A 144,179-nucleotide genomic window follows, 5' to 3' on the forward strand; every position below is an offset into this window, starting at 1 on the left:
CCATGAGGTCAGGTCAACAAGTGGTCATGAATTACCCAAAAATTGGTTGAAAGGGGTGTTTTCTGGTGCAGAACGATGTTCGGAAGATGATAAGCTCTATCTTGATGAAGTGTAAAGCAGGGTTCACCGGTACTTACGAAACTAGCGGGAGCCAATGTGATGTGCGTCCGTTCTCATCGCGCACTCGTAACGTTCCTCTTTGCTAAAGAAGAAATCGTTTGCGTGTTAGTATCTGTCATCTGCTATGGCGCCCGGTTTCCGCCCACAGGATTTCCTTTTGTGAGAAACGTGAAAAAAGAAGTGCCTTTCATTTTTTTACTTGGCGCCTTAGGCGTTCAAATGATAGATGCAGGGCTAAAGGGTTTGAAGAGGCCGGAAAAAGACTTACCCCATGTTTTCATAGGGCGGAAGGAGCGAAAATACCTTTGATAGCAGTTCACTTAACCTTCATTCTGAAGGTAAGTTTTGCACCAATGTTTTGGTCAGCCAAGTATGGGATAAAATATACCAATACAACTTGGGGTTGTCTCCATATTTGAACTCGTCTACCACCATGATCAGTTTTTTTGTTTCTGTTTCTAATAGCACAACCTTGCACAATTTGTGTTTGTTTACTGTCAAAATATCACGAAAACTTGTCAGAGGGTAATGTTTTCTCCTATAGAGAAGCCGTAATTTCTTATTCGAACGGGCACCAGATCAATAAGAGTTTTTACCAAAAAAATGATTTGCTGTATATAAAATTGACACTAAAAATTGATCCTTTGGGCTCATAGGCATTGCCTAGTTGCATTTACGTGTTATCAGACTTCTTCTTAATATCTTTGTGGAAGATGTGAAGTGATGAATAACAGCCTTACCACAAGGCATGAGTGCCATTTCGGTTGATTAGTGGCAGTGAGCAATTGCGAAATATGCACCGTACTTCCAATTGTTGGTTCTGCCATATCTCACTCATACTGTATGACAAGGTGTGACGATTAATCGATTATTCTCCAGCGCTAACCGATGGGCATTGCGTAAAAGTTTGCTCTAAATGGAGAAGACTTCACATCTCTGACAATTATTGAAGTCATGGCGAACGACCATACTCTTGGGATGCAATTAGCGGCTATGACTTTGAATAGCTCATGTGTTTATTTACAGAGAAACTGAGCAGCAGCTACGAAAGGTTTTATTTCAGTCGTTTTCTTCAAGGTGCGCGCACAGATAAAAGCTGGCGTTGTGTATCATTTTATGCTTATTGTTCTCCAGTACAAAACTCATCAATCCACGATTTCTCATAGAAGAGCTTTTGACGCATGGATACTTAACAGCCTTGGCAAAAAAAGTTCGAAAAGTTCAAACGGGGTTGTTTAACTTTCGAGGACAAATCTAATCCCCATATTCTAGAACGTCCCTTCACTCAACGCTTCACGTTCACTTGAGAAAGCCCATGGGAGTGCCGTCTCTACGCACGCAAGTCACTACATATCAGCGATAATCTGCGGTGATTCTTTAGTAGCGCGGCGTCATTTTCAGCCGAGCGGTGGCGCAGTGCTCAACTCTGTCAAGTGAAGGGTGGAAGTCGAGTCGAGGAGCGTTTGTGAATACGGGGGTAAGATTCTGATAGAACGGCTGAATAAAGTCGCAGATTTCTTCAGTAGTTGAACAAGAACAGACAAAAACTGAGAAACGTATTTATTGCTCTGGATATTGCATTTATGTGCACGAAAAAAGTCATAAATTTGAATTGTTTTGCAAAAAAAGCAATGAAGACATGACCAGTAACTGTTGCGTGATACGGGAATTATGTATAAAAGGAATTAAATAGCGAAAAATAAATAAAAACGAAACGTACAAAAAACATTGAGAAAGCGATATTTATACCTAAAATTCTTGCACACATGTAGTGCATTCGACACTTCAATATTGACCAACAATAAAGCTTGGTAATGAGGGAAATCATTGCTCTCATTCATGAATTACACCATTGTCACAAAACGAGCGCTCAAAAAAAGGGCGCGCCGCCAAATTCTCGCGACTAAACGCCGGAGTGACGCCGCGAGGTCAACGATAAAAAAAGAGAAAACAAGCATCCAAAGAATCCCCGGGCACGCGTCCTTCTCCCCTCGGAAGCGTAGGTTCGCCGATGAACCTCCTCACCCCACATCAGCGGCCCAGCAAGCACTCGAAATTTCTGGATGGAAAGAGGCGTGGTGATGCCGGGTTGACTCATGCGTCGCGGACGGCCATCGTACCGTCTCGCGCTTTCCCCCAGCCTTCGCTGCGCATCGCGCCGCCGAAATGATGAGAATTTTCTGGAATCACGCGCGGAAGGTATTTAACCGAGCAGGGGAGATGGGAGATCAGGAGAAGACGGAAGTTAGCGCCAGAGCACGTAGGCATTCCGCCGTGTAGTCGGCGAAGGTTTTGTCCGTAGAGACAAAGCAGGAGAAGATGATTTCCACCTGAGGGTTGACGACTTGAGCTACAGGCAAGAGTGTGTGTTTACCGCTATCGAGCGAAGACGCGTGGCAACAGCTGCGTGTGTGAAGCCGACGTGTTTCCGGCGAAGAAGTTTGAAGCTTGGAGAGTGGCCACTTGAAGACGCGAAGTTTCCTGGAAGAGAAACTTTGGGAGCACTTGAAGACGCGAGGTTTCCTGGAAAAGAAACTTCGGGAGCAGCAGAACGACAGAGGTTTCCTGGAAGAGAAACTCACTTGAAGACACGAGGTTTCCTGGAAGAGAAACTTCGGGACCACTTGAAGACGCGAGGTTTCCTGGAAGAGAAACTTTGGGAGCAGCGGAACGACAACAACGCTGGACTTTGAGTGAGTGATTCTCGGAAGAGTATCATCCAGACTTTTGTTCCAAGAGCTTTGGGCTGAATAGGTTTTCTATCTCTTTAGTCTTTAAGTGTCTTGGTTGTTCAATGCATGCGACTGCATTGTAGTTCGTATTGTTGTCTGTGTCCGTTGTTTCGAGTGTGGCTGATTGTACTGTGTAGTACGTGCTTTGATTGGTGACATATTGTATGCAACTATTGTGGAGTGTGTATAGTTGTGTATTGTTTTTGATCTGCCATTATTGAGAATATAATTTTGTTTTGTTTATCGACTCTCGGCTCTGACTTGTTCTTTGGGCCACAGCCGGCGTACGCTGGTGCGCCAAATAGGACCACTTCTAATTGTCCACGCTTTCGTGGTGCGGTTCGGGGGGCCGATACTTCGGCCCTTCGAATTAGCCCGGCGATCGCCTCCCGAGTTAACGGGACCCATGACAACCATCACTATGACAGTAGTACAACAAAAAGAAAAATATTGATCGTTCTTTCAAGCCAGCGCTATAGCACTGCTGAAGAAAACAAATTCGCCGCTGATGATTTCTGTATAAAGTGTATAGATCTAATGTGCCGCACTTTTCCTTAAATGAGTATAAAAACATTGAATAAAAAATATTCGGCACTGTGAGTTATACCTCAGAGGCAGGTATCAGTAACTGATGAGCCAAATATGCACTACAGATGTAATGGTTGCTTACATAACAACTTGCTGGCGTATCAGGTAGCTTGCTCCTTTTGCTGGGCCTTGGGTTTCATCGTTGCGCCCGTGCGTACACTAGCGCTCATAGCTCCCACTATAGGCGCAGCTGTGCTCTTCGGTGCGTGCTCTCGGCGCGTGCTCTAGTTAGGTAGGGGACCACTAGGTGGCCACGCCAATATATAGCACTCGCTCTCGGCGCGCTTCCTTTGCGTTTCGCCGGACATCACTCAATGCGCGTCGATACCGCTACCCACTATGAATACCGCAGAAGTCAGGATGGTGGTGCGGAGGGCTCGCAATACGGCTGCAGCCCGGGCTCGCAGTCAGGACTCTTCTCAAACTTTCCGCTACATCCTATAGTTTAAAATCCTCTGGCTTTCAACATTACGCATCACAAAGCCATTACACAAAAACGAAGATGTTCCTGCGAGCTTATGTTAAGCTCTTGAACAAAATGTATACCCTCCATCAGTATGGAAATATTTGTATATAGTACATTGATATGTAAATAATAACATTGTGTATATAACGTGTATATACAATCACGCCACAAGAACTCTCGTTTGACGTCTTTATATGAGGATAATTGAGCAAATATACAGAAGCTTCATTTTCCAATATGCGGCAATTTTTGTTTATAGCGAAAGCTGTTATGAGATCACCACTCGGGTCACGCTCAGTCGTACACCACCGCCGCCGCCGGTGTCCGTAAACACATCGCGCGAAATTAGAAAAGAAAACGTAGAATTAATGACACAGTGGGGCTCCAAGCCGGGTGTCAGCCCAGTATTCTACCACTGAGCAACGCCGGTGCTTGTAACTTGTTTTCAAACTTGCCTTAGGCAGGCTTGAACTAGCACCAATTACACTGTAGGGCTCGAACCAGGGTCCGCTGGGTACCAACTCAGTATTCTATCACTGAGTTACACCGGTGCTTGTGACTTGTCATACTTGCCTTAGGCAGGCTTCTATGTCAGTAAAGCTATCGCGTTAATTCGACTTATAAAGCGCTTTAAAACAGCGAAAGAACAACTAGCTGTCGCAAAATGCGAATAGCGTAACGAGTGGGCCGTCCAATGCTCCAACCCATCACAAAAGCTCGTTCTTGTTCCTCTATTAACTGTGGCACATACCCACTTCAGCCATGATTCCTCTTCGTCGTCAGCCACTGCATGAACAATTAGCACAAATTACTTGCAAGATTTTATCGGATACCATGCTTCTCAGAAGAATGACGAAAAACAGCTTAGTGAATGCCGGCCTACTACCCAAAAAATTTCTTATTAATTCCCTAGCGGGTATCAAGCAAGTGTGCTGGCAATAGTTACCCAATGAGTGTTTTGAAAATGCTCTGAGAGGCCGCTCTTCTCGCTTTCGCTGTAACTGTGCTGCGCCTTCCGCGCAGCTAGGCCTGGCGTATTTTCGCCACGCGGAGACATTTATTTGAATTTCTAAAACCTTTTGGCGATGCACACGCTCGTCAAAATGCACTCGCTGACGATACACTCGCGCAATATAAGTGTGTAGCAGATGCTTTTAATGGCGTTTTGTTGTCCGCTTACCTTGCGCGAGTATATCAAGCACAGTAAACATTGCCTCAATTTTCGTTGTTGCAGGACAGCGGCTCAGTAACGTTTTGTTATTGAGCAACATGAAATTCATTGAATCCTCCGGGCATTCACCCGGGGGACAGAAATGTTTTTTTTTGTCGCGGGAATTTTGTTGTGCGTGGATTTTGTTATGGCTGGATTCGACTGTATCATCGGCGTAAATCGAATTGTATACTCGTCGTGGTAAATTTCTTATGGGCATCAGGGTAACGTTGAAAAGGAGCTGAATAAGCCCAGCACCCTGAGGTATGACATTCTTCATGCAAGCTGGATAAAACCGTATACCACCTTGAAGAGTACTCATACAATTTGCGCGCTTTCAACATCCCGTCATGTGTAGCTTTATTCCGAAGCCTCAGGGAGCGGCATATGATGTTTGCAGAGCCAAATAAAACATTAGCAACTTGCTGCGCCATTGTCTTCGCTTTGCCTCAGAGAGACAAACCGCGCCACTGTGGACTAGTGGCTATGGTACTCGGCTGCTGACCCACAGGTCGCAGGATCGAATCCCGGCTGCAGCGGATGCATTTTCGATGGAGGCGAAAATGCTGTGGGCCCGTGTGCTGAAATTTGGGTGCACGTTGAAAAAACCCAGGTTTTTTTTCCTTCCTTCCTTCCTTCCTTCCTTCCTCCCTCCCTCCCTCCCTCCCTCCCTCCCTCCCTTCCTTCCTTCCTTCCTTCCTTCCTTCCTCCCTCCCTCCCTCCCTCCCTCCCTCCCTCCCTTCCTTCCTTCCTTCCTTCCTTCCTTCCTTCCTTCCTTCCTTCCTTCCTTCCTTCCTTCCTTCCTTCCTTCCTTCCTTCCTTCCTTCCTTCCTTCCTTCCTTCCTTCCTTCCTTCCTTCCTTCCTTCCTTCCTTCCTTCCTTCCTTCCTTCCTTCCTTCCTTCCTTCCTTCCTTCCTTCCTTCCTTCCTTCCTTCCTTCCTTCCTTCCTTCCTTCCTTCCTTCCTTCCTTCCTTCCTTCCTTCCTTCCTTCCTTCCTTCCTTCCTTCCTTCCTTCCTTCCTTCCTTCCTTCCTTCCTTCCTTCCTTCCTTCCTTCCTTCCTTCCTTCCTTCCTTCCTTCCTTGATTGATTGATTGATTGATTGATTGATTGATTGATTGACCACAGCTGTGAGACTGGCATAGTGAACGACTGAGTCAAAATTCGCTCTCATGAAAACAGCTATCTGGATGCGCCCAGCATGCTTTTCGGGGGACGAGATGAAGGGGATGCCATTATCGATAGCTGACCTGCCTTGGCCGAACCTGTTCCTTTCCTGTCAAACTGAATTGCAGCTCTCTAGGAGCCATGTAATATGTCTGTGGACGAGCTTGCCAACGTAACTTACCTCCGTATTCTAGAACGTCCCTTTACTCAATGCTTCACCTTCACCTGAGAAAGCCGATGGGAGTGCCGTCTGTAGGCACGGCAAGTGACTGCATAATAGCGACAATCTTCTGCGATTCTTCAACAGCGCAGCGTCATTTTCAGCCGAGCGGTGGCGCAGTGCTCAACTCTGTCAAGTGAAGGGTGAAAGTCTAGTCGAGGAGCGTTTGTGAATACGGGGGTTAGTAGTGCGACGGGCCGGAAAGCGGTGTAACTTGGTGGATCTTTACGGAATTTTAGAATGGTTACAATTTTCGTCAGCTCCCACTCCGCAGGGACTTCACGAGACATCCACTAGGAGTTGTAATATTCTAGGAGTCGTAGGTGGGAGCATTGGCGTAGTTTTGCAACGGCTTTTTACGGGATTTCGTCGTGAGCGGCTGACGTGTGCCAGTTCGATTCAGCGATAGCGCTCTTCAGTTCTTCAACTGTGAAAGGGAAGTGAAATGCTGGCCCTGACTTCTGTGAAGCGCAAGAGTGATTATCTGCGGAATAGGTCCAAGGCATTCATTGAAGTTGCTGATAGTATAGTGTCCGGCATCGCTGTGAGAGCTCTTTGAGGGAGTTTCATACGCACACTGAATAACTTCATTTAGATTCGTGCTAATACTTGCACTGCACTGCACGTCAGTTACCAGATGAAGCAACAGCTCTGTGACATGAATGTGTTAGCGCATATCTCTTTCATATCGGTGCAGCTAATTGTCAAGTTTTATAAGAACATTTATATAGCGATTATAGGTGATAGGCATGAAAGTAAAGTGTGCAGTGATTGTGCTACGGGGGCGGGCGATATTGAAGATAGGGACTGTGAGCAACGTACTTTTGCAAAAAGGTTCGATTCTTAAACTATAATCCTGATCAGAGATACATGGGGTGCTAGGCACTTTAGTTACAACGCTCATCTAAAATATTCCATATGGGTTCATGTTGATACCTTGTAGCCGCTTGCCAGGCTCCTAGGATTCAGATGAGAGAAGGTCACATGATGATATCACTGAAGAGTGTACCCCCAGAGTGAAGCTGTACTTGCTTTTACAATGTGAAATGTTTTGAAATGAATAGTTCAAGCTGTAGGTTGTCGTCGTACAACTTCGAAAAGAGGGCTTGCCTTCTATACAATGTATGATCTATAGTTCAATGACAGAAAGAAAAACAACTCTAATAAGGTGGGGCTCCCTGGTTCGTATGAATTGAGTCCGTCATCCAGGGCCCCACTGGCAAGTGCGGTTCGCCGGGCCAGGCCGAGAGTCCCAAATCCCTTTGGGACATTCACGCCTCGCACGACTAATTAAAAGATTGTATTTATTTAGCCACGAGACGCAACCCAACCAGTTTTTTGGGAAATGGTTTGTGAAGTCTATATAAGTGTGGGTTGGTGCTTGTCATCACCATATGATCATCATCAGCCTGAATACGTCCACTGAAGGACAAAGGCCTCTCCCATGTTCCGCCAGTCAACTCTGCTTGTATTCGGCGCCAATCTCTCACCTGTTGAAAATGGGTGCAACTGGGACCTTGGTTCGCCTTCCCAGTCTGTGTGACTTGAGCATGTATCTTAGTTCTCCGCTAGGTGTCGGAGAAGTGTCCGTTCAAGCAGTGTATATATAGCGGCTCAGCCGGTCATGACTCGAGCCAGGTGATTTGGCCAATTGTTTTTTCAACTCCAGTGTGTCGGACACCAGAATATAGCGTGGTTCGTTTCTAGGCTTGCTCCCAGCATGCGGCTGACTTCGACGGGTAGAACGACAGGAAGGAAAAGTAGACAGTTGATGATGTAATTATATAGGCGGAGAGGCTCATGTAACGAGTGTTACGGATTGCCAGCGGTCACGAAATCATGTGCGGAAGCGGAAGCCTCTGCCCTAGTTGAATGAACTGTTAACTCCGTATATTCGAAAACTGTGAAATCTGCCTCGCGTACATGACGATATCTTTTATTTGCACCATTCATTTTCGCATTAACTCTTTTATGTTATTGCGATATAAACTTACCCTTGTTCGTTGTGCGTTGAGGAGATGACTACGTGGTTGTTAGGTGGATTCTGTTTTGTTTGTTTTGTATTTTTCTCTTTTTTTTGTCAGATACTGCCCAAGTATATATTGTGCGGTTCTAGCAAATAAATCTTGTTGTAAGTCAGTGCCGCTGTCTGTCTCCTTCTTTCTCTTGTCCCTCGTTATTGGCGCTGTGTTTTTAAGTGAATCATGTCGTACCAACTCGCCCAAGAAACCACGTTAGTTACCCTTAACACATAAATATTTTTTTGTACACGTTCCTTAGACGCAGTACTCATGACCGGTATGGTGCACGAAGTGAATAAGCGGTGCCTTGTGGATTCTATTATGTATTCAGCGGTCACAGCTGTTCGTATCTACGCAGAGAAAGCCGGCAACGGACGATGATAGTTATAGCGCGAGAACAAAACGACGACACAGAGACAAGAAGGACACGAAAGACACGATCTGCGGAAAAGCTCTCTTGTCGTCGTTTTGTTCTCGCGCTATAACTATCGTTATGCCATACCAACTAGCCCAAGCTGCCACACATCCGGCAACGGAACACGATTGGAGACAACATTACCGCTATGAACGCTCACATTGTAGCAGCTTGATTATGTGTCGCCATATTTCCTTGATGTCTCACAGGAGCCTCACTGCAAATTGAGATATTGGTGTGATGCGAATCGGTGAAGGCCGAATTTACGTCTTATGGATGCGAGTTTCTGTCACACGTGGCGCTTTTATTTAGCAAAGTCGGCGCCGCACGCATTGACAGTAATCATTGGCGCCACGTGGAAACGATCAGGTGATCACGAGGTGACGACAACAGTGAGTATAATAACTTCCAGCTGTGACGCCACCTTTCTCAAGCAAGATACGGCCTTCTATCCAGCGGCCGCACTTGCTACGTCAATAGCAAACCCCCTATAGTAGCGGCCTCTTGCGGCTGCTTCGGCGGTGTTGGTTTTGTGGTAGAAGGAGGCGGGGCGCTTGCCTCGGGATAGGGCAACTGTACGCTGCGCTCAATGAAAGCGTTGAAGGTTGCAGAGGGAAGCAGCAAGAGTGTAGCAAATGCTCGCGGCCCTGGTCTTTTTTCCGCCCCCCCCCCCCTCCCGTGACGTTCGTTCTTTTCAGCGGCGCCTTTTTCGCGCGATGCAATCTTGCGTCCCTTTTCTTCCAACGCGTGACAGCGGTGCACATAAATATTTCGTGGGTTGTACCGTGTGGCTTTCCCAGTCTCGGGCAACCGGGCCAGTCCGACGGCTAGCTCGTGATGTCAGGCGCCGGGAGCCAATCCGGCGGGGCATTCGAAATTACCAGAACATGTGGGAGGGACATTTGGGTTTATAAGAACATAGACGTTAAAGCGCTGCCACGTGCTCCTGCCGTGAAGAAGCTGCCCTGCACAGCCGACTCCGCCAAGTAAGAAGCAGTGCCGGTTTGTCATATATATCTGTATAGTTCATTTTTAATTTACCAACATTGTCGTATATATAGCCGCGTATATGACCTTTCTTTTTGTTTCGATGACAATGGGTAGTGGTGGTGAAAACTTGTTTATTTATTTACAGTATATCTTCTGCGGAGAAGCTCTGAGTAGTCGGAGGTTTTTGGCTTGCGATGGGTGGTGGGGGCTTAGTCGAGGGTATATCTAGCGCTTCGCTTACAGCAGCCGCTATGCGGGCCCGGTCGATCCGACTCAGCTGATCTTCCATGTTCTCGCTGGCCAGCAGATCCTCCCATCGCTCCACTGTGGGATTTTGTATTGGTGTTAAGGCTGAAATGGCCAGACATTCCCACGTGACGTGCTACAGAATGGTTTTCGCTGAGCACCCTGAGAAAGTGCAGGAATTTTTGCAAATAACTCTACCGATGCACCGCAGTCTATAGCAGATAGGCATCTTTCATTCAAACTTGCACCTACTAAAGCACCAAGCAAGTAGTTACCCTGAATTTATAAGATTGCGTGAAACTTTACAGCCTCAGTGTGCATCTCTCTAGATCGATCAAAAGAACGAAAAAATCGCGTTAATTGTCACAGCAACAAAACTTCAGTGCCGCGTAATACTAGTTAATACCGTGTAAAAACGCGAGATTTGTACCAAACAATAGACAACAAAATACATTTTCGGTCATTGTGGAATAAATTTTATGTTTCAAATAATAAATATCACGAAGCAATACTTAACTTAATGTGGTGGCGAAATCACATGGCCGTCCCTGATGTTTCATGCACACGCTCGGATTTCACGACTGCGCATGTCGTTCGTTCAAGTGGCGTGTATAGCGTCCCAGGAGGAAATGGATGATATTCCAGAGCTCTAATTTTGAAGCATCACTGGTATTTTTGCTGCGAGTATAGGCGAAATTCAGTAACACAGGCACCGTGTCCTCGTTTGACGCTCCTCACAAAGACGAAACAAAGCTTGCGGGATAGGTTTTATTTTTACATATTGCTTTGCCTAAACTAAGCCAGGGTGACGGTGATTACTACTAGCCATAAGCAGTGAATCGAAGCTGAAAGTCTGACATAATAATAATTTTTTATATTCTTTCCTTAACCACTGCGCCAACAATATTACTCAATGTTTTACTACTTACATCGTTGCTAAATAGCGATAAAACATATTGCCTCTCCATGTACACGCCTGCATATTTGGCCAAATTGTATGTGTGATAATTTACAAGTGCACCAGCATGAACCAGAACCCATTCAAACAGGCACTACCACGACAGCGGGTTACCGCAATTACCTTTTTTTTTTTTACAGTCAGCTTACTGCGTGCACTTCCGGCCTCAACGTCGCCGAAGGCTTCAAGCGCAGGGTGCAAACTCGTGCAAAGTAACGACTCATCTGAATGCTAATGAACTGCATTACAACATGTCGCTTACTTAATAGCATAAAATGTTCGGCTGATGTTGCTGTGGTAGCACGGCAGAGCTTCAGCATGATGGTATAGAGAAATCATTCTATGAGCAAACTTCACTGCACGTGCCATTGATGTATATAATTAGAATCAGAGAAAACCTGAGAAGCCAGGAGAGGCGCTGCCCAGATGACTGAAGAGTGGTTGATAGTTTCCTTTGCGACTAAGGAAACAGTCCCTCTCATATCTGTACACTCGCCAATGATCCGAGGCAGGAGCCAGCAACCTTGAAGCCGATGACGTCAGAGCGCGTGTTTATTGGTGCAGCCTTGTACGCTTTCACCCTTCATGCGCAAGTGTCACTGCTTTCCAAAGTTGTACACGACTATACGCGCTGGCATGCTTGTGGTGAATTTAAAACAGCACTATACTTGTACCGCAACTATTGCCGAACACTGATGATTGCCTTTATTGCTTCGATGTTCTCGAAAACCCCTATCTTTTGGTGTATCCTCGACAGCAGTTATTTATCATTGTGTCATAAAGAAAAACAGTTGACATGTTTGGCTGTCCAGCTACAGGCTTTCCTCAGTGGCCTCGCTTCCGATGACGCTAGAGAGATTTTCTGGGTCGAACGCCTGTGCAACGCCGGCGTGTGTACGTTGAATTGTTCTTCAGGTGCTTCCAGTGGCCGCAGTTTTAATCAAGATCACTTCGTCAGGGTTTAGCGAATCTTCGCTGATCAGCCCCATATTCTCAAAAATGTCTTACGCTAAATATTTCGTAACAGAGGATTTTTAGACGATCCTAGTACTAAGCAGGTATATTGAACAAAAACGGCCAGCCAATGGCGGATTCAAACACTTGAGAAATAGAACTTCACAAACTAGGTCCCCGAACTTTGCTGATTGCAAGAGCACTTTTCTTTTGGAAATTCATCTGATTATATTTGGTGTACTAATGATCCCCTTCTTTCATTTCTTATTCTGGAGCAGCAATGGCCCGGACGCCATGCTTTGGACTGCTGCTTTTGACGCTGCCCGTTGCACTGTGTCACAAACGGCAACCTCACATCATCTTCATTCTAGCAGATGATTTGGTAAGTTAGCTGTCTTAAGTAGTATCGCTCTGAAATTTGATATGTGGAAATGTTCCCGGTGGGGAATCAGTGGTCTTTCTTTGCCCGTCGGGTACAGGAGGTGTTCCACGAGGGCACATCACGGGAAAAGTGGTATGCGCGCCCTGGGATTAAATTGGCAAAGGGTTTTCCTTGAACACTGTTTGTTAGTTCATGGAAAGAGATATGGAAACATACGACAAAACATCTCCTTTACGGTCCAGGTGCTCTGAAGAAAGAACTCACCTTCCATAAAAAAAAACAGAAAAAGTTGAAATCTGTGCTTCTTTGTCATAGCTAGATAGTAAAAAACTACGCTAGGTCATCAAAATCAATGACGCAGTTTAAATAACGTCCTCAAATAATTCGCAGGTTGTGGGTTTGGATCACATCTAAGGAAGGGGTGACCTTTCGTCTATGATTCATTCGAACTTACGACAATACTGCACTACAGTTAGAGACAGCAAGTACAATCATCTATATTTTCTTTGAGTTAATTGTATTGTTACGGGAAGGAGACTGACTCAGAGGGGTAGTCACCGATGTATTTACAGCCGGTTAGGCGAGCAGCGCCAGCCACACAGATTAGCTCATGCCAGTCTATCTGCTTTGTCTTCTTCAGCTCCATGCACTGGCATGTAAAAGTATGTTGAATTGAGTAGGTTGTGTCTTACGAAAAAACGAGGGCCTTGAGAACATTTTTCTTCTTTTGTTCCTTTTGTAAGGGTGGTAGTTATTGGCAAAATCTTACACGGGGTACGTAGCTCCCTAGAAAAAATGCCGCATACTACAGCATAAAATTCTTTTAATTTGTAGCATTGGGCTAAATTCGATTCTCATTTCATAGAGATAGAGTTACCGATACATCTAACCTAAAATCGTTAATCTCGCTATAGGATTTTTTCCGCAATGACTACTGGCCTTTCGTAATGCCAGTGTTTAAAAAAAAGAAAACGTAGACAATGTTTGACTTGACCTGGAATATTTGCGCCGAATAACTCTCGTTAAAGGATGGCTTAGGTATGGCGGGAATGCTACAAGTGAAGCAAGGTTCTGTTGAACTCACACCTTCTTTGACCAGCGCCGAGCGCCAGCAAGAAGCACTATCGCATGCGCACAATAACGAAGACGATTACCTGCATGCGTTGCCAAAGAAGGTTGTTGCACGATACAGGAAAATGGTTATTGAACGCAATATTTGCTTGCTTGCTTTTTCTTTCTTTTGTGGCTCTCACCCACTAAGGGGGATTGGCCAAGAAGCCGGTGGTTAATGCAAGTCAATACCTATAGATTTTCTAGATTAGGCGAATATGATTACTGTGTTTTGACTGTGAAATTAATTTGGCGCAATGTCAGAAAAAAAAGAAAAAAGGGGGGGGGGGGAGAAATAATAGAATTTGTTGAATATCTGAGGTGGAAACGCAATGTTCCTTCTATGTACGAACGTCAAACTCGTGGCTATGAGGCTTTACTTCTCTAGATCTTCCTGTAGTAGTATCAATAGAATTTGGTAGACAAAAAATTCAAAGCAATACACCAATTGTGTAGCTGGTCGTTCTTTTCATGGCGGGTTGGGGGAGGACATGTATATTCATCTGTGTTTATACGTGAGCATCTACATGCATTTATGCAAGACGAAAATTCGGGGGGGGGGGGACCTGAGTTTTTTAGTCAGAAATATTTCGTGAACGCAAGTTTCATGCTTTTCAGAACGCAATCAAATCGCAATTCACTTCTTCTTCTTATCTTTTTTTCTGTGTGTTTTTTTTTCTTGAAACGACTGTCGATCGCGAGAAATGCGACAGAAAGCTAGTTTCAGCGTCGGGTTGTGTGATACTTTCTTCGTTAGTTCAATTTTATCTCGCTTTTTGAATTCGTTACAAATAGAACAACAACAAAAACGTGCAGTGTAAACTGGCCCTGCTATCCATGCTCTCGCAAGTGACATCGGTGCCTGATTACAGGGATGGAACGACGTGAGCTTTCACGGATCCTCTCAGATCCCCACGCCAAACCTGGATGCCTTGGCTGCAGACGGCATCATACTCAACAGCTACTACGCGCAGCCATCCTGCACACCTTCGAGGTCGGCTTTCCTGACCGGACTTTACCCCATACGAACAGGTGAGACACCTACCGGAAAAAAAAAACTAACTCTAAACAGAGAACTATATGTATACGAGCTTGTGCGTCCCAGTGTCCTTGTATGTCAGGGAATTTGTGCTTGAGGGAAGGGACAAGTCATCTCGCAATTTCACCAGACCGGTTATGGTGAAATGGCTTTATATAACGGTTTCTCGACTAGCCTGTTCTCGACGACTTGAGCATCCAGGTTTTACATTTGCGTGGCAATTGGCGTTGCCAGCGCTTAACGCATAACAGGTGAGCTCGGAAAGCACAGATGCTATTTCTTGCATGCGAAACTCGAGGGAACATACGGACACACCTGCGGGCTTTCTGGGTACCAGGCGCAGCAACAAAGGTTTGTTTCACCGAAAGCCCGTAGCATTGAATGCGACAGCAACAAATTAGAATGCTGTAGGATGTAAGGCTACCACTTAACATTTTCCTAGCATCCGACGTTGCGTTATTCTGTAAAACGCCAGCGTCGAATGCTAGAAAGTGTACACAGTGCTCGTCCTGTATTCGCGCCTTTCTGTGTTCAGCTATAAGACGTCTACGAACTTTAAGAGTTTCAGCCAGACTGGTATCTGCAGTTCATGAAATGCCGTGCCTAAATACCTTTTTGGAACACAGCATTGTGTGAAATTTGTTTTGTAAGGCCTACTGTACATTTGTGGAGGTGGCCTTAAGTATTTTATACGCTATGTACACACATAAACCTCATTTGTAATAAATATCATGTAAGACAAAAACAATATGACGAGGTTTTGTGGTAACCCCCCTTGCAAAGCTGATAGCCTAGGTTCTATTCTCACTACGAGCCGAAAACTTTCATTATTTGCATTATTTGCATCTTTCTCAATTTTTCGGTCACGGAGGAGATAGTTACTTTTTGCTCAAAACCAACGGTGCCAATGTTGGCGCCGTTGGCGGAGTACTTTAGCGCTATCGCGTTAACACAACTGAAAATTTTGGTGACAGTGCCCTTTTAACTTGATAGACTGCGGCTAAACGTAGAGTATGTTTGTGAAAATCAACATGAATGTACCCAATATTTTAATAGCCTCACTTCTTTATTTGAACATATTTCTAACATTTTGTGTGGGTACCAATAAGGTTAAAGATTTTTTTTCGGACAACCTTCAATAAGCTTCAGACGAATTGGCCATCGTATTGTGCTACCCGTTAAAACTGTTTAACAGTGCGGAGCGCATGGTAAGCAAATAAAAATCAACAAGCATGCATAACACGAAGGCTGTGTGTACCTTTGATTTGTGTCTAGCGCAAGTTCAACTGTTTCAATACTGTACCAACTAGCTCTGGCATCTGCGCATCTGAAATAACCTTCTACTCGTGCAACGCAGGGTTGCAAGGGCTGGCGGTTGACGTAGCTGACCCATGGGGTTTACCTGTCGACGTTCGTCTCATGCCCCAGTATCTGAGAGACATTGGATACGAAACGCACCTTGTTGGAAAGGTGCGTCTCTCTATCATCTGCATCATCGCTTTGTCTCCTCTCTCGTCGTTGCATGAGCGGATGACCCTGCATTGTGTTGCGCACAAAATCGCGATTCCCTGCCAGCCTTTGGCGCTTATGCAGGCATTTCCTTTGAATATGCTTGCCACATTGGGTGCGTCTCTCTTTCTGACACACACGTACTTTATCGACGCAGTGGGACGTCGGCTACTACAAGACAAATCTCACGCCAACATGTCGGGGCTTCGACAGTTTTTACGGCTACTACAACGGAGAGGAGGACTACTACACGCACAGCATAACACATGTAAGAGCTCACGCACGTGCCAATAATGGTATGTTGTCTGTTCTATTAAAAAATATCATCACGGCCGCATAAAGTGACTCAGTGCTTGTACTGATAGGCAATGTAAAAGTAAAACTAAACCACAATAAAACTTACAAATGATATTCGAAATAGCAGGTATCCAAACATCCAGAACGCTGCGTAGACTGCTAAGGACTCTGCATGCCCAAATATTGTCACGAAAACAGCTTTATGAAAAGCCCGTGATTTGTCTAAAGTGCTCTTTTCCTACTTGTCGACTATATATATGCTCGTCATTTTTACATCAACTGTAAGGCAGAGATAGTCTGCGGAAGTGCATTTTATAGTTGTGAAGCTACTTGACCCGGGCAATGCTGTAAATTTTTCAACAACGTTGTTCAACAGAACGTTAACTACTGCACTGTTGTAAAATTTTCATAGGACCGGTCAGCATGATTAGTGGTAGTTTAGGCGACCATGCAGCGTCACCCCCACAGATTAAAAATAAGTGCATGTGTTAATAGCAGCAGTTTTTATCTCCGTAAGCCAGTCTATACTGACACATTTTAAATATTTCTTTTACTAGGTCCTTTAAGCATTCTGTGATACTACAGTATATATAGCTCGTTCTGCAGTGTGTGTCAGCTGCAGATGTGTGTGCGTTTGTTGCAGGAAAACCACACGGGACTAGACTTCTGGCTCAACCGGGAACCGTTATCCTCCGAAAATGGTTCATATTCCACAACTCTTTTCACAAAACGAGCGCAGTACCTGATTCGAAACAGGAACAAGTCAAAGGTGAGAACAAGAAACTTTATGGTATTCGAGCGAAACACAACAAATGCAAACTGACATTAGGGAGGCTTGATGTCGGTAAAGGAATCGCTTTAATACGAGTAATAAAGCGTCTTAGGGCAGCAAAAGAATAGCCAGGCGTAACACGATGCGAATGACGTAAACAGTGGGTCTCCAATTCTCCAACCTACTACAATGGCTTCAGGCATATTACTTCATGGTCATCAGCCCCAAAATAAAAAATACACAAAATGTTTTGCAAATGTCTAGAAGGTACCACGCTTATCCGAAGAATGACGAAGGATGGCATAGTGACTGTCTTCTTACTACACAAAAATTATGGTGATTTATGATATAGTGGGTACCCTGAAAGTGTGCTTGCAGCAGATACCCAAAGAGTGTTTAAAAAAAGCTCGGAAAGGCCGCTCTTTCAACTTTCACTTTGAATGTGCTGTGCATTCTGCGCAGGCCTGGCGTTTTATCATTTTTTGAATAATTGAAGGTGCTATGAAGAAGCTTCAATATGTTAGCGTCATTAAGAAGGTACCCTAAGATACTGTTACGGGGAATAATTTTACATGTGTGTAATTTTTACATGTGTGTTTCCCTCTTGTATTGGTATTGAAATTTCATTGACAGCTGAATGTATGTTATTTCATTGTTCGCTTTTTGATTGCAGCGTAATAAGTAAAATTAAGCAGAACAATGAAGCTTCGCCTAATGCTTCATTTATCAAAAGTGCTATTGCTCTTCTGCCCCCCCCCCTCCACCCCTTGCGCGCTAGTTTAAAGTAACGTGACACAGACTTTATAGTCCCATGGGAAAACCTGTTGCAGCATCTAGTCAGTCAATACAGCCCGAAGTGACACATCACCCCTGATAGCTCGCAACGCATTCTAAACAGTTCCTGTAGCCAGTGTTATCGAATGCTCATTGGAAAGCATCCCGTTGTTTCTGGTACTCTTTTCCACAGCCGTTCTTTCTGTTCCTGAGTCACCAGTCACCACATGGTGCCGGAGAGCCCGAAACCTTTGAAGCACCGAAGGAAAATGTGGACAAGTTCCCATACATTCGAGAGAAGAACAGAACAATTTATGCAGGTGAGAGTCCCTGGCAGTGCACGTCAGCAGCACACACAAATACTGGTTGGATTTATCATCTACGTGCGCCGTCAGACGAGACCTTGATAAAATATAAGTGCACTACGAGGCATAAAACACGGATGGCAAAAAGACTAGGACAAGCGCAGGTTCCTGTCTGTGTTTTCTACCGCGTAGTGTACTTACATCATGTATCACCAACTGGCCCAATCGTCCACTTTGATTAGCTTGATTAGATATTCGTACAGGTTCAACCACCTCGGTTTGCACTATTCTGTATAACATACGCAGTATATTGCAATTCATTGTACAGCTATACACTGTCGTGCCTATTATGGTTATTATAAGTGCATTTCGTGCAAGTTGAATTGTAAGAGTCATTTGTGGTTAGCTTTAGAGATAGAGAAAGAATATAAGAAATATAAAGAGGTTGGATGGACTACGTACAGCTTGCTACCATAACTGTGGGGAGAGGGGAATAAGAGAGCAAGATAGAGAAAGAGAGGAAAAGATGCACATTGCTCACCGCACCCTTTAGTCGCTTGGGTTGGAAGGTGTTTTCGACGTCATGTTGCTGGGATTTCTTGCTATGATTCAGTTGCATATACCTTTGGAGTTCAGTCTATGTTGATGTCTCAGAGTTCCACGCGATGGCCAATCTGTCGTTTGCACTGTCTTCGGTTAGGTCTCAATTCCCAAGCTGCCTTGACAGCCAATTCTAGACGATACGCGTGTATAATATCATTGACTCCAGCGTGGATGATTCTTCATTATACAATTCATATGTGTGCAGGAATGGTGGACGCACTAGACCAGTCTGTCGGCGAAGTTTTCAAGACTCTCCGCGATGCTCACATGCTCGACAACAGCGTCGTCATCTTCAGCAGCGACAACGGTGGCCAACCATGGGGCCGGCACGCGACCCGCAGCATCAACTGGCCGCTGCGCGGATCTAAGGGCACGGTCTGGGAAGGAGGCACCAGAGTTCCAGCTTTCGTCTGGAGCCCTCTTCTGGCCAACACTCGGAGGGTGTCCAAACAACTGATGCACATCACCGACTGGCTGCCCACGTTATACTCAATCGGAGGTTTGTCCATTGTGTTAGCCTCAGTCCATAAAAACAAGCACAGTGTCCTATATGCATTCGCCTAACATGACTTGAAGGCAAAAGCCGTTTTCCTCTTCTTCTCTACTGCCAGTTTCATGGATCGTCCTTCAGTCCACGAACACATTCTTCGCCTTACGTGGTTTGTTGAGATTAATCAGGGAGGTTAGTTATTACACTGCAGATAATACAATAATTAACAAACAGCCTGAATGCTGGTGTAATGCAGCACAGAAAGTAATTAATGTGAAGTTGAAAGAATAAGCGTCCAAGGACAGTGACTTGTGGTAGACCTGATGTGACGGGACAATCGCGTGAGTTATAGCCATCAGATGTTACGCATTAGGTCCTGTTGGATAGGAAGCATCTAATTATCTACAATAATACGTATATTTAGCATGCCTAATTTTAAAAAGAGTAAATGGCGAGAAATCGTAGCGAAAACATTCTTGAAATCTAGAAAAATACAGACTATACTGGAGCCAGTCTGAGATGCCGAAAATACGTGGTTACCAAGAGAAGTGTTTCACATGAGTAGTGTTTCCAGAAACCGTTCTGGCTGTTGTGACAGATGTTTATTTTTCAAGGAATATATCATCAAATTGGGATAGATGATATTGATACAAGTCATCATTAACATCAACGAATGCACCTAAAGGCGACGAAGATGACGATTGAACAAAAGCTCGTGTTGTTGTTGCCACTCCACCATCTTGGTTCAAGGACACTGTGTACTCCGCGTACAATCTGTAAATATATTTCTAGCCTCTGCCTACTCTCACCCCGTGACAATATACTCGAGAAGCTTACACGGGATAATAGATAAAGGGATTGCGCTGCAGTTGAATGAATTATTGATTGATGTGTGGGGTTCAACGTCTCAAATCCACCATATGAAAATAGGAGACGTCGTGGTGGAGGGCACCGGAACTTTCGACCATCTGGGGTTCTTTAACGTGTACCCAAATTTGAGCAGACGGGCCTACAAAATTTCCGCCTCCATCGGAAATGCAGTCGCCGCAGCCGAAATTTGATCCCGTGACCTGCGGGTCAGCAGCGGAGTACGTTCGCCACTAGACCACCACGGCGGGGCAGTTGAATGGATTAGATGAGTAACCTGATTTAGGTGCAGCAATTACTTTTCCCGCCATCCAATCGCTGGACACGTTCCAATGAACATGAAAACACTGCGGAAAAAATTACTGCAATAATTGGCAGCCTGCTTGGTGAACTGGAGAGCGAATCCATCTATGGCATGTGCTAAAGTTTTCAGATTAATTTCAAGAAAAAAAAACCCTCATAGATCAGTGATGATTGCTTCTATGAGAGGATGTCCAAGATAAGCTTGAACTGGACAAATTTGAAAGTTGTCAGTTGAAAATGCGTTCATAAATACGTATTCCAAAGCTTCGCAGCACCCATCATTCGCAATCGCTGAATCAACTTCATTACAAAGAACAATGCTCCTATTTTTCGGACCATTAACAATGCTCCAGAATAAACGAAGATTATATTGTCAAATATAAGGAAAAGAAACGGGAATAATAATAAGAAAGGAAAAAAAAACTACTGGATTGCTTGGTGCTCACTACTTGAGCGGGCACGGATTATATGCTCCATATGCCTCCATATGCAGATGTTGCCGGACGTAACGCCACGGCTCGAATCGCGCCGGAATTAGGAAGTGCTGGTACTATCGCACAAAGCAGATTCCGTTCCATGCAGTGGGCTGGAAACAGCCAGATAGTCCGTTTCCTTGGAGGCGTCGGCCATCGATCAGAGTGCGCAGTATACATGCGGCGCTACTTTTCACGGTCATGCACTTGGCAGGGCGCTAACAAGCCGCTCTGTTCACGGAAAAGAAAAAAAAATGTGACTGTCCGCAAGTGTGGCTATTTATTTATTTATTCATTTATTTATTTATTTACTGTCGCATCTGCAGCACCCTTTTCATGCCGTAGAAGTCTTCGCAAAGCTCATAAAGTTACATTTTATGACTTCGTAGCTCCTTTGGTGTAAGCAACTAATCCCGTTTCAATTAAACATAAAGCGAGAAGTGGCGTATTATTACAGAAAAGAAATTCAGCAGAGGTTAAACGTAAGGCTCAGCTGGATTCCCTATATTATTACATGCTAACATCGCATTCATGCTTTTGCAGGTGGTGACGTGCAAGCTCTAGGCAAGCTAGACGGATTCGACATGTGGCGGTACCTGTCTCAAGGGGTGGGATCGCCTCGTGTCGAGATGTTGTACAACATTGACTACCGGTTCATGAACGCCTCAGCTCTTCGACTGGGCCGCTACAAGTTGGTGCTCGATGCCACCGGGTTTATGAACGAGCGCTACGTTCAACCGGGTGGCAACCGTCCGTACAAGGACCTCGACAAACTGCTAGCCCGGTCGACCGTAGCCAAAGTTCTCAGAGGCTTCTACAAAAAGGACGCGCTAAAGTTTCCCAAGGACTGGAGAAAAAGAGCGACGTTGAAGTGTGGCGTGCCGGACAAGGGAGATTTTTACCCGAACGACGGGGTCCACCTGTTCGACATCTTGGAAGATCCATGCGAGCTGAACAATTTGGCCAGCTCACATCCAGAGGTCAGTACTGACGGCGTGTCTGTTTGAGTTGGTAGCAAAACATATAGACAATTTCGAGGATGAGTTCCAGTGTCACCAAGTTGGGCTCTTAAACTACGTGTTTTGTACATTTAACAACTCAACAAACAGTGTTATTGTAGACGCATACGCATGAATACGTTTGGGTGGCTGCATACGATGTTTCATGACCTTGTTAATTCTCGTCGCGATATCAAAGAGAGAGAGAGAGAAAGAGAGAGAGAGAGATAAAACATCGTCCTAACTACCCAAGTTGGCGGCGCCTAGGTGTCTTACAGAAAATAGTCTAAAGAGGGTTTAATCTGGTGTGAGTTGGTGGATTGCTTAGGTATAAGTGACCGTACCTTAGCCACTAGACCACCGCGGCGGGGCGGCCCCTAATAACTGGGAGTGCAAACATTCATCTATATATATCTGCTTGCATCTTGTTCACATATGCTAATTTCACTTACTGCTTCAACAGGTTGTGACGTTCTTGAAGACGCGAATCAACGCCTACCAAGCTGAAGCGATGCCCGTGCAGTACAAGCCCAAAGATCCTGCCGGATTTCCAGAGAAACACAACGGAACTTGGGCACCTTGGGTGCAGACATCGTGCAGCTAGCACAGCGGACTTTCGAGCACAGTTCAAAATGTGTCCTGTACCTAATTAAGGCGATCTCACTGCAAAGCACATGTTCCGTGACTACTTATTGAATGAAGATCGAAAGCACGCCTTCCTGATTGCTTCTAGGGAACCTAGACGACACAGAACAGATGACGGAACAGAACCCCCTTGGAACATGGCGTGATCCGACACATCAACAGAGCAATGCAGAGAAATTGCTGCCACGCTCCCTGAGGTCAACCAACTTGCATGGCCGACTGCGACAGACTGAATAACAAACGTCTGGATATGCATCTGCGTACAAGACGCAGAATCCCCTCCTTGTAATAATTAAGTGTCCTTTGTAGCTTCCAGAGTGCAGAGTTGCCGACGAAGTTTCGCATCATCAAGACTATGAAGGGGCGTCGTGTTTACCCGTGCCTACGCGTACCGCATAGGGATGGCCGACACCATCGCCTGCGCACACAGCCGAGATGAGAAGACGATTCGACACGTCCTGTGCGACTGCCCTGAATATAAAATACAAAGACCATACCTTTATAGTACATTGATAAAGTTAGATTGCTAGGCGCTGTCAGAGGAAAGTATATTACGCCATCAACTAGACTCATCACCACAGAACAAGGCCGTGCAAACGCTACTGAACTTTTTGTGAACTATACTGGCTGGTGTGAACAACTCTGAGTGGATTGATTTTGTATGTGCGTGTGTGTCTGTGTATTTGTTCCTATTTATTTTTTCTCCCTCCCTCTCAACCCTCCCCCTATTCTGAAACCCCATTGCAGAGTAGAATACCGAGTAGCTCCCTGCCTTTTTTTTCCTCGTTTCTCTCTCTCTCTCTTTGCATCATCCACGAGGCTAAGTGGCATCGGTAGCAGGAGCCTCTTTGTGCATGCGTGCACTCTCTATATATCTCAAGTTTAGCTGTGTTCAATTGTTTTTGTAGTTTGTGCAAGCAAAGTTGATCATCTTGAATCAAATAGATCATTGGAAGCTTTTTATCATCATGGTATTTATGTTTGCCCATTACTATTCTTCCTACCTGTGTGCTCATAAAAATACACGCCAAATAATTGTAATCCCCCCCCCCCCACACACACAAACTTACATATGTTTCTTTAGGAGATCATGAAGTAAGGGTCTGTTTTTTAAAGTGTGTTTGAAGAATGCTGTGATAAAACCAGCGCTGATCGATGCGTTTAACATGCCTGAAATATACGCACAGAAACGGCGCGAAAACTCCTTTTCTAATTTATTGTGGATGTCTAACATACATGATGCATTTGACGTCTTTCTTTCAACAGTGATGTTGGTCGTGATACATAGACCTGTCGAAGTATAGTGCCCATTACTGGAATGTTATGAAGCTTTTGTTTTTTGTACATAGTGTAAATAAACGTTTTCTAGACAGTATGTTAAATGTTCTAGAATACGTCTATATGTGCACTAAAAACGGGCACGCGTATTGCCCACAAAACTATAAATTTCAGTATTGTGCGGAATATTGGACCTGTATGTCATGAGTCATCTTACAGGAGCGGTAATTACCGCCATTCGTGTAGTAACAACGAACAATGAACGCAGAAAATATTAAAGCGATGCACTGTGGTGTTTCTTCCCTGCTAAAGAGTGCCAGCCAATGTCAAAGACTGTTCAGCCTACCAAAGAAAATGCATTATTGTATGAAAATTGCGTTGAGAGAAGACAATAAAACATTAAAGCACCTATTGAATGAAAGGTTCACCTAGCATAGCCAATCGTGTAGCATCATGAGTGATACGACAGGAACACGAAATTTTTTCACGTGTTTAGCGTTCCTGTATAGGTACAGGTATTTATGAAAGTGTTTAATATTTCAATGTAATTTTACACTACAGGTTATCTTTATGTTCAGCATTGACGAGGAGCTGGATAATAATGCTGAATAAATATATTTATACTCTCTCTATCATATTGTTCTGGGATGTATAGCGTTTTTTGAAACCACCACCACGACAGAGCCCATGGGTGGCACTTTGCTTGCTCTTGCTGTGCTCTGATAAAGTAAGCACAATATAATGCGTATTGGAAAGTACAAGAACACGAGTATTAAAAAGAATCAACATCATAAACCGGCACGCACTCAATCAACTCCCAAGAACTTGGTACAGGTGGTTAACAAGAAAACCTGCAACGTGCGTTCCCTAAAAGGTGTTCGCCAGCAGCGTGTTCTCACGTTAATTTTTAGTAGCTTAATGTAGTTAGCTGTGCGCGATGTGCTCAATTTCTGTGGCACAATTATAGGCAGAGTTATACAGCAGAGCTGTTTTGGTCGAGCTGTGCCTACAGACATGAGTGAAGAAAAAAAAATTTATGTCCCAATCCATGCTACAGGGGAGATGTAAGAAACGCTCAGAATAATTACCCATAGTGACGTCACGATGGGTAATCTAAATGATGATGTAAATTATTTGAAAGAATGGAGTTTTCTCTAACGGGACCCTTTGCATGAATCTGACTGTAATAAGCGCAAACGTCACACATTTGGAGAAGAAACGAAGTTGCACAGACACACACAATTATTTCAGAAATTTCGGGACATGTCCGTTTACTCGAATAATACGTACATGTTTCTTCTCAACAGTCGCCAGGGATTGTGTAGTCGTGTACCCTGATACGCGTGAAACGCTGGGGTGATTTGCCACCGCGTCAGAAGCAACAATGCTCGCCACTCATGGGGGCACCGCTGATAGCAACGATTCCAACAGAAACGCCAGGAAGTTGAAATGAACATTTTAGATGCACAGCCATCGACGTGGCCCAAGTAATAATTAAACAACTTTGCCTCGATGAGGAAACACCTGGTTTCTTGGGTCATGTCCACGAAAAGGTAACCAGCTGCCAAAAAAAAATTAATTTTTGAAGTGCATATTTAAACTGGTAGTTACCAGTGCAAGAACACTGTTGCTATGATTCTGCACGAAAATCTGACAGCAATGAGAATTTCCGTACATAACCTCTAACGTGCTTAACTCCAATAATTCCGGTGAAATGAAGCTTCAAATTTACTGCGAGAAGACACGAAACTGAACAACGTGTTTAGTGAGCAAGTACACGAGAAAAACAGACACAACAGCGGTAGACGTATGCTAGGGCGAGCGCATATCTTTTGCGAGACTCGATAATGCAAGCGATCGCGGGTATTGGCACACCAGTGAAAACAGTGTCCACGTAGATACGCGGATTCCTCCAATACAAATAACCCTAGAGGAAGGTGATCCCTCATATCAAATATATGAATCACCCTTGAACACCTCAACCTAATCCTGTAAATATTGTGTCTTCCGTCTCAACATCACATTTATTATGTACCGATGAGTGTTGCGTTCATGCAGAAGTGTGTTTTTGCTTTTCACACCCGTCGCAATGCGGCTGCCGCGAACAGGATTGTAATCCACCATCGGTGTTTGTTAGCAGTGGGACGCAGACCTTTTCACCCTTTTCACACAAATTGCCTACGATCGAGCGCGCGATTATGCAGAAGCAAAAGTAAACATTTATTGTTTTACGAGGAACATTACCGATTCTGTTTTCGTCATTCATGTGCTGCTTAAGACGAGCAGAAAACGAACGCAAACTGTGGCACAGCGCGTGCACGAAGTGAGCGCGTCGTCATGTAGGCTCGCGGCGCCGGGCATCGGAGAGTGCGTGCCGTGACGTCACTCAGGCCCCACACCAGGAGGCGCCACTCCAACTTGTCGAGGCCAATACGATATGCAGGCCGTCTCTGTTTGATTGATATGTGGGGTTTAACGCCCCAAAACCACCATATGAGTATGAAAGACGCCGTAGTGGAGGGCTCCGGAAATTTAGACCACCTGGGGTTCTTTAACGTGCACCCAAATCTGAGCACACGCGCCTACAACATTTCCGCCTCCATCGGAAATGCAGCCGCCGCAGCCGGTATTCGATCCCGCGACCTGCGGGTCAGCAGCTGAGTACCTTAGCCACTAGACCACCACGGCGGGGCAGGCCATCTCAGTTATTACGCAGCATGATTAAAAAAAAAAGAGAGAGGAAGGTTGTTGTGTGAAGCAAACCTATAGTGCGTATTCTTCCCGGTGTACTATATCCGCTACTGGCCTTGTCGTTATTGGCCAATAAATAATTAGTCATTGTTATATTTGTAACTCAAAAAGTACTTGAATAATTATTAAAATGTCAGTGAGGCAGATTTGGAAACGTTGAAACGATATCTGTCCGTGCTAATTCCAACAACGTATTTTTCGCGTTCTCATTTTTTTCTCTGTGGATAAATAATCTCACAAATTGTAAAAAAAGAACACGTGATGGTGCGCACACTTGCTAAAGAAAGTAGAGCCCTCAAATAACCTTACACTACTTTGCTTCTTTTTCGTTGCCAGAAACCGCGTTTTGATTGATTGATTTGTGGGGTTTAACGTCCCAAAACCACCATATGATTATGAGAGACGCCGTAGTGGAGGGCTCCGGAAATTTCAACCACCTGCGGTTCTTTAACGTGCACCCAAATCAGAGTACACGGGCCTACAAGATTTTCGCCTCCATCGGAAATGCAGCCGCCAAAGCCGGGATTTGATCCCGCGACCTGCGGGTCAGCAGCCGAGTACCTTAGCCACTAGTGCACCGTGGCGGGGCAGAGACCGCGTTTTGCACATCGGCAAGGGTGTCAACAGCATGCGATGCAGTTTTGCAAGGATCTCTTCCGCTTGATTGTACGTCCTTACCACCATTCAATACGGTCAAGTGTCCCCATTGATAACGCGGCCGGATCACCGTTCTGAGTGATTGCGGCCTGACTGTGTAAGATCAAGGTGGCGCGTTTCTTTGAACGGGAAGTGGCAGATAACGCGATCCATATTTTTTTCTTTCTACATTTCCTATTGATATACTGGCTATCTCAAAGTGAGCTTTGTTTGAGGGCTCTTCTTTTTGATGCGCGCAGCCGTTTAGTCACGTCTTATTTTTTTTGTATTTCGCGGGCTTTCTTTATAAACAGGAAAAAAAAGGAGCACGCCATTAGTGCATTGTTAAAGGTAGCACAGACAGATGTCGTTTCAACATGCGCACATCTGTTTTATTGACACTTTGATAATTTGGCGGGTACATTTTAGAGTTATGAATAAAATTATGACTAATTATTTATTTGTCATTAACAGAAATTAAGTAGGGCTACTACAGTACACTGGGAACAATATGCACTAGCCTTGTTTCGCGTATAGCCGTTCTTCTTTCTTTAACTCGAGCTGCGTGATTACTGGGACGTTCTGTACACGTGCATATGAAAGTGGGGGAGTGTCGGCTGGTGCCACCAGTAGCCATTACGGCAAGTGTGGAACACTCCATTTGTTTGCTTGTTGGCATCAAGTACCACGTGATCTTATTACGAGCTGGCAGCTGACCCTATATTGCACCTACCAGCTCACACAATCAACTGAAAAGCATAACGCTGGGAGCATAACATTGAAAAGCATAACGCTGAAAAGCATAATGTGCGCACAGTTCAGTGAAAAGAATAACGTTCGCAGTTGAAAACTATATAGCAGCATTTGACAATGCAGACAAATTTTGTGCTTTGTCACAGAGGAATGAATGATTTTGCCTTGATGCGGAAATTCAAAGTAAGTTGCATTGACGGTAGGCCCGTGTGCTCAGATTTGGGTGCACGTTAAAGAACCCCTGGTGGTCGAAATTTCTGGAGTCTTCCCCTACGGCATCTCTCATTACCATATGGTGGTTTTCAGATGTTAAACCCCACATATAAATCAATCAATCAAGGTGCATTGACTAACGTGGTGATTTGTGTAGTCCGTTTGACAGCGCTACCAGAGTACAGGTGTGCGAAAACGCCCCGCTGCGGTGGTCTAGTGGCTAAGGTACTCGGCTGCTGACCCACAGGTCACGGGATCGAATCCCGGCTGCGGCGGCTGCGCTTCCGGGGGAGGCGGAAAATGTTGTAGGCCCGTGTGCTCAGATTTGGGCGCACGTTAAAGAACCCCAGGTGGTCGAAATGTCCGGAGCCCTCCATTACTACGTCTCTCATTATCATATGGTAGCTTTGGGACGTTAACCCTCCCCCCAAACACACACAAATATATATATATATATATATATATATATATATATATATATATATATATATATATATATTTAGGCCCTTAGGCACTGATTCTCGCCAGTACATGATCACTTTTGCGAAATGTCGTTGCAGGAAGCTCAGCTACAAGAGCTTCCGTTTAGCTGTTACGAGTTGCGCGTGGAGCTTACACCTAAAAACTGAACGTTTATTAAACACGTGAACCTTATATTGTGAGCGATGCATCACAACACGACGCCTTGCTCAGTGCCGCGCGAAGTGTGCTTGACTAAGCATATTTTATTAGCTTCGCTTCGCTCACACATGGTGTAGAAAAGTATTAGCAGGTGTGTTTCACGGACATAGGCGTACGTGGGGGCTTGGGCGTACGCACCTGGTCTCTTGGTCGAGTCCAAGAGACCACATGCTTTCACACTATATGAAACAAATAATATATATATATATATATATATATATATATATATATATATATATATATATATATATATATATATATATATATATATATATATATATATATATATATATATACTGCCGTGCGTATGCTCCAGTGGTGAGGACAACGAAGCAGCGCGAGTGTCCTTGGCCGAGGGAAAAAGACGAAGAGGTCGTGCAGTCTAAATCGTATTTGTTTGAGGCGCTTTGTGTGCCCGTCAATCTCGCGTCGTCCCACTGGTGGAGGAGCTGGGTACGTCTTCATGCTTGGCACCCCTTCGCGGACCCGACATTCGAGCCCGGAATCACTACCACCCGTCGACACACCAGTCCACCGTTCCAGCCGCCGTCTGCGAGGCCTAGCTCCCGAGCTCAATCCCTTGCCAGAAACTGCCAGCAATCGCTTGCCTCCTTCAACCACCATGGCCACTGCAGCTACATCGCACATGCCACTTCAGAATCCCATGATTCCTGACTGCTTTAATGTTGAGACCTATGAAGATGCACAAGACTGGCTGAACCAGTCCGAACGCTGCGCGAAGTACAACCAGTGGGCCACCCCAGAAGACAAGCTCGCGAATGTGTACTTCTACCTGAAAGACAACGCCCAGACGTGGTACATCAACAGGGAAAGAAGCATGGCTACGTGGGACGACTTCCGCAACCAGCTGATCGACACCTTTAGTAGCCTTGACAGAAAGGAGAATGCGCAACGTCTCTTCGAAGCTCGAATTCAAAAACCAAATGAGAGCGTCGCTATGTTCACCGAAGACATGACCCGTCTTTTCGGCAGGGCGGATCCCGAGATGCCGGAAGACAGGAAGCTACGGTATCTAATGCGAGGCGTGAAAGAGCAACTGTCTGCTCGGCTTGTGAGAAATCCGCCAACAACAGTAGCTGAGTTCACGAAAGAAGCCACAGCTATTGAACGGGCCCTACAGCAACGGTACCGCCAGCAGAACACGGTCAACGTTCGAGAGAGTAGCCCTGTTACGACTGCGGCGAGCCTCTGCGACAACGACAGGCCTCTGCGGGAAGTCATCCGGGAGATTTTGAGGGAGGAGCTTAGCAGTTTGGTTTAATTCCAGCAACTGAACCGACGACGGCATTGTCTTTTGTCGCTGATGTTGTCCGGGATGAGGTACGCCAGGCTCTCTCTTCATCCGGCTATAATTGTGTGCGACGACATTTTACTTATGCTGATGCAGTCCGACGCCCCGTCGTCGCGCCTTCAGCACAGCAGAATCCAATGACTGGACCACCACGAACCCTGCAAACACAGCCGTTGTCACCGCCGACAACTTTCCCAACCGCACCAATCTCGCCGACAAGACGAATGCCATTTAGCCAAAATGTGGAGCCCACAACGTGGTTCAATAGTGAGTCCCCATTTACCTACCAACTTCAGAAAACCGATTTGTGGTGTACCGCTGACCGTCCAGCGGTATGCTTTCATTGTGGCGAAGCCGGGCACGTTTACAGAGTTTGCCGTTATCGCCACGCTCAGTACTCGATATTTCCTCGCTACCATGATTACGCTACGTACGACGATCGACGCACGAACAATGACACTCCTATGAACACACCACCGCAGAATCCAATGAGGCCCGGGTCACGTTCTCTATCCCTTGCGTGGGGCACTTCACCTAATCGTCGCAGTTAAGCCGACGTCACCAGGGGCAGGTCCCCTAGCCCGCGACGGGTAAACTAGACGCAGCGACCTTGGGTGGTGGGGTTGCCATTAATCTAACTTCCGAACAGCCCCCATTGCAGAAATATAACAGCTCGAAGCCACCGATGCCGAAGACGACGACAGCAACGACTAATCCGACGAATGGAACAACTGCCGACGTAACCGACGTTATCAGCACTGACCTCGCCGTTCACATTGACGGCCACCAAGTGACGGCTCTTGTGGACACCGGCTCCCACTTTTCTAGCTCCTGCAGCTAGCCGACAGACTAAGGAAGGTCAAGATGCCATGGCAGGGACCCAATATAAGAACTGCAGGAGGTCAGTTTATGACACCGGTTGGAAAGTGCGCGGCCCGACTCTTCATCGCTGGTTCCACCTTTGTCGCCACCCTCGTCATTCTTCACGAGTGCTGTAAACAGCTCATATTGGGAATGGATTTCTTGGGCGAATACGGGGCTGTGATTGACATCCGTGACAGAACCGTAGCGTTCACTGTAAGCTCGGAGACTCCTACATATGAGAAACACCAGCCACCTCACTTCCGTATTGCCGATGACGACGTCATACTGCCGCCACGAAGTTGTTCCCTCGTATCCATGCAATGTGACAAGTTACAAAACGGTACTGGCATCGCTGAACACATCAAGGAGCTCGCATTCACTAGCAGCATTTCTGTTGTCAGGGCTGTCATCACTGTTATTGACGGATGCGCTGAACTACTATTGACAAATTTCAGCAGAGAACGCCAACACGTAGTTAAAGGCACGGCTATTGCCTATTTTGACGAACTCTCGCAAACAGAAGATTGTCATTTAGTGGAGGAAGCAGCAGCGTCTACTATCACTACACCGACACCTGACGACGTTGGTCCAATGTTATCTCCCATTGAGCGAGACCGCCTTCTCACGCTGATCAACAAGTTCCATGGCTGCTTCTCATCCACATCAAGAGTTGGTCAAACGCCACTGACGAAACACCGCATCATCACGCATTCCGACGCCAGGCCCATCCGGCAAAATCATTATCGAGTCGCCGCAAAGGAGCGTGAGGCAATTCAAAAACAGGTGAAAACGATGCTAGAAGATGGTGTTATTCGGCCATCTAACAGTCCTTGGGCATCACCTGTAGTACTCGTCAAAAAGAGGGACGGTAGCTTGCGTTTCTGCGTCGACTACCGTAAGCTTAATCAGATCACAAAGAAGGACGTCTACGCTCTGCCGCATATTGATGATTCATTGAATAGACTACGAAACGCACGCCACTTTTCGTCTATGGACTTAAAAAGCGGCTACTGACAAATTGAAGTGGATGAGAGAGATCGTGAGAAGACCGCCTTTGTTACGCCCGATGGACTTTATGAATTTCAGGTTCTTCCTTTCGGTTTGTGTTCGGCGCCAGCAACATTCCAGCGTCTCATGGACACGGTTCTGTCGGGACTTAAGTGGCAAACCTGCTTGGTGTATCTCGACGACGTGATTGTCTTTTCGGCGACTTTCGAGGAACACTTACGAAGGCTCGAAGCAGTTTTTGAAGCAATACGCTTGGCCGGTCTTACTATAAAACCAGAAAAGTGCCACTTCGGCTTCCACGAACTTCAATTCCTCGGTCACGTTGTGAGCAGCCAAGGGATCCGACCCGACCCGGATAAAATTGCCGCCGTGGCAAACTTCCCGACGCCATCAGACAAAAGTCAGTGCGCCGTTTTTTTAGGGCTCCGTGCCTCTTACCGGCGGTTTATTTCTAATTTGTCGCGCATCGCATGGCCATTGACACAGCTTAGTCGGGAAGATACCCCCTTTAGATGGGTTGAAGACCAACAGCAGGCATTTCACGAGCTTCGTCAGCGCATGCAAACACCCCCCGTGCTGGTCCACTTCGATGAAGACGCGCCAACAATACTTCGTACAGGCGCTAGTAATGTGGGTCTTGGAGCAGTGCTCGTACAGTCGAAGGACAACAACGAAAACGTGATCGCCTACGCCAGCAGGACGCTGTCCCGAGATGAAGCTAATTACACTACGACGGAAAAAGAATGTCTTGCAATGGTATGGGCAGTCCTGAAGTTTCGTCCTTATTTGTACGGCTGCCCATTCACCGTTATCAGCGATCACCACTCTCTCTGTTGGTTAGTCAACTTGAAAGATCCGTCTGGCCGCCTTGCACGATGGAGTCTTCAGCTCCAAAAAGCTGACTTCACTGTTGCCTACAAGTCGGGAAAACGACACACCGATGCCGACTGTCGTTGAGCCGTCATCCCCGGACAACGAAGATGACGACACGGCCTTTCTCGGAATTGTGAACACTGCCGCTTTTTCTCAACAGCAGCGTGGCGATGCTGAGCTGCCACCACTTAGAGATTACTTACAAGGGCGAACGAATAGCGTTCCGAAGTTATAGAGGGCTGCCGTCGTACTGCTTGCTAAATGAGGTTCATTATAAGAGGAACATTTCACCCACCGGCAGCAGCTACTTGCTCGTCGTTCCTTCTTCGCTTCGCCGTGAGGTAGCGCAAGCCTGTCACGACGACCCTACCGCTGGTCACTTTGGTTACGCAAAAACATTGGCGAGGATAAGGCAGAACTATTACAGGCCAAGACTTGCCGAAGTTGTCAAAACTTAAGTGCAGGCATGTCTAGATTGCCAGCGCCGCAAGCCAGCATTCCTCAAACCAGCTGGCCTGCTGCAGCCTGTTCGAGTGCCGGCGACACCGTTCGCACAAATTGGCATGGATTTTCTGGGCCCCTTCCTAGAGTCTGCCGCTGGAAACAGGTGGATTATCGTCGCCACGGATTACCTGACCCGATACGCGGAGACAGGCGCTCTGCCACGGGCAACGACCGCTGAAGCGGCGCAATTTTTCATCGAAGCCATCATCTTAAGACACGGTGCAGCCGCAATAGTCATCACCGACAGAGGTACTGCGTTCATGGCAGAGCTTTTGGACACCATTTTTCGACTAAGTGGTACAGCTCACAGGAAGACAACGGCGTATCAACCCCAGACCAACGGGCTCACCGTATGCCTCAACAAGACCCTGGCTGACATGATAAGCATGTACGTAGATGTAGAGCACAAAAACTGGGACATCATTTGGCCTACGTCACGTTCGCGTACAACACGGCTCGTCAGGAGACCACTCGGAAGACACCCTTTAGTCTCCTTTACGGACGCAAGGTTACGACAACGTTAGACGCAATGCTCCCTCATGGAAATGATGGCAATGAGACAGACGCCGAAGAGTTTACCCAGCTAGCAGAAGAAGCCAGACAACTTGCCAGGTTGCGAATCACCAAACAGCAAGACGACGATGCCAAGTATTAGAACCTCCGGCACAGACCCGTCATATACAACGTGGACGACAAAGTATGGGTCTGGACACCTATTCGTCAGCGTGGGCTCTCCGAAAAGCTGTTGCGAAGATACTTCGGACCCTACAAGGTCCTGTGACGCATCAGTGACGTCAACTACGAGGTTGTTCCGGACGGCGTGCAGTGTTCAAAGCGGCGCACACATTCACCAGAAATTGTCCACGTGCTTCGGATGAAGCCTTACTTTCAGTGACTAACTGTGCGGTTTTGGTTTCGCCTTGCTTCTCAAACGTTTAACATCGGGACGATGTTTTTTTTTTAAAGGGGGAATAATGCCGCGCGTATGTGGCAGTGGTGAGGACAACGAAGCAGCGCGAGTGTCCTTGGCCGAGGGAAAAAGACGAAGTCGTTGCAGTCTGTTTCCTGCGATCGATAAATCGTATTTGTTTGAGGCACTTTGTGTGTCCGTCAATCTGGCGTCGTCACAATATATAAATATATAAATAAATAAATAAATATATATATATATATATATATATATATATATATATATATATATATATATATATATATATATATATATATATATAATGCTTCTCGCAATCGCAATGGCTGGTACCCGGACTGTCTGACAAAAAAGATGGGAATTTAACAATTTTTTGGTTTACTGAATGAACGCCTTCTACTGGAATTATCGACAAATAACCTGCGTCGCCATAACAGTTATGTTTAAAAAAATAACGAAGCAGCAATGTCTGAGCATCCTTATGGGGCACACTATGCGAACCTCCCTAAGGTGCATAGAATGGAATACACCCCCCCCCCCCTCTGCTCTCCCACCCCGTTCATGGCTATGTTCACGGAGGAACATCTGACAACGTTCTTACTTATCCTACACCATAAACCACGGTCTTGCTGGGATGGCTAATAGTACCATGAGAACACCTTTTAGCTCATTTTCAACGTGAATGAGCTTAAAAGGCCGTCGACCTTCACTCGGAGCAGTACCGAGGCCACTGCTTTCTTTGGCTGATGATGTGAGCGTTCTGAATCTGTCAGCAGTTCAGTTCAGTGCGACAACATTCAGGTGCTTGGATTTAGTGAGCCTTGTGTGCTACGTTTTCAGACGTCATAGCCTAGCACCTAAACAGCATTCCATCAAGATATACGCCAGCTACGAGAGTGGCATGTCCTTTGTGGTGCCTCGACCAGCCGCAAGTGCGTCTAGAAATTCCGGGTATCAAAAAGAAAAGCAATCACTCCAGAGTACCATTGAAGCAAGCAACACTGCTATTATTACATGAGTTGTACTTGGACCGAACGCAGATATACACTGATGGGTCCGTCTAGTCCAGCAGCTCATCAGGTGCCACTGTAATTCAGGCTGCAGCCATGACAATCAAATTTAAGTTGTCGCATATGACTACTTCTACGGCATCAGAGCTTGCTGCTTTAAGGGCTGCTTTACAATATCTCGTTCAAGAGCGTCCAGGAAAATGGGTCACATTCTGTAATTCGAAGGCTATATAGGCTTCAGAGTTTGGAGTCTGCCATGCGTAGGAGGAATCATGAACAATTGGTATAAGAAATAAGACATTGCCATCATGAAGCTCTAGCACGAGGGCATGATATTATATGTCAATGGCTGCCTGGACAAATTGGTATTACAGGAAATCAATTAGCCGATGATGCAGCCCACTCAGCCCATGAAGGAACCCGTGTGGTCCCGATTCCTCTATAAAGGAATGATGCAGCAAGACAACATTATCTGCTGGCTCGAGCTCTTACACGCACGTTCTGGTCGTCTTCCAGCTTCCAAAGGTGTCAATTATATGAACTGGATCCTTCGCTCAAGATAAAGCTACCATCACAACTTTCCCGCTCTGATGCGACACTGTTATGCCGCCTTTGGTTGGGTGTTGCATTCACAAAGGTGTACTCCTTTCGCATTGGTATGGCAGACACCTCTACATGCGACTACTGCGGAGCTGAAAAGACCATCGAACACGTCCTGTGCAGCTGCGCTTGCTGCGACACACAGCTATGCCAGCTCCGGGTGGTTTTGAATCAACTTGACTCCAGACCATTTTCTGTGCAGAAGATTCTAGGACCTTGGGCATCTGCCTCAGTTGCGCAGAAAGCGACAAAAGCACTCCTACTTTACTTAAAGTCAATAAACCTTAGCGACCGCCCGTAGACTGTGTGTGCTCCCCCGAGGGTGCTCGTGAGTGTGTGTGCCTTCTTATCTCTCTGCAACCTCTTTTCTCCCCTTCATTCTTTCCCCAGTGCAGGGTAGCAAACCGGATGTGCGTCTGGTTAACCTCCCTGCCTTTCCTTGCATCTTTATCTCTCTCTTGTGTGCGGGGCGTTCGCCCATCTCTGCCATTAGGCTTACGACAATCGCTTATGTCGTCAACCAGATCGCTCCTGCCATTTTTTTCGTCATAAAGACTCTTCGGACACAAATTTTAAAAAGAGAGCAACAAAGGCGTTAACAATAAGTGATAATTTATACCGTTTCGTGAGTGAAAAGCAGGACATGATTATGATGCACTCCGTAGAAAAGACCTTTAGAAATTTCCAGCACCCTTGATTCTTTCATGTACAATTTAGGCCAAACTAAGCGGGCCTTCCCCTCGACCAAAGTCCGACCACGTAAGTCTTCATGGAACCCGCATTTTCTGGGTTAGCAGCGAACACCACAGCCATTGTACCGCAAGGCGATCTACACATTTAAAGGTCACCTCCGCAATTTCCAATGTACGTTTAACAACCATTCAATTGGGCTAGTGTTATTCTGCCTCCTCAATTGTCATTCTTTTGTTTATCGTGCTGCCAATATCTTTTTGAATACGCTTAGCTGTCTCTGTATATTTGATTAGAGAAAAAAAAAGCGAAGTCTGACTTCATAAGCATTCACAGGGAGTCCGATTACCATATCTTTTTCGACGGGACATTCATTATCAGCACTTATCGAGTCCGCGGTCTGCGTTCCACGCATGGTTGGTTAGTATCGTCCATGCTTCCGAACGGTTTCCGTCCGGGCTGTCAAAGAATTATCTGCCAGGTGTCCCTGTGATTAGATACACAGGAAGCACGTGTTGAAGAGCCACTCAGCGTGACTATTCAAGAACAGGATCAGTCGACCGCTGACGCTGACGTAAAGAAGCCGGTCGCTGCTCCTCTGCAACGGTAAGTAGTAGCAATAATAGCAATATTAAACATTATTTGGGTTTAACGTTCCAAACCTGCGATATGATTACAGACGCCGCCATAGAGAGCCCCAAAGTTACGAACACCTGGGACTTTTTATCGTGCACCTAAATCTAAATATACGTACCTCCGCCTGAAGTTCGAACCTCAGTAAAGCGCCCTAACCATTTACCACTGTGGCGGGTACTGTGGCGGGCACTGTGGCGGGATGCTGTGGTAAGTTTCTTGCGGAAAGCAGAGTGAATAGGTTTGACGGGTTTAGGCAACATATCAGACGTTTAACTTAACAACGCAGCCCCGCCGCGGTGGTCTATTGGCTAAGGCAGTCGGCTGCTGACCGGCAGGTCGCAGGTTATAATCCTGGCTGCGGCGGCTGTATTTCCGATGGAGGCGGAAATGATGTAGGCCCATGTGCTCAGATTTGGGTGCACGTTAAAGAACCCCAGTTGGGCGAAATTTCCGGAGTCGTCCACTACGGCGTCTCTCATTATCATATGGTGGTTTTGGGACGTTAAACCCCCGATATCAATCAATCAACTTAACAACGCGGCTGCCAAATGCTATACGTGTGCGCGTTTTGAGCAGTTCGTCGACAAACTATACCAAACTGACACAACTTCAGTGTCATGCACATGTTTGAGTAGAAAGCGCGAAAATTCCTTGCGATCTGTTCTCAGTCATCCAAGAAGCTTGCGTGTGTCGAAAACACTCGTCTCAATAGCGTTCCATTTTTTGCTGACAGCAATACGGCGTACGATTAATAGCAGATTGGAATAATGAAACGCAAACAAATAGCGATTACATGCCGGATTTGTGACGTTAAAAGTCGGAGAACGATAGAGTTAGAAGATAGAAACGAAGTTTCCCCGGAGACCTCCCATTGTGTGGTAGGCACTGGAGATTACATACCCAATAATTGATCTATATACTCAAGCGTATATGGACTTTACAGAGAGTGTAAAGGTTCGAGCTCGTCGTCAAAGCCGGTCACAGTGATGAGCCTTACAAAGACTGCCTTGTAGCTCGATTTCTTCTCAACCACATTTTACTTTTATTTTTTTCTTTACAGACTCTAAATGCAAGCTAATGAATAAACATGTCCCTGAAGCCGCTACACCTTTACCCGTACGATTCGAAGCGCGGAAGTTTTTCGGCGCTGTTAAGTTTAGTGTTATTATGTGTGGAGATCTCGCCAGCAGCATGCTCTCCTCGACCGCACATCGTCTTCATCCTGGCGGATGACATGGTAAGCAAAAAATCCGCAATGCACCTTGCATTTCGCGTAGACTTCTCGATGAATCAGTCTACATTGAAGTAAATATCGCTATGAGTAAATAACGCCTCCTAGTGTACCGATTTTGTGTGTGCGTGTATATTCATGTTTTGCTTATAATTTATTTTTGAACTCTCTCTCTTTCAACCCCCTATTCCCCAACCGCAGTGTAGGGTAGCATATCAGATACTAGCATCTGGTTAACCTCCCTGCCTTCCTTTTTTCTCGTTTCTCTATCTCTCTCAACTCTTCCCTTTGACGTGGTATTTATACGAATGCGTCAACCTATTTATATTTAACAGCGAAGTGAATTATTGCGTGCGCCTAAAACGCGTCCCGGTCATTATGGTTATCACATTATTGGTGGAACTCATATAGGTTAGGCAGCCCTGTAACGCAGCTGGCGGGGGACTCGTTCAGGTTCAGGTTTTCTAACCGCTATCCACCTCACGCGCTCATGCTCTGAGCAGTATATTTGACGCCACAATCGGAGAACGTGTATATATATATATATATATATATATATATATATATATATATATATATATATATATATATATATATATATATATATATATATATATATATATATATATATATATATATACAGTGAGTGACGGCAACGTCAACGCCAGTGACAAATTCAGTCGAGAGTGTCCATTGCAATCGCAATAAAAGGATCGACGCCACATTTACTGCGAAATACGAAGTACTTTGCTGCTCAGCTTACAATAACAGTGCCGTGGGGCATGCTGGCAAAAGTGAACTCAATTATGTACACTAGACTATCAGTGCAGTGTTCAATACCAATTTTATATTCTTAATGCCTCCTCTATGAACTCACCTGATCTTTTTTTAGTCTATTTTGATTTGATAAACATAGCCGTGATATATATTTTTGTACTTTTAAGCATGTGAACGTGGTGACGATGCAGCTTAACTGAAATCATGTTTGGCTAAATTTCTGGCTCCAAAGTAAAACGACGGCTGCCGGTTGACTACTGTTCTGGCTACATTGTTTAATTTTGTGGCCCTTTTCTCCTTGGATATTCTGGCAACACTGGCTATCACACACACAGGAAGAGCCATTGCGAAATACAGGTTGTAGCTTTTGAGGTGCCTCGAATGCATCGTAATGTTTTCTTGTGGGACAAGTGGTGGGCGCATAGCTGATATATCATAACTCGTACTATATATCTCGACCATGACGGAACGCTGCAGCGCAGCTTTGAGTATTCATAGTACAACTGCTTAGAAGTAGCTGTAGAACGGCCACTCGCATCATTCATACGCATTGTTTATCGCAAACGTACTTCAATGCCTTCAAATTACAAGGTTTCCTCAATGCCGTCTTTAGCTTTATGATAAGGATGACTTTGCGATACCAGAAATACGAAGAAAGCTAGAACGTTAGCGGGTGTCCTTAAACGGACCACGTAACACCAAGAGGATGACAATTTACGAATTAATGCCGTCAATGTTGTTTCAGTCATGAATAGAAAATCAACTGCTGTGGCAAGAATTCCAACAAGCTCTGCCAAAGCACAGCTCAAAATGTTTCACACAGCATCAATTACAGCTGCTGAACCCGTATAGTCTCTGTCATCACGTCGGGAAACCTCCATCTGGTGGGCTCCAAAGAGAAGGAAAATGTCGCTCTAAATATATGAAGAAGGTTTCTTGTGTGGTTCATTCAAAACACTGCCTTATTGTACACTCTCGAGCACTTCCTATAGCTCATGAAGGAAGTGCTGCCTATGTACAGCATGTTTGGCGTGTTTGTTAACTTCCTTGATATGTTGCTCCTGCTATGAGCGCATGTGGCTTACTATGTACGCTGCGTTCCTGGCTGCTCGTGAGGTCTTTTAGCTTCAACACTATGTCGGAGTACTCGTGCGTTTCCACTGCTGGAGGGCTGTTTTACTGCGTGGAGAATGTGACGACATCCATGTTCATGGTTGAGAACACGAAACTGAACAGGTTCAGTAAGTTTGGTCACGTATTGCAGCATTCACAATGAAACCTACTCATGTTCCAAGTGTTCACTTGAACCTTTTTGTTTAAAGATGGCCGAGATTCTGATGTTCACACTTTAGGGAGCACAGAGACACTTTTTCAGGACGGTCATGAAACGCTGCCAATCGTTAGTTGAGGCTCCTGAGAAGATGTAAGTCAGCCATTACAAGCGCAGCACGTGAGCTAGAATTCAATGGCCGTCGACCTAGAAGCTCAAGGTCGACGGCCATTGGCTGATTGGCGCATCATGAGCTGGGTAGTTACCACGGCCTCCGCAGGGTCTGTCACGTACCCGCACGTGCACTTCGATCTCACTAATAATAGTAAGCCACTCGTTCAAAGAAAACAAAAAGAAAACTGAGTGCTTAAGGTGATGAGAAGCGCTCACAAACGGACGATTCATTTTGCGCCATTGTAACCTCCCCCCTTGCGTAAGCGCAGCTTTCAGCGTGCCTACTGGTTCGAAAACAGAGAATGTGAAGCGTGCAACAATGCTCGTACTTGACGGATTCTAAATATATTTGGTGGCAGTATATTCGTGCAAAAACTTCTTTAATAAAGCCATTGATATACTTAGCAATGGGTTGTGAGGTTACTTTAACGGAATCTTCACCCTATTTTTTTCTATATACAATCGAAAAAGCTTTTTTCTTTTGCTGAAACCTAACGCAAATACATCGACACTGACATTCTACTAAGAACACCAGGGCCGCATGCTATTGGAGGTCTTATGTACGTATCCTGATTGATTTCTTAGCAGCGGGCTCGTCATGTAGGCTCACAAGTGACGCTAGGGACCACTCCCATAAAAACGGGCTTGGAAGCGTGCCCACTTGTGCCTTGAATGGGATTACGTGAAGCGGCTATAGCAACTGGCAAATTCCATGATAAATTTGACAACAAAGAATGTAAATGACGTACGAAACATCTGGTGAGCTGCTAAAATTAGTCCATAATGGAACGCGCTGACCTTGTGATTACGCCAAGATGTCTTAAGCGGTCCCGGAAGATATATTTTGGCAGTAAACCGATGTACAGAAAGCCACATATCTATCTCGGCACATTAGGTAGTTTTGTTATATGATATTTTAGTGAAAACTTTACATGAAGGACCGAGAAGAATATGGTAAAAATGTTTTAAAAATGAAACAATTACCAAGCACAACCAAAAAAAAGAAATGGACAATGAAAACTTGTTCTGACACAATTTTTATTGATAATACCTAATGTTAGGGCATAACGTTCCAAAACCACCATACGAGTATGAGAGACGCCGTAGGGTAGGGTTCAATAAATTTCGACTACCAGGTGTGCTTTAAAGTGCGTGAATGCCATAACCCAGGCCTCAAGCATTTTAGGCTCAATCGAAAATGCGGCCGCCGTGGCCAGGATTCGAGTCCGCGCTGGCACAACTTTTATCACACATGGTTTTAAAGCGATAGCGTTAAAGAACTGGTTTAGCAGAGATTCCGGCGTTGGCGTTGTTGGTTGTGAGCGAAAATTTATCTTTGCGTTACCGAAAAATTGAAAAAGGTGCAAATGAAGTAAATAAAAACTGTGCGTCTCAGTGGGGATCGAACACGGGTGCTTTGCGTGGGAGTCAGGCGTTCTACCACACAGGCACCCCCTTTTTTTTAATGCACGGAATCATCACCGTTATATGTGACCTACGCACAACGTATTTTATCAGAAGTCGAACAAACACCCACAAGTGTCTAGAAGGGGAAGCTACTCCAGAACGGGGTCAGAAGTCTCAACAACTCCGCCCTTGAGCAGCTGCTTCTCGTAAGACGGACCTCGTCAACCGCATAGCGGCTGCGTGGCTGCATAGGTAGTGGGTGCAAAGCAAAGTTCGAAAAGATTCCACACGCTCACACACTTAGTGTTGGAAGTACGCACTATGAACGGAATATCATTATGGCGTTCAGCGCTTATAGGCGAATCTTAGGTTCCCCCAATTTTTTTCCCAATTTTACGACGTAAAATTCGCAACATAAACCAATGTCAGATATATCGTGTTTCGGAACGTGTGACTGAAGATGTCAATGCAAAACAAAGAAGTAAGATATCTTCAAACGCAGCTACAGTCTGAAAAAGTTCCACGCACCGAAATTGTATCGTATACAGCAAAGAATTGGCAGCATTTTTTGTTCACTAATTCTAGACAGTTCCTTATGATGTATGGGGTAACCCACCGCAGAATACTGTGTTGCAAGATAATCTACGCGTTCAGCAACGACTAAAAATGCAGATATGTACGCTCTAGGCACCAACTCTGTGAAAAAAAGCTGTCGTTGGTCTCAAGTGGCATACCATGCGTAACTAGAAATAGCTGCACTCAACATGCGGCAGCTGTCTCGCTAAATATGCACGTGGCAAGGTGGAGATATGCGTTAAGCTCTACTGGGGTGCATCACATAGAAGCGGTATAGCCTGTACGTATTTAGCCGGTGCCGTCATCATCATAATTATTATGCCACATATACATCTATTAACCTTGTGTAGTAAATGATGTTCATTTTTATCGGTTCTTGGCTCACCTATAGCTGAAACCAAGGCTGACTGTCTGAGCTTTCCCTTACCTCGTTTCCCATGCTCTATTTCTTAATTCGTCTTCATATTGTGACGTACACCGAAGCTTCTCAACAAGTGTCTAGCTCAGCTGCAGCAAAGCTCATTGTTGGACAATAGCGATATAAAACCCTGTCCTAGGCGTTCCCCAAAACTTCTTCATAATCCCTGAAGTATATAGAAGCAGAATCTCACTATGAAAGATAAGTTCCATGCATTTCGCATTGACAAAGACCAACCTTTTCTGTTCTTCTTGCCTGAATATGCGTGCTCAACCAGTTACTGCAAAGAAAGAGAAAAAAATCACAGCATATTCACGGAGTGAATGATGATGAGTGGAACGAAGCGTCCGTCAACCTATCCGTGCTTCCGTCCGTCTGTTCGTTTTTGCTTCCGTTCGTCCGCGTGACCATCCATGCGTCCATCCATCCATACGTCTGTCCGTGCGTCCATCCATACGTACGTCCACGTGTACGTTCATCTGTCCGTCCGTCTTCTTGTCTGTCTGTCCATCCGTGCGTGCGTCTATATAGTGAACACTCCAAGTACCACCATCTCGCATCCCCTGTGGCACATACCCGCTCCACGCGTCCATCCGTCCATCCGTACGTCCGCTAGTCTGTCTGTCCGTCCATCCATACATCCATCCGTGCGTCCATCTATAGTAAACACTCCAAGTACCGACATCTCCCACCTCGCATCCTAGCGGCTACGTATGACAACGACGAAGGATGGACAGACACACGCCTTAAAGAGCTTCACCCCTGAAAAACGTTAGTAAATGTTGCAGCTGTAGCGGAAAGGTAGCGCAGGTTTAAAAACTTGCCTTCAGGAACCTGAGAAATAGCCACGCCCTTTTTCTTGCTTTGCAGACAATTTTAACACACATTTTGGTTCGGCGTTGACAACCTAGAGGAAAACATAGGGATGCAGATTTCATCTATTTTACTCTTCAGTTAGAAGCTAACACTTGAACAACTGCAATCGCTCTCTGTCACTCTTGTTCCAGAGAGAAACTTCTGAGTTGTCGCATTTTAATGTTCTATTTTATTTACTCCCTCACTACTATTCGAAGGCTTGTGCAGTGCTTTTTAGCATCACTTGGTAATATTTTGCTGATCCCCGGACTCGTGTATTTGTAAACTTCTGTTGACCACTTATATCCCACAAGTGCGAAATTAAAAAAAAAAACAATAAAGACGTCCTATTTGAGGGGCCGCCGGTTGGCAAACCCTGATCTGTATGTACAAACGCGCAGGGCTGGAACGACGTCAGTTTCCACGGCTCGAACCAGATTCCGACGCCCAACCTCGATGTTCTTGCTTCAGAGGGCATACTTCTGCACTCTTACTACACCATGCATCTGTGCACGCCTTCCAGGGCCGCGCTTCTTACTGGATTGTATCCAATAACAACAGGTAACAACTCGTCATAATTTATTTAAAGAGACATGAAGTGCGTTTCTATGTCACTAGATTGCTTTTAGAAAATGAAGCTAACATTTAACTTAGCTATTCTGCGCAGTAAACATTCCCACTGCAACCTTGAAAATCTGTGTTTATAAACATTTAAACATTTAAACGCCCATTTACATGCGCCTTTCTCAAATATTCTTGTTTAAAATATTACAAGAAAAAGCCACGTGGCAGAAGACAACTCGCCAGGTGCTCCTCAAAAACAGGCACCTGCTGTTTAAGAATATTTATGATGTGTGGTGCAATATATATATATATATATATATATATATACATATATATAGACTTCACGCCGAAAGGTACAGTAAAGCATCGAAGGCACAGTGACACAAAATTTTTAAGACGAGATAATGAGCGAGATAGATCTATGTGAAGACATGCACATTATGAACCGGGATACCAAGGGCTGTAGCCTAGAACACGTCGCGCCCCATGAGCGCAAAGCAGAGCTTTTCGCGACGCCGACATCATCAAAGGGGCAATGTGAACAAAGATACGTCACAATTTTTTGTTGGCTGGTTGCTGGCACGCGCGTCGCCCTGCCACGACCTGCGATTTTCTGCTCCGCGCCAGCGACTTCGCGTGTGCGGGCTCTAAGTGCGGCGGCCGCTCGCGCTCCGCGCCCTTCTCACAGTTTTGCTTGGTCACATGGCCAGCTGTGTTTAGCCTGCCACCGGAACTGCTCCTGCCTATAGCTCGGTGCTCATAGAAACCGACTCTGAGGCTGGGCGGTCTAAACACCTTTCTAAAAATCGGTAGATACCACGTACGTACCACGGGAATCGAAATCATGCGAAGCGTGCAGAGGGAAGGTGACTGTGTTGTAAATAGGGAAACGCCATAAATGACGCTAAATACGTGTACAAATGTTGTACGCATAAACGTATGTTGAACAGTCACACATGTTTTATATAACCATTTGTTAACACTTGCGTAACGATGTCAACAGCAACATTGCAGTTAGCAACATCTGAAGATATAACCTGATATGCAGCGCTTGTGCTCGCGAAGATGGTAGCCCTGGACACTGCTAGGTAAATAAACTTCAGTGGATAGGACTTAAGTACCGATGACGTTAAGCCTGCGTGACGGCTCTATCATGGGAGTATATATGTAATGTTTATAGAATTTGATAGTGAGCATTACAACCACAAATAACGTTTCACTAACTACAATTGACGCCTGAGCCACAAAGTGCCTTTTTTTAAAGCACGATAGATAGATAGATAGATAGATAGATAGATAGATAGATAGATAGATAGATAGATAGATAGATAGATAGATAGATAGATAGATAGATAGATAGATAGATAGATAGATAGATAGATAGATAGATAGATAGATAGATAGATAGACAGACAGATAGATAGATAGATAGATAGATAGATAGATAGATAGATAGATAGATAGATAGATAGATAGATAGATAGATAGATAGATAGATAGATAGATAGATAGATAGATAGATAGATAGATAGATAGATAGATAGATAGATAGATAGAAGTGTTCAAAGTGTCTTCGATTCACTAAGAAATACTTCCCGTTTAAAGGGAGCTGGTATTTTTTCTTCCCACAAATCCCATAAACTAGCTCAATATTCTATAGTTCAAAGTTACATGATCATTGTTTATTTATGAGATTTGAGAACGAAGGTAAACGGGCATTTTTTTTAATGTCACGTCAAAACTTAGTCACGTGAGCCTCAGCGTGATGTCGCGCTATTCAAGGTCTTTACGCGTATTTTGGTGACATTGCTTCATCGAAAATTTCTGAAGCCAGCTATACTTCAAACCTTTGGATCCGTCGGAACCCAATGAGAACAATTCTATGCAACACGCAAGCCCTCGCAGACGCTGCGAAAATTCATAGCGTCCAAGCAAGCTGGCTCATGAGCAGTGTGAACTTCAAGTCTGCGGTGCCATATGTGTCTCCGTATGTCGCAGTTTTTCGTTGACCAAGCGTCTTCATGCGATAAGAACGGTGCTTGAAGTGTCGTGAAATTCTAGTTTATGAATACGAGAATTTTTTTTTTCTTTTTTAGTGACTCTTGAGTCTCGGTGCGACTGAGGGGAGCAAGAACTGTAAGACTCTGTACGTCGCCTGTCATCACCTGTCGTATTCTGTTGTTTCTATAGCTAAAGCCCGCGCGGAAGATTCCTGTTTATTTGAATACCTATGGGGCCGTGATTATGCAACACTACGCAACCAAGCATGACATTGCGGTCAAACTTAATTGTACGGTGTGAGGTCAACAGCATCTCGGGGCCGCAATGCACAGCAGCCTCGCTATAGCAAGCGCCACGCTTGTATGCGCAAGACGTTTAGGCTTCGATAACGGAGATGCACATCAGTTGTCATACGCTGCACTTGCGGATGCATTGCGTCTCGGACGGGGGTCGTTCGCCTTTTGTATGTCACGACGCGAATGACTGTCAGCATTCTAAATACGCTACGCTAAGGTTTACAAGCGCTGAGGCAAAGGTAGTGGAAACCGAATTCAGGAAGTCGTATATGTTATACTTTGATGAATGTTACGTCACTCTGTTTCAACTTCGTTTCTTTTACTTATAATACGTAAGCATTAAGATTGTTTCCTTTATTGATTGATTGATAAAATTTTATTGGCATAAAATAAATACAAATCAATTGCAAGCATCTTGCGCCTTCCATGTGCAGCGTAAGAGTTATCGTGGAAGGAGTGTAATACTGAACGGGCAAGAATACGATAACAGTGGTGCAATAAAAGATTTCACTCATGAGTGATTGAGTTACGGCTACAAGCAAATGTACCACACAGTTGGCTCGGACATGAAATTATCAGAGTATACGGCCATCATAAAAGCGGTAGTTAAACTTGGCTTTTTGTATCCAGTGAAGGATTCTGCGCCCGCATAGATATGCTGGCTGGTTTCGTAATACTCCAATTCGGTGATTCTGTCACAACAGTGGAACCTTAATCGCAAAGTTTACAGATAAAGTTTCATATTCCAGTAAATTGCTATTGATTAGCAATGCCCCGGTAAAGAGTTACTGCTGTGTTTTTTTTTCTTTATTTGAGGCTTCATTACAGTGAAGGTCTCTACAGTAAAGGCCCCAGTAAGAAGCCTCTAACGTGTTATTCTTTAAGGCTTCATCACGGCCTGAAATATGTTATTGTTACGTGAGTTTGTTGCTTATTCCGATAGTACAATAGTGGAGGCAATGACTATGCATTGCGCTTTTTCTTCTTTTCTGAAAGACGTAATGACATGTTGTAATCACCACGTTAATAAGCCGCGTCTTCTGCTGCATCTGTAGGTCGAAAAAAAGTGTAATATCAGTTCATGTGTTCTTCATGATTCGTACTTATGAAATGCTTCTTTTCTTCACGAGATTGTTTTCATTTCTCGCAGGAATGCAGTCAGGTATCATCGCCAGCGCGGAGCCTTGGGGACTTCCACTCAATTTGAAGATTATGCCTGAACATTTCAAAGACTTAGGCTATGAAACACATTTATTGGTAAAGTAAGATCACTCAACAAGTAAGGCTCAGCAGTATAAGTGACAGTGAAAGAAAATGTCGCGATGCAGTTGTGTTTTTGTGCATGTCCGAAGTTTTGAAGATAGCACAATGAACTTGTAACACGCGATTGGTTCTTGCAGTCACCCACTTGGGACAATACTGCAAGACAGCAAAGCAACTACTTACTATAGTCGACTACAACGTTTGAAGGCAGCAGCATTTTCCCCTCAAAGGCGGATCCACACGAGCCTCAACCTATAGGCGCCCACTTCAGGTGACGTCATTAGCCAGACGGTCGGTCATCTTGCTGACGGAGAACATGCTGCCTTAGTTGTTTCCAGCTCAGCGCGCAAACGACCAATCGTTGGCAGAAGTGTGATAAGGTAGCTTAGCGTCTAGCTGCCCTTCTGAATCAGCATTTTGAGCTCGCCAACAATAATGAGGATACAATAGTGTTTCAATGCAGATATGCCAGCATTGAAATGTGTTTTCAAGCCACTTCTCGAATTGAGCATAATGTCTGAGAGACGTTGCTTATCGGCATGTACGATGCGGCATGTGCTATAGCATTTCATTGCACTTTTACCAAAGCACTCGTCACGATACACAAATCTTATTTATACCGACAAATACGCGTTTTAAAAGCGGTTACATTTTTTTTGTGCGGGACTGTTTCTTTAGTCGCGGAGCGAATTGGATGCTTCGCTTCGGTCATCAGGGTGGAACCTCTGCTGTCCTCCGAAGTTGCGTGTAGTGCGTTTAGAAAAAGTGGGTAACGATTTAGAGTACTAGGTACTCTACTATGAAGTTGTACCCGACTATAGCTGAGTTCGAACTTTACTACAACCATCAAACTGGATATGTGCGAACGCTTTGGGTACTCAAATTCCCATTTTAACTTCCCATTTTTGTTAAAAATTAGTTAAAAATCAGTTAACTTCCCATTTTAACTTCCCATTTTTGTTAAAAATTTTTGTTAAAAATCAGTTAAAATGGGAATTTAAATTCCCATTTTAACTTCCCAAATGGGAATTTTGGGAATTCCCAAAATTCCCATTTTTGGGTACTCAATTCCCATTTTTTAAGTGGGATGATAACATTACCACAAAGTTGTGCGTAATTTTTTTTTCACTTGATCGCAAATGTGAAGACATCAGCAGCCAAAGAGCCACATAATGATGACACCTTTTATTAACTGAAGTTTTGGCCACCAAAGGAAGTAACACTCACAATAGAATAATAGCGTATAGCTCGGTCGTTGGCCGCAGAGATCTTCATCGGCCGATGAAACGCACCGGACTTTACGCATGCGTTATCTCTGGTGTTTTTTGTTTAGTTTCAGCATGTACTCAGCTACTCGCACAGCATTCGCAACGTGATTAGAACATTCCAGAACTAACGCCACAACACTCGAGATGATCGCGATATTCCAAGCGCGACATGCACCATTCGATAACACCTGCAAAACTTGTAGCAGATAAAGCTTAGTTACATTGAAAAAAAAGAAAAAAATTGAGACAGATATCAGCTTCACGCCTCCAAGGCTTGTAAAGTATTTATTTATTGATTTACAGATACTGTCGGTCCTCATCAGGACCAAGACAGGAGTGGTAACAATACATCATCCTGCATACAGCAAGCAGTCAACAGAGCAGTAGAATACAGCAATACAGTGACATACGCCCTATTGTTGAAAATATTCGGACACAAGTGCAGAAAACTGATGACGAGTCCCTGCATTTACAATGTTTGCAGGGAGACGATTCCAGTCACGTGCTGTCGAAAGGAAGAATGAGTATTTGTAGCGATTCTTGTGAAATCTATTTTACTTAACGTGCCTACAATGTTTGTTTCGCACTATGCGGGTCTTATATTCATTTATGTAGCGAGACTTATCAACAAGTAGCAGCTCATTAATGATTAAATAGAAAAAAGCTATGTCGTTTCTCCTGCCTCCTGACGTTAAGTATTGGCAGGTTTGCCCTTGCGTAAAGTGGTGTTGCGGCGTCTTGCCGACAGTATCGGGAATAAATAAACCGCAATGCACGTCTTTGAACCTGCTCTAGTTCTGACTCTGAATCTTTCGAATACGGATCCCACACTTCACATGCATATCCTAATATGCATATCACATGCATATCCTAATTTGACTCGTCTAGAGTGGTACCTGGAGCGCCACGAGCTATACCCTCATGCTATGACGGGCTTTCGGCGTGGAAGGTCCGCAATTGATAACGTTATAGACCTGGTCTCATCTGTTCAGCATCAAAAAAGACTGAAACGTTTATCTGCGGCGTTGTTCTTGGACGTGAAAGGTGCGTACGATAACGTATCACATGAAGCCATTCTGGATGTCATGGAAAATGTTGGATTAGGGGGTCGCGTATACCAATGGATCCACAGCTATCTGAAAGGCAGAACTTTCTTTGTACAGACGGAGAATGGCACAACAACGCACTATTGCAACCGTCGAGGTGTGCCTCAAGGCGGCGTTCTTAGCCCCACACTTTTCAATCTAGCGCTACTCGGCCTGGTTGATGCGCTTCCAGAATCTGTCCTTCTATCAATATATGCAGATGACATCTGCATCTGGGCGTCAGGCGTAACACGCCTTCATTTGCGTGCCCGGCTTCAGAGAGCGGCAAAAATAGCGACAAAGTACCTGGAAGAACGGGGACTAGAGCTGTCGTCAGGGAAATGCTCGCTTATAGCATTCACGCATAAGGCTATGAGTCCATATGTTATTAAAATTAATGCACACACGATCAACTACGTGAAGACCCACCGATTCCTCGGAGTCATAGTTGATCGCGACCTCTCCTGGAGCCCTCACATCGCCCACATGAAAACTAAACTCACCATGATCACCCACGTACTGAGGTTCCTTGCTGGAAAAACGTGGGGTGCATCGGTACAAGCAATGCTCCAACTCTACACTGTTCTGTCCCTGGGTTATATGAGATACAGCTTACCTGTGCTTTGCGGGATCCGAAGAACAAACTTGCGCGTCCTCCACTCGATCCAAGCCCAAGCCCTGAGGATATGCCTTGGTCTCCCGAGATGCGCGTCTACAGCAGCGACAGTCATCATTGCGCGTGATTATCCAGTCAACGCATACATCCGCGTAGACGCTTTGAGAATGCACGTAAGACATTTCGCTCGGCTTCCATCTCATCACCTAGCCTCACTTCGAACTTCCAGGCCCCACTCAGCGTTCAGCGCAACTGTAGCTCAGCATTGCGCAGTGCTTCCATTGCACTTCACGCATGCAGCCCAGCCGCCGATACCATTATGGTGCTTACACCCACTCAAAGCCTTTCTCACAATTCCAGGCATCCAAAATAAGAAAAAATCGTCGCATCTAGCCCTGAAACAGGCCACATTACTTTTCCTGCAAGAGAAGCACAACGGACGCCTTCACATTTACACGGATGGCTCGGTGTCTTCAGTAAGCTCTGCAGGGGCAGTGGTTATTCCCGCGAGGAGTATCACAATTAAATTCATGACATCGCATTTGACGTCGTCGACAGCTGCAGAACTTGCAGCCATTCGTGCAGCTCTGGAGTTTATAGTGAAAGAACCTTCGGGAATTTGGTCGATCTTCTCGGACTCGAAGGCATCTCTTCAATGTCTTATATCACCCTTTCGCCATGGACCTAATGAACAGTTAGTAGCTGAAATAAGGCTTCTTCATCACCAAGCAACCGAAAAACAGCACAGCATAGTGTATCAGTGGATACCAGGCCATTGTGGTATATATGGCAATGACCGCGCAGATGAGGCCGCTAGATCTGCACACGATGGTACCCAATACACAGCCATCCCGTTCTCAAGAACCGACGCAGCTACATGACTTCGTTCGCTTGCACATGACCTCACACTGGCACAGTGGAACTCGACAGACTTCACAAACGCGCGCCTGCATAACTTGGATCCCGATCTGCAGCTTCGTCTTCCCCCAAGGATATCTCGAGCTGAGGAGACTCTTCTATGCCGCCTGTGGCTTGGAGTGGCCTTCACGAACGCATACTCTTATCTCATCGGGATGGCCAGCTCTCCTACATGCACTTACTGCAGTTGCGAAGAAACCATCGCGCACCTTCTGTGTGAGTGCACCCATTTCAACGTGCAAAGACAAGAACTCACTGCAGCTCTGGATAGACTAGACAATCGGCCTTTGTCGGAACAAAGGATTCTGGGTCATTGGCCAAGCCCATCCTCAGCCCAGAAGGCTTTGAAAGCTTTGCTGCGCTTTTTGCGGACAACTGGCCTCAGAGACAGACATTAGTGTCTTATACTCTTTGATGTTACCTTTCCTCTGTCGCAATTTTTTTTTGTAATTTCTCCCTCTCTTCGCAACATTTCTTTTTAACATCTATCATTCCCCTCACCCCTTTCCCCAGCACAGGGTAGCCAGCCTGTCTAAGAACTGGCTAACCTCCCTGTCTTTCCGCTTAAACTTTCTTCCTCCTCTTCCTCTTTCTAATATTGGGTGCACGTAAACTTTATGAGCAGTCAATGTCGTGGCTGCAGAGAAGTCAGTTTAAAGACACGTTGACTATAACCTAATCTCTGGTTGGCTTTCCCTACTACTTTTTTAATGTGTGGTGTCCAACTAAGGTCAGATGTGATTAAAATTCCCGAGATATTTGCACTCTGTCACGCGGTGAAGTGGTTCTATTTGTAGAGTATATGTTAATGACAGAGATTCATGTTTGTGTGTGATGGTATTACATGCTGTCTTTCCTGGGTTAAGAGACATCTGCCACATGTCGAACCATTGTTGAACTTTTTCCAAGAAGTTATTTAAGAGTATCTGGTCACTAATATATTTCACCTCTGTATATATGACACAGTCATCTGCGAATAACCTTGCTGTAACTGTTGCTGATTCTTCGATCAGGTCGTTAATTTATACCAGGAACAACACTGAGGTCCAAGAACTGAACCTTGTGGCACCCCTGATCTCACATCACAGACCGCGTATTTATTTTCATGAAGTCTGACGAACTGTCGGCGATCAGTAAGAAAGTCTTCCACCCGTGTGACTAAATCTATGCATCCTAAAATAGCATTTAATTTAATTAACAGTTTTCTATGATTAACCTTATCGAAGGCCTTCTTGAAGTCGAGAAAGATTAGATCTATTTGTCCCTTGTCATCAATAACTTCACTAAAATCGGGAACACTTTCCAGTAAATGTGTTACGGTTGACAAACCGTCACGAAAATCATGTTGATAGTTACTAACAATTTTGTTCTGTGACAAAAACAGCCGAATGTACTTAGAAACATTGTTCTAACACCTTACAGCAGCCTAATGTTAGCGCAATGGGCATATAATTGGCAGTAAACAAGTTGTCGCCATCTTTAGGTACTGGTATGTAGCGGAGCTAGTGGCATCACATTGCTACTTCATTGGTAGAATTTGCTCTGCAGTAGCTATGCCACCATCGGCAAAAAGTCTTCGCGACATTAAGTTGGTGAATCTGCTTCAAGTTTCATTCATAACGTTTGGTTCACCGGTAGAGTAGCAGGGTTCTGCATAATTTATTTGGCACATACTATAGGATCTGGTGAACTTGAGTCCGAACGAGTCCAACTGGATGAAATTTTAGAGTAAGTCCGGCTGAAAAAAACGTTGGTGAGACTAGGTCCCAGTGAGTTCCGAGGACAAAACGAATTTCACGAGTGAGTCTGAGTGAGGTGCACATTTTTAAGCGAAAGCTGTATATATGTTTCGTTAAGCTGTAACGCTTAACGAAAAGCTATTCGTCTCGTGTTTATGGAATGGACTCAATTGGCTGCGTCGGAAGTTACGTCGTTATCTACGTCGTGCCGAAGCGCGCTCACCTTTGGCAGCGTCGTCAGGGACGTCGTTCATCCCGTCGCAGCCGTGCCGCAGAGCTCGCGCGCCACAGTTTCAACGTGAAATTACTACATATGTATAGAGCACGGATCGTATACAAACTCCGGAACACCAGGCAACTTTCGCAGAACAGCACCGACTGCAGAAACGCGAGAGCGTTCGTGTTCGCTGGGCCGATACTGAAGTCCGGGCACAAGTACAGCCAACCAACTTCGTACCGTGGATCCGGCCGCCTTCCAAGCCACGCTAAATCCTGTTTGTCTTTGCCTGCAGCTACTCTTGCGCACTCCTTTAGTAGTGTACCTAAAGAAACCACTTACGTTTAAGATGTTCGTAAGAAGAAAATGCTCGCCAAGAATTTCAACTAATCTCAAGGAGGGGCCCATCATTAGGGAATGACAAAAACATAAGAAAAGAAAGCTCCCTTGATTAAGAATATGGACCTGTGAATACAATAGCTTATTCAGTACGTGTTGTAAGTGCTGCTTGTAAGTGGCCTGGCACCTTCATTAATGAACTAACATTTTCAATTACGGACAATTGTTGCTTATAAGACGTTTTGTGAGCATGGGCCGTGGTACACTACCTTTCTTTATGCGTGAATCGGAGTCTAAACCACTGGTGACATTTTGTCGTCTTCATCTGTGCAGTAATATGAGCCTATAGTGTGTTTTACCCCGTAATCATTAACTTAGAAGATTTTGTAGGCGTGCTGCGTACGCTCACATCACAAATGAGTGCGTTCAACGGAATGCACTTCCTGTCTTTGCAAAGCTGATTTTTGCACTTGCCTTTCTGAAATACATAGCCACATAACCTGCGTGTTTGATAGACCATGTCTCTGCGTGTAGACACTCATGTATGACTTTTATTTTCAATTTCCTTCTTTGCAGTGGCACCTGGGTTTCTTTAAAACCGAGTATACGCCTCTGAAGCGCGGATTCGACACGTTCTACGGCTATTACAACGGACAGGTGGACTACTACGACCACACGTCTGGCTCGGTGAGTGACAATGTGCGCGCACATGCTCGCCGAAACGCAAAACAGGCAGGCTTTCTCATTAAAATATTTAGAAACGCAAGGATGTCAAACTCATGCGCGCGAGCTTATAAAGCAGATGCATCTTATGCTTTCAAGGCAAAAACAAGCAAACAAAGAAATACACAAAAACACACCAAGAAAACGCATGCATCCAGACTCGTTTGTGTGTGCCATTATCGGAAGCCGTGTGAAGGGACGTAGACAGCAGCGCCTACCTATGTAGTTTTCGTATGTTCGGCTCGCTAATTTTTATTGTTTTTTATCATGAAAAAGCATATCTGTAATAAGAAAGAACCTGTTTTTTTCAATTTTTACAGTTATTCAAAACATAACCAACTAGTTAGAGGAGCAAGAATCGACGAAGAAAAAAATGTGGGTGTAGTCTGTAGGAAGAGAGAGCCGAGAACCGATTCTCAGAAGTCTATAGGCATGGGCGTGGTTTAGGGTCGTAAAAATAACTGCGTGTTATCTGCGATGCAAATGATAAACTATAATTGAGGTCGCAGCTTCCATCATGTAGTCAACGAGCGCCAGAACAGGATTCACTTATGAGGCACTCATTCTTTTCTTTTTTTTTTAACCTGGCCTCCCTTTTTTTTTAGCATTTGACATGTTTATTGACCATATGCGTCTAAGCTTATTTTACCGTTACGGGCTTTCTTTTATGTATATCGAAATTCTTGGTTTAGGGATATCTATACTCGCGCGCGTAAAAACTTCATGAACGTACAACGACTTATACCCGCACAACATAGGCACAGGAAATGGTACTAAGTAGTTGAGCATTTTTACTGAATAACAATATACTCGGCGGAGCTGCCACACGTCTAAATTTAATGCAACTTGTCTAGATGTCAATAACAGCAACTCATGCAGTTAAAATTTTTTACGGTAGTTATGAAACATAAACACGCATTTCAACTTTAACCTGCGTTCAAGGACAGTAAAATATAGAAATGAGCCTACTACGATGGAACTAGCTTGGATTCGCTCCTGTATATTACAAGATTGCCAATATTCACAGCAACTTGGGGAATCAGAGGTTGAATCCAAAGCCCAGAATCTCACATGACACATGCTATGTCGAAGTCCTTGCAGTACTAAAACACATTTCGCTTCAATGTCACTGAAAAATTGCACGCGACGAGTCAAAAGACATGTATAAAATGTCTTTGACATTTTATACGTTGACATTTTGACATTTTTGACAGTTTCGAATGTTGCGTGTGTATTGCAATAAGTTTGCTTCGGTATGGAGAGCACGCGTTTCCCGGTAGAATGGAATCTAGCGAAAGCATTAGGTGACAAATGACATTAAGACTAATGCTATTTCATTTTCCCGTGTGGCAGACCACGCAAATGGCGCTAAATTTAAAGGCATTATGAAGTTAATGTCATTTGCTGAACACTTGAGGCACAGGCATTACCAGCCTTATACATAAAAATAATGAGAACAATTTTTCATCCTTAAGGAATTCGGCAGATCCCACTCCTGGAGTCAGTGTCGTGCGATGCAGTAGGCGATTAGTGGCCTTTATCATTTGTTTTTCATTTGGCCAAGTGTAACGAATTAGACCATGTCAGTTCGTGTGAATTTCGAGTCGCTATGGGCATATTGTAAGCAAGCCCACAGTGAAGAAATGAATTTTTTCGGGGTGGGGCAGCATTGGCTGAAGGCCTGGAATATCTGAGGAAAACAGCTGTTTTTAGGAAAGTACCTATTTTGAGGAAACAACAATTTGGGGTCAAGGAGTATTCTTAGACCAAAGCCCCCCCCCCCCCCGCTCTTTTATTCCTACTAAGTGACTGATCGTGGACTTGCTATGGGCACGACGGCTATGGTCAGGCCCACATGGTAGGACGTAACATCGGTAATGACCTCATAGCGAAAATTCCCGTTTCATGGAAATTAACAGCGCAATACAATGCGATGATTAGTTCGTCATAAGAAGCGACTTTCGCTATATTGCCCCCGATTGTGCAATCATAATAAATAGCTTGGCGTGTCACAGGAGTTGACATGTAGTATTTATTACATTGTTACATATTCCGATTGCGAACACTGCAACCACAGGTGATGTTGCCGAGGAAGGACGCCATGATATAGTCTTTTCATGAAAGAAGCTTCAAGCACTGGCATAGCTCTAAGGATAAACACTTGACTGCTACGCAGAGCGCCCGACGTTGATTGCGCCTCTAACCAAGATTTTCAATATTTCCGATCCTCTAATATTTCCCTCACTGACGACATCGCCCCCGCCTGCCCCGCATTTCTTGCCATGGAAACTGTATAACGCGAAGGCCTATGGATTTTTATTCGGAAAGTATGTTATACTCGCCGTTCTTGGGGTTAATACAAACTGTGAATCACCTGAGGCTCATACCCGCCTTCCATTGGCCATTGTACACATGTATGCGTAGTAAATGGTTTCGTGGCGTGCGCGACAAGTATCTTACGCTGTTCATGCTGTTAAGCTGTTGATTATGCTCAACGTACGCTAACCCTCTCTCACAAATTTTGGTATGTGTCGAGTAAAGCAGACGACTACGAGAGCGCCGAGACGTAGGCGGCTGGCTGGCTGGTTGACTGGCTGGCTGGCTGGCTATCTATCTATCTATCTATCTATCTATCTATCTATCTATCTATCTATCTATCTATCTATCTATCTATCTATCTATCTATCTATCTATCTATCTATCTATCTATCTATATATCTATCTATCTATCTATCTATCTATCTATCTATCTATCTATCTATCTATCTATCTATCTATCTATCTATCTATCTATCTATCTATCTATCTATCTATCTATCTATCTATCTGTCTGTCTGTCTGTCTGTCTGTCTGTCTGTCTGTCTGTCTGTCTGTCTGTCTGTCTGTCTGTCTGTCTGTCTATCTATCTATCTATCTATCTATCTATCTATCTATCTATCTATCTATCTATCTATCTATCTATCTATCTATCTATCTATCTATCTATCTATCTGTCTGTCTGTCTGTCTGTCTGTCTATCTATCTATCTATCTATCTATCTATCTATCTATCTATCTATCTATCTATCTATCTATCTATCTATCTATCTATCTATCTATCTATCTATCTATCTATCTGCGAATCCCATAAACTAGCTCAATATTTTATAGTTCAAATCATTGGAACCCTCGCACTGTGTTGCAGGAACACGTTGGCCTTGACCTGAGAGACAATGAGAAACCAGATTGGGGAGAAAACGGAACTTACGCTACTCACCTGTTCACCGAAAAGTTTGTTTCTCTTATTGAGAAGCACGATAAATCTAAGGTAAGTAACTGGTGCCTTTACTGAAGATCGACCATTATTGCGACCAAAAATCCCGCTGACTAAGTGAACATTATACGACTAGCAGTACAGTAGATGTGACAAGATACGGTGCTCTAGAATAAAATACAACTGAAAAATTAAATCATGAGCTGTTATGAGTATTGGGTCGATTTCTCTCAAAGAAAATAGCACAACATATTGTAACGTCTCCCAGTGGAATGCTTGTATGACAACACAGATTCATTATTTTCTTTCAGCCATTTTTTGGTTATTTCAGCCAGATAGCTCCACATATCGGAAATACAGATCCTTTTCAAGCGCCAGAAAAGATTGTGAGAAAGTTTTCCTACATAGGAAACAAGGACAGGAGTTACTATGCAGGTAAGGGAGGACAAATATATTACACCATCTCGCGATAAAGAGAACCATGCGTAGATGCGAAAAAGCGGGCGCTAACACTTACACTGGAGGCGACGTTGAGTCTGGCGCTTATCGAGGTGTTGCGCAGGAGAGAAACCTGGGAAGGAGCAAAGCACGCAGTGATGGACCGGAGTTTCCTACTGGAATATGCCAATAGTTGCTAATGGGCAATGAGAGACAGAAGACTCCGGATTGAATACAGGTACCCGCAGTACGCTTTTAGTTAACGAGAACACTGCAAATGTTTCAACAACGCACAGGATAATTGTCTCACCGACACTACTTTGGAGATCAACATCCGGTAGGGTGGTCAGTGAAGGATTAGCAGCACGAGCAGTCGGTTTTTTCTAGGGAGCCTTCATGTGCGCCTCCGTTACGGAGGCGGTGCGCCCACAAAGGCTCCCTAATTTTATCGGTCAAGAAATTCGCTAGCAGACGCTGCCTGCGTCGGCGTTCCGAGGTGAGAAAGAGGGAGCATAGGAGAGGAGAGAGAGGAGGGGGGCGACACGCATGCTGTAAACGCCGCTGAGAGGGAGGAGAGACACGGGGAGGGAGCGTAGACCTGCAGACGCTGCCTGCGTCTGCATTGCGTTGCGAGAGATGGGGACATAAAAGAGATAGGGGGAAGTGCGCACATGCGCAGCAAGGATAGTCAGGGCCGCACCTGATTAAGGCGGACCCCACAGGGAAAATAAAGGTAGGAGAGACCCTGACGCCACTAGTCTTAAAGCCGCGATGAAGCCGGAAGTCAGCCATATTGACTGGGCAAATTTTCCTCTCTTGTTTACATCCTAATGTAAAGCAGAAGACACGACTCTCTGTCCGGCTCGGAAGGCACGTGATCTGCGCAGCGCGCGTGTCGTGACGATCCGAAACTAACGAAACGGGGCTCAACACTCGCTGTTAATTTCGTCCGCGTATTAACAGCGAGTGAAAGCTCACCGACAATGGAGCAAGTACAAGAGAACGCGCGCTAGATGCACTGACAACGGCGAGTGTTTTCACGTCATTAATTCAGCAACTGTACAGACAACACGATCGGTCGTGCGCCTTCTATGGTTGCACTCTGCCACGCGGCCGACGCAGCGTCCGGCCACTGTGTCCGCGTTCTGCGTGAGACTCACCGGCGTCAGCATTCTGCGACCGGGGTGACTTTGAGCACGGTGCAAGTGACACTTGAACGCGGTTGCTGTTACGTTGAGATTACATGTAATGCTGGGGGAGAGTATATTAGGAAGCGGGACAGAAAAGGTATTTTAATGCACACATGCAAGTTGTTACTGTACGCAGACAACACGAAACTACATATGCGCACATGGTCCTCATTGCGTCTTGCTGGGCTCAACAGCGTCGTTCGTTGTCACAAGCAGGAGCACTGCCCAACCGTCACTGACCTGCAAGGCGTTCATCGTCATTCCGCTTCGTCATGGTGCCCAACGCACTTTCGCTGAACACTTAATTGCTTCATCCCCGTCATCCGCTGCACGACACATGGATATGCACTCGTTCTACGCATTGTTGAAACCCCATGATGAACAAAAAGATTTGTAAACGTTGCTAAGAGTACAGTAACTGCCAGGAGAACACTGTATAACCAATAACGCGGCGCCGAGCACGGATAATGTCCGCCACGGCTCAGCACGAGACCTGGGGAGGCATACATGCCGCCGCCAGCCGCGGCCGCTCCCTGCTAGGCCAGCTCCACTGCGCAACACGTAACCATAGCAACGCCGCCATTGTGCCCAGTGAATATGGCCGCCATGATGTCATTTCCTCCACACTTTTCACGTAGTGCGCCGGCGGGGCATGCCCTCTCCTACCTTTCCTTCCTCCGTGGTGGACCCTAACCTGCGTCGCATCTTAAAGATAATGCGCAAGTTCAAATAGATTAGGTGGGTCTTCCCCCACCTTTACATGCGCATAGCGCGCTGGAACCTCATCTAACGACTATTCGTGATGTTTGAACTCTGTTTGGAAGTTCCTCGCTGATAAGCTCAAGATGCGTAGAAAGTATTCTGGAGGTTACAAGGAAACATCTAGAGCAACTCAAAGAACTCGCATTAGATATGTCTCATCGACGGTCATATACTGATGTCGCCAGAAGTCCGGTAGCTACTCGACAACCGATGACAACATCCAAATTTCAACTTTCCCTTGAAGACATTAGATGGCTGGGGTATCTTCGCTTGTGTTAACCACAAAGCCATGCATGCGAGTTTTTTCCCCATTGCGAAAGCCACACCAGTGCTTAAAACTACTTTAGAAGAAGAGCCTAAGCAGGCGTCATGTCAGGCAAACAGTCACGCAATATCGCGTACCAGATGGTATATTGCTCGACCAAAGCGTAGAACCGCTTCAGACGCCACACCACGTCAACTGCGAAACGAGTGAGAGGCGTAGCGCTGCTAACGCATTGCAAACGTTTTCGCCCCCATTCATCATTCGTCGTAAACATCAGGAGTCGAAATAACATCAACTAAAAGTGCAGAACAGTTGCCCGTATGCATCACGGACGCTTAGTAAGTACTTGGGCAAAGTCAGCATACCTTAGAAAAAAGTAAGGACACAGTGCGGCTCGTTTGTCTTGCATGGGTGCAGCAGGTACTTTCCCCTTCTTGTATTACGAGTGAAACGCGTGTCAAACACTTTTTCTTTTGTCCATATTCATATTTTTATAAGCGGAGGACATATAAAGCATACACCAACTAATCCTACTAATCCTACATTGCCCCCCTTACGACGCCTCAGTACGCCGACATAATGCGACTCCGAGGACGTTAGACCATTGGGTAATTAACCAAAAGGCAATCTTGGGCCAATGGCCAAGAAGAGTCTTGACGAAGTTCACTTCTCAAACATTAAAATCTTTTCTTGAGGAAAGAGGCATTGTTACCCTTTATTATAGTATTTATTGTCCTCTTTATTTTATTGCAGCTGTGCATCGTTGCGTTCAGCGAAGTTCGGCTTTGGGATGACTTAGAGGATACGCCACAGAATGAATAACAACTTTTAATGCGGCATTATTGCCGAAAATAACGGGCACGCAACACGCGTAATATGCATACACGGCTCACACTGCCTTTCCAGTCTCAAGCATATTCGCGATCACAGAGCGAAGAAACCAAACTCATTCACCGACAACGCCCATAAGGGACGACGTTCTAATATGCCAAGCATATCAGCCTGGTTTCGGCGCTGGACGGACACAAGCCCACGTGCGCTTTAGCAACAGAATGTGAAACGGTTGATTATGTCTAAATGTTGTAATTCATCTGCATGACGACTGTGCTACTGGCTGACAGGATAGCTGTTTACTCTTTATAGTGTCTCCTTCAAGTTTTTTTAACTCTCATTGACGAGTGACTTGGGCGTTTTATTCTTGTTTTATTACGGCGTTTTCAGCCATGGTAGACGCGTTGGACGAATCGGTGGGGGCCGTAGTTGACGCCCTCAACAGGACCGGCATGCTGAATGACACAATCATAGTGTTCAGCTCCGACAACGGCGCCGGTCTCTTTGGTAAAGATTTGACGGGCGGTAGCAGCTGGCCACTCCGTGGATACAAGTCCACACTCTGGGAAGGTGGTGTGCGAGCTCCAGCGCTTGTCTGGAGCACGAGGCTCAAGAAACGCCGTCAGCTGTCGCGCCATTTGATGCACATCGTTGACTGGCTGCCCACTCTATACTCAGCCGCCGGTGAGTGGTTTGCTAAACATGTGTGCAACACGGGAAGCGCTGATACTGCTGGAAAAACCGTTTACTGTTCTTTGGAATGCATGGACAAAATACTGCGAGCTATATCAATATTAGAAAAACCATGCAATAATTTTTAAGCATGGTCAGAAAACGCTAGTTGAGGCTACTGAAAACAAGCGCCTCAAATAAACGCACATTGAAATTTACAATTGATTCATACATCATATTGTGAAGACCTATAACTGATTACTTGGGAAGCTGTTGCAGAGCACCTTTAAGATCGTATAGCAAGATGATGGCGCCATGTGCCTCATTTTATTGTCTATTTTATGCATTCTTGCTATAGAAGACAATATATTGAACAGTAAGGTGCTTAATCACCCAACGCTTTTTTCGTGAGTGCCCCGATATAAGACGTCCACGCTACACCGACAGTTTTATATCAAAGCCCATTGCCACTTTTGGTAAAACTGTTCAAATGCTAACTTATAAAGAAAACTTTTTAAGGAAAAAATATTTGTTATTATGGGCCTTCCCTTAAATTGGTATCGAGCGGGATGTGTGCGGAGAGATCACATGTGTTCAGGAAGCACTTCACTTGCACAGCAAGTATAGCAGCATGAGCCGGAGGAACCTCAGTACTACATTTCTATCTTTTTTTTTCTGTGTCGGAGAAGAATTTGGCTTTAGCAGTGTGGTGTTTTATGAACTCAGTAAGAATAACACGGTTGAAGATGACAACAAAATGTTTCGATTCAATGCTTCTTTTTTTCAACGTGTCAAAAATGAAAAATGACGTGCAAATACATCCCCATAGTATGGTTGATTTTCTTAGTAGCCAATATTTGAATAAAAGCAATGCTTGCCGAATAACTATTTTCGCGGGGTACCTTCTTTGTATACCAAGCTGAAATATAACAACCTGTGTAACCATTGCGCAGATCTTAAATTTCTAAAGCAGACACTGTCTGTGAGAATCGTTACATGTCGCGAATTTAATAAAGGTGATTTTCATTGCGCTGACTTTGTGATGTGTGTTGTCCTTAACTTGAAGCGTTCTGAGGGTGAGCGCTTGTTCGAAGTATCAAATGTGCCGATTCCGATTTGGGCACCTAGGAGGTAACGTGGCGCACCTGGGTCCCATTGATGGCTTCGACATGTGGCGTGCGCTGTCAGAGGGCACCGAATGTCCACGAAAGGAGATACTGCACAACGTGGACCCGAATAATAGAGCCATGGCGCTGAGAGTTGGCCGCTACAAGCTCGTGGTTCAGGCACCGAAAAATGACACCAAACTGAAGAACAACCGCCACCCTATGAAAGGCATGGATAATCCACTGGACGACTTGACGCGGTTGCGCGCACGTTCAAGGTACGTTTCAATTAGCAGTCTAATAATCACCGGGATGTTACGGACATAAACCCCGACATCATAATAAAGCACTCCATAGCAGGGAATACTGAGAACTGGGGGAACTTCAGCAATTAAATCAAAGTACAGAGATGTTCTTATAGATTTCGACATGCCAGCGTCTCCTTTGTCACGCCATACAAACAAATTGTTTATATTCAAAGGTCAGAGCGTGAGCAGTTGGGAAAAAAAGCACACACAAAAAAGGACGAGGACGCAGGAAGTAGACTAGACGAGTGCTGAACTTATAAGTGACATATTTATTGCGTCAACCGCTCATTTTTAGAGTGCACACGCATATAACTCACTCAGATAAAATAAACACAAGTGAAAAATCAGTAAATCCAGGCTTTAAAGAAGATTAAATGGCACCAGCCAAAAAAAAGAACAAAGAATCAATAATCCATTTTTTTAGGCACTGGCTCTTTTACCGCGATAACAATGTTTGTGCGTGAATCGATAGAAAAGTAGAGGATGACGAACAAAAAACACGATAAAGTAAATTACTCATATTAAACCTTTGAGATGCGTAAATTGGGCGTCAGTGAACAAAACTGATATAGATGGCTTGTTGATGCAACTGAGGCTTTCACTTCATGGGGTTCTTACTTCGTTGATATAATGTCCGACATGGTGCAAAAGCTGCTGTTATTAAGGCGAAAAACCTATAAGATTCTGCACATCTCGCATAATTGCGTCACATTGTTTTGTTTACTTTTTTGGTAGCATATAAGTAAACAGTCCATATTATATGACTAGAAAAGATTCGTTCTAACAAATTATTGTTATGCCGACGAACGTAATTCTTTTTGAGGCGTTTGTTTTGAAGAAGAAATTCTTCTTGGGGGGTTTGTTTTGAAGATAGAAAAAAAGCTATAAGACGTAATTTACTGCTGGTATTGCTGACATAAGCCTAAATGTCTTCTGCCTGGTCTGACATGATAAAATATCTGAGAATAACAAAAGATGACCGCAGTCGAAATGGTACATGGGGCTGGAAGTACCCATTGAAGTGACCATTATTTGTGTGCTGTTGATCAAAACTGCTCATATGATAGGTTTGGTTATGACGTATACCACAGTGGTCAACGAATTCTGGAAGATAGTGATCGCAGACGCATATAAAGCGCTAGGTGTAGTTTTAATTGGGAGTCCAGCTGTGGTAGTCTAGTGGCTAAGGTTCTCGGTTGCTGACCCGCAGGTCACGGTATCGAATGCCGGCTGCGGCGGCTGCATTTTTGATGAAGGCGAAAATGCTGTAGTTCAGAACGTTAAAGAACCCCAGGTGGTCAAAATTTCTGGAGTCCGCCACTACGGCGTCTATCATAATTATATGGTGGTTTTGAGACGTTAAACCCAACATACTTACCTAGCGTTAATCGGGAAGCCCATTGCTCTGCGTAAGTACTTCCTACGACCCGATACCACATAACCCTACACCTATTCGTAAACAAGACTGGATACCAGGGGGAAAAAAGCCGACCTTTATGAAGGCGCCCCAAAAAATGTTGCTGTCACTCCCCATGAACAGAGAGCATGCCGAACCGCAGGACAGCGAAGGTGTTCAAGTCACTGTTCGGCACCCTCCGCTTCGAAACCGACAAGAACTGGACGCGGGAGGCGACCGTGAAGTGCTCGCCTGACGCCAGCATAAAACCGCCGGAGAAGGGTCCCTACTTGTTCGACATTGAGCAAGACCCCTGCGAGTCACGGAACCTGGCTGCGTCGCACAAAAAGGTGAGACTTTTCTCGAAGTGCGCCCTGTCTGATACCGGTAGCATGAACAACGGAATATTTTCTTGATTCGTAGTAATTTTTTATATCTCCAGAATCAAAATTAGAAATGACTTTAATGCGTCATCAGGAGCGTTACAAATTGTTGGTACACAGAAGGAGGTCCCATCGTCAAAGACTGAGTCGGGACCTCCTACAGTACTGAATAAAAAAAAAATGATTTCAATTAGCAAACAGCACCACAAAAATAAGCAAGAAAAATAAAAATAAAACGCTAGCTGAAAAAAGGACACTTTAAGAAAAATAACAGGAAAGGCGGGGGAGGGGGGGAAGAAGGCAAAAGCCAAAAGCAGACTGCATACAAAATAAGAATAATTCAATGCTCATCTTTATAGATAAACTTACAGAATCAGCAACACAAGAAATAAAGATAATGCAGTACTTCTAAAACTTAACAAAATTTAAAAACAAGAGTAGATAAAAAATAAAGGTAATTAAGCACTCCTATACAGTTTTCAGAAGAACGCAGTAATAAAAGTAAAAAGAAAGCAAAAAGAAGACGTGCTTTCTACAAACTTTCTAATGCGCAGAAATTTATAAAGCGAAACGCATGCCCATTCGCAGCTACCCAGCCTTGGCCCCCTCTAAACGAAGTTTAGCCCTTCAGTAAACAAAAACATGGCACACGCCAGAAGAGGACGAAAAAATAAAAAAAATAACGTTCTGTATATGAATATCACACCTGTTAGACATGCAGTACAACCGTGAAAGTTATCATAATGAAAGAAAAAAGCGAAGCCATGCATACATAGACACAACAAAAAGCAAACAAGACGACACACATGTTTGTCTTGTCTTGTCCTCACCTTCTGTCTCCATGTTCGCACGCCTTGCCTGCGTTTATGATGAATGCTAACCAGCTAGCTTAATCTTCTATAAAAGTGAGCAAGCATCGAACAGCAGCAGGTGTAAATGAACAGGTATCTTTGCGCACTTTCTTGAAGCGGTGAAGATGTTTTGCGCAGTGTGAGTAAAAGAAGGTATAAAAGAAAGCATGGTTAATCCCTCTTAAAGGCATCCGTATAACACGAAAGTGAGAGTTAAATTTGGAGAAGTTTTTCATTGCTTACTTTGCATTCATATAAGAGAGACACAATGTATCTTGATGTTTGACAGCTATAGCACCATTTAACGTGACTGCCCACACGTTGACGCCTGGTGATAAATCTCCATTTCGATGACATTTGTGATCAACGTATAAAGAAGCCCTTGTGCTCATAGATGCTCTATATAATTGTAGTGATTAACGATGAGAGCGGAATAAACAAATGCGGTGTGACAGCGAGCAGAGCCGCCAATATAAGGCTGCGAATGGAGAACGCGAAGTCACAGCCAGGTGACACAGAGCGATTTTCGGAATGCACGGATGCTGTGAATGAGGCACACGCTCACCACCTGGCGTTGTGTTAATGGATCGACGAAATTGCACTTCAGTTGGAAACGCGCCAAATGGGATGGACGCGTAGAAACGACACGTTCAATAACTAATCGTGGATGTCGCGGTCGCCATGTATTACTAAACTTGACCAAGAGTACTGTGAAAAGACATTGGTAGGAATAAAAGGCGCTCCTCTACCAGAGTATGTTTCAAACTACATACAAGAACCTTGCCAATGAAAGCGGGGCCAGAATAGAGAGATATTAAGGTGCCATGGAGAATATGTTACCCCTTTTTTCACACAAAATGCAGCCATGTGCGAAACTTCATTGAGACACTTTCAACGTTCTCAATACTTATCACACATACTTAAGTATGTGTTTTGTTTTGTTAAACCAGAAGCTATTGAACATGTATTTATTGATTGTAAGAATGTTATATTATTCTGGGACGTAATGCAGATAGTCTTAAAGATAAATTTACCTCTTAATCCACACGGAATACTCTTTCCGCCTTTTGAAAATTCTGCTCAGCATTTTGATGTAACATTTTTACTTGGTATACAATGCGGTATGACACAAAATGCTTGCTTATAGACAGTGGTGATGATAGAGTACTATATGTTCATAAGTGTTTCGAGGAAATTGTTGTCAATGTGCGTGATGTTTATATGACGACTGACTGTTATGAAGATGTGATACCTTTGTTTGATGTATTAATGTGTATGAAACGAACATCATTTATAATTGCTGGGCTATCTTTACCTGTAGCCAAGAAGACAACAAAACGAGAAAACAAAACGAACGTGACGCGATGGGTAGGGTACCGGGTCTTTGTTGTCGTGTACCAAAAGATCATGGGTTTGACTCCCGTCTATGGAACTTTTTCTTTGCTTTCTGATCATGCGTATTTTTATGTCACTTCCGTGTCGGAAATGTGTCACTGTAGTGTTGGTGAACCCCATTAAAAAACAGTAATTTAAAAAGAACAAACAAAAATATAAGCCGTGCTGTGTGTGTGTGTGTGAGTTTGTGTGTGTTAGTGCGTGCGTGTACATGCGTGCGCGCGTGCGTGTGTAACACATTATACAAAATTCTAAATGCGTTACCAACAAGCATGTTTTACAACTCGCTTAACACTCCTGATTACATAATAAACCATAGAGTTAAATTTACGTCCTGTGTCCCCATGACTTTCTTTAACTTTAGGTGTAAATTACTTGCAAGTTATAAAGTGTGCATGTGATTATGTTTTGGCCACTACTTTTTTGTGAGGCTGCGTTTTTTTCGGTGCCATAGAAAAGTGATTTCACTCCTTTGTTTGCGTAGTGGGCCATTATCTAAAATTAATTTTACGTGATTGAGACGGAGGTACACACCTCACCACAGCTGCTTGTTGAACATTAGTGTCAAAAAGCTTTCCATGCGGATTGATGAACGAATTAACAGAACGCGCCTGCGGTTCCTGGACAGTGAAGGGAGGCGATGATTCTGCGGTTATAAGACAGCCAGCGCCACTGCGGTAGATATTTGCTTCAAACTCCACCACCAGCCACGCTCTAATTTATGTGTCGAATACTGGTGTTTTCAAATCCAATCATTTGGTTCTTCAAAGGTTCAAAGCTTCAGAGATTGTTCGCCTCGGCCGTTACGTGCACTCTGCAAGTAGAAATGGCAAACGAACAGTAATCTCATAAAATCTAACTGATACCCAGAAACATGATTTGCAAGTCGCCTTGTGTCATTGGGGTCTCGAACTGCCCGTTAATATTTCATTTGCTGTGGTCTTTTCTTCGGTCAGGTGCTGCGCGTTCTCTACAAGAAGCTCAGCGGCTACATGTCGCGAACGGTGGCGTCACGGGCACGACCGGCCGACCCACGCGCTTACCCCGAGAACTTCGGCGGCGTCTGGTCTCCCTGGCTCGATTAGATGCTCAGCGAGTTACGCAAGGCTCATCTTGATCTCCAGCAGCAGGACACGATGGTGTAACGCAGCGTCTAAAAGCTCCACTAGTCACGAGAAGACCGCGCGCCATCTGAAACATGCTGTACATACGGCCTGACTTCTAAAAAAATTACCGTTAGCCTTGGTGACAGAAGTGTATGCGCGTGATAGTGGTCTACGTTGTGGCGTATGCCATCATCGCATACGTACTTCCCTTGTGGCAAGATGAACCGCTCATAGTCCTTAGATCGCCAGATGCTCGAAAGTGCTGAAAGCGCCATTATACATTGGAAGTCTAGTACAAAACTCCTGTACGACTTGAACTTGTGACGTGAACAAGATACAAGGCCAGCCATGGGTTGGTTGTCAGCCTTTACTCGGCCTTCTCATTTCTTTCTAGACGGGAAAAAAGTCTGCGTCGATAATTTATGGTACATGATAAAGACGTCGGAAATAAAGAAATATTTCTTGGTGTGCTGGTTAAAGTGTCACTATGCTGTGCCGTATACAGTAATCTCAGTAATCTAAAACGCATCATAGGTTACGCATTTCTTTTTGATGTATAGGTGCTCAAAAGGCCCAAGCTGTCAACGGTGCTTTTTGAGGTAGTTGGTTACTTGCTTCGAAAAGTGGCATAAGGCTAACATACACGGACTAGAGGAAGAGACGACAGTTGAAAGTTAGCACTCGTCGTCTCTTTCTCGTCCATGTGTGTTATCGTTATGCCACTTTTTTGAATCCCTACACAGGCGCTTGCCTAACTGAATGCCCGCCTTTTTCAACGTGGCTCAAATGCGGAATAGAATGCTTGACAGCTGCGTGTCTACAGAAAAACATGCGGACGATAGTTTCGATACTTTGGGAAGACGTACTCCACTTGCCATAAATCACATATGTAGTACGGAAGGTATTCAGTGCCTCTTCGTTACAACTAAATTCACGGACGGCTCATACAGTAACAAGAACGACATGCCTGCCAATGCCACTTACGCTGTTCGTAGCTCATTCTGATAATCGAAAAGCACTGTAAACAATAACTGCGTACACAGTGAATAAGTGCCACTTACTTCCCTTTTTATCAACGTGACAGCGTTAAAGGCCTCGTTTCGCAAAAAATATGGCGTTGGTGGTTGCGAACGAAAAATCATGATCTTACGCGTGACTGAAAAGTTTAAAAGATGCAAGAATTATAAACAATGAAAAATTCCGGGTCCAAGTGAGGATCAAACCCAGGCCTTTGCAAGGCAAGCAGGTGTTGTACCACAAAGCCACGCGTATGCTTGTAAATACAGTTAAAATACCTCCCTCTGCTTGGAAATGCATGTGAAAATGACGTTTACGCTTTACAAACACATGCACTCGGCAAAGAGGCTCAACAATACAGCATCTAATATCGCAGCGACATTGCGTGTTACAAGCGTGTACATTACCATCGGGAGTCCGAACAGGTGATTATAACGTCTTCATGGCTTAAAGCCCGACACCCATTACAAAAGGCACCCTCGTAACTGCGCGCATTCCCTTAAGACCACGCACCGGGTGCATAACAGCTTCGAAGAGATTGTACACGCATAATTGCTCATGGTTTTAATCATGCTACCCCTGCAAGACATCGACCTCCCTATGCGAAAGCTTCACTGACACAAGCCACATTCAACTGTGTCGTTACATTGTATACAGTATTTAAAAATTTTAACTTCTTGAGTAACAAAATACAGTAAAAAATATGCACAAAATGATTGAAGTACGCACTAGCGACAGGATATTGCTATCACGCTCAACTCTTAAAGGTGAAGTTAAAAAAAAAAGTAAAAGAGTGGGGGATATCCCCCACTCTATTACTCATTTCTCGCGCCACCTTGCAAGCTTGCACGGTTTGAAGCACAGACTAAATGTTGTATTAGCATACGTCGCTAGTTGTTAACGTAACGGACGCGAGCTGTGCGGCGCCGTCGTATTGCGGTTGAGCATGCAGTGCATATTTCCGCCGCAGTTGTCGCTGCCAACGAGCGCAGCAGGCTTCGCCTCGCCGTAATCTTAATCGTCCGCTCGCGTTGGCGGCGGCGCGGTCGCCGTTTTCCACGCATTTAGTTTTCGAACAAGCCGCGATGTTGGTCAGTCCGGTGGCCTTCAACGAAGGACGCAATTAAGTCTCCATTGCTTAGCAAGGCCGTTAACAGCCGGAACCACATACTTTCATTTTTTTTCCTCCCCTACACTTCGCGTTAAATCTCTGTTCGCTTGAGTCCGTTTTAATGAAGTGGCTGGTGGCTATCACGAAGCTATAGCTCGAGGTCTCTTCGAAAGCCGTAAGCGAAAGGGGCGTTCTTGTGATTACGAACGAATCTGTTTCTATGCAATGTAGATCAGCCGTGGACACACATGCCTCGGCGGCCTCTCGTTTTCTTCGACGAGTTTCGCGCGAAGCTTGCAGTTTGTACGCACAACACCAAGTGTATACAGTCGAAAGAGTATTGACTAACCAACGATAAGTACTAACGGAAACGTCACACTTGCGAGAATCGGGGGCGCCTAATAAACCTATCAAGCGATTCCACAAGATCCTCCCAAGCCGTAATTGGCATGAGTCGCAGTACAACCAGGAAAAAGAAGAACGTTGCGAGGAAAGTTAACAACGTCGCCTTCGACTATTTTGTATAGACCCGAAAACAGCTATCTTCTGCATGGCATCGTCTATTGCGTCAGCTGTGTAACACTTTCATAAAAGAAACGAGATTCTTTGTTTGTTCCAGCCGCTAGTTTCATGCTGTATCGGGTGCTGGCTCTCTGTATTCTTCCAAGACTAAAATTAAGGCAGATTGGCACTAGGAGTGCCAAGCTTGATGGAAGTGCGGAGGTAGGCATCCTTGTTTGTTTATCTTCGCTTTTCTCTTTCTTTCTTCGTCTCTTTTTTCTATTACAGTTTTTTTTCATCTGTTCTTTTCTCTTAATTTACACTCATCTCTGTTTTTCTTCCTACTACTTCCCTTTCTTTTTTTCTCTTCCTATAATTCACTGGCTTACATTTTTATCTATTCTCATGCTTGGTTTTTTTCCTGCGTTACGTCAAGCGATGACAGCATACAACAGACATACTTCAGCCGCGAAATGACACAAACGTAGAATAAAGAAACACACAATGACAGGTGGCGTTTGTTGCGTGTTTCTTTACTCTGTGTTTGCGTTATTTCACGGCTAAAATACGTTATTAAAGGGACACTAGAGTTAACTATTAAGTCGATGTTGATTGTTGAAATGGTGGTGCAGAAAACTCGTAGTGTTGCTTTTGTGGCATGGAAGGGTCTATTTTGAAATAAAATCACGTTTTAGTGGTACGCATCAGGTTAGCGCACTTAAAATCACCCGCCTCAAGAAGCGAACCGACCGGTCCGTCTCACGTCACTGTTGTCGTGCACAACATTGCCCGGCTTTACTGCGCTAATAGCAGCAGACCGAAAGCAGGGGGAGACACAGCAGCATAAAAGGTCATTGATCAATTTCCCTCCATTGGCTCCGAGATTGCAGACGCTTTTGTTTCAACTGTGTCCCGCTAGATGGCACCACCTGTCCCGTGTAACCACGCGAAAATTGAATTTTGAACCACTCGCGCAATTCTCCATAGTAACGTCCGGCGGTTCTTTTTTTCATTAATCAAACAAAAAAGAACAAGCAGCATTTCATTGCGTCTTTTGATGCACGGAAAGTTCATTATTTCATGCAGTCAGATCGATTACTAGTGAATAATTGTAGGCGGTTCATCTGATGTCATCAGGACCATTTTGAAAATGTCCTACTGCGGCGCCTGTGTTCTTGTGCATTCACCTTCATTTCTCGGTAAGTAGGACACTGTTGTTGATAATATTGTCGTTTTAGGTCTTGTCATACATTGAGCTTTCACTCCCACGTAAATTGTTTTTTGACCTTAGTGTCCCTTTAAACAAGTGCCAACTAGGCCAACAAACAGAGCATACAACATAATGTGGCAGCCCGCGAACCCCCATTGTGTTCCGCGCCTAATAAAAGAGATTTTTCGGGTTCGCAGAAGGGATTTCATTTCTGAATATTCTGCCGGTATTCTCCGTTCTCGATCATTAGGACTCGCTGCCAGCAGAGAGGAGTGAATGACCTAGGAAAGCGCGAACATGACCCCTCTTAACGTTCCGAGCAAGTGCGCTCAACGAGTCTCATTTCGTATTTTATTCTTCTAGCGGAGTTATCTATGTGCGATGCCCAGTTCAGTTTACGATTTAGAGAGACCTTCGGCAATACCCTGCTGAAAAAAAGCATGCCTCTCTTCCAATTATGTATGCAGGTGCCACACCACATTTATTTGTTCATTTGTTTTTGAACTCACTTACCTCTCAGCCAGCCATCAGCGCTTTGTTTCGTTTCTTTTCATGTGTCTTCTTGGCCATCGACTGTCTTTCATTGTTTACATTCACAGCTCACGCGGAAACAGCTGGATCCAACCCCCCTCAAACCCATTTATTCCTACCCCTCACTGTTTTAAGAATTTCCGTGGCTTTTGAGTCATCACCTTCATCATTTCTTTTTTTTTTGTTTAGTGGGCGTTATTCTTCTTTCAAAGAGACCTCGGATGCACCGAGGCATTACTAAATGCGTCCTTTGAAAAGAACACCTGGCATATTTAGACGGGTACGTCCACCCAAACAACCGTTATTTACCTTTTTTTTTTTTTTCTCGCGAAAAAAAAAGCAGCCAAATAAACAGCTCAACAAGAAGCGGGGGCTACATGAAAACAAAATCTTTTGTAAAATGAACACGCACACACACATATTCACACTGTGCTGCTTTTGTTTACTTCCTTTTGCCACATATACGTAAGGCTTAGGCCACATACGGCAGTCTAGGGTCTGGTACAGCTGCTTGTTGCGGCCACAAGCATGGACAGCTTTTCAGCCGATTCTCGTTTTCTTATTTCCTATTTGTTTTTCCTTTAGCATGCTCCTGTATATTTTCCTCTTCCGTGTGAAAGGACGAGTTAGCACAGCAGCGGGCGCAGCACGCGTCGGTGGCGCGGCAAGGTCAGTCCTCTTTGCAGCCTGCAATCCCACGTGATCACGCAATCCTCCGATTATGCCGTCACCACCGTATCTTTTTCTAACATTTCTTTAATTGTTTCACGTCGTCGTTCCGTTCGCGGCTTAGCGACCGACAAATCCAGGCGAAACTGCGCGCTCAATACATCCATATGTGCTCGCGCGTTTCGAGCTTGCTGTATTATTAAGGCCTCAGAGGCCCCATCAAACGCGGCCATCGGTGGCATTGGCGCCAGCGCGAAAGAAGCAGAAAGTCACGTGATAAGAGATTACGACCTGGTGACGTCATCACGGGACGTCATCCGGCATCACGCGATGAAGTCATCACGTGACATCGTCGCTTGGTCAAACGTTGGCCGATCTGGGAAGTGGTTGCAAAACCTGCCGAGGTGCAGAAAGATATACGATGCTTGCGATCTTGGAGGCACTGCAATGCCACGTTAGGCCTGTGCAGAAAGTTGTCGTGGGAAAGTGAGGATCAGTACGACCGATTGAGAAGAAGCAAAAGAAGATCGCTTTCGCTTGCAAGTCATTCTAGACAAATACATCAGGAGCCGAACGACTTCTCAAATTTGTAGCACAGAGAAAAGAGAGGATACAAAATTTTGAGATATGCAAATGGCGCGCACGCTTCTGCTTTTGAGAAAATAGGAACCAACTGCCAAACTGGTCTTTTTGTATTGAAGAAATCGAAACACGGTTTACAGTGAGGTTCCATACTACGCCCAACAATTCCCATTCAGAGACACACAAATTCCCTTTTTCGGGGATTTTCTCCTACAAACGTTGACGACATTCCCAGCATAGTTCCCTGCACAACAGTACCAGTTTCCGCCACCATCCACACACACAAGTACTAAAACTACACGTGTCTGACGTACTGGCGACTTTCGAAATCATGTCTAGTCCTTCCACTTCCACACAACAAAAACATGAATTTATTAATTCACATACTTTTAATACACAGTGCACATAGTGGGCTTCAAGTCTAACACCGATAGTGAACTACAAATCGCTCCGCGTGAATTTCAAAAACAAATCTAAATGGCTATGCTAGCGTGGTGTATGCGCCAGAACCGATTACAACAGGTGATGGCGCAATGTGACTGCTAATTATCGGTTGTCATCGGAGAATTTAACCATTCCTGAAATTTCCTGCAAAATCAAGAATTTTTTCCCCTTGGCTCAAAATGATCGGCGAAAATTCTTCGCAAAAACGAAAATTCCCTGGGTGTACTACGAACGTGCACTGCGTACAGATATATGCTTATCTCTCCGCAGTGGCATGCGCATGTAAGCAGAGAAGAGCGATAAAGAGGACTAGTATATCGGTCGGTATTGCATACCATGCGAGAACAAAAGATTAGAACAAATAAAATAAGCAGAAAAAATCACAGCATTTCCACGGAGTAAACGATGATGAGAGGGGCGAAGCGTGCGTCAGTCCGTCCGCACTTCCACCCGTCTGCTCGTCTTTGCTTCCGTCCGTCCATCCATCCGTCTGTTCGTCCATCCGCGTATCTGTTCATGAGTCAGTCCATCCGTCCGTCTGTTCGTACGTCCATCCGTCCATGCATCAGACCGACAGACCGACAGACAAACAGACAGACAGACAGACAGACAGACAGACAGACAGACAGACAGACAGACAGACAGACAGACAGACAGACAGACAGACAGACAGACAGACAGACAGACAGACAGACAGACAGACAGACAGACAGACAGACAGACAGACAGACAGACGACGGACAAACGCGGCCAGCGGATGATTCACGGTTTGCCGATGAAACCCTCCGAAGCTTCGCCCCACTCATCATCATTCACTCCGTGGATATGCTGTGAGGTGGTTTATTACATACATGCATACATAGAGGTGACGACCGACCCATGCATTGAGGTGCTTCGTCCCTAAAAGGCCAGTTCAAAGACGGAGGACTGTTGAACAGCCGGTATATCCGTAACATCGTCACACAGAATGTCAGTGTCCACTTAAGGGACCTTGAACGTTATACGGTGCCCAGCGGTGACCCACGATCATTATGTGTTGAGTGCCTTGTTGCCTTAAAATAGCATATGGCCGAACCAGTACAGCAGCTAGAGCTAATATCCGAAAAGATACGGACATAACGATGCACTCCCGTACAGATTCGAGCGTATCCTGCAGGTTAAATCATCACTTACCCCAATTTCCGGGCATAAACCCAGCACTGCGTACAAATAGAGAGAAATTTATAATACATATAAAAGAAGTGATTCTCCGTCAGGTATCATGGCACTCAATAAAATCCAACCACTACACATCAGACGCCAAATTGCCCGCTTAGCTTTTATGGAATCCCTAATTAAGTGTAAGACTGGATTATCACCCACTCCATTCATTAGTCCGTCCACCACGAGGAAAACACGACACACACATAGCCACAGTTTATCCCCATTCTTTGCCCGAACAAATACTTTTATGTTTTCATATTTTCCACGCACGGTAGATGACTGGAATAAATTGCCAGAAAAAAGTGTTAGTGGAAATTTTATGACAGCCCTACACGATCATTTTATAAACTTTTAATTACTGACGTTCGGGTTTTTAGCAATGTTTCTTGAAGTTGTGCGTGATTTTCTAGTTTTATTTGGATTGAAAACCCTGCTATGTTTGTGCGAAAAGTCGGTTTTACCGTGGCTTGTTTATTTTGTAGTTCCAAGTGAATTCTGCGTTTTGTTGCTTCATTGTTTTTGTTACATTGCATTGCATTGTATGTGCGTGAACATTCTTTTTTTCTGCCCGTCCTGCTTAGACCAATTAATTGGTCTGTAGTATTGTATAAAAAATTAAAGAAAAAAACAAAACATTGCCAATGCCAACAAATAGAAGCTCATTTATATGGGACCAGCGATTATCATGACCTTGTTTATAGGTACTCATGCATTTATATGCTGCGCAGATTTTCGAGCAGATACATTCTGTCGTTGTCGAATACACGTTATCGATTAGCTAGCTCAGCCAAGAGTTCTTTACCTTGGGCATCTGCCTCAATTGCGCAGAAAGCGACTAAAGCACTGCTACTTTACCTAAAGTCAACAAACCTGAGCGACCGCCTGTAGACTATGTGTGCTCCCCGAGTGTGCTCGTGATTGTGTGTACCTTCTCATCTCTCTGCAACCTCTTTTCTCCCCTTTATCCCTTCCCCAGTGCAGGGTAGCAAACCGGATGTGCGTCTGGTTAATCTCCCTGCCTTTCCTTGCATCTTTTTCTCTCTAGTTCTCTCCAGAATCTCATCCCCTCACAGCAGTATAAAACATTCTTAAGATATTTTGCGTTGTTTTCGTCTTTAATTATACGCTTTCGATATAGTCTGCGGTGATAATACAGGGCCCGTTTATAGAGGTTGCATGAAGGATACCAAACGCCCGCAGGTCTATAGCTGTAAACGAGATCATGTCTGTCTGGCTTCAACAAAAATTCCAATTGGCGTCGCCCTTCATTCGTTAACAAGGGCACTGACTCATGCACGCGCACACGCGTCCCAAATGTGGGGTGATCGAATTTGAGCCTTCTGAAGTCCGCGGTGTTTATATCTCTCGTTTTGAATCATTTCATTTATCAGCGTGTACCTTGTCGTAAACGGAATTTCATTTAGTCAAAGCCACAGAAAGAAATGACCTTCCAGATAACTGTAACAAGCGTGTACATTCAACGCGGTCCCGCTAATGGAAGTGTGCTTGTCAGCGTAGGCATTCCCGTATCGGCTGCAGCTCGTTCGCCAGAAAGCATAAAGTGTCGTACCCTGTTCTGTAAGCTTGTTATTGAAGGAGTACTTAAAAATGTGCGCTAAAACTGACAGTAAAATGACCTTGGTAAGTGACCTATACCGATTATCGTTCCCGCCGAGACGAACAGGCTGCACGAGAAGCGACAATCACTGCTCGTGCAGCCTGTTCTGGTGGGTTTAGCTTTATACCCCGTGAACAATTATTGCGTACTATTTTTACTAGCTCTCTTTTCACTCGTTTATATTGTCATCTTATCATTTCTTATTAACTCTTAATGCGGCAACAAGATCTCTTTTCGCAGTTCAAAAGCATTACGAAGACCTTCGCAAATTCTAGGTTTCATATCACCTCGTTGAGCCCACCACACCCTGTCACTTGGGCTTCTGGTTCGCCGTCCACACGCAGTGTAGAAAGCAGATAACATATTGTGACGATGGAACGCGTTTATTTACAATATGGGTAATGCAGAGGTGTAGCTCAGCCAAGGATCCACAGCGTCGCTCGCGAGCCAGTCGAGTCTCTTCCTCCTCTTCGTCGAATCTTCGCTAGCGCGTTTCACTTCCCGGTTCGCAGACGATGCCCTCTGGGCGAGTCACTCAGATGGTTGATGATGGCAAGGTTTAAGGCGCGCAACGTGTGTCAGTTGTGTTTTGCTAGAGCGGCGACCATTGCTTGTGACGCTCGAGATTACGTACGTGACGTCGCTGAGGCGGTCAAGAATGACGAATGGACCGGAATAGTGAGCCAAGAACTTTTGGCACAAACCACGTTTGCGGACTGGTGTCCATAACCACACAAGATCGCCCTTGCTATAAGATACGGAGCGATGGCAGGCGTCGTAACGTTTCTTAGAACGCTGCTGGGATGCCAAGGTTCGGAGGCGTGCGATGCGACGGGCTTCTTCTGCGCGGCAGAGCGTCTCGGCTGTCGAGGTTTCCACGTCTAGTGTAAAAGGTAGTATAGTGTCGAGACAAAATCGTGGGGAGCGAGCGTACAGCAGGTAAAATGGAGAGTAACCTGTAGTCTCATGCTTCGCGGTATTGTACGCGTACGTGATGTAAGGTAGCACTTCGTCCCAGTTTTTGTGCTTAGAATCGACATAAATAGACAGCATGTTCGTGAGAGTCCGGTTCGTGCGCTCTACGAGACCATTGGTCTGCGGGTGATATGGTGTGGCATGGCGGAAATTGCAGGCAGACAGACGCAGGATCTCTTCAACGACGTCGGCAACGAACTGACGTCCGTGGTCGCTAATGACAACGCGTGGAGGACCATGGCGGAGAATTACACAACGAAGCATAAACTGCGACACGTGCATGGCCGTTGCAGCAGGTATTGCAGCAGTTTCTGCGTAGCGCGTTAGGTGGTCAACACAGACGACGACCCATCGATTGTTACTGCTCGATCGTGGAAATGGACCGAGCAGATCGACACCAACAGTCTCGAAGGGAGAGTTAGGAGGTGGAACAGGATGGAGAAGTCCTGGCGGCGTAGCCGTGGGACGTTTGTGTCGTTGGCATTGTTCGCATCCAGCAACGTATTTTTCCGTGTCGTGTCGCATCTTGGGCCAATAGAACCTTTGCTGGATTCGTTGAAGCGTTCTGGCGAAGCCCATGTGGCCGCAGGTTGCGTCGTCGTGTAAGGACCGAAAGACGTGAGCCCGTAAAGTGCGTGGAACAACTAGAAGCAGACGGGCGCCTTGTCCGGAATAATTCTTCTTGTAAAGGACGCCGTCATGAACCACAAAAGAGCTTGGGTTTGCGTGTTCATTTGCGGAGGCGAATAGAGAATCTAAGGAGCGGTCCTCTTGTTGGGCTGTCCGGAAAGTCGCGAGATCAGGGAACTCAGAGGCAATAGCGCCGATATACTGGTCGAAGTTGTCAGCGTCGCACTCCGTCATCGGTAGAGGAAGGCGCGATAGGCAGTCGGCGTCTGCGTGCCGGTTACCGCTCTTGTAGCGTACTGTGAAGTCGAACTCCTGTAAGCGCAAAGCCCATCGCGCCAGTCGTCCAGATGGGTCTCGGAGGCCTACCAACCAGCATAGAGAATGATGGTCGGTGATTACCGAGAAGCGACGACCGTAGATGTATGGGCGAAACTTGTGCACGGCGAAAACAACTGCGAGGCACTCCTGTTCTGTGACTGTGTAATTTCGTTCTGCCTTGCTCAACGAACGACTCGCGTAAGCGACCACGTGTTCAGCATTGTCATGGCGCTGAACGAGCACTGCACCAAGGCCGATTCCACTGGCATCTGTGTGAATTTCCGTTTCAGCAGAAGGATCGAAATGGCGTAGTACCGGTCCTGAAGTCAGTATGAACCGAAGCTGCTTAAAGGCTGCTTCGCAATCCGGTGTCCAGTGGAAAGGGACATCCTTTTGCAGCAAGTCGGTCAGTGGTTGTGCTTTATCAGCGAAATTCGGAACAAATCGACGAAAGTAAGAACACAGGCCCAGGAAGCTACGCAACTCCCTGGGGGACTGCGGCTGATTGAAGTTGCTGACAGCGGCGACTTTCTGCGGGTCCGGTCTCACGCCATTTTTATCCACCAGGTGTCCCAGAACCAAGGTTTCACGTTCTCCAAAGCGACATTTTTTTAAGTTCAGTGTAAGCGCAGCTTCCTCGAGACAGGTTAGAACGAGGTCAAGGCGATGATTATGTTCTTCAAATGTTCGGCCAAAAATCACGACATCGTCCAGGTAACACAGGCAAATTTCCCATTTGAGGCCCCGTAAAACGGTTTCCATATATCTTTCAAATGTGGCGGGGGCATTACACAAGCCGAATGGCATAACATTAAACTCAAACAGACCGTCGGGTGTAACAAAGGCCGTCTTTTCTTTGTCAGCCGGATCCATGGGGATCTGCCAATACCCGGATCGCAAGTCCACCGATGAAAAATAGGACGCTGAATGCAGGCAGTCGATGACATCATCGATGCGAGGAAGCGGGTACACGTCCTTCTTAGTTATAGAGTTGAGACGTCGGTAGTCAACGCAGAATCTTCGCTAGCGCGTTTCAATATTATAAGGGGCAAATGAAACCTAGCGCAGATGTGCGGTAGGAGAATCGTTGCGTCCGAATAACACCCCCCCCCCCCTCCTCTATAAGTGGACGCGTATCTAGGAATCTAGGAATAATAAACTTGCAATGACGGATTCAGCACTCAAACACGACAGCAAGCTTTCAGCTATTACACCGCTATGAATAATGGAACAGTCGCGGAGGATTTTAACCTTATGTATTCGTGTGCCGCTTTACATGAGGGCCTTGTAACCATTGGCCACAATCGTAAACGTGGTCGCCAAGCATGTTACTATGCCTTGACTGCACTCCTGGGCCTTTTGGCATATACATGTCTTTTTCTCATGGGCAAGTATAGAATTTAAAAGAAAAACCACATACATTCGCGCATGCCTACGGAAGGTTGACAATACGCTCGTGTATCTTTAAGAGATTTGGTAAACGTAAGAAAATAGAAGAATAAGAAGACAAAGCGTTTCAGACAACTCCTACTTACACGTAAGTTATACTACCACCCGAGCTGAACAGGGCTCACTCCTGATATTGTGGATAGAAGATTCGAAATGTTGATTAGCAGGGCTTGATGCTTTATCACTTGCTCTACTACGCGGTACTCTTCTTTAATTTTTTATTTCTCGCATTTCAGAATAATCGATTTTCACGTCACAGAGATGTTGTGACTGTATTTGAAGGGAGGCCCATCAAAATGCGGTATCACACAAAAGCTGGTATATAGAGCTTTATGGCCCCTTTCCAGTCACTTCTTTCACAATTCTGTATGCAAACTGCAAACAAGTAAACAAGCTATATATATATATATATATATATATATATATATATATATATATATATATATATATATATATATATATATATATATATATATGTATGTGTGTGTGTGTTATCACATGTGCATTCGCGTGTCGATAATTCATGCGCGCGTGCATCTGTAACAGTCGTCACTAAGAGTTAACGACGAAGGTAGTGCTTCCGCATAATTAGCTGCTACTGAATTCCCCAAAGATCAATGCACAGGGTCATTGATATTATGCGCGCCACAGTTTTGACCATCCACATCGCTCCACTCTTTTTTTCCCTTGTTTACCGTGGATTGCACACGTCAATTTTGCATTTTACAATGGCATAGGACATCTTACACGCCGTTGCTTTGGTTGGCATTGCCTCATTATGCATGCTGCGCCACGATTTCTGTTTTACCCTTGCAATTACGTTACAGTTGCTTCAATCATACCTGTGCTAAGTGAAAGCAGGTGCTCTAGCTAACAGGCAGATGTACCACTACATCCCCCACTTCCCCCCCCCCCAAATGTTGTCAGGAGTACGAGAGTGCATGACACGAAGAGACTTCATTTCACGCAGTGCTTTGGAGCCTTCGCAGACAGCATCATCTGGTCTTTACTGAGTACCTCCGCATATCAAGCATCAGAGAACGCGAAAGGTCTGCGTCACCGTTCACGTAACCTGTTACATCAGCGGGATACAGTAAAAAGATGCATGTCAATATTAGTTTACTGAATGCACGGTCGAAAATGAGTCATTACAACGGCGTCAAGCTTTTGTAACTTCACGCTATTACCGGGCGAGTGAAATCGATTCGGATTGGGGGCAAGGTGGCCGGGCGCAGTGAAGCAGCGCGCCGCAGCGTGCACCGAGCCACGAAGGAAAGGAGGACGTTATCTTTCTCCTCCGGCGAGCAAGCCGACGGAGGGTGGAATAATATCGCGACCTTGACATCCGTAATGCAAAGAAGCAGATAGAAAAAAAAAGAACGTCAATTTGCGTGGGCATCGAATCGTGCGATCGTCGTTGCACTATCCGGCCAGCACTGCCACTGCGATGAGAAATGGAGCATGTTCCGTCAAGACACTGCGCACTCGGTCAACAACTCGCGGCGCGACAGTCTAATGCTCCCAAACTCAGACGGTTTAGCCAAAACCATAGAGGCGCGTGCTAACGCACTTTGCATCCGCTAACTCACTCGCTGAACCCAGGGAGTCATTCAGTGTGATGTCCCCCTTACGCGATAAGCCATGCCCAAGCGAGCGAAGGTTCCGAGAATAGCCTGAGCATTCGTGAAATACTGTGAAACCCATTTGTCTCGTCTCGACAGTCGTTTTTCAGATTACGAGAGGACTGACATTTCAAGATAAGGCAGAGGCGTACGGGCCAGCCTAAACCAAACTTTGTATACTTGTAATTCCTAGAGGTTTGGAGAACGCTCCTGCATCAGTGTGTTATTTGCCGAAGAATTTTATAAATGGCGATCAACGTGACGGGAACATTTTCACAAAGGTAGCTTTAAGTTCTTTTTTTGCTGTTATAGTTTGTCAGTGTTATGAATAAGCCCTTCATCATTCGTCGTTATAAAAATCAGAATGACAAATTTTGCAAACCTTAGCGCCCCAATAGAATGGTACCACTTATCGCAGTTAATTAGCTTCCCATGGTGGGACCACTTAAGAGATCATCCGGTTTAGCATTAACCTATTTCCCGTAGGTGGTTTCTTTAGACACTAACGAGCGTTCACGCAACTTAGTTCACGATTAGTGTTTGATAGACTCTATAGCATTCTTCCTGTCCAGTTGTCAGTTACAAGGTAGGTAACAGTTCTGGCACACAATTTACTCGTGGCTTTGGTTTGAAGCTCGACCAAACACAGCACGCAGTTTAGAGATCAGCGCGTCATGGCACATGCAAAGGTGCAAATTTATGCTGTTCCTGTCTGCTTAGACATGTCACTGTGGTGTACTTGCGGCCCTTGAATGGTAAGTAAAAGCCCTGTTGTAGGTGAATGTAGTTATGAAAAGATCTCTATACAGTGTTGTTGTTCTGATTTTTTTGCATGATTACATTCTATGATAACAGAAACGTGTTTTACGGTATACAGGCATATGTTGGCTTTATTTGGTTTCATTCACAATACCTAAAACAACCCAGACATTGAACACATATGCATCAAATACGGTAAAAAATGTATCATACTAAAAATTGGCCCCGTAACTGCATATGTTTCACTACAAATGTCGCCGAAAGGCGATAGCCTTGCGTGTGGAGAAAGTGAACAAAATGTTTATTTGATGTTCAGTGCGAGAAAATCGGTGAATTGTATTTTGGAAGTGCTGAGTTAGAGAGTCTCGATCCGTGCAGCGAAGGCGGACGAGCGCATTGAGGCATGTTAGACACGCGCGCCATCTGGCAGTTGTGTTCGAAAACCAAGGAATGTGTGCGTGTCCGCGGAGAAAAATGCGCGCCTGTCTCGGAGAAGATAAGGTGCAGAACGCAAAGCGACGAAAAGGGGCTTTTTGAGCATTGCGTTGCACTGTCAGCGCAGCGTGATAAATGCTACGGTCCTTCAAATCATTTGTGTGTGCCTTCTCTACTATAAAAACACACATAAAAACGTCGACGTGTTGTTATGATGCCTCAGATATGCACACTAATTGCTTTTTAATTGACAATCACACAAGTATGAATGCTGAAACTTGAGCAATATTGCTGGGCGCTGCGGATGGTGTTGACTGTTTGAAATAACTTTTGGTGCTGTTTAGGGTATCGTTACCACAGACAAACAGAAAAATGTACAGACAAACAGACAGACAGGCAGAAAGACATACGGACCAAAATTTTGGCGTCGAAGGTCCCCAAGAAAGACTATTGTCCTTAAAAAACTTCATAGCAGACTCTCCTTTGTCGACTTCGGTCACAAGTCGGTATTCGAAGTAATGGTCGTAACGAAGTTAATCTTTATAAGTACCCGTCATACTACGACACTCATGCATTTGATTCTCTGCAATTCCATTGTCGACTGACACCCACTGGCACATCCTGCAAGTACGTGCTTGCTGTGCTCTGCTGGAAATGTGTTTCTCGGAATCTAAAGGGCCAATCCCTGCTATAATATAGAAACGATCGCTTGTCGCGAGAAAAGTTTAAATTGTTGATAGTCGCATAGAATTAGGTACACGCAACAGCAAAAGTGTACAGGAGGTTGGCGCTGTTACGAACATAAATTTCCTCTATTGCTACGTGACGCTTTTCAATGGCAAAGCTGTGTTGCCTCGGCGTGAAATGACATGACCTAAAGTTATCATCATCACGAATTAGCACGCACTCTCCTCACGTTTTTCTTACTCATCGTTTTGTGCTTAATCGTTTGTTTCAGTGCCAAGACACATGCGCCGATTTATCCCGTGTATCACATGGGGCAAGCGAAAAGCAAAGGAAGCAGAGAATATAGGGGAGGTTGAGGAGGAGCGCGAATGAAGAAAAAAAAGAAAGAAAGGAAGGAAGAAAGAAACAAAGACAAAAAAAAGAAAAAGAAAGAAGGAAGGAAAGAAAGGAAGGAAGAAAGAAAGAAAGCCGGAAATGGGCCGAGAATCGAACTGGGGTAACCAGCATTTGAAGGTGCTTACATAACGAATATAAACTTGTATAGAATATAGCAAGAGAGAAAACAGAAAGAAAGAGGGAAGAAATTAAATCATGGCATATAGAGAAAGAGAGAAATATGTTAAAAGATATATAGGAAGCGAAATGAAGAAAGAAACACAACTGATAATATGAGAGAACAAAGAAACAGAAATAAACTGAGACAAAGAAGAAGACAAAAAAAGAGAGAGCATCAAAACAAAAAAGAGGAGGAGAACTAGAGAAAAAAACGTAAGATTGATTGATATGGGGAGTTTAAGGTCAGAAGTTGTAAGATAAACAAAGAAGGCCACCAAGCTCTATATAGAAATATAGAGAAATGGAGAACTAGATTGTCAAGCGAGCAGCGACGGGCCTGTGCTGTGCTGTGCCACGCTTTGCGTGACATGGTGCTAACGTCCACATTTTTTTTCTTTTTTTTCTAGCTGATATATGTTGGTTTTATAACTTATAGGTTACCATACCACCTACATGGTACAACATCTATTAGGAGATTATGTTCCTAGCACAAGCTAGAGTATACGTTTCTCGAAAATTTCGCGTCCCGCAAAGTTTTGCTGTTGGTTGTACATGCATAGCGATGGATGCGGTCTTGAGATGAAACATAACAGAAATTTAAGTGCAATAAAAGAAGTTAGAATGCACTCTAATCACTCAGCAATAATTTAATGGCACCGCTTGCATCCGCAGTTGTATACGCAGTGCGCAAACCTTTCTTAGTGAGTGCCTCGCTGAAGATTCTGGCAACGCCTAGTTACGATCGGCAACGCTAAGGTACTTCGCCGAAGGCGCAAGCACCGCCGCTATATCAGCTTCCCTTTCTCAATTTAGACGCCAAGTCTACAGCGCGACACTTAAGGTCACCCTCTCATCCCTTGCCCGTATACTACCGGCTCATTAGCGAGACAAGTGAAAGGGAACGTTGTTCCGGCGAGGTTCATTCCCGTTACTGGCGTAACAAAGGGCGGGGACAATCGACTCGCCAATCCTTCTCTCTCTTATCACTTTTCTTTCCGCACTCAAGGGTGAGGGCGCGCTTGCTGTTCTTATGCAAAAGCGGACAGACGGATGCCTTCTCAGAATTAGTATACGGCTGCTCAGTGCATCGAGAGGGTGGGGCTTTACCTCCGATGTACTGCTTATCCGGCATCGTACGTAATATAGCGTCAAGAAGGGTTCAAGGTTAGCTCTGTGCCAAATATTTCACCAGTCTTGCACAAGGTGGCTCTCCGCCTTGAGTGTTGCTGTTTTTCTTTTTTTATTCTCTCGCGCTGCCGTCCTCGTGCCACCACTGCACCAGTGTGCTCTACGACGGCGTTCAAGACGGCCGGTCGTTCGTTGCCCGCTGGAACCTACTGTCCGCCACTTTAAATCTTTTTTTGTGTGTGTCTTACCCTCGACTGGTTTCCCTACGACGCGGCCGGAAAGCAGTCCAAAGGAGATCACCCTACAGAGTGACGGCTTAAACGTGTCGGTGTCTCGTGTCGCCGCAGCCACTGGTCTCTCCCACGCTCCGCGCTTTGGTGAGTCTGGCCCGGCGCCGCCTTGTCTTTTCTTGACTTGTGTATCTCCGAGGCATGTGTGAGAACATCGTGCGTGACCCGCCTGCTTCACATAGCGGCCTGTTGTCGGCCGAGTCACGGAACGCTTCCTATCGGCGATGCTTTATTCTCTCAATGTACGACAGCGAGGCGGAACTTCCACGCACTTCAGTTTTTCTTAAATTTCTTTGCAGTCCGGACTCCTTCGTATCTTGTAAACATGTATGCTTTCCTTATCAAGAAATGACAACGTTGAAGTGCCACTAGCCCGGCTTACTGTATGCATATATGAATACAGGCGATACGATTTGCCGATAGAATCCATGTCGACTTTTGAAGCCCATACAGGACGCGCGCGATAGTCGATGCGAATAGATTTGCGTCGTTTTATGGCCTCGTGCGAACGATTCTGGAGCCTCCACTACGCGGCGAGTATGGAGCTCTGCATGTGTACTGCTTCGCAGACTACAGATGGCAATTTTCGATGGAAAAACCCCGCGGACTGTGCGCGTTCCTCGGTTGAACGAACGATGTCGGTGGACATTTTTTGCACACCTTCAGTGCATTACCTGGGGAGGTTAGTCTCACAAACTCAGAACAATAGTCTTCATAACAGCCAATGCTTCCGCCTTAGCCCAGCCGCTTGAGATATGATTTCGGTGCTTTGTTTCCCGGCACGCATCGTTTTTTGAATATTCTCAATATAGCATTGAATCTATGCGAATGAGATATCTCGCCTAGGAGCGCATTTTTTTTCGAATCCTTATTCATATTCTTTCACCGTGCTCATGGCTAGGAACGCTGTCACATTTTCTTGAAAAAAAAAGAAGCCTACATTCTTAACTCGACAGAACGTTCTACGATCCCACACGGTGGCGTGATTGCTTCTTGATGAAGTGCGCAAAGGTGAGAGTTTCGTAAGCACCACTCCGGCCTTTATACCCCTCCCCTCACTCTCTCTCTCTCTCTGACGGAAAACAAATCTTTTTTATGAGCGACTACGCAGGAGAAGGTTCATTCACACTCAGTGATGGTGTTTGCAAAAGTAAGAAATATCGTCTCATACACTGAGCCAGTGCTTCTTCTATCCAAGAGACTCTATGTTGTAAGGAATGCGAGCACAAAATAAATGTGAAGGTGGTGAAATGTATATTGTATGTCCACGTTTTGCCATCGCCTCTGAAGATCCAGCGTATGCGAGATCAAAAAAAATTTTTAAAAGGCTAAAAATGACATTTATCGACTTTTGAGAGTGTGAGAACAGACCACATCCAGAGAAGTTAGCCCAGCTCAGCTAACAGTCTGATTGGTTGCCGATGATTGGTGGACGGGGCAAGAGCCGCGAAAGAGTGGAGGTGGCCGCAGTAAGGAGAGCTGTCCGAACAATATAGTTTTTTTCTTAAGTTATCCACGAAGCTCTTAATAAGCATGCTGACATTTCAGTGACGAAGCACGGTCTGTAAAATCCCACTAGACCAATTCGACAACCATCCCACTTACAGAAATTAGCACACTCGGACATTGCCTCCCCCGTCGCCAACCGAAATTGTTGCATCGCGAAGTGGTCGTGAAACAACAATACCAACTCATATCTTAGACACGCACTCGCACTACAGCTGCGGCTGACTTTGACAACCAGATTGCTAAGTGCTTCGTGCAACAGAAGATCGACAGAAGCGTCGGGCCGAATGGACACATTGTGATGTTCGAGGGTATTATCTTCCCGAGAAACGTCTGCCGGCTTCTAGAAATCTATCCAAGCGAGGGGAAGCTTCCAGAAAAAAACAGTACTTTTAAGTGAGCTAGATAACCGCACAATTACGCTGGCATCGTCAGAAGCTCCGAGGGTAGAATTTTTTTTCAAAAGAACTGGTGAGTGAGTTGTCTCGTTGCCTCTTCGAAAGTGTTTGTCGCGCACTTTCGTTTACCTTCGGTCATTATGCAAATAGGCGTCCGGTACCCTCACATCAGCCGCGACAGCATGAACAAAACAAAACTTGAAGGAGGGGCATTTCGGGAGCATTCGAAGTGCTTTTGTTTAGTCACTTAAGTGCGGATGTTTATTTCGAGTGAGCTTCCCGAACACGCGTATACATAATACAGGTAGCAGCAGAAATAATCACACGAATGCGAAGACAATACGAGAAGCATTTCTAACAGCAGCGATCACAACATCAAAAACGGAACTTTGCATTACGCTCTCTGCCCATAGTTTGTGCATATAATTAGGTAGATCTCTTGTACCAGGTTATGAACTTTAGGCAGCGAGTAAACAGCGTGTCGCCATCTTTCATCACATCAATGTGTGTTTTTTAAAGTAGTATTTAAAAGGAGAAAGTGGCAAGGAAAGGCAGGGAGGTGAACCAGGTTGCTGCCGGTTTGCTACCCTACAGGGAAAGAGAAACACAGACTGCCAAGCCAAACAAGAGCTATAGCGCAAAGGCAGGCAGACGGGGCAAAAGTGCGTGGCTGGATCGTCCACGTGGTTTAAATGGGTCGACATTTGCCGACTACCGTGGCTCAATCGGCGCGGCCCATCGCGAGCGCGTGCCAGCGAACGCGTCACACATCTGCAACGAAGACAGGGACTGCGGGCTTCTTTTCTGTTACAGCCCGGTGCACACTGTTCCCTTTCTCTTTCACTCGTCTTCTCGAACCGAGAGGTGCTGTGCGGCGGCAGGGGCGTCTCAGAGGACTCATCGCTCAGGACGCCTCGGCTCTGCCGCAGGTCTCCCTCGGCTGCTGGCGGCGTCGACGCCAACTGGAAAGGGAATCCTGCCGGCCCGCCGGAGTGCCCCAACCGGTAATAGCCCGTGCGCATACGGCTTCCTACTTGCATCTTTACTCTCTCTCTCTCTTTCCAGCGTTCTTTTCTCTATCTCTTACCATGCGGCGGCTGTTAGCACTTTCACCCGGCGTGGTTTCCTTTCCGCGGAGGTCTTTCGAAGTCAGTGGGTTTCGGAAACTTTTTTTTCCGGCGCCGCCACCGTTCTTCCGCGGGTTCACCCTTTCGCGCTTCGCTTCACGGCTCCCGGCGCCGAGTGCGCCCGCCGTTTCCTTTTTTTCAAGGCCTCGCGATGCCTGCAACCTCTACCTGCGGCCAGACGACAGAGGACGGCGAATACAGCTTTCACAGTTTATTTTCTCGTTGCCGTGTCGTGAACGCAAGGGGGCGATCTATGTCGCAGACATATATTAGCCCTTTCACACATCTTGCAGCGTCCGTACGCAAGTCAAAGCTAAGATGCTACCGTGGAATCCATTCATCGTATAATCGACAAGTGTGTCCAAGATTCTGTTGGCAGCCCTGTTGTATCTGATGAAAGACGTGCTTCTTTCTATAAAGTGGAACATTTAAGCAATCCAGTATCAACACTAAGAAAGGATGTTGGTGCTGGATGTCAAGTCCGTGCAGACATGGGCCCCCTATTATTCAAGCTTGAATTGCGTTTGGGACGTGACGCCACCGTAGATTTAGAGCAGGATGAACGCAGACAGGACTCGCTGGGCAGGACTGGATTCGTCCTGCCTGCATATATTCTAGTGTCCCGCCCCAAGATCAGTTTAAGGTTGAATAATATGTCGTACCTACTAGACGCTCTACATATATAGCCGGTCAAGAGATAACGGCAGTGATTGACATGAACGCCTGATACGCGTTGTACAAGTCGACCACAGGAGTAATCAACCGCGAAAGATAAGCAATACGCCCAAGGCCACAGAATATCAAGTAAGTCGGCCATAAGCAAGTGTGTGCAGTGCATTTGCATGTGCTTGTTTTTTTTTATTCCCATTCATTTTGCTTCATCTGAAGGAGCGTTGTATGAGCACGACCTTGGGCGTTCCTTGCATTGCATCAGTATAAGCTATCGCAAACGGGCTGCGCGGTGGTGACGCACTCGGGCTTTTAGCGTTCCGATGGGATTAAATCAAAGTCGAGACATGCCTTACTTTCAGCTAGACAATCTGTTCCTCAGGGTGGGTTTATCCGGCACTTCTTCCCAGTATCCGAATTTCTCTATTCGCAGCGCTATGTCAAAATTGACAGACACTTTTCCGTTGCTTACACTTCATTGGTCACACTGTGTCAATTAGATCGAATCGCGGCGGCAGTAAGTGGTGGCTTCTGGCAGTGCCTGGAAATTGCACGCAAGTGATGTCACGCTATTGCGTAACGTTCCGACGCCATACGAGCCGCACGAACGCCGCAAGACCGATGGCAGCGGAGAAAGCATGGCTCTCATCCAACCGGCGAACCAGACAGGTCACGTTGCGCGCTCGTTGCCACAGTAAAGCCTAATAGTAAGCACTGATGTCGAGTACGTGCGAGCAAATGCAGGAAGTACAGTTACGCCATTCTTGCCAGAAAAGAGCAGACGCATCCCCGGATGCCGGGAAGTCCAAAGCACCACAGGTGCCTGTCGGCGACGTATGCCCAGCAAATATCAGTTCGTCGCACTGATCTGGGTCGTTCTGTGAAGCGAGAAAGAGTTGGCCAGTTCAACCTTGCCCCAGGCGTGCGTACTGAAAGCAAGCTCGTATAAAGGCTAGTCCCCCAGCGGTGGGTGGAGTCCCGTCGCCACGCGTCTCTCATCTCGGCTACCGCGCGCAGAGCGCGACGACAGCTCTCTCCGCATCTCTGGACCACTGGTGGAGGTACGTTGCTGGCTTTGCTTGCCGCGTTCCTTTCGTTCGCCCTAAGATGGTAACCGACAATGAGACAACAACTGCTTGTTACTTTTATTGCTTCCTTTTCTACGACTCCCGAGTGACGGTAATTGCACTTATAGTTGTGTCAGCTGGACTTCTTCTCATTCCTCCTCGACTACCAGAGTCGCGAATATCATTACGGTAATGTAGATTGCCTCCGCCGCCCCGGAGATAGAATGGATAAGGTGCTCGGCTGCTCACCCAAAAGACGTGGTTTCAATGCTGGCCTGGATTTTTAAATTTGGGTGGACGGGGAAGTTTAAAGGACCATGTATTCACGTCATACGAAACCCGAATAGCGGCAAGCCTTCGCAATAGTATAGTGCACACCATCCAGCTATGACCAATGGCAGGCGCGTGCATCCTGTTCCGCAGCTCCGCGCATACAGGGGGGGCCTGTTGATGGTGATAAGTGGACGGCGCGCACTATACCGTCGCGAAGGCTTGTCGCTGTTTGGGCTTCGTTTGACGCGGATAGTACTTAGATACGGGCATGCCCATTAAGGAACCCCGGCAGGCCGAACTTATCTGTAGCGCTCCACCACGGCATGTCTCATATTCATATCTTGTTTTGGTACATAAAGCCTGAGAAATTGCTTATTGTTACGTTGCATCCTGCCTATGATTCCTTGCGAAACGTCCATTTGTCGTGAGGCCGTGAGTGGTGTTTACGTACAGTCGCATGGAAGGGACATTGAGCTGATGGAAAAAGGAACGGTTGTAATCTTTTCACATTTCACAATGTCTTGGCACTAGCGCTTTGTTCGTGAGCTCATGATCGAAAGATTCTGACGAGCTTCCAGCGTGCGGGGAATGAATTAGCTTATTGAGTAGATGAGTGCATCCCTTCGTACATCACAATAAACGCATTGCTCTTTTTTAGATAGAGACGTTAAGGTCAAGGAAGCTCGTGGTTGTTTTTGGCCCCAGCATAAGGTTCCCTTGCCTGAGGCTGCATTTTATTCCAACCATAGTGCTGGAGGCAGCGATTACTGTCACGAGACTACATTATTACACGTTTACATATCCTCTCAATAGCTAAGCTTGCCCACCGTGCAACGTATACTTTCCTTGTGATGTGCCTGTTTATTTCAGCAGAGTATACGCATGGAGTGTCCTTCTGCGGTTTGTTTTGCATAGTACCATGAATGCAGATATAACATAAACCTTTTCGGTGGCTTAAGCGGTAACTACCTTAATAACCATTCTTCGGTACTGCATTACAAGGAGTGTGTCATGTCGTAACGAAGACAGATTAGCAAGTTTTTAATTCAAGTGAGCACAATAAAATATGTGCAATGCTGTCGCAGTCCTGCTACTTGGTGTGTTTGCGGATGTTAGCAATCTGAGGAACTCGTCGAGTCTATAAGCGAAGAACATTATAGCGGTGAATGAGCAACAGTTGCTTCATCATACGATGTACGCTTTTATGTTTCAATAACGTTTTAGCGCATTTATACAATTTGTGGCCACGTGGGAAACAACGCAAAGGCATGCTAAGGAGGCAAGTTAGTACCGCCAATACATGGTCTGGCCGGGTGACTACAGTCTGGCATGTTGAGGCAGGAGATCGCAAAGCAGTAGCAGTGTGCCACTTGACGCGCCTAACAGTAAAAATAAAAAGCGCGTCTGGGAAAATGCCCTAGCTTTGTTACAAGAAATAACGGTAAAAATCCTCGCGAGCGAAGAAATAAGGTAGTCATTACCCGTTACACTGTAGGCGATACAAACAGCTGCGTTGCGTTTCGAGCGTTTCCTCGAAAGCGAGGAAAACATGAGAAAACGCCTAATCTGTCCATAAGTAGTGTCGGTGTCAACGGGGCGGGAGTGCCTTAGCGCTTACATGACCATCAAAAAACAACTGCGGAACGAAATTCGCAAGCGTCGTATCACCACTAGAAGGTCGGCGGTGGTGTAGCACGAGGGCTGGCAAGCTGTCAACATCCTCTAAAAACGCTTAATGCCCGCCCGCTATGTTACGCGAAGCCACTTCTCCAGCACATGAAGAAGTGGCGAGGAGGGGTGAGGGGCGGTTTAGCTAAAACGAAGATTGAGATTCCTCGGTGAGAGCCTCACTCACGGTCATGGTGTACGCAGAGAGGGAGAGATGAACACGTAATAACGAACACAGAAACCTCGCAAGGGCGTTACCCAGCTGCACCACAGCGCACCGGCCACATGGATGGCCTAGCCTGCGGCTTGGCTAGGGATTTGCTTTATTCTTTGCCGTGGACTCACGCATTCCAAGGCATGTGTCAACACGCAGCGAAGCAAGGCTCAGAGCGCGAAACAGTCCATCGCTGCAGGGTACGTAGACGCTGGTTCTGCTGTAACGCGTCGCATTTGATTCGTCCTTGTCTCCATTAGAAATAGGCGTGCATTTGTCGTATATCAGCCCCTGGAATTTATGTTACGTCGCTGTCTGACCCAGATAACAATTCTGAAGTTCATTATCCGGATAAATCATCAGTCGATTATGGAGAGCGTTTAAATTGTCCCCTTGGAGAGAACAAATATTCTTCACAGTACTGAAAGGCTCTCTGAATACGGAATCTATCGTGCGGGGATAGACGTTCTTGGTGGTTCAAGGCACTCAGGGCATTAGTAGGAGGTTAATTATTGACCCTCGCGGGTTCCACTTGCGTGTTAAGCTGGCAATCTTAATGTACCACGCCCGGGTACTACTCCCGCTGTCTTTGAATCCAGTGGCTACCGCCGACCGGCACCGTGATGGAATCGAACCCAACACCTCCCAAATTGGAAGCAGACGCTCATATCATTATGCTACCTCTGTGGTGACATTCTTAATGTAACTCTTCACTAACGTTTTGCGAGAGAGCCTCAGCTTTAATAATTTCCAATTGATTGCTCCTATCTCAGGCTTCGGAAGAACCATTCGCAAAGCTTGCTAATATGACCGCCGCAGCCGTAATGCCACAGTATGCTCACACTGGTGTGTTCCGGCGAGCTCACAATTCCCAGTCGACAGACACAACAATAACGCCAGCGACGGGGACAACATAAACAACCTGTGTCCAACGTGTTTTGCTTGAGTTACCGCGACCTTGCATTTTATTCTATATACTCGTGCTCCGTTGCGGGAGTGCGCTTATCAGCAGTGAGCTTGGAAAAGTGATCGCGCCAGCACGGCAGTAGACAAAGAAGGATAATTAGTTGGGACCAACGTGGCCTTCCAGAGTTATGTCTCGAAAAAAAAAATAAATATATGAATACAGGCATGCCAACACCCGCAGTGCCCAAGGCGCTCCCATTTGTTGCGCCGTAGCATAACACGCGTCCCGCATGCCTGATCTTCGTCGCCTTCCTTTCGCTGGTCACGACCTGTTCGCTCGAGGCGGCGGCGGGCTGGCTCTGCGTCTTGAGAAACAATATGCCGTCGAAGATGCGGAACGTGATGCCTGCGGTCGGCTGCGGCGACGCAGTCTTTCGGCGGTGCGTGGCCCACTTCGGACAATGGCTCTTCCAGAACACGGCGGGCGCCTGCTCGCGATCCTCTGCACCCTTACCTCCACTTTCTGTAAATTGTCGGAAAACTGTTCACCGTCAGTACAAGGCGCGATTGAAAAGAGTTTGTTCCAGTTTACAGCTGCGCAGGTATATTTTACAGTCGTTCTTACAGACTGCACCATTTTCTATCTATCTATCTATCTATCTATCTATCTATCTATCTATCTATCTATCTATCTATCTATCTATCTATCTATCTATCTATCTATCTATCTATCTATCTATCTATCTATCTATCTATCTATCTATCTATCTATCTATCTATCTATCTATCTATCTATCTATCTATCTATCTATCTATCTATCTATCTATCTATCTATCTGTGGCGTAGCCAGGGGGTGGCACACCGGGCCTGTGACACCCTATCCCCTGAATTTTTTTTTCGCCATGGCATACATAGCGCGAAATTATTATTTGGCGGGTCAATCTTACCATGAAATCAAAGAGGTGACCCAAGGTACAACAATAGGTTTTACCTCAAGAAGAGAAGAAAGTGCAATGGAGATTCATATTACGTCGGCCATAATGAAAAATAGCGTGGTATAGTGAACAAAAGCCGGAATTTTATTTCTTGGGTGAACGTTCAATGCCATGAAAAGCACAAATCAATGAAATGTGGATACCTAGGCTAAAATGTGCATACAGAAGTTCAGAAAGACGAAACCTTATATTTATGACAATCATGCTGAACTTTTGCTTATCAGCTGTACCGCAAAGTTTGTAGTAAAAATGTTTGCGTATATTGCATAGAGTCGCGAGGCTATAGGGAACCAGCGGAGCTAATCGGCACCTTCTTGTGCCTGGCCTTTGCGAGGTGATGCTCTGTATTGCTCATTTTTAGTGGTCGTGCTTTGTTGTGCAAGGTATCACGGAGTGCATGATGTTCGGTTTTGCATTTTTTTCTGTAAGAATTTGCTCTTATTAACCAAGTTTCTCTTATGTAACAGCCAGGTTTGGCTAAGTTATACTTTGTTACATTAGGCTACACTCAAATTCAGTCCGAGTAAGTAACCGCGAATCAAATATGTTGGTGAGTTCCAGCAAACGTTACCGCGCAGTCACTAGTGATGCTCAGCTATTAGGACAGGACAAGCTAGGTGCCTATCGGCTCCGCTGTCTCTGTAGCTTTGCGCCGCTTGTTGGTAAGTTTCTTTTTTCTTCCTCTCTTGCTTCCTTTTCCTCTAATTACTTTCGTACTTGCTATTATATTTGTTTTGGCTCTGTTCATCTCTATTTATTTCTCTCCATATTCTTTCTTTCTCCTTCTTTCTTTTATTTCTATTTGTATCTCTTTTAATTATCTCTCATTTTGTCGCTTCCTGTCTCTTCGTCTTCCTTTCCTTTCACTCTTTCTCTCACACTTCCTATGCTTTACTCCCTCTCATCCTTCTCTTTCTCACTTCCTTTTTCTGCCCCCTTGCTACATATACTTTATTATGCGATGCATGCGGCGCTCTGTTAGCGTTATTCAATAGCCGAGTGGTTAGGTCGCTTGGTTTCGGCTCGTCCATACGCGGGTTCCAGTATCGCCTTCGCATGAAATTTTTTTCATCAAAATGTTTAGTTATCTCTCTGTATCTATCTTTTTCATCCATCTACCTTTTTATCGTTGTACTCGTTCCCTTATATCAGAGTTATTGCATCTCAAGCTGGACAAATCGGCGCACGTGCTCTGGTAGCGAAGCGCAGGAAGAAGAGAAGAACGAGAGGGCGCGCCTATTCATGGTGATGATCATTCCTTTTTGCTTTGCACGGTCTAAAGTTGAGCTTCAATACCTCACTCAGCTGTTAAAGTTTGGTAGAGAAAAAATGTCAAGGAATCCAAGCTCCATCGCACTGATACAAAAGCACTTGCGAAAAACAAAAGTTTGGGACCTTGGCTTATAGTCTCGTAGAAGCAAAAGGCCACAAAAGCCCTGTTCTTCCTCAAGTCGACCAGACTTCTCGAGCGTTTCTGATCTACTAGCGTGTGTACGCATGTCTTGTGCGTTCGCATTAGGTGTTTTTAGGTTAGCTTTCCTACACTTCTTTTTTCTTATCTATCTTATTTTTTATTTCTGTTCCCCTCACCGTGTATAATGCAGCCAGCAAAATGCGTGATTGTTAACCTCTTTGTCTTCCTTTTTTGTTTCTTTCTCTTCCTCGCCGATAAGCATGTTGATTGTAAATGTTGCCTCAAGTATCGATCCTGTGTTTTGCAGACGAGCGCTGAAGGTGCACAAAGATGCGGTCGTTGCTGGTTCTCTTCTGGGCATCAGTCGCAGTGTCGAAGAAGGCGCTACCGCATATCATCTTTGTCCTCGTTGATGATCTGGTAAGTCCACACGGGTAATTACAAGTAGAGTGTCCTATTGTCGTCTAAACAAGGCATCTTCTACCGCCTGCTGTGGACACTGTTGATCGCGCAACAAAATGGTGGATAAATAGATGGGTGGATTGATGGATGAACGGTTTAACGGAAATAGCTTCATCGTCAATATAAATAGCTTTGTCGTCATTTTCTCTGTGGTCTTTCCTGTGCAATTCAAAGTATACCAGAAAGGATAGTCACTTGCTCAGTATGTCACGTCGGAAATCGCCTCAGTGCGTAAATCGGAGCCGCAAGTTGTGGTACTGTTTAACTTGTGACTAATGAACACACATTCTCGTTTTAAAAGAAATATGACAACGATTCAAGAAGAACAATAGTTAATTATAATATTATGCGGGGTTTGACGTCCCAAAACCACGGTATAACTATGTGAGAAGCCGTAGTGGAGGGCTCCAAAAATTTGGACCATGTGATGCTATTTAACCTTTGCAGATATCGCGATGTATACTGGCATCTACCATTTCGCTTCCATCAAAATGGAACCACCACAGCCGTTATCGAACCCACGACCTTCTGGTCAGCAGCCGAGCACCTTAACCACCACACCACCGCGGCGGACGAAGAACGATAGCTCACATTGAATATGAATGAAATAACGAGACTATTTTTTCTATATGTCATGGTGGGGTATTAACGATAGCCCAGCGCTCGTTCAGTCCACTGCGGTGGTGCAGCTGTTACGATGCTCGGCTGCAGAACCAAAGGTCACGGGTTCGATTCCCGCCATGGTGGTCGCATTTCGATGGAGGCGTAATCGTAGAAGCCCGTGTACTGTGCAATTTCAGTGCACTTTAAAGAACACTAGATGGTCGGACTTTCCGGAGCCCTCCACTACGGCGTCCCTTCTAATTATAATGTGTTTTTGGGACGTGAAAACCTAGCCCTTATTATTATCGTTAGTTCTCGTTTAGAATACGTTTCCCTATTACGAAATATTTGATTGTTATCAGTGCGAAAGGACAACCTTTAACACGGTCGTTATGCAGGAACAGACAGTGCCGGCTAAATTTATTGCCGATTGTGAATAAGCTCCAATGAAGAAACTAAATTCGCCAAGAACAATGCGCGTACCTTGTATGTTTTGTGCGAAAGTGCTTGGACAGACGAAACGTGTTTTTTTTGTAACAGTTGAAAATGTAATTACGCGTGAGGTAATTCAATGGGCGTTTCATTTTCTACAATTTCATGCATAGCCATTCGGAGTTTATATGGAACGTGATACCCACGGTAAAAATTCACCGAGTGTTCATGTGATGAGTATCGCTATAAAATTCAGGGAAAGCCGTCAGGCGCACGCCGCAGTCTCTAACTAAATTACAAAGCCCTAAATGCTTTGAAGCGTACGTGACAAAATAAGTGGAAACGCTCTTGGCACCATGGTAGCTGGATACAAGCATTCACTGACGACAGACGACGTCAGTTGACTTTCCTGACGTCTTTCTGCCCTTACTGAGCATGTGAAGTTCATGAATTGCGAAGACGTTATCTAGGCGAAGAAAGCAACGCCCTTTGGTCGCAATCGCCACTCGAGAAGGAACATATTTAGAAGAATATATATAGGTTTCAGTGTGTAATGCTCTTGCACACTGGCGGCTGCTCAAAAACCAGCGTCATTACACCCCATTACTCCCTTCCACACAGGGCTGGGACGACGTCAGCTTCCATGGCTCATCGCAGATTCCCACCCCTAACATCGACACACTTGCGGCTGACGGCATCATCCTCAACAACTACTATGTTCAGCCGATGTGTACGCCGTCCAGGTCAGCACTTATGACCGGCATGTATCCTATACACACAGGTGAGCTCTCGGGAGACGACCACCACTCAACGGTTCACTGTCATTTTTCATACAATATTCATGCATACATACGCTACATGTTCTATAAAGATACACGCTAGACAGAATGCAGCGTAAAATATGTCTAATTTCTTTCGGGCAAACATTGGTCAAACTGAAGTACCATACCAACTCGATCTCTCAACAGGATGTCGATCGTTTGTGCGTTTTGCAGCCACCTTCAACCACTTTCTGTACTTGTCCTTCAAATATGCAAGCAAAAAAAGTATGTGCGCGACGTTTGAATATGTTCTAGACAACTGCAACAAAACATTTACGGCATGTTGTAGAGAAGAAAAAACCAAATCCGCTGCGCCGCAATGCGGAATCGTTATGCAGTGAAGCATATCAACAACCAGAAGGGGCCCTTGTCACGGGACATGGTATGCCTCCTTTCGTTGCTCCTCATCCTCAGTTCTCTTTTCCACCCCCTTGCTACACTGTACACACGTGTTGTCACTTGTCTGCTCGCTCGAATGGGCATTGTACTGGAGATTAATGGTAACACGTGTGATACCCCGGTGCTTGGCCCAATCATCATAACAATTTCTGTTGATCCTTTAATGTCACGTTAACATGTGCGCACCAACGAATTATTTAGAGAGGGCGGTAGTGCAGCAGTGATAAGTGTAATTACAAGCTGTAGCAGTCTCAAGCACTTGGCCTATAAATTAATGTAACGTCTCCCTCATTGTGTAGGCGCGCGTGTATTTGTTTATGATAAGTAAGTGTCTCACTTGCAGAATGTGACCACGCAAAAAAAGAATACAGCTTGATGAATACATTGCGAAGCCATTTCTAGAAGCCGTCACCGATATACGAAGAAAATACTGCTTGAAAACGTTCGGTGGGTTATGTAACAAAAATGGTGTTCATTCATTACTCATGTTAATTTATATGATTTCCTTAGTCCAGAATTTATTCTATTCATGCAATTTCCTCCTAAATTTTACTTCAGTGGGTGATCTGGCCTCTACAGTTTACTTTTCTGAATGAAACCAGTGACGACATTCATTACGCAATTAGTGACATTTCAAAATGTACCATTAGCAAGCTAGCCTCGAGCTTCTTACACGTTCGAGTAAGACTCCAAGTTTACGTTCCACGCATACCATTAAAACGTAAACCGCAAAGGGGCCGCTAACTGTAATCTACAACTCAGCGCTAGCCAAATTCGTAACATATGCACTGTTCTGTGAGCGCAGCGGGCGGTAAACTTATCAAACCACTGGAATAAAGTATTTCACGTATGAAGGAACTTAACTTCCGTCACTGCCAATACTTTGTATTTCGCAGGTATGCAGCACTGGGTTATCAGGAGTCCCGAGCCATGGGGGCTGCCTCTTGAATTGAAGATTATGCCGCAGTATCTTAAGAAGCTCGGTTACGCAACGCACCTGGTCGGAAAGGTAAAGTTCTATTGTTATCAGAAAAAAAAGAATGAACAACAGTCAAACGTGTTTCGATGATGATGAACATGAAGACTTTGGGAAAACACAGGTTTCGCTCGCAGCATAAGAGGTTCACATCAAGGAAGAGAATAAGGAGGGTTCTGATTGTGCGGTTGGATGCAGCATCGCATCGGCCCAAAGGCAAACGCCCAGCCCACGCGTTTTTTTTCCTTTTTATAGTTCGGTCATGAGCAGGCCAGAAATATGCTCACAGCGCGAACTATAGTCAACAGTTGTCGAGATCAGCAAAGGCGTTGAGTAAAAGCAGAGGCACAATGCTAATGCACTACTCAGTTTGTCCCATGACCCAACGAAAATATCTATTGCTTCTATGAACACTCCATTTTAATGAGGCATTAGGTATTGATAGAGAGAGAGAGAGAGAGAGAGAGAGAGAGAGAGATGGTATCAAGAAAGACAGGGGGGTTAACTGGAAAGCAAGTATCTGGTTTGCAACCCAGCACTGGGGAAGGGAGAAATGGGGACAGAAAAGTAAGGAAAAAGGAATGAGAAAATTGAGGGACGCGTTGTAGACAGAGATCGCAGTTCTGTACTGTTCGGTCCTAGCTGCCTTGCTGTCGAGAGGTGGATGTTTATATTCCTTCGATTACTCAATTTCTATTGTACAAGATTTGAAGCATAAAAAATCACTACGTACAAAATGCGGCGACGTTATCGCTACCTGCCTGTTGGAAAGCTGGTCATTGAGAAAATAACCGTACTACACCAGTACATTAAAGACATCAAGTTCTACATGGTATGTGCACTGTCACTGTGTGTTACCATGGACCGGCAAGGGGACTATCCCATTTTTGGTATTAATTGCGGGACATTCAGTAATAAAGGGTAAATTTCATTACGCGTGTGATGTTATGAATGCCGACATGACTGCAAAGTGCCATATTGTGTCGGCACACTGCTGTTTGTGTTGACCGCACGAGAAGACTTTTTTGGTTATTTGTGTTTTTCGGTCACGTTGGACTAGTATGGTTGGGACTACGAGCAGCGGAAGCTAATCACGATGCTTGCATTCGCAAAATTACTAGACGATTTCTATATAAACCAGCTGTCGACAGGTACATAGTGGTTTACACGTAAGTTTTTATCCGCCACGACGTATGATGGGAACCAGTGAAAGCGTAGGTGAAGTACTAAACTGATGGAGGTGAGAGCTGCAGGGCGAACAGTTAAGCTTGTGTTACTTCCAATGTTATCGCATTACGTTCAGATGTGCCACTGTCGCTTGAGATTTTATCCTTTGTCTTTCCATTACAGTGGCATCTGGGCTATTTCGAGAAAGAATATACACCAACATACCGTGGCTTCGACTCATTTTTCGGATACTACAACGGATTCATCGACTATTATCACCATAGAAACCAATATGTAAGTGTATCTTTTACAGCTAAATTATCATTTTTCACAATGACGCTTAGTGTTGCCGTTCTGTCACCCTCGTTTTTACACAATAAGTTGTCAAACACTTTCAAAAAGAAACCCTGGCAGATATATAGAGGCGGGTATGTGCCACTGGAATGCGGGCATGTGCCACAGGTGATTGACATTTTACACCTACCCAGGAACAGTGAGAAAAAACATGGTTAACTTTAACACATGATCGTTAAGAAAAAGCTGCCCTAGGCAGCGTTGATTGGAATATTGCAAGCAATAAATGCCACTGTCCCAGCAGGAATGAAGCCCCTGTAGCATTCTGCGTGGTAATGAAGTATTCTATAAGAGAGGCACGCCAGGCCTCGGGAGGAATTTTAAAATAGACCCTTAATGTTCGAGCAAGTTCTACTGTGGTTGAAATACTGGCCATTCAATTTTATAACATTACATATGTACTCCTAGATGATACAGCCGTCATGTCAGGTTAAGCCGAATTGTAGTTCGGCGCCATCTGCTGAAGTTGACTTGCATAGAAGTGTTGAATTCTACCATCCACGCGTGCGCCAGCGCAAACACCAGTGCTTCATATCAGCTTACCGCTTCTGGTGTTGCTAATATTCATGTTGCTGTTGGTATCGCTACACAACTATAGACAACTGGTATTATAAAGCATATGCGGCTGTTTAACTTATGTGCGTGGGTGGATTTGTACATATATTTAGCGCCACTTCATAACGTCTCACTCAATAATGAAATAAAACGCATTCACCCTCCGTCCGCGTGCTTCGCATAACATCTATTGCCAAGGCACATGGGATCTGCTGAGTTTTGTTTTTAATGGGCGTGCCATGAATCATTCACGTTCTGCAGCTTTTGAATAGAAACAATAGTCATTGCGTTAATTATTCAAAAGTTTTTAAATGAGCTTTTGTTAAGTCATCTTGGTCATACTATAGGTACAGCAGCTATTTAGCTTCGACGAAGGGTTCATTTGCGAAGAAGACGGAAACGAGACAGTCACTACACTTTTCATAAATATTGTGTATTGTTAAAAAAGACCTTTCAAAGTAGTACACTTTAGAGTAGAGTATATCAAATTTTGTAGTATGTGGTGCATTATTTATGTTATGATATAGCGCAGAGGTTCTCTAGCATGTTGGTGCCAGGGAATGCTACTAAGTTCCTTTAAGTGCTGTAATGAATTAGGTCTCCATGTTCAGTTCACTTTTTGGAAGCCAGCCATATAAATATTTTTTTATGTTCTTGATTTTTTTCATCGCAGAAAAGGCACGTAGGCCTGGACTTTAGGATGAACATGGTGCCATCGAACAAGAACTTTGGTCATTACGCTACCGATGTTTTCGCCGACCATGCCATCTCACTTATCCAAAGCCACAACAAATCTCAGGTGACTTGCTAAATCAGCTATACCTTCATAGGATCGGACGGTGTTCCTAACCTATCGTCCTTGTTCACACAAATTGCGAATTTATTTAGTTGAAAGTGGCGAAATACAAAATGCATTCGAAAATGGTGATTGATATGTGGGGTCTAACGTCCCAAAACCACTACATGAATATGAGAGACGCCGTAGTGGAGGGCTCCGGAAATTTATACCACCTGGGGTTCCTTAACGTGCACCCAAATCTGAGCACACGGGCCTACAACATTTCCACCTCCATCGGAAATGCAGCCGCCGCAGCCGGGATTCGAACCCACGCCCTGCGGGTCAGCAGCCGAGTACCTTAACCACTAGACGACCACGGCGGGGCACATTCGAAAATGAAACTCTTCTTCCTGATCAGGTGCCGATATTCATGTCTGGCGAGAATAAATTCGCCTGCTTGTGTTTGCTCCAAAAAAAGTTTTTTTTGTTGCCGTTGCTTACAGAGCTTACATTCTAACATGGTCCAGGTTTGCATGCTTATCTTGCCTCTTTCGTTTTTTCATGCCCATTCACGACAGTGAATACGTGCCTACCCTAACTACTTTTCGCTGACCTTGACGACAGAATGGTTTAGGAGAAATTAATCCTGAAAGATATTGCATAATGCGTGATTCAGACCTTAGAAGAATTTCAACACTTTTACGAATGCATAAGTAATACCGGCTTATAGTACATGGGCATAAACGTGTTATGTACTGCACATTACGAAGAAATAATTGTGTTCGTCATGATTTTTGCGTGTAACTGGTGGTTTAATATAGACGTAATCAAAAAATGTTGAGATAAAAACATGTAAACATTTGGCAGCGCTAGAGTCCACTGTTCGACAAGCGAATATGTCATTCTTATGTTGGAGTTTTGAAGAAGACAAATACGCTTGTCAAAGCATCGGCTCCGGCACAGCCCCTATTTACGAATTTTTCATCGCGTGCTTTCATCTTCCCCTACACCTTCCAAGTAATCTTGATTTAGCCGTTGGTTTGGTTTCGCTGTGTGATTAAAATTTCTAAAGAACTTGGCGGTGCTATTTTTCCTTCAAGGTTTATGGGGAATCCATGCATGCTAGCGCCTGTTTATCGTGCCGTAAAGTCCCTATTCTGCTGACAACATTAGCTTAATAAAGTCAGCTTTCATATTGTTCTTTAGATACTGCAGCTTCGCCTGCTTTTCTAGATTGTGTAAAAGTTATGTTTGTCCTTTAAGAGGACTAACTGTTGGGCAGAATAACATTAGCTGACGTTCGTTTTGAAGGTGTTTCGCCAGGGCCGCAGGCAGCGAACAATCAAGCCGCCGTTCTTTCGCGCTCAAGGTTGACGGACGCTTGGCTCTTCTTCATTATTTTCGGTAGCCTCTGTTTTTGTACCTCAGCCACCTGGCACCTCACGCAGCCACGGAGAAAGAGCCCCTGCAGGCACCGCAGGAGAATGTTCGCAAGTTTGACTACATTGGGGACAGCAACAGGACCATGTTTGCAGGTAATTGAGGGTCCCAGATGCTGCACCCTTCATGCAATAACTGCGCGCAGTATCTGAAAGATAAAAAAATCGTTTGTGCGCAACGACATGGTCGCGATAATGAAGAGCAATCACAAGAATCTTTAATGACATGTTCGACGAAACAGCTATTTCTCACCTGCGATAATGCGGTTTAAAATTAACGAGGGTTAAATATGTTTTTAACAATATTTTTAGGTTGTTGGCGTATTGTTCTTCACCACTGGTCAAGAACTTATTACAGTTTCTTCGTATACAGCTGTCCCGTAAGCACCAGTGTTCAATTAAAGAAAGTATGACATTATTCTGACTTAAAATTTTATTTTTCTATTTTTTGTATTTTCTTGTCTATCCAAGTCTTTCACTAGATGCGAAGTTCGGTAGGTCCCCGATGCAATAGATCACCCTTTTTTCAATTCGTACTAAAATGGTTGGTACTAGGAGAATGACTGTATTGAGAGCCAAATAAAGTTGAATAGCGAGATTTATCAATCAGTAAGGACGAACAAGCTAAGAAGAAATGCATTCGGGGATGGCCATTCACTGGTAACACTGCCATGCAACCATGTTTTCGTACTACTGAGCAGTCACTTTTTGTGCAAGGGTGTACATCTGGAGCATTCGGACTAGTTGAGGCCCGAAAGATTATGAGCTCCAATAGTACAATATGAAGTGCTCTTACCCGTACTCTTTGTATGCAAAGTTGCGCTAAGCTGCAGAGCGCAAGTTCGGTGCGCGACTTAGAAGAGCACTCAGATTACAGGACAAGCAAACTCGCAACCCCCTACATTGTGGCTCTGCAGTATATATATATATATATATATATATATATATATATATATATATATATATATATATATATATATCGACAGTTGCCGCTTAGCACTTGCCGTGTGCCGCCTGCGCTTTTCCATACGTCCCGTAACGCATGTGTGCTCTGTAGTTTAGAATCATCAACCACCTGACCATGCGAAAAATTGTCTTAGGCATAACACATATAGTACTGAGTTTTGGATTCTTTGTCTGTCTGTCTGTCTGTCTGTCTGTCTGTCTGTCTGTTACAGTGTTTGTTTTTTTGTTTTTGTTTGTTTGTTTGTTTGTTTGTTTGTTTGTTTGACGGTATTGATCTATCTCGCTTTCAGCCATGGTTGATAACCTAGATGAGTCCATAGGAAGGCTCACTGAAGCTCTGCAGACCGCCGGTATGCTGGAGAACTCCATAATAGTGTTCAGTAGCGACAATGGGGCACTGCCGTACGGCACCCACTCCAACAGCGGATTCAACTGGCCCCTGCGCGGGACAAAGATGTCGCTATGGGAGGGCGGAGTCCGAGTGCCAGCGTTCATATGGAGCCCCCTGTTGCAGAAGCGTCGCCGCGTGTCCCGGCAACTCATGCACATATCCGACTGGCTGCCTACACTTTACTTCGCTGCAGGTAAGTCTATCGTACGAATCGGCCCACCAGCGGCCACTTGAACAACAAATTTAATTGTTTTTTCATTCATATCAGAAGGTAAAAAAGCGAACAAAACAACAAAACGTTCAACCACCTCTCACATTACGTAAAAACATACACTACGTGCGTGTATGCACAGATGAGACCTATTTGCCCGTGAACAGGAATTACTCAAACGAGATAAAAGACGTAATGAGTCTTCGAATAGATCATCATCATCATAATCCTCATCAGCCTGACTACGTCCACTGAAGGACAAAGGCCTCTCCCATGTTCCGCCAGTTAACTCGGCCCTGTGCTTGCTGCTGCCAATTTATACCCGCAAACTTGTTAATCTCATCTGCCCACCTAACCTTCTGTGTCCCCCTAACCCGCTTCCCTTCTCTGGGAATCCTGTCAGTTACCCTTAATGACCAGAGGTTATCCTGTCTACGCGCTACATGCCCGGCCCATGTCCATTTCCTCTTCTTTATTTCAACTACGATTTCCTTAACCCCCGTTTGTCCCCTAATCCACTCTGCTCTCTTCTTCTCTCTTATGGTTACACCTACCATTTTTTTTCTATTGCTCGCTGCGTCGTCCTAAATTTAGGCTCAACCGTCTTTGTAAGTCTCCAGGTTTCTGCTCCATAGCTAAGTACCGGCAAGATACAGCTGTTATATACCTTCCTCTTGAGAGATAGTGCCAATCTGCCTGCCATAATTTGAGAATGCTTGCCAAATGTGCTCCACCCCATTCTTACTCTTCTAGCTACTTCAATCTCGTGGTTCAGCTCCGCGGTTATTACCTGCCCTAAGTAGACATAGTCTTTTACTACTTGAAGTGCACTATTACCTATCTCGAAGCGCTGATCTCTTCCGAGGTTGTTGTACGTTACTTTTGTTTTCTGCAGATTAACTTTAAGACCCAGCTTTCTGCTCTCCTTCTCCAACTCAGTAATCATGAGTTGCAATTCGTCCCCTGAGTTACTCAGCAATGCAATGTCATCGGCGAAGCGAACGTTACTAAGGTGCTATCCATTAACTCTTATCCCTAACTGTTCCCATTCTAGGCTTCTGAAAACTTCCTGTAAGTACGCGGTAAATAGCATTGGGGAGACTGTGTCCCCCTGGCTTACACCCTTCTCAATTGATATTCTGTTGCTTTCTTTATGAAGCACTATGGTAGCAGTTGATCCCCTGTGGTAGATTTCTTCCAGGATGTTTATATATGCCTCATCGACGCCCTGATGCCGCAGTGTCTGCATGACTGCTGATATTTCTACTGAATCAAACGCCTTCTCGTAATCAATGAAGGCTATGTATAGTGGTTGGCTATATTCTGGGCATTTATCTATTACCTGATTGATAGTATGAATGTGGTCGATTGTTGAGTAGCCTGTTCGAAATCATGCTTGCTCTTTTGGTTGATTGAATTCTTACATTTTTTATACTCTGTTAGCAATTACCTTTATAAATAGCTTGTGCACTACAGAGAGCAAGCTGATCGGCCTGTAATTCCTCAAGTCCTGGTCATCTCCTTTCTTATGTATTAGGATGATGTTAGCATTCTTCCAAGACTCTGGTATTCTTCCCGTCAGGAGACACCTCGTAAACAGGGTGGCTAGTTTTTCTAGCACAATCTGTCCTCCATCTTTCAGCAGACCTGTATTACCTGATCCTCACCAGCAGCTTTGCCTCCTTGCATGGTCTCCAAAGCTTTCATGACTTCTTCTGTCATTACTAATGGGGTGTCATCTGGGTTACTGCTAATTCTTATAGTATGAAGGTCGTGGTTGTCCCGGCTACAGTACAGATCTCTGTAAAACTCCTCCGCTATCTTAACTATCCTATCCATATTGGTAGTTACTTTGCCTTTTTTGTCCCTTAGGGCATACATCCGATTTTTGCCTATCCCAAGTTTCCTCTTCACTGCTTTGACGCTTCTACCGTTTTTCAGAGCATTTTCAATTTTATCCATGGTATACCTTCTTACATAGGAAACCCTACGCCTATTATACAACTTCGAAAGCTCTGCCAGTTCTATTCTGTCTGTTGCACTTGAGACTTTCATGATTTGATGCCTCTTAATGAGATTCTTCGTTTCCTCGTAAAGCTTGCCAGTGTCCTGTCTAACTACCCTGCCTCCAACTTCCACTGCACACTCCGTAATGATACTCGTCAGATTATCATTCATTGAATCTACGCTAAGGTTAGTTTCCTCACTAAGAGCCGAGTACCTGTTCTGCAGCGAGACTCTGAATTCCTGTACTTTCCTTCTGAGTGCTAGCTCATTGATTGGCTTCTTGCGTATCAGTTTCCGTCGTTCCTTCTTCCTGTCTAGGCGAATTCGAGACCGTACCATCTATGGCCATTGCATCGTATATTGCCAACCACTTCAACATCCTGCACGATGCCTGGGTGTGCACTCATTGTAAACTCTATTTCGTTGTTATTTTCGCCATTAGGGCTCCTCCATGTCCACTAACGGTTTCCTCGTTTTCAGTAGAAGGTATTCAAAATCCGTACATTATTGCATTCTGCGAATTCCACTAGTAGCTCTCCTCTTGTGTTTCTAGTACTGACGCCATAATTTCCTACTGCCTGGTCTCCAGCCTGCTTCTTCCCTCCTTTTGCATTAAAGTTTCCCATCAGTATAGTATACTGTCTTTTTACCTTACTCTTTGTCGATTCCACGTCTTCATAGAAGCTTTCAACTAATGCGTCATCATGGCTGGATGTCGGCGCGTAAGCCTGTACCACCTACATTTTGTATATCTTATTCAGTTTAATTGCGATACCTACCACACTTTCATTAATGCTATAGTAATATTCTATGTTGCCAGCTATGTTTAAATGATTTAGGAACCCCACTCCCAGTTATATTCTGTCAGCCAAGCCCCGATAGCAAAGGACGTGCCCATTCTGTAGCACCGTATGGGCCTCATCGGTCTTCCTAACATAACTGAGCCCTATTATATCCCACTTAGCACCATCTAGCTCCTCGAATAGTACAGTTAGACTTCCCTCACCAGATAAGGTTCTAGCGTTAAACGTTGCCAAGTTCAGGTTCCAATGGCGGCCTGTCCGGATCCAGAGATTCTTAGCACCCTCTGCTGCGTTGCAGATCTGACCGGCGCCGTGGTCAGTTTCTTCGCAGCTGCTTCGAATAGATGACCTGACAAATATAAGTCACAGCCACTGAAAGTTCAAGAAAGACATATTGCGACCGATATTGTTAAATTTGTTAATAAAAAAAATACTGAAAAATAAGCACAACTTGCACTAACTCACGTAAGACTGGGTCTCAGACGAGCTGGCTGGCACAGCTGATCCTGGCTTGGCTACAGGCCTTTGCCCTCTCATCTCTATCTCTCCTGCCCCTTGCAATACTATACTAAACATGACTACAGCTTATGTTGGTCTGTGTTCCGATTCTAGGCAGCATTAGTAGGCAGCCTACGCTGACAGCTTAGAAGACAGAATCAAGCCCATGTTTTCCGAGAAATGGGACGCGTCTACGGACGACACGCCTCCTCACGTCGAGAAGAGCAAGCTAAGATAAAGAAACGCAACTAATATATTCTTAACTTACTTCGTGTTCAAATCTATGAAAAGTTGAACATTACTCACATTGCGCTTCTGGAAAAGCGTTTGCGTGTGTACAGACGACCGTTCCGTCGAAATCAGCAGTTCGCTGAGCCGCCATGTGTTTTGAACAGCAATGAAGCCTGCATCGTTTTTGTCTACGACGCCGTGTTCTTGAAGCTGTCCACTTGCCGGCTGCGTAAGAATCGTAATGGCGCTTAAGATGGCCGGGGTCCACTTAGCCGTCTGTTTAGCCGTTTACGACGAATACTGGAACACAGTCTTTTTAGCATCTGTACGGAGTGCTTGAATGGTCATTGAGCGCGTGCCGGTTTATAATGACGATAATTATCTTTCTGCGATCCACAGACGATTCTGGGCATAACAGTATTGCTGCAAAGCAAGCTCATTCGCAGTGCAAGCCACTATCTTTGGCCTTGCCTCTTGGGCACATGCTTTGAGGCATGCCCCTACTAGGCAACCCCTACTCTACCCACATTTGTAGTGTTGTCACATGCCAAGACGTATTTTCGTTCACTCCGCGCAGGGGGCAACACCTCGAACTTGGGCTACGTGGACGGCTACAACATGTGGGAGGCCCTGTCTCGCGGCTGGCGCTCGCCGCGCAAGGAAGTGCTGGTCAACATCGACCCGGTGACGGGCGCGGGCGCCCTGCGTTACGGAAAGCACAAGATCGTGTACGACGCACCCTACAGAGGCTCGTCCGACGCGCACGTCAAGACGACCGGCCAGCGCAGGCCAACGTCGCAGGCAGAAGAAGAGCTCAACTGGCTCATGGAAAACTCGCTAGCGGCGAAAGCGCTGCGAATGTTCTACAACGCCAACCGGCTTCCCTTGAGATACAACTGGAGGAAGGACGCCCGGGTGGACTGTGGCGTGCTCGGCAGGCGCCCCAGTAACTTCGTATCCCAACAGCCGCCCTACCTCTTCGACCTCGAGATCGATCCGTGCGAGATGTTCAACCTCGCCAACATCCGAAGAAGGGTGCGTGCGCACATTCTTATTGGTTTTGACGTCACATAAACAACTTTCTCTAGTGTAGAATTTTCTAGAGCAAAATGATGTGTAGTTTGCAACGTTGTAAAACTAGGCTGCGCTACCACCTTTCTATCTCAGCTTGCCTTCTTTTAACACGAAAGTGTTTTATTCTGAGGGTCCACAACGCCTCCGCCACCATACTCTCCGTAGCGTGGACGCGCTCTAAAGGTCGTCGCCTCCACAAAGCATGGTTTTTCCTGTGCGCGCGCTTATCCAACTCGTGATTCGGGAGAAGACGAAGGTCAGTTCCCACGCTGCCGTGGCCGCGTATACAGAAGCAGCGCGATGCTGACACACGAAGCAGGAATAACTGTGACAGCTGTCCTGTGTTTACTTGTACGCTCGTTTCTGCGATTTTCTTTGTGTCTGAACAGCGTGCTTTAAGTGTCGAGCTATGACAGTTGCTAGCCTGCGCTTGTCCTGTGTATGCTAGTTACGTGGAAATGTAACTTAGAGCTATAATGCGCTGAAAGTTCCGAGCTGCTTGCTGTTGTTAACGTGATTTTGAAACTTGTTGCCGCCGCTGAACCAATGCACAATAAACGGTCAACTACCTCTGTAAAAACACGTTTAGCATTCGTGTAATGTCGAAGCGCAGGTTAGCAAAACACATGTGTCCCTGGTTAATCTCCTTGCCTTTTTATTTTCTTGTCTCTCTCTTGCTCTCTTCCCAACAGACATACTCATATAAATATCAGTCTTTCCTTGAAATCAGCGTTTATGTGTGTTTGTCCTTGATGAAGTATCGTCTTCTCACGGTTCTGTTACGATTCAGTTTTTGTCGTGAATGTCATCTTTTTTTCCCTTTCTCATTTTTTGGTTACGCTTATTGTTTCGTTCTTGAAAACGGAACATGTGTTGTGCTACGTAGGACGCTTTTTTTCTTTTCAACACAGTCGCTATTTCGTACTATAACTCCGTATTAGTTCAACTTTATACGTTTTAGACTTGTACTTCGCATAATGTCCGACGCTCATTGTGATACATTGTCACTTGCAGCGAGCATTCTACGCACGTGACGAAGCACGAACTTTCGAGGACACTTTTCTCGCTTCTATGTATCGGCCAACTTATAAAAATATTGTGAGGTACTGCTTCTACAAACGCCAAAGACCAGCACAGCAGAGGCAAGCCCAGTAAAGTATATATGTATATACTTTACTGGGCTTGCCTCTGCGGTAATATATATTACCGAAACCCACCATCTTACCGTTAGACACAGGAAGTGCGACCTTTGTATGATGTCATCGCGTTCCAAGTGTGCATAATGCTTGCCAAGCGGTCTGACATTTAGAGCGGTGATCGTAAGCTTATCTCCGGACACCTCGTCAAGTGCGGCATAATACCTATTGGTAACTGGGTCAGGGAGCCCAGCAAACTCAGCAGCCAAAGTACTGTGGGTATACATTATCATTAGCCTGGTAGAAGGTGCAATCTTCATTGTTTTTGGTCAAGTAAAGCCATTCGATGTTCGGCATTCACAAAAACGCAGCACTCCGACAGCACTGTAGTTCGGCTCCTGACGTTCAAAGCAATGCCAAGCTGCATTGAGTTGCTCACTTTAATGTGTGGCGAAGTTTCAATTACACCTTGTATTTTTAGAGCTATTAGCACTGCGCCTATAACACAGGAATTCTGCTCATCGTATAGGGCTTAACCTTAGTGCTTAGCTAGATACCTTCAAGCAGTCAGGCTTGCAATTTTTTTAAACACCTGCTACAGGCAAAGCTGCGCACAACAAAATGAAAAATCTAGTGGTGTTCTAACAACTCCGCCATTACACGCATGTTCCAATAAGTAGAAGGCTGGTCGAGATGTCCCGAGGGGGGGAGGGGTGCGTTCGCAACAGAATGGTTTTGCCAGATTTAATCAGTATTCCAATGAAAGGGGCTAGTTGGTTCAAGTTGGCTTGGCGACGCGCTTACTGAGTGAATAATCAAATCAGTTGAAGTTGGCGCTTGTCCTGTTAAACTCTATGCCTTGCGTCGTTTGTGTTCTTGTAGCGTAAGCGCATCACCAAGCCAAATTTAGTCACGTTTTTCTCATCTCTCATTCAACTCTATTTTTGCCAACAGACACTGGGCACCATGCTTCGCATGCTACAAAGCTTCGAGGAAAACATGGTTCCCAACCGGAACGAGCCAGAAGATCCACTGTCTTACCCGGAAAAACACGGCGGCATATGGACGACCTGGAGGAGATCGTCGTCGTAGTAGCGCCCACGTTGGGCCATTCGGCCTTCTGAGGCCATGTACAAAAATGTTGTTATTGCTCATGTTTGTTACTGCTTTTACATTTTCACTGTTTTTCATTTGTGTGCGTTTTCACGTGAAGCCACCGGTTGTGCTTTCAGCGAACGTATCTGAGGTGAACAGCAGGCTGCTCGCCAGCGACCAAGACCGCTAGCTTTTTTTATTCTTTCTTTTTGTTTTCGTAAAAGAAAAAAAAAACTGTGCTAGTGGCTCAAAAGTGATACTCTATAAAGACCTGGGTCGATGTAAGAAGTTGATAATATGAGCTCACTTGGTTAAACGAAGCTTGAGAATTATCGCTGGATAATATGCTGAAGACTGCGCTCCAAATTACTCGAAAACTGAAACACTCTCCCTAATTGAACTTAACGTATGCACACGTATTTGGAAAAGAGCTGCCGAGTTCAGAAATCTGGATAGCAAGCCATAAATGTTGTCAAAGGCAATTAGAACTGAAAAAAAAAACATTGCTTATTTCTTGAGCGCTAGAACAAGCTCATAAAAAACTTCTTCTTTTTTTTTGAGAGGACGTGTTCTGCTTATGCGAGAAAAAATACTCATTGAAAGGTATGCAGCTTTGCAAATTAAAAAAATAGCTCAATCATATGTAGGGCAGTTGCACTGAACTTCATTATTATCAATTCATCTACAAGAAAAATGAGCAAGAAGCAGAAGAGGATATGACCCAATCTATTTTTCTAGATTACAATATTTTTTATTATTTTTGTAAGTGTAAATGTGTGTAATAAAATACGTTAACAACAGGCAGCAGTGTACGGCAAACTACTCGAAAAGGGGGAAACTACAAAACCGTAACCATATAAGTTTAAGGCGCAGAGTTGAGCACAGCGACGTAGCGGTTCTTAAAATTACACAAAGAAATCTTGACCATCTACTCGGTCGTAGTGATCTTATCAAATATAGTTCAATATAAAATACAAAATTGGAATGTTCGATATGTCTTGCGAAAACCACACGGATCTCATCACTTTGCTCAAATGTGTACTCGTATGTTTTCAGAAGTGTAGAAAGCGAATCAGATCACAACGCAAAATAAACGGCAACGTGCCAACAAAAGCACTAATCTGTGTTTGTAGCTTTTTTTAGTGGCTTGAATAACAAGTAACATTCTTGCTTCTTTTGAAATCACTGCTGATCAAGCACTCACTTCCTGTTTTCCAATGTATAGAAAAGGTGTTTTCTAAGAAATAAAACTGGTATAAAATTCATAGTTCTGGTTCACTTCAAGAGTTGTATAGAATGCAGAGGATATCGGAGCGCAAATTTGAATATTGAAGAATTATTTAGTGAATTTAATTTAAACATTGAACTCAATTATTGAACATATTTTAATTTACTTTAATTTATTACTTGAAGGCTGTTTGCAGATGAATGCATAATTTTTAAAGACATTCCTTCTACTAGTGACCAAGATTTCCTCCAACAAGCAATTGATAACATAAGTTCTTGGTGTCACTATTGAAATATGCAGCTAAATGTACAGAAAACAGTTTTATTAAGAATCACTAGAAAAAAGGTTGAATAATATTTGAGTACCAATCCAGCAGCGTTCCCATTCAGACAGTTGACAGTTACAAGTACCTTGGAGTCACCTTTACTAATAATTCATCATGAACTAAACATATTACGGAGATATGCTCGAAGGCAATTAGGCAGTTGCGCTTCTTGCGTATAGAAGACTCCGTCATCTCCTCCTCAGGTACGCTTGCTTGCTGTGAACACCTTCGTGCGATCAAAATTAAAGTACGCGTCACAAATTTGGGATCCAGTTACGTTGAACGACACTAATCAGCTCGAAATGGTTCAATGCAAGACCATTAGATTCATTTTGATTGTAAACAGATTCTCCTAGCGCCCCCGTGATCAAAAACAAAATATTTTCGTTACAGTCCAGAAGGAAGTTTCATCGCGTAAAGTTCCTACATAACATAATGGCTGGTGGCTTGAATATAAGTGACTCATCATACATTTGTCCTGTTAACACAGGACGAACAACACACACTATAGACCTCATGCACTGAAACCGTTTTTTGCTGAAACTAAGTCATTTCAAAACAGTTTCTTTCCCAAAACAATATAGGAATGGAACAGACTTCCAGATTTAGTAACTTCGTCAAAGCTCTGGAAGACCATATGTTTTGTTAGATTATTTGTTTCATTAGTGCTGATGCCGTTTTATTTCTCTATGTAAGAGCGTTACTAATTTTATGCTTCAATTGCACAAATTAGTTCCAAATTGTACCATTTTATGTATTAGGCCATCCTTGTATTTTGTTCTTATATGTGTACTGCTCCTCCTGCTAGGGCCAAGTTGGCCTGCAGTATTTTGAAATAAATACATAACTAAATGAGAAAAACCCGCGCGCGCGTGTGTCTGTGTGTGTGTGTTTGTGTGTGTGTGTGTGAGAGAGAGAGAGAGAGAAAGCACTGCATGGTGTAAGAGCTATCGTGACGCAGCATACAATATTTTAATCGAGCTATTTGACGTGGTAAACAACCAATGAATTCAGCGTGCGGACTCTTTTTTTATGTTTGAAGTTCTGGAATTGACTAGTAAGTTCTAGGCTCTTGCTATCGTAGCAGTCCCGACATTAGAAAGTCAATGACAAATTGTATCCTACAGTGCTAATTAATCTAGAGTTTAACTTCCCAAAACCCCCATATGATAATGAGAGACGCCATAGCGGACGGCTCCGGAAATTTCAGCCACCTAGGGTTTTTTAATGTGCACCTACAAGTACACGGGCCTCAAAAATTTTTCGTCTCCGTCAAAAACGCAGGCGCCGCCGCCGGGATTCGATCCCGTGACCTTTGTGTCAGCATGCAGTTGAGCGCCATAACCACTAGACTACCGCGGCGAGACAGTGCTATTAATTATCCCGTTCTCTTTTTTATTAGACAGTTTTAAAATAGCAAATGAAAAGCTTCGCGTTGGCGCCACTGAGCGTGCATCATACGTAACCCGTCAAGTGATGCAAATAGCGGGTGACTGCAACGAACGCCAACTTTGCACACGCTATTTTAAAACCCGCTGTTGTTTCTTTTCTTCATACTAACGACCTCTAAGTATCGGGTACGAAAATAATACGTGTCTATACAGGTAAGATTAGGAAACACTGGTAACATTTGTTCTATTCCCTGGATTTCTTTTACCGCCACTTCTGAAACCAAACCACGCAGACATGCTGTAGCGCAGCGCCATCTCTCGGGACGAAAGCAAACTGTTTGACGTGCTACCTTGTGGAGCGCGGAAAATGAAAGAAACCCTTTTCATGGCGTGACTGTCGAGATAATTCTATTCAAGGTCCTTCAACCATGTGATGATTGGCACCCGTTAAACTGCTCTTGTTCCTTTCTGAATTATATTGGCGCAAAAACGTTGCAGTCCCTCTATTCTCACCTGGCAGTTAAACGCTGATATAGTGCCTGTTTTATCAGTCACCGCAGACCTGTTTACTTGACCAGTTATAATTCTGACAACGAATGATCCCTCATTTGTACTGTTAGTAACATGCAGAGTAAAACAATGTTTACAAGAAATGTCCACAACACAGAAGCTTTTTTTTTCTGTACTCTCTGAAACTATCACACAAGAATTAAACAGCTGTTTGTTTATCTGTAATTTGCTGATTTATATTATCTGTTGAATCTAGAATGGTACACAGCTACCCCGGGTTATTAACGTTGGTTAAATAGGACAGCGACGTCATCGTCAATAAAATACAATATATACGTAGGTAGCCCAGACTCCTATAGTTATGAGCGATCATCAAGTATAAACTCTTGTTCGAAATGTAACATTGATGGTTCGCTCAGTCAACGTCGGCAACGTACAAGCGAATAGGGCTGTCCATATGCATATTTATTCTAGAAAGTATCCTTAGACTCACAAGGGGTGCATGGCCATCATCAAGATTTCGATAAAATGTACTTAGTATGGTATCAGTTTCCATGGACACATTAACCACCTGTCCTGGAGGCCATATTGGCCGCTATTGGAAAGAAGCGGAAATACCATGAACTGCATACGGGTGAATATCAGACACATCGCAATCGAGTTGAACTAGTGGTAAGCGAGATAGCTTGGACGAATACACGTCCCCATTGGAAATTAATTGCTTGAGCTGCCTGTGCACTCAACATAAAACACTCTCATGTAACCTGGTCGCCACTTGAGCTTCATATTTAAGACAGGAATACGATACTGATCGGGCCCAGTTTCGATCGCCTTGTCATATGCTTCTCATATGTAGACACCTCATCAGTGTCATGTCGGGAGGAACTTCTGTGCGCCTTGTACGCTCCTTTACGGCGTTTTCTGCAAATACAGTTGCTAAATACTACGCCATAATTTATCATCTTGTGAAAAACTACGTGCCCATTATGCGTCTGTAAGGCAACGCGTGCACCTGGGTAGTTGCAGGATTTCCTCGTGGTTTTGGTGACGATGACCATGAACTTAGGCCCGTATTCATAAACACTCTTCGAAACTCGACCTCCATGGATCCTTGACAGTTTCCACGCCACAGAAATAGCAACGCAAAACGCTACTCAAGAATTTCTTGAGGTCGAGTTTCAAGTCAAGGAGTGTTTGTGTGTGCGGGCCTGCATGTAAAGCAGTTTCCAGCCATTGTAAATGGCTGGAAACTTTGAGCCACCAACTCGTTGTACAATTCAGGTACTGTGGACGCTTCTTGCGGTTCTGCCCTTCTGCCGTACAACCTTACGCCTACTGACACGATTCCTCGCCCGACATGGTACATCTACAGGGTGTTTCTTTAAAACAGCAATATTAGTAAGCTGTCGATAACTTACGCTCAGTCGTGCAAAACTTCTCAGGTGGGTATACGTCCTAGGAATCGGGCAAGCCCCACCTCAGTGCGTAACATATGTGGAAAAGTAAAAGAAAACAAAGAGAAATAAATGAAATAACAAAGATAAAACGACATAAAACATAGAGAAAGGAATAGATGGAGGACACCATAAATCGAGACACACACCGAGAGAGAAAAAATATAAAAAGATATAAAAGCTAGAAAAACAGAAAGAAATCGGAAAAAACAGATACAAAAGATGAATACAAGAAAGAGATAGAAATAAAAAGAAAAACAAAAAACAAGCTGGCAAAAAATTAACAGAAACAAGGAAGACCACTTAGTTCCACTCTTCAGTTAAATTAGCATCACTTGTGCAGCGCTGCCATTTTTTTTCTCAATAGCAGTTGCAAAATATCGCGTAGGCGTGGTAGAAAACTAGCCAAGTACGTACAATGTCTGGGTTCGATGCATAGGAAGAAGTAACTTGATGCAAGCATGCTTGTGTCAAGTTCTTGCTTCGCGACATGCCACTAAATGACAAACATTTCAAAGAAACACTTGCGCGAAAAAAATGTCGGTGACTTGTTGTCAAGCTGTCAGCGTTTGAGTAAAGCCTTTTCACTCCAATATATACACTGCATAATACATCTCGGCTGTTCTTTTTAACTGTTTTTCTCAACGAAACAAACACATTCTTATACAAGAATGAGAGCATATATATATATACAAACCTGAGAGCATATATATATGCTCTCAGGTTTTTGTAGTACGTCTAGAATAGTGCCAATGAAGATACAATCACCAGGACAGAGAAAATTAAACGAAGCTGCGATTGTTGTCATTGGGAACTGTCTGCTGTGCATTTCCCTGAAACGAGAAGCAAAGAATGACAGCTAATCATTCGTTGTGCCCGCCGGAAAGTGTGCGATGTGGAAGGGTTTCCCGGCGACATGTCCACGCTCAATTGCCAATGCTGCATTTAGATTTGATTAAACCGGAACAAATCAGCCGCAGTTACTAACGTTGTCATCCACTACGAGATTACTTGTATGGCTATTCATACGCTGAATGGAGAGAATCTAGGAGAACCTTGGAGAACCTTAGAGATCCTTGGAGAATCAGTGAGCAGTATGGTAAAAACGCGTTTCTCAGCGCAATGTAGGCTGCTCACATTGGTAGCCTTTGTTGATCACTAGGGTCGTTAAAAGGGGGCCTGAACACTTTTCCAAGTAGCCATGGAATGGATTCTGTAATCTAGCTTATTGCCTCACGAATTTACCACCACAAAAATTTTCGGAATCCATCCAGTATGAGCGTGATACAAAGGCCCGGTTAGTCACCCGCTGCAATCACACTCTATCTTCTCTCGTCCCGACGAAAGCACTGGAAGCTAAGCAAGGAGAGATGACACGAGAGGGAAGAAATGCATCACGTGCGACTCGTGACGTTGAGCTCTTTTTTTCTCTCTCTCGCTTACCTTCAATTAAATGACCGATTTTTCAGTGCAATCGCGCGAGCGCGCGTGCACAAGTCACGGCCTTCCGTGGCGGCCCCAGTAACGACCGAGCCCGCCATGCTCAAATCAGCCAATGACTGATACTAGGCCATCGACGTGGTTATTTTGAACTTGTAGCTTCATTAGTCGAGAGAACAGAAAGATATTTTTAGCCGTATTTGAGAATGTGTTGTAAATTCCAGGGCACGTGCTGCGCTATAATATTTGGCACGCGTGTTTTCAGGAGCCTCGAGTGCGGATCAGCATCGTTTTCTGACCACGCTCAAAAAGTGTTGCAGGGCACTTTCAAGTAGCACTGTTATTTGGGCAAGTTGGTATGGGTACACGCATTTAAAATGGCGCAACAATGCAGGCGAAAACAATGTTCATGTGTTTATTAGTCTTTATTATTATTTCTCTATATTTTTTATGAGATATTTAGTATCCATTTGATTCTTAGTCTATTCGTCTACTTAAATACATCAGGACCATTAGTAAATTTCAATAACCAACTGGGCCCCCAACACACATTACTTAGGATCGTTAAGGCTTTGTGCTTGATTATGTCGTCAAAGGCGGCGAAATCTCATCGAATGGAGACGAGAAACGTACTACACGGGCTTCTGTCAGATATGCAGCGGTTAGGCCATTGCACGTTTTTCTTTCAGGGCCTCAAAGATGTCTCGGTACTGCAGCAACCAATGCTTATTTAATCGATCAGGTATTTCAATCAGTATTTTCACGCGCGAAAACACCTTTCTTTTTTTCTTTTAAGATATCGCTTTTCGGCGACACCATATGAGGCTATCTATTATCTAGGCAATCGGCCCTTGAAAAGTATCGCTATATTTTGCTTGGTTTTGCTAGCAGCGCTTTTCAAATCTGGCTTCGCCACACTAAGAAATCTCACGGAGAGAAGCACCTCTATTTGTGCATGTCCGTGTTTCCTCCCGCTTGTAGTGTCCAAGAGTCGTCGATAAGGTCGCGCTACTTCGGAGTGCAGCTTGCAAAAGACCACGCGCGTCAAAATTGCCACCATTTGTTAAATAGCTACCTTTCTTCCCAAAGTACCGGCCGACTGACTGGACATTTAACACCCACTGTATGTTCTGTGCTAAAAACCGCAAGAGACATCGCACAGAGAAACATGCATTCACACGTGGAGTAAGCGCAGCGTGTATGCACAGTCACCCGAAACTTCCGCTATTAATGGCGAGTGGCATTCTTTTTTTATATTTTAAAAACGATAGTCTTTCTCGAGGACCTTCGACGGAAAAATTTTGGTCTGTCTGTACATTTGTCTGTTTGTCTGTCCTGACGATACCTCAAACGGCACCGAACGGCCAACCTTATTCGCAGCGTTCACCAATATTGCTCAAGGTTTAGCGTTAATAGTTGTGCGATTGCAAATTAAAAAAAAAACAAATATTGCACATACCTGAGGCGCCATAATAACATGTTTTGTATGTCTGCCTTTATACTAGAAGAGACACACTCAAAACACTCTAAGGACTGTAGCGTTTAACGCGCAGCGCTAACAGTGCAACGCGATGCTCAAGAAGGTGTTTCGAACGCTTTGCTACGACGGCACGGTGGTGGCACCTGCCCGTCGCTTTCCATTCTGCACTTTATCCCCTCCGTGATTGGCGCGCATCTTTCTCCGCGGTCGCGCATGCCTTCGTTTTCGAAGATAACTGCCAGATGGCGCTCGTGTTTAACGTGCCTAGACGCGTTTGTTCGCCTCCGTTACACGCTCGAGGCACTACAACGCAGCGCCTTCAGAATACCATTCACCAATTTTCTTGCGCAGAACATCAAATACACGTTTTGTTCACTCTTTCCAGACGCAAGACTATTGTCTTTCAACGACATTTACAGTGTAACATGTAGATTTTTAACCCGCCCCCTTCCCCTGTGTAGGGTAGCATACCAGTCTCTTCTCAGAGTGGTTAATATACCTACCTTTCCTTTGCTTCCTGTTATTTTCTTACCTTAGCGATGATTAAATAAAGTCCGAAAAAGAGTGAGGGAAATGCCGACTTACCACATGTTCCTGTTCTTTTCTTACCTTAGCGATGATTAAATAAAATCCGAAAAAGAATATTTTGGAACTTTGTTCCGTCACATGCATGGCGCTGACCCACAGGACAGTCACCACTGCACCCGATAGTTAAAAGATTTGGGTGACTGTACACCGTGTTGAGTCGCTTGGTACGTTTTCCCGACTGCTTGTCGTACATTTGTCGTTAAATAAAATGTTAATGCTGACAGCTACCGCAAAATAAAAAAAAAGTCATCACCCAACAACTCCGTACAAGTGGTTAACCAACAAAAGCTTAAACGTGCGGCCCCGGTGTTTAGCAGCAGGTTCAACCAGACGCTGCACTCAAGCCGTTCATAATTATTGGTTACATGGTCGTGCTTTTTAATGAGGCTAGACACACGTTTGGCTTGGGTTTATCACAGTATTTATTTCACATTCCGCACACAGACGTCGAGGCCGAAGCCAAACTTGTCGCTGGAGAAACTCCCGCTGAAAGCGGGTGGTCGGCCCGGTGAACGCGATTTCTCAATTATCACGTTGACGCTGTTGTGCCCCCCCCCCCCACCACCACCGCTTGTTAGGTGACTCGTTGCTGCAAGCGTTTGACGAAGTGAGCTAACTCAGAGGCATTGTTTGTAAAATCCACCCGCCACTAGCGCTTGCATTCTCGTTCACGATTTAGCGCGGCTCGGAAGGCTGCCGGATCATCGGTACGCAGTTGCTGCTGGCACTCGGTCTCGCAGGCTTGTTTTTGTGCCCGGACTGCAGCATCGGCCAGGCGAATGCGAACTCTCTCACATTTCCACTGTCGGAGCTCCTCTAATGTTCTATGCTATTAGGGAGTTCATGAAAGTCATGGCTTACTCATGTGGTAGCCCTCAGTAGAAACTGATGCGCGCGCCGTGCTCTGTGCCATAGCTGCAACGGGATGGACGGCATCACCCACAGAGCAGCCAATTGCACGCGTGCTTGGTACGATGCTTAGAACGACGCAACTAATAGCACAGTGAACGGAGACCGCTCGGGACAACAATGTCGAATTTTTTTTATTTCATTTCTTCTAGCAATATGCAGATGTCGCTGTAAAGCGTAACACCTCATTAACGTCCATGACAGATGCGTTGGCTGTGATAAATATCAATAGACGGTGTGCGATATATCCAGTCCAATACATACTTATAGGCTTGTCATTGGTGACAGGAGTAATCGAAGACAACGATCCTGACCACACAATTCGTAATTTCGTAATTCTTCCATGTGAAATGACATAAAATTGAATCGCAATAACTCACACGTCATGTCGTAAGTTGCAGAACTGTGGTAGTAACATCATTATTATAACAATAATCGATGCACGTACCTTTGATTGCGTGACTTTCATTTCTTTCTCCTTTTTTTTTTCTTTTTTGTCATGCCATGGCAGGGTAACTAAGACTCTGATGGACAGCTATGGTGCCGGACGGCGCTTTCAGCTTGTCAAGGACCTCTTTAGAACACCCATAACGCACAAGAACACTTCTAAATAACCACCTCCTTGTATTTCCGACTGGCCGTCTACGTCATCATCATTCACTCTACTCACGTAGCGCCGCGCGATCTAATAAAAGAGCCAGCAGCCGACAGGCAGCTCGCAGCGGAACAAAGTGACCTGAAAGAAAAAAAAAACAGAACACAAAGGCAGGGGGCAGCGGCGCGTACACACACATCCCATCACCGTCGTGCACTAGTGCGCTACAAAGTGCCGCACTGCTGCCGTTTCGCCGCCGCGATCATCATGCCGCGCGCACTGTTGATCCCGTGGTGGGCTGCTTAGTCACGCCGTCTGGAGGCACAAAACTGCAACAGGTTGGGCTGAGGGCAGAACGGCTCCTTTCCTCCATGCGTCACTGGTCTTGTGAGATTGGAGGAGGGTCTCGGGTACTATACACATAGAGAGGCGTTGCGAGTACCGGAGAGAAGTGCTTTAATGCCAGTTCGAACTGACTAGCTATGCTCTGGAAAGGCGTTGTGAGTACTAGAGCGCACTGTTTTGATGCCAGTTAAAATAGACTAGCTATCCTCTAAGAAAACGCACACACACACAAAAGAAAAACAAGAAGTACTATGTGTTACCATTTTCTGTGAGCCTGACACGCCATGATATATAAAATATGAGTCTCTTTAAAGGGACACGTTAAATTTAATTTGGGTCTCACGACTCTCCCACGACAGTATAATGATCTTTAAGAGAGTTCACGTATCTTGTAAAAGAGAGTCATACAAGTAGCCAGTAAGGACACAGGAAACATAGTATTTTTCACTTAGCGTGTACATCCACATATTTTCTGTTCTCTGACTCAGCTTAAATTCTTGAAGATATGACTTAATATACCTGCATCTATTTCCATATGTAATTCGTCGGTGCTAGGAAAGTGTACGATGAATGAGCACACGTCCTTCTGTAGTTCAAGAAATAATTTTCGGCACACATTAATTTTTGTTTTTGCAACGATAATTTGGTTCGCAGTGAAATATGAATAAGAAGAAGCGGTTTAGAACTGTAGTCCTCTGTGGACAAATCTAAGGAGTTGTCCTTGTATATGCCAAGAAAGTAACTATCATCGATGTATTTGGTTTAGCATGTCACTAGTTATCACCAGTCAATATTACCATAGGCATAATGTCCCGAGAAACAAAAAAAGTTTCTTTTGTTCACCGGATAAGTTTGAGGCAGGACAACAGCAGTAACGCGTTGTGTACTGATTACTTTAGGAAAATTCGTATTTTTCGGGGAAGTCTCACACGAAATATACCGACCAGATTAGATGGCGTCTTCAGCTCTCTTCGGATGTCCTTGTTACTTTCAGAGAGATGTTCCTTTGATAGCTAATAAAAACTGGTGAATATTTTATTCGTCTGTATCAATAAATTTGCTTTTACTTAAATAATACCTCTAATATTCATGGATAGCACTGCATTCGAAACAGGCGCTTGGAGCTCAATACTTAAGATGTAAAATTTACCGAAAGTGTGACGCTTCATGCACGAACAATGAAAAGCCGCCCTTCTCTTGCTACAAAAGCAAGATTTTTTTTGCTTCATCAGATCCCCGTACGCCACACAGATGAACGGTGGAGAAATGAAAAGAATACGGAAAATACACCAACGGCCATCATATGACGAGACCCTACAAATGATCCCGGCTGCAATACGATGTAAGAAGAAGTTGCAGAAGCAGAGCTTCAGCACGAAGCCCACTATCTTTTTTTACGTTATGGCGACCTCCATGCGAGTAAACAAAAAAACACTGTATCCAGCCGTTAGACCAAAACGGTATGGGAGCTTGGAACAAAATAATTCGAAAAGTTCACGTGACCGCTGTAAAGAGAGTGTGAATGCGCTGAAACAAAAAAACAGAACACATTCGCTGGACTGAACAGTTCTTTGGAGTAGTTGTGGTTGGAAAATGGTGAAATGCTGGTACAAGGCTTAACGACCACTTTTCTGCTTCGCTCTCACCGAAACGCTGTACCTGCACTGAGCACACGACTATACGACTGCATGTCACTCGAAGCGAACATATTTAGGCCAGCATATTTGAAAGAATGCCTATCAGCGGTTCCAGACATTAGACGAAGCATGCTCCAAGTTGGCATGAGGTCCTTGGCAATAAATGTGAACACCGAATGTCGTTTCGCATTTTACGACAGTGACAAGAAAGTTGAGCGTCGAACTTTGTTTTTGATCACTCATGCAGTATAATTAAGTGCGTCATCATTAAGAAATAATTGACAGGGAGAAAACGAGAAAACGCATAGAGAGAGAGAATTCTTTTAATAAAGCTGGAGAAGTTTGCTAGCTTTTTCACCTCACATGCTGCTCCATCACTGTATATATCATAGTCATCACCCGCCACCTGCAGGTGCCTGGTTGTGACTATGATATATACAGTGATAAACACACAAAACATACAGTTACATACACGCATAACAGTCACATAAAACATATAAAGACACACACGTACTATCCTATTTACAACGTTTAGTTCAGGCCTGTGACCCGTAAGAATGTCAGTAGCGCTTTTGTGGCGTGTAGCGCACTGGAGCTGCTCATCCATGGGCCTAGAATATCTGTCAACACCAAGTTTGTGTCCCGTTGTACAGTTCAAAGTCATCTTCAGAGACTGTCTTTCTGATGCGTATACCATGAACTCATAGAGAGAGGCGAACACAGACAGAGGGATTCGTAAAAATAAACGTGAAAGTTTAAACAAAAAAAAATAAGATACTGATCTCTGAAACTGAAACAGTGTCAAGCGAGGTACTTCCAATCCACACATAACAATCAGCACCTTCTTGCGAGTCGAAGCATTGCGAGAAAGAGAGACAAAGGGAGACAGAGAGAGAGAGAGAAAGAGACAGAGAGGAAACACGCGGATCTGGCGGACCAGCGAATGAAGTGAACTGTGGCGAAGCCATCCCACAGGCAACGCATGGGCTTCACAACAAGTTTCACCGCAACGCCACCAGGGGAACAGGCATTCCTCCGCATCACCGGAGGGGGCTGCTGCTAGGCGGTTCGCCACACCACAATGTTTTTGTTTTGCGCTCCGGTTTTTTATTTCTTTTCCGGCAGCAGCCAAGCGAAGGCCACTGACTCTCCTCCGGTCTCGGCCGGCGTCCACACGTCGTAGCCCCATCGTGAGCTCGCCGGCCGTCGAAGTTGCAAAACTCCCTACAACACAGTCGAGCACCGGAGTGAAAGAACAAACACGAGCAGAAAAGATGGCAAATAGACAGAGAGAGCAAAAAAAAAATAAAATAACGAGAATCCCCTCCGACGCGCGGCGCGAGCGATGTACGGAAGTTGGTCCTTACCCATCCTCGCTCCCCCAGCGGCAGCAGCACAAGTGACGACGAGCGCACGTCGGTACCATCCTGCGCTTGTTCGTGTGCGTGTTTTCAGAGTGTGTGTATAGGCACACGGGAACTGTCTGTAGCTGCTGCGAACAGCTGAAAAATTCGACTGCGCCTGCGTTGCTGTTGCCGGCTGCCGGTGCATCTTTGGATTGCGTGTTGCGCTTGACTGGCCACTCAGGTGAAAAGTTCCGTTAGCCGGATCCTTCCGGAGGGTGTGGGTGTCCGACACCACAGATATATTATCGCCGACGGTTAGGCACGTAAGTCATTGAACTATTTTTATATTTACGCCACCGTGACTTCAATTGATTGGGGATGTGACATGTTTGTTGGAAAATCGGGGCTTCCATTATATTCAGGCCTGATGGCTAGTGATTCATAGAAGCCACTCATAGAAGTTTAGGAATAAGTTCGTAAAGATATTTCGCATGGAATTTTCGAAATTGTGAAACCTACCAGAGGGGAGGAAACTGAAGCGGTGACAAGGGTTCAGGGGGTGACATATGTAATCTTCACGCAGTAAGATGCGACGATTTGGGACTAAGTTGTGCAAGTTCTTTTGCTTGCACCGCCTTCGGATTGTGACCGATAGGCATAACTTGAAATATTCGCACCAGAGCTAACCTTGTTTTACGCGGCCAGTTTTATAATGACGTGACGCGTTGATGCCGCATGTAAGTCGTCATGCTGAAAGTTTTGATGTCACATTTCAATTCGTGAGGACGTTGCTGCAGGATCTACATGATGAGTCTGGTATATAATAACATCTCGACCTGACCAAAAAACATAGTGGCTATCTGTGCGTTCCGTCACACAATTAGTAGCCGTCTCCTCTTTGAGCGGTTGGCATGACTAATCAGTATAACTTCAACGATGATGTAAGATGTTGTGACCTTCTCAATCATTTTGATTATACCTAACACGCAAGCGAACCATATCGATTTACGAATTGAAATGAGGCATCTCACCAATACTCCTTTTCATTATTTGCTAATCGACGATAACCGACGGAACAAAAGCTTGTCCTAGGAAACACGCAATCTAGAATTACGATCGGTGCCTTAAATAAAGGTACCGAATATTCTTGGCAGTAAATCTAGGAATTCCGGTGCATGACACGACCGCCGACGACTAAATGAGCTTGACATAACATATGGACCGGACCGGCGTCATTCACAGCACCCGTCGCGCTGCCAAGTAGGGGAGAATGTCTGACAGCTTCGTTCCTCCACAGCTGTTTGCATTCAGATATCCAGCATCCACTACCGAGAAGTCAGCTGCAGTAAGAAGCACAAATTTTTTTCTCTTTAGCGCGATGCACCGTACACGCTATATGCCCCTTTTTATAGAACATAGGATGTCGTGGTCACAGTTTATGGCCTCCTCTCTCGCAATACACTCGTTCTTTGCCTCTTTCTTCTGGCTTGCATGGCCACACGAAAATTGGTGTCTCCTGTACAGCGATTCGAAATTTGTCGGATGCCGTTAGACTCTCGTGCGTTGCCTAAGGACTGTTGAAAATCATCCCATATGGTGATTTTCAACTGTTTCATTAGCTGTGTTCATCTATCCGTGTCACGAAACGAAAGCGTCGCATTCATTAGAGATGACAAGAGATTCTGCTTTTTTTTCTTTTTTTTTTTTGAGGCTGCGGTACGCACGCGCACACAAGCAAGCACTCGGATACACAAGAGCACAGATATGACTTCTGGACGTAGAATCAGCATTCCCAGAGGCAAGAGAAATGCGGGAAAGTTGACGTACTGAATTTAGATGCCTAACACGGAAATGCACACACGTGCGCGTACCCTAAACACTGAACTTGGGGACACACACCCCTGATGCATTTCGACCTTCTTCTTCCTATAAGAGCCTAATAGGTTTATCATTTGCACGTACATGCCACACTCATTGGGTTCACTTTTTTTCTTTTTTTTGAAGAAAATTGAATGATTTCAAAACTTGCTATAGGGCCTTTCACCTCTTCATTTAGGTTAGATTGGCTTGAGCCCGTTATACCATCTGGTGGTGCGGGCCATCCCCTTTTCTTTTTTGTTACTTCCATGTGTAGGAGGCCAAAAAGCGCGTGCACACACACACACACACACGCACACACACACACACACACACAGAGAGAGAGAGAGAGAGAGAGAGAGAGAGAGAGAGAGAGAGAGAGGAGATAAAAAGAGAAATATAATAACAACAATATTTGTATAATAACACCTAAAACATTAGGCACTACATCTGCATATGGAGCTGAGGGTGGCATTTCTCTGTGAATCCAAGGGTAGGTGTAACTCATAGTGACCCGTATCTGCGTAATAACTTCAAAGCGTTTATTCGGTAGTACTTGACATTTGTGTCACGAAGCCTAAATGGAAAGGTTAAGTTGTTCGCAGACTACGAAACTCATGCAAGCGACCACATACCAACTTATTTAAAATCATGGGTCTAGAAAAATCGCAGAACTATGACACTTCCACTCGCATCGACTGGACAAACTTCAGGTCACTGACGGAAGAGAGGTGTCAAGAAAATGAAGCGCCTCCTCTTGACACCCTCGAGGATATGAATAGAGGGGCTGCTCACGAAGCGACTTATCATGGTGAACATACTTCAAAATATTCTCAACATGAAGCGGAATTGGAACGGCTCCGAGCGATCCGTCGTCGTGCAGAACGAAGATATAGGCGCACTAAGTCCATTCACGACTTGATGGAGGCAAGGCGCCTACAGAAAAAAAACTTCAGTGGTGAATCAATTCACTTCAGTCCTTTCGGTGAAAATATCCGTGCGAATCGTTGGATCCACACAAGTCTTTGACGCAGACATGGAGGACTGTTCGTGGCCTACGAACATCGCCGCATCAACATCGCCCCTTCAAGTGTCTGTCTCTCCACCAAGGACGCACCGAATTTGAAGTAGCAGAAGATTTCTGCATGAAAGTTGACGGTCAGGCGTCCGCGCGCACCACGGGTCACTCAGTGAACGCCCGTTTCCAGAGATTCAAGAATAGACACCTTTTTCTCTCTAGAAGAACTCCAAGTGGCCTTGACGGCATGCACGCGATCTTCATCGCCTGGACCGGATGGGATCACGTAGATAGCTCTTTGCAACCTCGGTGAAGCAGCTCGACGAACCCTTTTATCCGTGTACAACGACTCGTGGAGCAGTGGATTTGTCCTTCATTTGTGTAAATACAGCCGCCTCGTCCCTGTGCTTAAACCAGGTAAATCTCCTCTGGACTTGACCTGTTATCGCCCCATCGCGCTAACCAGCTCTTTCAGGAAAGTAATGGAGAGGATGATTTTGACTCGCCTAGAGTGGCATCTGGAGGCCCACAATATACCCTGATGCTATGATGGGCTTTCGGCGTGGGCGGACCGCAATTGATAACGTTATTGACCTGGTCTCGCCTGTGCAGCATCAAAAAAGACTGAAACGTTTATCTTCGGTGTTGTTATTGGACGTGAAATGTGCATACGATAATGTATCGCATGAAGCCTTTCTGGACGTCATGGAAAAAGTTGGATTAGGGGGTCAGGTTTACCAATTGATCAACAGCTATTTGAAAGACAGAACTTTCTTTGTACAGACGGAGAATGGCACAACAACGCATCATTGGATCTGTCGTTATATGCCTCAAGGTGGTGTTCTTAGCCCCACACTTATCAATCTATCGCTTCTCGGCCTGGTTGACGCGCTTCCAGAATCAGTCATCTATCAATATATGCACATGACATCTGCATCTGGGCGTCAGGCGTAACACGCCTTCATTTGCGTTCCCGGTTCAGAGATAGGCTACAGTAGCGACAAAGTACCTTGAAGAACGGGGACTAAAGCTGTCATCAGAGAAGTGCTCGCTTATAGCATTCACGCATAAGGCGATGAGTCCATATGTTATTAAAATCAACGGACACACGATCAACTACGTGAAGACCCACCGATTCCTCGGAGTCATAGTTGATCGTGACCTCTCTTGGAGCCCTCACATAGCCCACACGAAAACGAAACTCCCCATGATCGCCCACGTGCTGAAGTTTCTTGCAGGAAAAGGGTATAAGCAATGATTCAACTATACACGGTTCTGTTCCTCGGTTATATGCGCTACAGCTTACCCGTGCTTGACGGGATCCGAAGAACAAACTTGCGCGTTTTCCAGTCAATCCAAGCCCAAGCCCTGAGAATATGCCTTGGTCTCCCGAGATGCGCGTCTACAGCAGCGACAGTCATCATTGCGCGTGATTATCCAGTCAACGCATACATCCGCGTAGACGCTTTGAGAATGCACATAAGACATTTCGCTCGGCTTCCATCTCATCACCTCGCCTCACTTCGAACTTCCAGGCTCCACTCAGCGTTCAGCGCAACTGTAGCTCAGCATTGCGCAGTGCTTCCATTTCACTTTACGCATGTAGAATGGCCGTCGTTACCATAGCAGTGTCTACACCCACTCAAAGCCCTTACAATTCCTGGCATCCAAAATAAGAAAAAGTCGTTGCATCCAGCCCTAAAACAGGCCACATTACTCTTCCTGCAAGAGAAGCACAATGGACACCTTCACAATTACACGGATGGCTATGTGTCTTCAGTAAGCTAAGCAGGAGCGGTGGTTATTCCCGTGAGGCAAAATTCATGACATCGCATTTGACGTCGTCGACAGCTGCAGAACTCGCCGCGATACGTGCAGCTATGGAGTTTAGAGTTGAAGAACCTTCGGGAACTTGGTCTATTTTCTCGGACTCGAAGGCAGCTCTTCAATGTCTTATGTCACCCTTCCGCCATGGACCTAATGAACAGTTAGTAGCTGAAATAAGGCTTCTTCTTCACCAAGCAATCGAGAAACAGTACCCCATAGTGTATCAGTGGATACCAAGTCATTGCGGTATATATGGCAATGACTGTGCAAATGAGGCCGCTAGATCTGCACACGACGGTACCCAATACAAGGCCATCCCGTTCTCAAGAACCGACGCAGCTACAAGACTTCGTTCGCTTGCACGTGATCTCACACTGTTACAGTGGAACTCAACAGAATTCACAAACGCGCGCCTGCATAAATTGGATCCCGATCTGCAGCTTCGTCTTCCCTCAGAGATATCTCGAGCTGAGTAGACCCTTCTATCCCATCTGTGGCTTGGAGTGGCCTTCACGAACACATACCCCTATCTCATTGGAATGGCCAGCTCGTCTACATGCACGTACTGCAGCTGCGAAGAAACCATCGCACCCCTTCTATGTGAGTGCACCCATTTCAACGCGCCAAGACAAGAACTGACTGCAGCTCTGGATAGACTGGATGATTGGCGTTTGTCGGAACAAAGAACTCTGGGTCATTGGCCGAGCCCATCCTCTGCCCAGAAGGCTTTGAAAGCTCTGCTACGCTTTTTGCGCATAACTGGCCTCAGAGACAGATTTTAGTGCCTTGCACTTTTTGATGTTGCCTTTTCTCTGTCGCTATTTTTTGTAATTTATCTCTCTCTCTCTCTCTCTCTTCGCAACATTTCTTTTTATCATCTTTTATTCCCCTCACACCTTTTCCCAGCACAGGGTAACCAGCCGGTCTAAGAACTGGCTAACCTCCCTGTCCTTCTGCTTAAACTTTCCTCCTCCTCCTCCTCGGTAGTACCATCTTCGGTCACCGGGTAAACTCTCATACCATACGCCACATTAAAGCAGTGTACTTTCTTGTGCAAATGCCATTGCGAATTGCCTGCGAATGAAAAAAAAGACTTTTCTGTTCGAAATGATCGTTTCTCACGGGTACGCAAAATAAGTTGGTCTATAAATGACATAAGTGATCACTGTCTACTGACAGAGTAATGACTCCGTGTCGACGGTATTCAAGCGTCGTCTATGTTTTTTTTGGGGGGGGGAGGGGGGCAACAAATTTTCGCTTGTCTGCTGCTAATCAGGCATGTATATATATATATACTGTATCCTGGATATAGGGCGTTTTTTGTCCGCCTTTGCAATCGGTGCCGCAGCAACTGGACGTCTAGGCCGGTCACAGGGGCAGCATTTAATGCATATAGTCTTCCAAGAGAAGTACCCCTATGTGGAACAACCGTGGCAATCAAACACAAGACCTGCTTCAGCTTTCAACGATGTCTCAGAAGAGCGCTGTTACTTCATGCCCATTAGTTTCACCGTGGAAAAGGTAGCTCCTAGGAGGAATTCGCTGGAGTAGTAAACCATCCAGTCTTCCTTTTTATTTTCTGCAGAATTGCACTGTAATCTATATCTCTCTCATTCTCCATCCAGCCATTTATGTTTGGGATAGAGGACAGTCAGGGAAAACTATACCCCGACTATATAAACTAATTGATCGCTGTGGCGGCTGCTGAAAGATCTTAACATATTTGAATAATCATGACAACAGGGCAGATAACCGACACGGACACAAGTAAAAGGTTACAGCTCTGTGATGTGTTCCCTCTACTTCTTGAGCGTGTGTCGATTTTCTACGGTGCTTCTTTAAGTGCATCGCAACCAGCCTGGTGGAACACAGACTGCATCTCGCATTTAAGACGAGACCAATTGGTACAACCAAAAACACGGTGCAGATTTTTAACCGCGGTGCTGTAAGAAAGTGTGGCTCATTGGGTGCTGCAAGAGCAGAGACGGGAATAAACTCCCAGTGCGTCGGGACTTTGTCGTCTTCGCCTAGTCGCATTCACTGGTTGCGTGTTTTTACTCCGCTGAACAAACAGAGGCAGAACTTGGTGCTGCGTCCTTAGCCTGATTGAGGAGTATTGAAAATTGGGCAAGTTGGCGACGATTCATTTTTCAAGGTTAACAGCACGAAAAACAAAGACAGAGAAGTAGACATAGGACGAGCGCTGATTTTCAACTGAAAAATTTAATGAAGAAACATAATTTACTTACAGTTATTCGCGCATGCTCTTGCATTGCGAGAAAACTCAACGAACTAAGTAAATTAAAATAACTGCTGCAGACACGAGGCATCTTGCCCTAACCACGTGAGTGGCAGTAATCTAAAAATGATAATTATTTTTCATTGAGAGCGATTGACGGTTCAGTGACACAGTTTCTGCCTGCCTTTTGAATTCTGTAGGCCTCAAAAATTTCTCTTGTCAGCTGGCCGCGGTGGTGGAAAAGAACCTTCATTCTCGAAAAGTCTCAAGTCTGGAGTGCATCCGATTGGTGAGTGGGACGCTAGCGGCCGCCACGCTACGGTGCATGCAGCGGCTTCCAAAGGGAGCTTGACACTTCCTCGTCATTACGGTCCCAAACGAGTTTTTTTTTTTTTTTCGCCTCTCCACCCAGCCGGGATCTCTAGTCGTCTTCGTCGTCGTCCCCACCGAAGTCAGTGGCGCTTGCGAACGCAGCAGCATGCACCCCCGGCTGTGAGGCTGTTCGGCCACTTTGCTTGCTTCTTTTCACGCGATGCAAAGGGCAGCACGATGAAAAGAGGAGCACTGGGTGCTGCGAGAGAGCGCGGATGGGTCGGGTTACACCAGAAGTGCGGAAGTGTGTATACGCAAGTCGGCTGCCGGGGAACGCTGCTGGTCAACGGTTTGGCGTGATTTGCGCGCTTGCTTTCGTAAGCATTTCTCGGACGCCCAGTATTTTGCTATGGAATCCGGTATACTTAAAATGTGTTCCAGTCTCCCTTCGCGCTTCTACCTTTTTACTATCACATTTCGTTTTGTATTCAGCTGTTCTAAGTTATGTAAATCGCTCTTCTCCAAGAGAGAGAGAGAGAGAAACAGCTTTATTCAAAACGGCAAGCTTCCGAGGAAATATATCCTCTCCCCTAGATGGCAGCTAAGAGTCCCGTGGCCCTAGCGACATCTTCGGCTTGCCTGATAACTTGTAGCTGGTCCTGGATGTTTGAGCTAAGCAGCACGGTCTCCCACTGCTGTGCGTTGAAATATTCGGCGTTTGGCCTCTTCACGAGGTTAGGACAAGCCCAGATAACGTGTTTGAGGTAATTTGCTGGAATAGATCATTTCGCAGGACAAGGGATCAAGTCCAGTCAGAGCACCACGCACCATAGCTAATGATTGAATTCGACGATAAGCGAGGCATGCGAGTGAGTGAGTGAGTTAGTGAGTGAGTTAGTGAGTGACACGGAAATCGCAAATTACGAAAGAACCACCCCCTTCTGCAACTATCTAAGAACTTACTTGAATAACAAGAACTTGTATATTTTTATTTTTATTTTGTTCCCGCTCATTGTTGCGGTTGTTTTGTGGACATATTTGCGTATGCTCTTGCATTCTTTTATTTGTTCTGCCCGCTCCTGCCAAAGGCCTTTTTCAAAGGCTGGCAGTAAATCTGAAAATAAATAAATAAATAAAATAAATAAAACAATAGCGTAGCCACTTTACGTGAAGTAAGATAACATACTGGGTGAGTTGGTTGAAATACATTGTACTCGATTAACGCGAAGGACAGGGTCATAAGAGAAGACGCAAAGCAACGTTGCATATGTCTTCCCTTCTTTGTCCTGCCTTTTGCGCTGTTGTTAAAGTTCTATACAGCCTTAGACTTTACTCAGCAACGGTAGCAAGCCATTGACGATTTTATTTCTAAAAAAAGTACCGAGAATAGAAACACATTTTTCACCAAGCCACAGTGAGAATCCTTGGCGCGGGAATAGAACAACACGCTGTGAGACAAATAGGCAAGCATTCTTGCGCATGTTTTTTTTTGTACCTTATATAATCACACGTGCATCACGAAAGGCTTCAGGCATCCATAATTTTTATAGCTTTTTTTATATCCTCATTTTCTTTTTTTTTTCGGGTGACGTTCCAGCCGCTCCAGCCACGGATGCCCATTTCACGCTGACTGATCATTACCAAAGCCGCCTCATCTACAGCCTCATCCGCCAATAGTGGCCCGATGCCACATCGATTGTGCAGCGCAGACGCTTGCCCGGCAATAAAAGCCGCCGTACATTGGCGCGCCAATGATTGCGATCCTGCCAGCAATTTCCATACAATAAACTTCCTCCTGAACAGTCACCATGACCATGAGCGGTCACGACGTGATGGCTTCATAGCAGCGCTTCGCATTCCCTTCGTTCTTTTTTGCGACGAGGCGCCGGAAATAGCGGCGTGGCGCGCGAGCCCACGTAGAGATATGCAACAACAAGGCTGAGAACGGAGTAATAATGCAATTATCCTCCCGGTCCACGCGGTGACGCAAAACTGTCCGAGGCGAATGTTTAACTGCCACGAGTTACATTTGGGTGGGGGAGGAAGAGCACTGTACATGTGTTGAATAGAATTGCCCATTACTGGCACCACACATCTGGCATTTCTTTACTGATGCGTATTTATCCGTGAACAAATGACAGATTGTGTTGCCGATCCTCATAATTAGACCAACGATTAGACGCTAGCATGTCGACTGTTACCAATCCCCACATCTGGCGTGTGGTATGTGTTCTTATTTCGCTTTTCAAGACAGTAAATAATATCGCGGCATAAAATGCGCAATTAAAAACAAAATAAAAACATCTATAATAGAAGGTGCTATGCATTTCCACCTTTCAAGGAGAGATTTCGAACACCATTCGTTTATTACGGTTTACCATACGCCAAAAATAAATAAGCCTTACTTTTTAATAACATAAACAGAGAGAGAGAGAGAGATAGTGTGTGTGTGTGTGTGTGTGTGTGTGTGTGTGTGTGTGCGTGCGTGTGTGTGTGCGTGTGTGTGTGCGTGCGCGTGTGCGTGCGCGTGTGCGTGCGTGTGCGTGTGTGTGTGTGTGTGCGTGCGCTTTTGCGCGTGGAAAATCATTCAATAACGTTGTATATTGTTGATGTAAATTATCGACATGCACTATATTTGCGTTCCTGAATGCCGTCATGCTACTGCTCGTTATTATAAAGTCGTGCAATTCGTGAACGCAGATGTCGACTAACACGACCGACTTCGTTAGCATCGCGCCATGCGTGTTACTCTTCCTCGCTGCCGCATAACATCATTTGAAACAGATACAACTAGGTTCGCCACGTGCAGGCACTGAGCGTCTATACATCATAGCAACGTTAATAAGAGCCTTGCCCTACTTTTCACGACGCACCGTTTAATGAGCGACGTATATCAAGCGCGTCGCGTGCACTTCGAACCACGCAACTAATCTCTCGAAGCGTGCATTTCATTTCACGGGGCGATATCAAAACAATTACCGGTGTCTGAGGTCGCTGTATACGTTTGATGAATATGCCACGCTATAGGCGGTATTACGAAGCCACGCAATGCCCTCGAAGTGAGGCTACCCGGGATGCAACTTCATAGTTCTAAGGCACTGGATCGAAGTCAGTAAAGGTGTCGTGCTTCAAAGTTGCAGTACGCCGGGTAACTTAGCGGTTGACGTGGAGGAATTTCGAAGGAGGGCGAACTATACGCTTGCGCACGTGGACAGAAATTTCTAGTGCATGTTGCATAAGAGCTAACGACTCAGTAAACTTGTGAGCTGCTCGCCAAGCGTACGATGAACACTGGCTACGTATAGGAGCTGTCGGCTCGATCCTCTGATTGAGCCAACAGCTCCTGGCTCTATCCTCTGATTGAGTCAACAGCTCCTATAGACTCGAGAGTATCGCTTACGGAGGATGCGTCATGCATGCACTGAAATGTACGGGCCACTTTGATAATGGAGAGTGGGTCACCTATTTACGTTTGTAATCCGCTTACAATCATCGCAACAATTCTAGTCATCGCAATTGTTTCTAGATTTTCTTACATTATTTCCCTCTTTGCATCGCTTTACATAGTAGACGACGAGTAGCACACACTCGTTCACGGAAATCACCACGTATTTCATACGAGAGATCGACGCACTCGTTTTTTTTATATTTTGCCTTATGTACTACCTCTCCTATAGTCAAAACTGCGCTTCGTTTTCTTTGATCTATGTTATAATGGTTATTAATATAAAGTCCCGAAAACATTGTACGCCAAAACTTCTTCGATGCACACACGCTGACACTTCTATACCAGTTGCGTTTATGCGTGCAAAAGCTGCAGCACTACAGGTTTCGTTCTGTCGTACAAAGCGTAGAAGTCGGGCAAAGTACCAGAAGGGCAAAGCTTGCGAATAACGCAAGAATCACCCACATTACATGTCATAACTGCACGACCATGAGGTCTATTTATTTTGCGCCTTGTGAAAATTATTAGCGCCACAGTTTCTGTAACTCGTAGCATAAGCGACGTGATGCCAGGAAAATGCAGCGATACGCTAATCAGGCGTGGCAAGAAATCGCTGTCAGATAAGTATGGTCCACTATATACATAAACTTAACTTATAATTTTGGCGTCACATAAATGCCATTCATCTCAATGAAACCTGTTTTCCCCTTTCCCGTGTTTCACTCGTTCGACAGTTCGCTTGTCTGCCCGCGATGACGGACAATCACGCTCAGGTCTGAAACGGCCCGCGTAGTGACCGCAATCATTCATTCGTTTCCGACGATGCACGTGACGAGGGGAAGATGGGCAATCAAGCGAGACACGGCAACGAGGTGCCAGTCAGCAATGCCTGCGCATGTAGGGCGTCGCATGCTGCGCTTGTGCGGCGCGGAACGATGACGCGCAGCGGTGCAAGTGGCGGCCGCCGCTGCATCCGGCACGAGGAATGCACTGGGACGCACGTTTCCTGCCCCGCTGCCTAACGCAGCTGCTGGTATGCCAGCTAGTTGATGCACCTTGCAGCTTACTCCCAACGCATGCACTTACCATGAGTGCTGCAAAGGGAGAAAGCACTATAGTCAGGCGCAGCTGCATTTGCAAACTGCGCATGACAAATACGTGCGTGTGCGCGTAAAGGTTAAACGCAATCTATTTAATTGTCTGAAGTGTGTGCAATGCCAAGCTCACGTTTGTACATGCCATATACTAACGAACAAGCTTGAGATCAACGCACGCGAACCCCGTCGCGAGCGATAGGGCACACGGGAAAAAGATATGGATATATGCCAGGACCAGGAACTACGTAGTCGAAGATGTGGCGAGGATCACGGTGCTATGCGTAGCAAAGTTTTGGGATTGAAAAGGTCTCTTACATCATTACCTTGTATTCAGGATCTGCTAATTGGCGTCACCAGCCACACCAACCTATGTACAAGTATATCCTTTAGTATGTAGTCAAAACAACGGACTTATCTTCAGATTTTTTTTATTGAAATGAAGAACTTCAATTATGTACTTTCTTAGACAACCTTAGTGTTATAACAGGCAATAAATTTCAGTAAACTTCTGCTATACCCAAAGTCGCTATATGCCTAATGTGACAATCATGTATCACTGCAACAAAGTGAATTGAGGGCCATAGCGCCAGCGAATCAGCGACAACAGTTACTTTGTTTAAGCCGTGTGAGCGTGTGACCTCCTGAAAGAAGGAAGAAGAAAAAAAAAGGAAGTTTGTTTTGAAGGGCGCGAGAGGAGTAACCGTAAAAGCATTTACTCATTCTCGAAAGATTTAGTTCGTTTCAGTATGCTTTTTCGACACAATGTTTCTCTTTGTCACACCGTATTGTCAGATCAAATTATCATGCTAGAAATTGTATATCGGTAACACGAACTGCAACGAGAGAAATCACGAGATATACCGCACCACACCTTTCTTTATAACGATCTCGTCGGGCGGAGGAAACCTTGAAGAGAGCGAATAAATGAGCCACTTTCGCCACGTCCTTCGAGTCGTGGACAAGCCTGTTCGTAATACAGATTCAGCGTTGAAGGCTCCGTTACGAAGGGCAAGAGCACAAGGTCGACTGTGAGTGATAACGGCTGCAGCGTGCGAGATGATTACTCTTCCTCAAGTTTGAGTGCTTTAAGAATGTCTATGAAAGGTTAGCGCAGTCAGTATGCAGCCATTGTGAAAGGTGTTCTATTAGAAAAGCACGCGCGATTTTCAGCAGGCAACCATCACAAGTCAGCCCATTTTCTGTGTTATTTTTTGTTTTTTCTGCGAACGTTGCCAGCCAAACTAAATATCAAGGTACAATGGCATGTCCACGTGTACATAGACCAGCTGACGTTTACGCCATCTATCTGCACACGTGTGCATCCCATGTGTGATTATGACAGCAACATGCAACAGACAGCAAAAATACAACTTTAGAACTATAGCAAAGAGAACATCGCCGGTGCCGATATGAATCTTTCCATATAGAGAGTCCTGTAAGGGAGTAAACTTATTTTCGTCGTGTTATAGAGCCTCCCGATAGCCTCACACAACGTCGGGAACGTTAGATCGAAATTCAGGACAGCCCTCATGTTCTCATACTATTGTGTATTGTCCTTGAGCTCTCTTAAATTGGTGCATCGTGTTGGTTTTCCAGATCCTCAGACCTGCTGAATGCTGCAGCTCAAGAGCCTAGTAAGCGTCGTCGTAACATTTAATTGAATAAAGTAAAACAAAAGCTTGGAATGTTCTTTCGTGAAAGATCCCGACGAGTACGTACGTGCCAGGAGAAGATGAAAAAAAAACGAAATATTCTCACGAGTAAAGCTACAAAACCAAAGTGAGAAAATACGATATATGAAGAAAAAAAAAGGGGGGGGGTGGAAGAAAGAACCTCAGACCGCAACTGAAGTGGAGAGTGGGAGGAGTAGCCTCACATAAGCATGAACCGGCGCTCTGCACAACCGAGCCAAATTCTGAACGTGACCTGGCAGCTGGATTCGCCGCAAGGTCACCATCGAGGAAGTGGACGTGGTTATATTGTTTCTCGGCAGCAAAAAATGAGATCCCGCACAGCCCCTCGCCTCTGCGATGCACTGAGCCATCTTGTACGCTCCTTGTCCGCTCCCTCCCTTCTTCCTCCTTCATGAGGCGTATGCCCTGGACTCACGACTTCGCTCTCGTCTCTCACGTACTTCCCCCCATCGCAGATTCCTTTATTTTATCCTTCTCCCCTACACCTGTGCGCCATCCATGCCCACGTATACGATACAAACTAGATGTTGTTTCACTTCTGTCTCTTCTAATACGATCAAACGGGTATTTGAGAAACACGTGGCAAGCTTCTCCCCAAACAATGTGCGCTGCGGGAAGGTTCGGCTCGCTACTTCTAATAGACTTTAGAAAAGCAGCTTCAACGCAGTTTCGTGTACGTTCATTATTCTTGTACAGTCTGTTATCTGTTTATCTAACGCGTCTACAACAACAGGAATGTTTGGTGTCCATTTCGTTCTCGAGTTGCATACAAGATGAAGAGTGGACGTGTTCAGCGATGTCTGCCCGATAGAAATTGCCTTGCAGTCTAATTTTGGAACCCTCATTGGCTCCTTCATAACGACGCTGTCATTCAGGAAGCGTCCGGCACTCAGCACCGACGGCTTCCGCCAGATGACACCGTGGAGACTCTAAAATTGAGGTTGGCGGAAACTCAGCAACACTCCATGAACGACTGCGTGGATTAGACAAGGCCGCTGACTCTGTATCCCCGGCAGTCGTCCGGTACGCGATGAAGGATAGAGCGGCTTGTTCGTACAGTCACTGCACGCTTGTCACACGGGCACTCACAGAGAGCTCAAAATTCTAGTTAGTTCGGAAACAAGGCGCAAGCAGATAATGGAAGCGAGTGTGTTGAGGCGTGCCTCTGAAGCGTAATTCGTACCCCCCACTATAGACAGCAAACTACCGACGTGAGCAATCTGACAGCGGGCTTGTCATTCTTTCAGACTGAAAATCGGGTCCCGCTACAATCTTGGCGATGCTTCCTCCTTTGGGCGCCACGCATTTTCGGTTGAAGAGAAAGTAACGTTGACAGGCCTTCATCTTTGACGGTATAACTCTGCTCTTCGTATAAAAATGCCTCCTATGGGGAGAGACAATCGGGAAGCGTGCCTACGTTTTCGTCCTACCCTCTGACCTCCTTTGACCCTGTTGGTCCTCGTATGGCCCGCCAATCGCCCTCGTTATATTGATAGAGACGGATGTAATGTACCTCCTGCTTTGCTGCTATCGGCTTGCATTTTGCTGCAGATATGCTTAGAGCGTTACTCTTGATCTATGTATACTTCACCGAAGACGTTGCAAATCTTTCTTGGCTATTTTCAGCCGACCCGAAGAGCGAACAGGCGGTCGCACTATGCTAGTCCCCAACCACACACGCCTGCAGTAGTGTAGTCCTTTTATAAGTTACCTGTGACCCAGCTTGCAAATAAGCCACGAGATTAATTATTCACGATCAGACTAATTGGGTTAAGAACGCTTAATTTGAGTGCTTTCGAAAATTCGTGCTATACGTCATTCTGCAGCGTGATGCAGGATCTCCGCATAGAAAGCAAAGACGGTGCAAGATATATGAATATACGAATACCTGAAGGTGCCGTTGCACCTTCAATGAGACTAGAACTTGAAGATACGGCCAATTCTTGGTCGATGGAAAAGCCCCACCGGTGAGCGGCGCACCCGGAAAGCTATATTGGCGTTATTACAGGCCGCACACCTTAATAAATTTTTTTTTGAAAATTGTATAAAATCGATATGTATACATGGTGTGGCTGTATGTGCTGTCATGGGTTTACCGGTGTAACATATATCATGATAATCACCAGGCAACTGGAGCAGCGTGTCTGGCGAATAGGCTAACATCTGCAGCGTTTCATTAGAGCATTCCTCTCTTGCCTCCTTGCCTCTTTCGTCGAGACCTCGGGCGACACGCATTCCAGGCTGCCGCACATTTATGCGCCTTCGCCATAACACAGGGCAAGCCTCGTACCGGCGGCGACCGTCTAATGCTGCTCCGGGGCGGCCAATGCGACCGTCGTACACCGTGGTGTGGCAATAACGCCCTTGCCAAGGACGGTCGTGATTCTATTAACGCTCGCCGCGACCCCCCGGCCTCTTCCTTCGTCAACACCGTCGCCGGTTTGTTTCCTTGCGGCGAACGCACGCAGGACACGTGGTGTCGGACCACGCCTTGGCATCGTCGTCTCTCCGAGCCAGCCCGTGGACCCGATTAAGCGAGCGGACTGGTCAGCGGACAGGTCGAGCGCGTGATCCATTACGGGCAGCTCGTCCAGCAGACGACGCGCGCCTAATTAGCTGTCTCCGCTGCAGCACCAAGGTCGGACATTGTCGGCCCAGTCGGAACATCCTTGCAAGTCTTACGCCACTGCAATAGACACAAGCGGAATGCGAACATTCGTGCGACGCGCTTCACATCCGCCACGTAATCGTTTTTCGCGCCGTCCATTCAATTAGCTCAATCTGTAGCCCCGCAACATTTGGACAAACGCCTTAAACTATCTCTCCATTCTTTTTTTTATTCTGATAGCTTATAAGAAATGGAACAATTTGCCTCCAAGCGTATAGTAAATGTGATGCGGCTAGTGCTAGTCAAACGATGTTGTGTAACAAACTGAGTAACAAGTTTTATTGAAGGGACGTGTTTCAATTTAGTTACGTTTCACCGTTCCCACTGCATCGGTTTTGTTCGTTATAGCGACAATTTTTTAACGTCGTACTTCGCTGCACTGTGCCAGTTGTGCCAAGTATAGCACTTCATTTCCCGTGGCTACTTCGCATCAACTGACTTCGTGGTCCAGCGTTTTGTTTTTCTCATGTATATCCCCCCCCCCCTTGTTCTTATAGAATATGCAAACAGGGACTTCTGAAGACTAATAACAATGATGACGACCACTCAACAAACACAATGTAATATAATAATAATAATAATAATAATAATAACAATAATAATAATAATAATGTAATAATAATAATAATAATAATAATAATAATAATAATAATAATAATAATAATAATCAAATGTCTCTTTAATGTGCCCAACGACAAAAATGAGGTCTTTGTACTAGCGCACAAAAAAACAAACAAAGGCGGACATTCATAATAAAATATGAGGGATAAAAAACGTTATAAAATTGCGCATATCAAACTATGCGCAGGCAGAAAAAAAATGTCAACAGTATAAAAGGCTATGTGAGTACAGTGCAAAGCTCGGAGCAGAACAACGACTGCGAGCTGTGAAAAACATCAAGCTCCAAAACGTAAGCATTGGAAAGACTTTGTATCCTGCCGATGATCGTATGTTCACAGAGGCAGGCGGTTACATGAAAATGTGTATCCGCTCTGGTGAGCTTACGTGGAATTCTGAAATTAAGACAGTTGAGCAGTGCAGGGCAGGATATGATACCATGCACAAGCTTGTAAAAAAATAAGAGATCAGCGCGATTTCGTCAGCAGCAAAGTGATGACCATGATAATAATTCAGCAGCGTTAGAACGGGATCCAGAGTCATTTCTAGCAAAACGATGTTTGTAAATGCTTAGAAACATTTTCTGCACTCGCTCGATGTCGTTGCTTGTGGAATTACGAATGCCATTCCAGATCACAGATGCATGCTCAAGTTGAGGAAGACATAGCGCAATGTACAATTTTCGAAAGGGCACAGGAGAACGGA

The 144,179-nt window shown here is 45.0% G+C and overlaps 2 protein-coding genes across 2 annotated transcripts; both read left to right on the plus strand.

Annotated features, from left to right (window-relative positions):
• Nucleotides 1-9,871: 9,871 nt before the first annotated feature.
• On the plus strand, nucleotides 9,872-24,560 carry LOC119166300 (arylsulfatase B). The gene is made up of 10 exons (XM_075891622.1): nucleotides 9,872-9,923; nucleotides 12,364-12,467; nucleotides 14,450-14,609; nucleotides 15,974-16,086; nucleotides 16,283-16,393; nucleotides 17,066-17,191; nucleotides 18,162-18,288; nucleotides 19,082-19,375; nucleotides 21,553-21,989; nucleotides 22,471-24,560. The coding sequence occupies exons 2-10, from the start codon at nucleotides 12,366-12,368 to the stop codon at nucleotides 22,609-22,611; spliced, it is 1,611 nt and encodes a 536-aa protein (XP_075747737.1). The 5' UTR covers nucleotides 9,872-9,923; nucleotides 12,364-12,365; the 3' UTR covers nucleotides 22,612-24,560.
• Nucleotides 24,561-37,208: 12,648 nt separating this feature from the next.
• LOC119159503 (uncharacterized) lies at nucleotides 37,209-114,716 on the plus strand. The gene is made up of 20 exons (XM_075868300.1): nucleotides 37,209-37,359; nucleotides 38,450-38,626; nucleotides 44,499-44,658; nucleotides 48,109-48,215; nucleotides 54,980-55,090; nucleotides 58,310-58,432; nucleotides 58,690-58,813; nucleotides 62,255-62,548; nucleotides 63,665-63,920; nucleotides 65,510-65,696; nucleotides 93,701-93,937; nucleotides 97,361-97,473; nucleotides 99,172-99,293; nucleotides 100,667-100,779; nucleotides 102,097-102,207; nucleotides 103,496-103,621; nucleotides 105,009-105,135; nucleotides 106,296-106,589; nucleotides 110,724-111,181; nucleotides 113,311-114,716. The coding sequence occupies exons 2-20, from the start codon at nucleotides 38,477-38,479 to the stop codon at nucleotides 113,446-113,448; spliced, it is 3,351 nt and encodes a 1,116-aa protein (XP_075724415.1). The 5' UTR covers nucleotides 37,209-37,359; nucleotides 38,450-38,476; the 3' UTR covers nucleotides 113,449-114,716.
• Nucleotides 114,717-144,179: the final 29,463 nt, after the last annotated feature.

This window comes from Rhipicephalus microplus, chromosome 1 (genome assembly GCF_043290135.1).
Source record: "Rhipicephalus microplus isolate Deutch F79 chromosome 1, USDA_Rmic, whole genome shotgun sequence".
NCBI classification, from domain to species: domain Eukaryota; kingdom Metazoa; phylum Arthropoda; class Arachnida; order Ixodida; family Ixodidae; genus Rhipicephalus; species Rhipicephalus microplus.

Excerpts from the sequence above, each read along its gene's own strand:
- LOC119166300 (XM_075891622.1), top strand. The coding sequence starts at position 12,366 with ATGGCCCGGACGCCATGCTTTGGACTGCTGCTTTTGACGCTGCCCGTT. Across the intron at positions 12,468-14,449 it reads TCATTCTAGCAGATGATTTG|GGATGGAACGACGTGAGCTT; the intron begins GTAAGTTAGCTG and ends GCCTGATTACAG. Across the intron at positions 17,192-18,161 it reads GAAACAGGAACAAGTCAAAG|CCGTTCTTTCTGTTCCTGAG; the intron begins GTGAGAACAAGA and ends TCTTTTCCACAG.
- LOC119159503 (XM_075868300.1), top strand. The coding sequence starts at position 38,477 with ATGTCCCTGAAGCCGCTACACCTTTACCCGTACGATTCGAAGCGCGGA. Across the intron at positions 100,780-102,096 it reads CAACGCACCTGGTCGGAAAG|TGGCATCTGGGCTATTTCGA; the intron begins GTAAAGTTCTAT and ends TTTCCATTACAG. Across the intron at positions 102,208-103,495 it reads ATCACCATAGAAACCAATAT|AAAAGGCACGTAGGCCTGGA; the intron begins GTAAGTGTATCT and ends TTTTCATCGCAG.